Below are 144,179 nucleotides of genomic sequence, written 5' to 3' on the forward strand. Positions count from 1 at the left end.
GCTCGTCTGGTTGACCTCCCTGCCTTTCCTCTCTTTTTTATATATATATTTCGCTCAGCTGATGGCATACGGTGGGGCTTCGTACGGCAAATGCTGCTGCTTACCTGGTGCCACAACTTCGGATGAATGCACAAGAAGCCCGTAATGAGCATTTATATAGGGCAAAATAAACATTTCATCAAATCAGAAGACGTCCTGCGTTTTCTTTATGAAATTGCACGCGACACGGACTCAGTGGAGGCTTGTAAAGATCATTCGCAGTCATCTTTACTAAATAATAAAACGATTCCGCGACAACGCCCCGCGTGGTTCAGCAGCAGAAGCAGTTAAGGAAAAAAAAATGCCGCGCCGATCAGCTGAGCCGGCGTGGCGTGTACAAAGTGGCCTTCAAAACGCGCGCGCCCAAAACCGAAACCGGGAAGTGTTAATACTATCCGCTTGGTACGCTACAGTCAATTCGGCAGCTGGGCGCTATGGAAGTGTCCGCTCTTGTGGAAATTTATTTCTCTATGATAGCGCCCTAGCGGCGCTACACTAATAACAATTAACACCCTTTGGCATGCCCCTTCTGCCACACAACGATAATCGTGATCTGCCTTGATGCGTTTCCTTTCTTTAACGCTGCGAGCCCTAAACTTTCCAGTAACGAACGGCACGCGCGTTATCAGCATAGAACAGTTTACACCCTTTGGAGTGCCTCTTCTGTTAACACGCGTGCCGTTCGTTACAGGAAAGTTGCGGGCTCGCAGCGTTAAAGAAAGGAAACGCATCAAGTCAGATGACGATTATTGTTATGTGGCACAAGGGGCACGCCAAAGGGTGTAAACTGTTCTTAGAGTGTATTCTGGACATACCGCCATTTTCCTCGATGCGTGACGTTGACGCGACGCCAATAAAATGGCGCTGATGGCTCCATTTTGCATTCGTAATGTGACGTCAAGTTGACGTTTTGCCTAAGAAACTGAAATGAAGGTACTGAACGTAAGGTTCTCGGTAAAGCAATACAGTTTTCCTCCGCAGTAAAAATAAAGCAGCTAGCTCAAAGCGCATGATTATTCCGTCGAAAACGTTTCTCGCTTCCATCGTCTGTTTCATTAGCTAGGACGCGTGCCCCTGGGAATTAAATGGAATGAGTCATCGTATGTTGGTGCAAACGCGCTTGTTTTCTTCCTTGAGACAACATACGCGACCTACCAGTGGTGATGCACGCACGTTCTAGACCACGCTATCGCTATCTCGTGAAACGTAAGTGACTCAGCCCCACTCGGCTAGCTGAGAAAGCCCGAATATCACCGATAGGGTTGCGCGCGCCAGAGATATCCACTAGCGCGACGCAAGCGCCGGCGCTGCCATCTCTTGTTCACTTGGCTGGTCACTCGCACCGCGGGAGGAAACTTCAAGGCGCCGCCTTGCGTACATTTCTTTTTATAAATTAAGGTGACGCTGTTGTCTTAACTTGATCCTGCGAAACGGCATTAACCTTGATTACAGTACAAACGGAGCAGTGAAAAGTGGACAACGCTGCAGAAAGTTTGCTATGTTCAACCAATATTTTGTATAAGCGCGTTCTTTTAAAAAATGCCAGCCCAAAACACAAATGCCAACACCACCTGAGAGCGATGCAAATACTATGAGCACGCGTTATGAACAAAAGATTTTCATGGCGCCAAACGACGGGGAAAATGTGGCGATACGCATTCCTCGATACGCATACGCATTAGCATAATTTCCGCGGCTCGTCGCACCACAAATCATGGCGGAAAATCTATGCTATGGTGGCCCAGCGCAACGTCACGCAACGTCAAATTGACGTTTACTAAACGGCCCTTCCTGTGACGCTCCTGACAGCATATTCTTTTAACCAGTCAGCAAGCTGGCATGGCGCATATTTCAGGTCGCCAACACATATTCGCGAAATTGCAGATGAATTGCACTGGCCTCTGTACGCAACCGCTCACTTTCATTTGAAGCGCTAACGTCGTCAACAAATGCGCCAACGTCGACCAAACAAATGTAATCATCATCATCATCAGGAGCAGCAGCCTATTTGTGTCCACTGCAGGAAGATGGCCTCACCCTGTGACCTCCAATTACCCCTGTGCTGCGCTAACCGATTCCAATTAGCACCCGCTTCGTCGCACCACCTAAACTTCTGCCATCCTCTACTGCGCTTCCTTTCTCTTGGTACCCATTATGTTACCCTAATGGTACAACGGTTATCTAATCTGCGCATTACATGACCTGCCCAGCGCCATTTTTTTCTCCTAATGTCTATTAGAATATCGTCTATACTCGTCTGCTCTCTGATCCAAACCACTCTCTTTCTGTCTGTTACAGTTATGCCTAGAATTCTTCGTTCCATCGCTCTCTGAGCGGTCCTTAACTTCTTATCAAGCTTCTTTGTCCGTCTCCAAGTCTCTACCCCATATGTCAGCACCGGTAAAATGGACTGATTGTATACTTTCCTTTTCAATTATAGCGATAAGCTCCCAATCAGGATCTCACGATGTCTCCCATATGCGATCCAACTCATTTTTATTCTTCTATGAATTTCCTTCTCATGGTCAGGGTTCCCTGTAATTAGTCGACCTGGGTAAACATAGTCCTTCGCAGGCTCTAGAGGCTGACTTGCGATCTTGAACTCTCTTTCCCTTGCCCGGTAGTTGTCATTATCTTTGTCTTCTGCATTATAATCTTCAGCCCCACTCTTACACTCTCCCTGTTAAGGTCCTCAATCATTTGTTGTAACTTGTCGCAGTGCTGCTGAATGGAACACTGTCACCGACAAACCGAAGGTTGCTGAGGTATTCGCCGTCGATCCTTACTCCTAAACGTTCCCAGTTTAATAGCTTGAATACTTCTTCCAAGCACGCAGTGAATAGCATTGGAGAGATTGTGTCTCCTTGTCTTACCCCTTTCTTTATAGGTATCTTCCTACTTTTCTTGTATAGAATTAAGGAGGCTGCGGAATCAGTAGTTATTTTCCAGGGTATTTACGTAAGCGGTCTTTACTCCTTGATTACGTATTGCCTGGATGAATGCTGGTATCTCTTCTGTATCAATGCTTTTTCGTAATCTATGAAAGCCATATAGAGAGGCTTATTGTACTCTGCGGATTTCTCGATAACCTGATTAATGAAATGGATGTTATCCATCGTAGAGTATCCTTTCCTGAAGCCAGCCTGTTCCCTAGGTTGACTAAAGCCCAATGTGGCCCTTATTCGTTTGGAGATTATTTTGGTAAATATTTTATATAATACTGGGAGTAAGTTAATGGGCCTATAATTATCCAGTTCTTTAACGTCGCCCTTTTTGTGGATTAGTATAATGTTTGCATTCTTCCAGTTTTCTGGGACCCTTGCAGTCGTTAGACACTTCGTATAGAGAGCCGCTAGTTTTCCTAGCATTATGTCTGCTCCATTTTTGATTAAATCGACTGCTATTCCATCCTCTCCTGCCGCTTTTCCCCGTTTCATGCCTTGCAAGGCCTTTCTGACTTCATCTCTAGTTATAGGAGGAGTTTCTGTATACTGTTCATTATTGTTTCGAATAGAGTACTCCTGAGTCCTCTCGGTGCTGTACACGTCAGTATAGAATTCTTACGCTGTATTTATTATACCATCGAGATTACTGATATTATCCTGCTTATCTTTCAGTGCATACATCTTGATTTGTTCTATGCCAAGTTTCCTTCTCACTGATTTCAGGCTGCCTCCATTTTTTACAGCTTCTTCAGTTTTTCTCAGGTTATGAATTCTAATATCACTTATTTTCGCTTTGTTGATCAGTTTTGACAGTTCCGCGCATACTATCTGATATCTTAACTTAGACACTTTCATTTTTTGTCGTTTCTTTATTAGGTCCTTCGTTACTTGGGAGAGCATGACTACTTGTTGCCTTGGTGCCTTGCCTCCCGCTTCAGTTGCTGCCCCTGAAGCCAGCCTCGTTACGGTTTCATTCATTACCTCTATGTCATCATCATCATCATTTATTGACCCTTAAGGACCCTTTTTCAGGGTATTACATAAGGGGGGGGGGGGGGGCAAGAGCATCAAGAAACACTATGGTCATTATTATGCGATGGTTAACTCATTTGTACGACGGTAAACAAAACTTAGTATACATGCTAGTAGACGACAGGCAAGAAAATAAAATTTAAAAAAAATGAGGTAGGAACCGCAAGTAGAAATGGTAACACAACCGGCACTATAACAGAAAAGTGAAAAAAACAAGAACTTAGACGTTAGAGTAACAGCATAATACTGGTAGGTTAAGGGTTTAGAAAACAGGACACGAGGTGTCTAAATTTATCTGGATTACTTTCATTTACTATGTTGTTGGGTAGGGCGTTCCACAATTCAATAGCACTGGGTAAGAAAGAGTTGTTGAAGGCATTAGAGGAACCATGGAGACGTTGTACACTCAGGTTGTTAAAGAGACGCTTAGAAAAGCGGTTAGGCGGAAGTAAGAGAGTGTCCCTGAGATGTGGGAAATTGTAATAGAGTTTGTGGAAAAGGGAAAGTTGTGAAATCTTCCTACGAAGTGTTAGACTAGGGATGCTGAGGGATCATTTAATGCCGCTTATACTTGTATGTCAGTCATAGTTTGAAGCGATAAAACGTGCTGCGCGATTCTGCATGGCTTCGGGCGAGTTAGTACGATAGGACTGGTGAGGGTTCCAAATCGCTGAGGCATACTCAAGTTTAGTCCGAATGAATGTTTCATGCGCGAGCTTGCGTACGGGAACATGAGACCGAAAAATCGATCTTTTGAGTAGGCCAAGCGATTTGGAACAGTCGTTTATAAGTTGAGTTATCTGTGCAGACCACGTAAGCTGATTAGTGATAGTAACGCCTAGATAACGGTAAGAGTCAACCTTAGTCAAGGGTGTGGAATTAAGAAAGTACTGGTGGTTAATGATGTCCCGCTTGCGAGTTACACACATGTACTTGCACTTGGAAACGTTGAGGGACATGAGCCAAATAGAGCACCAATTTGCTATTTTGCTTAGGTCTTCCTGGAGTATTAGTTGGTCATTATGGGAGGATATGCGCCGATACAAGACGCAGTCATCAGCGAATAACCGAATTGATGAAAGAATGCTATTAGGGAGGTCATTTAGAAAAATTAGAAACAAAAGAGGTCCGAGCACAGAGCCCTGAGGTACACCTGACAGGACTGACCCACTTGTCGACTTGAGTTTATCGATGACAGTGTGTTGTGAGCGGTTTGTGAGAAAACATTCAATCCAGGACAATACAAGTGGGTCGAGATTAAGACAAGCAAGTTTCGCGTTAAGACGTAGATGGGCGACGCGATCAAACGCCTTTGCAAAGTCAAGATAGATAACATCGGTTTGGAAACGGGAGTCAAGGTGGAGGTGAAGGTCTGTGGTGAATTCGAACAGCTGCGTTTTACATGAGTGGCCACGTCTAAATCCATGTTGATTGGGAAAGAAGAAAGAGTGCTTGTCTAAATGAGATGCAATGCTGGAGTACAATATATGCTCCAGAATTTTACAAGGTATGCAAGTTAGGGAAATAGGGCGGTAATTACTTGGACTAGAACGACTACCAGATTTGTACACAGGTACAATACTGCTAATTTTCCAATCATTCGGAATAGTGGAAGAGGCAATATATTGAGTGAAAATGAATTTCAAGAAGCGTCTCATCATCATCATCTCTCTGTTCTAAGGCTGCATATTTGTTTGCAAGTACCAGCCTAAATTTGTCTGCTCTTACGCTTACTGCCTCTAAGCTGACCTGTTTTTTTTTTCTTGAGCAATTTTACTCTTTCTGTGCTCAAATTCAGGTGAATCCTAGCCCTCACTAACGTATGATCACTACACTTTACCCTAACTATCACTTCTACATCCCGCACTATGCTGGGATCGGCATAAAATATGAAATCAATTTCATTTCTTGTTTCACAATGAGGGCATTTCCAGGTACACTTTCTGTTGTCACATGTCCTGAAAAAGGTGTTCATTATTCTCAGCTTATTCCTTTCCGTGACTTCTACCAGCATCTCACCTCTAGCGTTTCTTGAATCGACACCGTAGTTGCCAATTGCCTTTTGACCCACCTGCTCTTTCCCCACTTTTGCATTGAAGTCACCCAGTACTACTGTATAGCGAGTTCGCACCTTTCTCATCGCTAATTCAACATCTTCATAAAACTGATCTACTTCTGCATCGTTGTGACTGTATGTTGGATCGTAGGCTTGTACTACCTTTAATCTATACCTCTTACTAAGTTTGATTACGACTACTGCTACCCTCTCGTTAATGCTGCAGAATTAGACAATGTTACCCGCTATGTCCTTATGGATAATGAATCCTACCCCGTATTGCTTCTTATCAGGGAGACCTCTATAGCAGAGGACGTGGCCGTTATTTAGCAATGTGTAAGCCTCACCTGTTCTTCTAATCTCACTAAGGCAGATAATATCCCAAACAATGACTGATAACTCCTCAAAGAGTCCTGCTAAGCTAGCCTCACTCGAGAGGGTTCCGGTGTTAAATGTTGCAAGGGTCAGTTTGCATTGGCGCCCCGTCCTGATCCAGAGGTTCTTAGCGCCCTCTTCTGCGTTAGAGTTCTGACCGCCGCCTTGGTCAGGTGTTTCGCAGCTGCTGGGGCCTGAGGTCCATTGGGTAATTGAGTGAGCCATGTGGGAGGGGGTGGCCGAATACTGCACCTGGGAGGCCAATTACTGTTCTGGTGAGGGAGTGTCTTGTGCAAGCTTAGTGGGCCTTCCTAATTTGATTGTACCTGGATTAGTATAGCCCCACTCGCTCTCAGCATCTCTCGCCGGTGTCAGGCGTCAGTCGAAGCCTGCAGATATGCACTGGAGCATGTAAAAAAAAAAACGGGGGTGGGGGAGTTGAACTTCCCGACTACCGCAACCGAGCATTCGGTATAGCTCAGTAAGAAAATCCCGCAGGCAGCAAGGCTACCTTGTCGCCGATAAGTATGGCCGAGAGGGCCCTACATGCCTAATGAAGCCGCTAATTTTTCCGCTTGTCAATTCTCAGTGGCCCTAACCTCTTGTTTCCCGAATCTCACGCATGCGCGCGTGCCTAGGTGCACGATATATCTTCGCTGAATTTGAACAGCGCTTAACCGTTGTGCGTAAAAATAAAAAAGGGAAAAGTTTTCAGCGCTTACCGAGAGGCGTATGATCCGCTCGTCGCGTCTGCTTGCCCCTTGGCGTCCGAAAAAATGGCTGGGGCTTACCTAAGGTTAAGCCTGGATATCTCGAAGCGAAAAGGTTCGGTGATGCTTATGGTTTGGCTTATGGTTATGCTTTATGATTTAACCTATGGGTATGCTTACGGTTTAGCTGATGGTTATGCTTTATCATTTAGCCTCTGGATATGCTTACGGTTTAACTTATGGATATGCTTATGGTTTCAGTTATGGATATGCTTACGGTTTATCTTGTAGATATGCTTATGGTTTAAGTTATGGAAATGCTTACGGTTTAGCTTATGGTTGTGCTTTGGTTAGCTTATGGTTATGCTATACGTGTGCCTTGTGTAGTTATGCAAATTGCTTACAAATGATATATGCCATAAGTTATGCAGGATTATCAAACTTCTTTATTCATCATTCTTAGGCACATTGTCTTGCGATTTCTGTACAGCCATCAAGACAGCTCTCTGTATCGGTAGTACCACTCTCTTCTCCTTCCATGTTGAATGTGCACGCCTTCTCTGGCAAGCGGTTATATAGTCGGCCTCCGCGATAAACACGCGCTTGCGCCGAACGTCAAACGATGACGCATAGCGCGTGGCAGTGGCCACCTGCGCCGACTACGAACACGCTTACGGAGCCAATTCAGACTTGCGCCGGCTGGCGCGAAGCGCGGTGTTGACTAGCGTAGTGAAGCTTTTCGCTTTAAAAACTAGCGCTCCCACGTAGCTATTCAGGATGGTCCATCGCGCCGCCGTCTCAATACCGCTCTGAGCGTCGCACAAAGCAAGCGACCTTGAGAGCTCCCAGTGGTGTCTTCATCCTTTCTACAGCTTTGGAGAGCGGTTATACTAGAGCTAATGAGGAGGAGGAAATGAGGGAGGGGGAAGTAACTGAACCCGTCGTTTTTCTGGGAACGCTGCGGGCTTAAGCGCTAGGGAGTTGGGAATTGTATGCCTCATTTAACCTACAGTGGTGCGTTCTTCGATCAGTCAGACATGGTTTGAGCATTTCGCGCTTGTAAGAAATTGACGGCTCTGCTGCCGCCGCGGTCGTAATGCAATTCTCAGGAATACAAACGAAAATCGGCAAGGAAGAATGACTGCAGATGTAGACGAAAGGAATGGACGCATACACTTTTATTAATTAATTTAATTAGTTTATTTATTTTATTTATTTATTAAGAAGCCCACAGCGCCAAGGCGTTACAGTGGGTGAGGGGGGAGGTACAAAAATGACTACATACGACACCTCTGCTCTTAGACAGTGTTATCAGTGATAACAAAAAAAAAATAAAAACGAAACAAAAGACAAAAGAGGCAAAGCCCTTAGCAATAAACATCTACAATCTACAACATCACAAAGAAAGCATCATTTGATTCAACCCTCACAACATCACTCGGCAGTCTATTCCATTCCCTAATGGTTTGAGGAAAGAAAGACATTCTAAACAATTGAGTTTTTGTTGCAAATTTACAGACCCTAAAGTCATGGTCAACACGGTTGGATCTATAAAAAAGCTCTTGCACAAAGTTTTCGCGATCAACCCGAACAGCTGAATAATGAATAACATGAAAAAACTTCAGGCGCAACTTCTTTCGGTGCGTGTCGAGTAATTCCCAGTTGAGTGCTTCCTGCGTACGCGATGCACTGTACCGAGCCCCGCGTGTGCCAGATACGAAACGAGAGGCAATGTTCTGCACTCGCTCCAACTTATCTTTATCTCTACCAGTAGGCGGGTCCGAAACCATACACGCGTATTCCAGAATCGACCTCACATAAGTCTTGTACAAAACGTCCCGACACGACTGTGAAAAAATGTTTGCATTTCGGCGAAGACATTCCAAGGTTTTGCATGCTTTAGCAGCGGCCTAATCGACGTGACGGTGCCAGTTCAATGTAGGAGTAAAATAATCACCTAAATATTTAAATTTGAATACCTGTTCCTGTCCTATTCGAATACCTGTACCTGTTCCGAATACCTGCCGCTGCCAGGTCGTGGTCAAATTTAGCCAACTGCGTAGTACAAAATAGGCCCCTGCGAAAACCATGCTGACGAGGATTAAACAATGAATGTGCGTCCATATGTGCTACTACACTAGTATACAAAATATGTTCAAGTGTTCTGCACGCAACAGGAGTTAGTGATACTGGCCTATAATTTGGGACGGTGTCACGAGGAACAGATTTGTGAATGGGCACTATGCTCGCAATTTTCCAGTCATCTGGAAGGCAGGATTCGTCAAGCGATTTTTCGAAGTTAATCTTCAAGTACGGTGCCACCGACTGAGCACAAAATTTATAAAACTTGTTTGGCAAGTCATCAGGACACCCAACCTTGGCAATCCTCAGATTCTGCAACAGAGACTATATACCATTAATGGTGATAACATCATCATCCGTAACACTCATCACCGGTTGGAAATTCAAGGTACTCGTATCATCATGTCTCTGTTACAATGCACAGCTGAAAACAAAGCTAAAATACGTATTAAAGAACTCGGCTTTTCCTACGTCATCATCAATAAAAAGCAGTTACCAGACACAAGAGGTGGTATAGTCAGTGTCTCTTCCATTTCTCTTTACATGTTTTCAGAATTCCTTTGGATTATCCTTTAATTTCGACTCCATTGAAATTCCAAATGAATGCTTTGCAGCTACCACTGCAACTTTCATTTTTTCGGTTATTTCATGTAGCTTCAACCAATGCTCACGGGTCGTCTTTCCTTTATATTTGCTGTAAGCTAGTTGCCTTTTGCGTGTTAGACTGCGTAACTCCCGAGTAACCCAAGGTTTACTTTTACTTCTTTTCGTTAATGTCCATGCCGGAACAAAGCGCTCCCTCAGTTCAAACATCTCGTCCTTAAATATAAGCCATAATTCAACTACTCCAGTGTAGTCGACATATGTTTCAAATACCGTCCGGTACTCATTCAACACTTTATTTTTCTCGCTTACATTTGTTTTTTCATAGTTGCATACTCGTCTGTTTTCTGTTCCAATGCCTCTTAAATGTTCAACATTCATGATCGCTTATTCCAGGTAGCACTTGAGTGAAGCAGACATATTCAGGTTTATTTGTGAATAACAAATCTAAGATACAATTCCAACGTGTCGGTTCCAAAACAGTTTGACGTAACGCAAAAGAATTAAAACAAGGTAATCAGTTCTTGACCGGACCGACCCGAAAAAGAGTGGAAGTGAGGTTGATGACTCCATTCAATAATAGGCGGATTGAAATCACCTCCGACTACCATGAAGCCTGATTGAGCTGCGTCAACTGTCACCGCCAGCTGCATAAGCACAGCGGCGTGTGAATCAGGCGGGCGATAGAATTAACACACAGTTAGGACTTTGCTATTATTAAGCGTCAATCTGCATCATACAGCCTCACATTCATCGGCGCCAGCATTTAACTGGGAAGAAGAAATTCTAGAATGCACAAGAATAAATACACATCCGCCGTGCAAGTCTCTGTCCTTTCTACAACACTTAAAGCGATCTGAGAATACTTCACCATCAGCAACTTAATTTGCTATCCACGATTCAGTACCGAGAATAATGGACGGCTTCACCATGCGAACTAGAGATGCAAATTCATCAACCTTATTCTTAATGCTTCGGCAGTTAATTACAAGAAAGCAAATGAATGTTGCATTATGTCGACACCGTCACCCGACCAGTTCTACTCCCTTTGTAGTATCGGTTTTGTCTCCTACTACCGGTACCACTTCATTTTTATTATCATCAAACAAGTACTTCTGACTATTTATAATTACACTGTCGTACTTAAGACTGATCTTGTCGCCACTTTGTTCACGCGATTTCGCGAACTGCCATAGATATTTTCTCTTTCTACGTACATCCTCGGAAAAGTCCTCTGAAATACTGACATTGCTTCCTTTTAATTTATAAGCGCTTGTTAAAACGTTTTGCTTTTCAACGTAGGAAGCGAAAATCGTTATTAAAGCACGATTGCTACCAGACTTGAATTTGCCCAGCCTGTGAGCATTTGTGATTAACACTGACATGATACCTAATTTTATTTACACACGTCAATTACACATTCTCCAGAGTCCTCACTTGACTCGTTGCGTTTTGTATCCTCTACACCGGAAAAAAAAAGCAAATTGCAACGCCTCCTCTGGCTCTCCAGATGGTCTACCTTCGCCGTAACTGAACCCAGCATCCGCTGATGTTCTTCAATTTGTTTCTTACATTGTTTAACAGCCCAGTTAATTTGGTCAATACTAGGTATTCTGGATTCTATAGACGCTATACGGGTGCTGAGATCATTCATGGCGCGTTTACTTTCAAACTTGGGTTCCATTGCACGTAACTTGGCCTTAAAGGGCAGCTGAACACTTTTAATAAAGAAGTGAACTTTCAGTGGATTATTTCATTTTTCACCCCCTGAATAAGAAAATCATTGTTTAACAAGCCAGATATTACCGCTACTCGCTTTATTTAGCAAAAACAAGCCGCAGCGTCTGTGGGAGACGCCGTGCGTCTCTTGATGGGCTCTGATGGCGAAGACGATCGTGACGTCATCTTAGGTATCGGCGGGGTGCGTGATTCGAATAGAGCGCTCACGTGACCCCTGTATTGACGTCATCCTCGCATCCCGTCTTTTGGCGCGTAAGGGTTGTGTGGGGCTTCACCGAAAATTTAAACGGCGTTTGCAGCGCTGCTACGTGTACAATAGAGGAAATAACTTCAGGAGTTGAATTATACTGTGGCAGCCTTCGAAACCACGGTAACTCTTCCAGATCTAAAACCTCGTCAGCTTCCCTTTAATGATATCTTGACCATCTGGGAGCATCTGCAGAGTTTCGGCAGTGGTCGGGCCAGGGTTAAGCTCAACGTCACCACTTAAATATAGCAGCAACAGATAAAAGGAAATACGACGCAACAATCGAAAGCGATGACGCACATAATCTTTCACTTGCGAGTGAGTTTTCAGGCAAGCAAATAACATTTGGGGTGGAACGCGCAAAACAAAATGCATGCGAAAGCAATGCATGTTCGGATTACTAACCTGCAAAAGCAGCAAGAAGAATATGAGCGGAACCGCTCCGGCCATGCCGGTTCCATGCCCCTCTGGATGGCTGCCAGATCCCGGTATTTGTAGACTGACGATAAGGCAATCACTGCACCAGTTGTGATGAAGATAAAAGACTTTTCTCTTCGAAGGCGGACAAGGATATGCCAAAAATTGCCAGAAGAATATGAAGAGAAATTGCACAGTTTTCAGTGGTACGTTTTGAAGTTGCGCCATAGAAACGGTCACAACTGTTGAAAAAAAGGTTGCGAAGCAAGTGCGCATTTTGTCTTCCGGCCACGAAAAAACTAGAGTCACCGCAATGCTTTGTTGCACTGTGGATGGGCACGAGCAGCCCCCGTATCTCCAGACGGAAGACTCCCCCGGAAAAAATAGGTGTTGCTGATATTATTTTAACAACCTGCGGACAATCAGCACACCGCCAAAGCCGCAAATTTCGTCATTTTCGTGCTGTATAGCTTGTAAGGATCATTAAACACGGAACAAAATGGAACGCTTTTGTTGGGATATTTGCACGCGTATAATTTGCCTCGCTGCTAAAAGAATGACGAAGCTATTAAAATTTTCACATTAGTTGTATTGTTAAGCTGAGTGGCGGAGCCGAAAATGAGCAGATTGAAAAACTGCGCTCGGTGTAGGAAAATACCTGACTGCCTGCGATCTCATCTCTAGGCATACTCGATCATCTCGTAAATGGATCCATCTCATCAGTAACAATATTTTAAGCTATCGTCATGTTACGTGAACCACTCCAAAACCGGATGTGGCAGCAGCAGACAAATGTTACACGTTTTCTCGCATTATGACGTTCCAGTATAAGCTACAGCTTGCGCTAGCCAAACAAAAGTAGAATCACGTAGACGCACAGTCAACAGAAAATTTTCGCGGCCGTACGTTTTCCGGGGCAGATATAAATTAGAACTGGGTTAGGGGCCATCGCGGTTCTAAATTACTGAAACATCGTGTTCATCACAAACCCAACTATTGACTGATACGCTGATGCTTTGAGGCTGTAAAGCCAAGGTTCGTGGATTTTTCACTCTTTAGGAAAACGTTGTGCCCTGTAAACCTTTGCAGCCGGCCGTGAACGTCCTTGCGCATTCTACTGCACTGCGAATAGCGTCTTCAGTCAAGAGCCCGAAGGGCCGTGTCTCTTTATACATTGCCTCATTACCGTGAAAAAGAACACAAATGAAAACGAACACTTTCCACTTTCCAAAAAACAAAACTTTCTTCGAAATTTGCCTGTTACCGGTTATATTATAATGAATTGCGCCCACAACCAAAAAAAAAAATCACCGAGGATTACGATAATCTCTAATGCGGAATTTGACCGCAACTCTATACGTGTTTTCATTTCGCGATATATCGACTGGCGCAGAAAATCTGTCTCATGCGGCACGTCGCAAACGGAGCGAAGTGTGGCGCGACTGCCTCTCTAATGTGGAGATCGCGAGAGGCAGCGGGTGGTTGACGCGTGGGCGCGATTCATAGCAGCCGCCGCAGACAGACCTCTCAGGCGACGCGTGCTACTTTGGCGCCATCTCGTCGCCACCGTCACCCCACTACGCTTTACCACTCTAGCTTTACTTCTCGCTCTTTCGCCTTAGCCATACCGTCCTCCCCGCTTTCCACCTCATGGTTCCGCTGCACGCGCCATCTCTGCTTTCCTTATCGCTTCTCTCACCCTCAGCTGCGGCACTCTGCATTCACTCTTTAATCGTTCGCTGCGCTCGTTTGCTGCGCTCGCACCTAGCGTGCAAATAAAAAAGGTTGGATGAGCACGGACTTTGTCGCTGACTGGATTGATAACGTTTGGCGGAAGAGACCCGGCGGAAGTTTGGGTCTGCCTGGGATGCTTGTGCTCGACGCGTTCAAATGCTACCTTGACCCGCGCACCGCGGACAAGCTGACTGCATACAACGCCGACCTTGTTGCGATACCCGGCGGCATGACATCGCTGCTCCTGCCGCTCGATGTTTGTTTGAACAAGCCAGTGAAAGATAGAATTTGGGCGCTCTACACCGAATGGCTTGTCAGCGGTTGCCACGAATTCACGCCCGCCAATAAAATAAAGCGTGTCTCGCTGCAGGACTTTACTGTATGGGCGAAAGATGCATGGTGCACGATCCCATCTGCCATGGACGGCACCGAGGATGAAATGCTTTGGTCTGTTAATATCGATAAGGAGTTGTCTGATGGCGCCGACGAGCGATATCTATTGCCCCACGCAACTCGTACCGGCGCAGTAAAAGTCTTAGTTGCAAGATACGTTGTCTTAAGGTTAGTTACAAGGTACGTTGTGTTTTTATTCGTCGCAACTTTAGTGTATTTGGAATAAAACTGTTTTTTTTTCAAATGAGGGAAAATAGTATTTCGATATGAAAGCACGAGGATCGCGCTACTGCACATTCTTTTGTTTTTCTTTTTTTTTGGGGGGGAGGGGGTGTCACGGAAAACGGGTGTGAGTTATAATGGAGGGCGCATTAGAATCGAGTAAATGCGGTACTTAGTGGCAGCCAGGTCGAGCATGCTACGTAGTATGATGCTTCTAAATCGGAGGCCACGCGCAGCAGAAGCAACATTACATAAATATCGTGTATAGACCGGCCGTGCAAAGATGAAGTGATTTTACAGTCTTTATCAGATCGCAGACGCATATGTTTCATTTATTTGATGGAATCTTGACAATTAACGTACTGCTGAAAATGTTTTACTGCAATTGTGTGTTGCCGAGGGAGGTTTTTCACCATTTTTGCCACGAGATTCTAAATTTCCTGCCACATACAGTGCATACTTTGGTCACAGAAGCCTCTTTTACAGATTCGATGCGTTTTCTTACTACGCATGTTCAAAGGCATTTCAGAGCCTCTTTGAGCAGTCAGAAACGTTCAAGATGTAACAATTTATTGCACCTAGATGGACGATCATGTATTGTGCTACTTGGCTTTTATTCAGTGAGCCACTTCCTGGCCATGTGTGCATGGTTTCAGTTGCACATGTGACCATCATCTGCCAACTCTTACTTATTGCATTCAAATACTAGATTTGCAGGGCCCCTTAAAAGCTGTCTGCATGAACTTGTAGCAGCTGGTCTAATGAAACTAAACCTAGGCACATGTGTAAAATATGAATGCAAATTTTCATAGCAATGAAAGTATTGTCATCAAACACTTTGGGCACTTGATATGCTGGTTGCGTTCACCGGAATACTTGAAATGTAAATAACGTAGGAATGGCTCTCCGGTAATTAGAACTCATTGAATAGCGAGGCCAATGTATGTGTTCACTTCTGTCAGACCAAGTGTGTGAACGCCGTTTTTGTCACGTACCATCTTTCTTGAAAAAGTGTATTAACAATGAGCCATGTATGCTAAGTTTCACTAAAACTGGCGTTTGCTTATGGCATGGGGACATTGGACAGCAAAAATAAGAAAAGTCATCCTTTCCTTTATAGTTTGCCATGCAGACCAAGGATGGCGGCAGCATGGTGATCAAGTTCACGGAAATTGGAAAGGTGAAGGAGACCCTGAGCAAGCACGCTGCAGTTACGGGGACTCCTGTAGCTGTAGTAATCCAGGATAACAGTAAGTCATTTACCCATTCTTCAAGTTGTGTGATGCTACGGAATGTTGACAAAGTAAAGTGTCAGAAGTGCTACACGAAGTAACAAATGAAATTAAAGGCTCAAAATATATTTTTTTTCTTATTGGTTTTTGCAAATTTGTGATGTAATGACACCAGTGTTAAAGTGAAAACTTATATATAGTAAGAGCGGTATTTTAGGACCGCGAACACGAGAAAAAAGTATTATTGGCAGATTGTGCTTCCCACGAACACTCACAGTACGTGGACGATTGTTCTTTATAAAAGCCACTGTGCCTGCTCTTTCACCCTCACTTTTCAGAGACAGTATGCTGTTAGGTTATACAAAAAGAATGGTTCGTGCACATTTGCTGAGGTGACCTCTAATAGTGTGTGTGTAGTGACTTTTGAAGGAGAGGAAGAGAGAAGTGCAGTGCCGTAACTGTCTCTCAGAGGAGGACACCTCAACAGCACTGCACAGGGAAAGGGGGGAGTGGGGAGAAAAAGATCAGGGAGAGAAGGAAAAGAAGGCGGGAAAAAATAACAAGAAGGTTGAAGAAGCAATGCGGGGCTAACAGCCGCGCTCTCAGCTGCGTGTCACAACAAAAGTGATGTAGGGCGGGAAGCACTTTCTTGACAATGGAAGGGTGGGCTGCCGAAAAGAGAAGTACTCCCTCCCAGTCACAGGGCAGTCCCACACGACTGTATGATGCAAAGAGCGCAGTGCGCTCAACATCGAATGCCGGGCAGCGGAGCAGAAGGTGCTCAGGCGTCTCCTCCTCGCCGCAATCCAGGCACGCGGGGCTGCCTCTTCCGTGCAGTCTGCATTCTGGCGGCCGTGTTGTAGCAGCTGACGCGCAGCCGAAGGAGAAACGAGTGGTCCCAGCGGGAGAGACCCGCGTGGGGGAGGAGGCGAGGGGGCGTACCTGCAGAAACGCGGGCATCCGGATGCTGCGCGCGTGGGATGCGCAGTACCGCCGTCTTCGCCACGTCGAAACGTGTGACGGAGCTGGCGAGGGGGAAGCGAGTCGAGAGAGCTTGCTCCGCGAGGGCGTCGGCCGCTTCGTGCCCGGGCAGGTCGATGTACGCGGGGACCCACTGCAATGCCAAATCGCAGCCCTGATTTGCGAGATGGCGCAGTTTTGATCCCACGCGCTGCACAAGCGGAAGACCGGCATAGTCCTTCCTCAGCATGCACAGAGCCGCACGCGAGTCCGACAGTATCGCGGCCGACGAGACACCGCACTGCTGAAGCAGGTCAGCCGCGAGGTCAATCGCCGCGAGTTCGGCGACTGTCGACGAGGCAGGAAAACGAAGGCGGCACTGTCGAGACGCAGAAATGTCCGGTGCCGTGCACGCGGCAGCGGCGTAACCGTCACTGGACACAGATCCGTCAGTGTACACTAGGAGTCAGTCGCGTAGATGTTCGAAGATCAATGCAGCTGTCTCCTGCTGCATGGCACACAGTGCTGTTTGTCGCTTGCTCTTGACGACGCCCGGACGGTGATGTTTACGTCGAGGAGCGCGGAGGCGTGCGGCGAAGGCGGCAGGGGGAGGAGTTGAGGCAACGAGGCGATGCGAGTGCTATCGGTGGCACGCTGGCTCATGCCCGAGCCCTCGAGGGTGTTGAGGCGGCACACGAGACGCTGACCCTGTGGCGACCATTGCAGACGCTCGATGTGGTGAAGCGCTTGTTTGCGCGCGCGAAGTCAGGGCGGCCAGTTTCCCGCTTCGGCGAGAGTTGCCCCCACTTGCGAGAAGCGGGGAAGCGCGTACATTTGGCGAACTGCGGTGCGGTTCTGGAGGTCGACGGCCTTCCAGTTGGCTGCACTGGCGTTGGTGAGTGGGAGCGCGTAGAGCGCTCGCGACGTTCCGATCGAGTTGTAAACTCGGAGCGCAAGATGCGGTGTGCAGCCGCGGCCTTGGGCGAGCAGGGAGCGTGCGGCGCCTGCGACTCTCCTGGAGTCCCTGCAAAGTTGTGGGGTGGCCGCTTTAAAGTTGAGGCGGCAGTCGATGTGGAGGCCGAGGTATCGGACTTTTCGCTGCCATGGGAGGGGGCTTCCGCGCAGCGAGAGGGTTGGCACATCGAAGCGTACACGGCTCGCACGGGGGTGAATTAGTAGCGCCTCGGTTTTTGACACCGAGAGCTGAAGCCCTATGCTGCCGAGATTTTCCACGGCGTTGATCGCCGACTGAAGTGATTGACGCACTTGGTAGCCATGGTCCATGGGCCCGCAAGCAAAAAGAGGGATGTCATCAGCGTAAATCGCCACACGGACTTCGAAGGCTGTCAGCTTCGGGGTGAAATCAGGGAGCCTTGCCAGCGCCAAGTTGAAGAGGAAAGGGCTGAGGACACTGCCCTGAGGAACACCAGAGGTCACGCTACGGGGTGTGCTGAGCGCGTCACCCACGAGCACTCTGAGCGTTCCGTCGTTAAGAAAGGCCGAGATATTGTCCAGTAGGCGGCCGGTGATACGCAGCTCGCGAAGCGCTTGAATGATGGTGCCGTGCCGGAGGCCGTCGAATGCGCGTTCCACATCGAACAGCACCAGGTATCCGGCTTCGTGGCGGCTTGCCGCGTCCTCGAGCGCAGCGACAACGTCCGCGATGGAATCAGCTGTCGAGCGCAGTCGGCGGAAGCCGCTTTGTTCAGGGGCAACGGCGTCTAGGGCGGAAGCAATCCATTCAAGGCGGTGCAAAGCCATGGACTCCATTGTTTTGCCGGGTACCGAGGTTAGCGATACTGGGCGATAGGAGTTGATGTTCGAGGCTGGTTTGTCGCGCTTGAGAATGGGAACGACGATCGCCTCTTTCCAGTCGGCGGGAATGATGCCGCTGCGCCAGACCGAGTTGAAGACCTCGAGAAGTGACGGAAGCTGAGCTGCGTCAATGTTCCTCAGGACTTGATGAGTAACGCCGTCAGAACCGGGAGCGGAGTGACGTTTGCGTCTGTTCAAGACGATGCGCAACTCGCTGAGCGTGAACTCAGCAGAACACAGCACTTCTACATGCTCCAGAATTGCGCTCGTTGGGAAATAGCCCATAGGAGCGAAGCGTTCAACCATGTTGTGTGGCGGAAGTTCGACGGCGGCTGTGACAGGGCACACAGACGGCGGAGCGAACGTATCCGCAAAGAGTTCGGCTAATTGCTCGGCACTCAAGCCCCGGGCCTCTGCGATGGAGAGTGCAGGGCGGCGGGGGATCTTGGGACTAAGTAGGGCGGCGAGAATGCGCCAGGGGCGTGCTTTGTCGCGAGTGTCCTCCAAGGAGAGGCAGAGACTCTGCCAGCTCTGGTTGCGACGCTGCCTGGCATGACGACGAACGCGGCATCAAGGCGGTTGTAAATTGTCCAATGCTCCACCTTGTCGCTTTTGATGGCGCGGCGTTCAGCGCATGGGCGCGCCGAAAACGCACCTTGAAATGTGCGTGAGGAATTCGGTTTTCGCTGGAGGGGCCGTGGCACAGCTCGTCCTGAACAGAGACCAGTCGGTGATGCGATAGGTACAGGTCCGGTCGCGGCTCAGACCGAGCGGGTCAAGTGAGATCGGATAATGATCCGACCCCTGAGTGTCAGGGCTGCGTACCCACTCATAGTGGCACCGTTCGCTAACCAGCGATAACTCTATCACACTCCCGCGCACCTTCCGACGCACGAAAGTGGGACTGCCGGTATTGATGATCAGCAGACCAGAGGAGTGGATGGAGTTCAGCAGTTTCCTGCCATTAGGCTCACAGCGGCTGCTGCTCCATGCCGTGTGGTGAAAGTTAAAGTCGCCACACAAAACACAGTCACCGTTGATGCGCGCGGTAAGGCTCTCCAAGAAAGACGTATCCCATCGCTGCGTGGGTTGCGCGTACACTCTGGCGACAGAAATGTCGGCCCCCCCAACGCGCACAGTCATAGCCACACACTCTACGGAGGTGGAAATGATGTCGGCCACACGAACGACGGCTTGGGCAAGGCGCGCCCGGACGTAAATAGACGCGCGGGAGTGACCGGGTGGATGGAGCGGATCACAGCACTGCACGTTGGCGCAAGTCCGTAACTTGCAGGTGGTCGCACTGTGGTGTCCCACGAATCCCGGAAGGTTGCACTCCCCGTCGCGCGTGTATGTCTCTTGCAACACGAGCACGTCGTACTCGTGCAGGAGTAGGTGTTCGGACAGTTCGGCGTGTCGTCGGCGCCGCGAGCGCACGTTCCATTGCAGGATGCGCGGCCGACATTTGCCTGGGCGACTAGCCATGGTGATTGTGTCGCTGTTGACATGCCACTGCCTGCAGGCAGATGGCCCGGAGCGGTTGGTCAGCTGGCAGCATGGTGCTAACTGCTTGCATGGTGAGCAGCAGGTTTTCTACCAGCTGATCCATAGTAGTTGGGGCGGGTGGAGCAGCAGTATCCCTATTCTGCTGGCGTTGAGGGGCACAAGGGGCTGGTACCGGATGCCTGGGTGTAGGGCTGGGGCCCTTCAGCACGCTCGCATAAGACCGCGCCGGAGATGAGGAGGACTGCTGCGGCTGCTTCTCCTCCCGGACTGCTGCCCTGACAGCACGCCTCGACAATGCCGAGGTGGAGGAAGCCATGATGGTGGCCACCTCCCGTTCTTCCTGCCATTTGGGGCAGGCAGGAGTGTTGGCCCTATGAGGGCCCCCGCAGTTCCTGCAGCGGACTTTCTGGCAGGAGGCGCCCTCCGCGTGGCTCTTGCCGCATGAGATGCAGTCGGTCGGCCATCTGCAGGACTCCAGCACGTGCCCGAAGCGGCCGCACTGCCGACATTGCACTGGACGGGGCCTGGCAGGCCTCACCCTGAACCCGAGCTTGAAAAGGCGCACGTGTTCAGGGGGTACCGGCCGCGCGAATCGGATGGTGATGGTGCTCTCCTCCCTCGTTGCCGATAGCATGGGGAACGCTCGACTCGATGGCTCCCAGCAGGTCTGTGTCCGCGGGTAAACCGACCACCCCGTGCAGGAAGCCGGTGCTCTTGCCGCGCTCAGCTGGCAGTCGGGCAGTCACTGGGATTCCGTGCAGCTCAGTGACTGCCAGCAGCTCCTCCAGGCACTCCCGGGTGGTAGTATCGGCTACCACGATGTTGCGTTTATGGTTAACACGAACCACTGCAACACCGGGCCGCGAAGAGAGTTGCAGCGAGTGAGAGGCGCGGTGCTCCTCGGAAGGTTCCACCGGGCGCCGAGGGACGGAAGAACACCATACCGACGACCGCAGGGTCAACCGGGAGTGCAGCAATCTCCAGGGCTCGTGCACGCCGCCGGTCCCTCTTTGACTGCACCAGCGTGAAGTCGTACGTGGTGGACTCGCGGGCGGATGGCGTTGCTCTCTGTACTGCGGCTGTAGGCACGCTGGGCGTGACCAGGGTAGCGGGTGGGCGCCGCGAGTCGTCCGTTGCCCCGGGAGATGAACGGGAAACATGGGCAGGCTCCTTCCTCTTCTTCTGCTTCTTCTTCCCCTTTGGCTTCGGCCGCGAAGCAGGCTGGTATGATGGGTCCTTCAGAAACCGCGCCGCAGGGTTATCAGGGCCCTGATGTGACGAAACAGTGGGTGTTGCGTCCGTCAGCTCCATCGCGTCGGTAGCGCTTTCGTTTGCAGCTGGTTCGCTAGCAGACGCTGCAGGGGACGCGCCACCATCAGGAGCAGACGGCGCGTCGAGGATGGTGCCGGGCGCACCCTTGCTCGGAGGGGACGCGGAGGAGGCGGCTGTAGACTCGGCGGGATGTCTAGAAGTGGCACTCGCCCTTTTTGGAGGGCCTCCGTCTTGGGCGGCAGGCGGAGAGGAGGTGGCGGCTGTTTTGCCCGAGTGTGGGGAAATGGCGCTGCCGGGGTCCGGTTGCTGCACGTGGCAGCTGGCTGCCGTGTGCTGCTCCGGGCAGGGGGGAGAGCTCGACGGCTGCTTACGTCGCCCGGTTGGCCCCGCGTCCTCGCTCTCTTTCGTGGGCGCGTTTCCGGGAGCTGGACATATTCATGTCCTCGTCATCGGAGGGTGGAAGCGAGACCGAAGCTTGGGGCTCCTGTACTGGGGGCCGTCCTGGAGAGGCTTCGAAGCGGTAGTAGGCGGGGGGGATCCTCAGGGAGATCAATGGGGGTGGCCCGTTGACTGAGCCACTGGGCCAGCATACGAGTGGCACGAAGTTCCAGGTCCTCCCTTGCACGGAGTTCGTCGAGGGATGCAGGGCCGAGTGTCACCAGGCTCAAACTGGCATGGCGACGGTGGCGAACGCGTGGCGGGCGCTCTCCGGGCGAAGCGAAAACCATCTTGGCCCGAGACTTCAGAACGGCACGCAGCCTATCATATCTTCCGCGAAAAACGGCCTCTAATAGTGCTATCTAGCAGTTTCGTTGTTCTCTAATGGATACATAAGTACCAAGAATGTGGACGTAGACACAGCCACCACCATGGCACATTTGGTAGTGCAACACACGCGTAATGCTGACGTTGGGGGAACAGCTCCCTCCAGTGTCAACTGTTGCTGCGGCGAGCGTACGAGCAAACGAACGAGCAACAACCAAGCGAACGAGCAAGGCGAAAGATAAAAGCGAACATGGGTCGGAACGGGGTATGTAAGATGCGTTGAGAAAAACGGAGATAAGGGTTCAGTGGTACCATCATCATCATCATCATCAGCCTGGTTATGCCCACTGCAGGGCAAAGGCCTCTCCCATACTTCTCCAACTACCCCGGTCATGTGCTAATTGTGGCCATGTTGTCCCTGCAAACTTCTTAATTTCATCCGCCCACCTAACTTTCTGCCGCCCTCTGCCCCGCTTTCCTTCCCTTGGAATCCATTCCGTAACTCTTAATGACCATCGGTTATCTTCCCTCCTCATTACATGTCCTGCCCATGTCCATTTCTTTTTCTTGATTTCAACTAAGATATCATTAACTCGCGTTTGTTCCCTCACCCAATCTGCTCTTTTCTTATCCCTTAACGTAACACCTATCATTCTTCTTTCCATAGCTCGTTGCGTCGTCCTCAATTTGAGTAGAACCCTTTTCGTAAGCCTCCAGGTTTCTTCCCCGTAGGTGAGTACTGGTAAGACACAGCTATCATACACTTTTCTCTTGAGGGATAATGGCAACCTGCTGTTCAAGATCTGAGAATGCCTGCCAAACGCACCCCATCCCATTCTTATTCTTCTGATTATTTCAGTCTCATGATCCGGATCCGCAGTCACTACCTGTCCTAAGTAGATGTATTCCCTTACCACTTCCAATGCCTCACTACCTATTGAAAACTGCTGTTCCCTTCCGAGACTGTTAAACATTACTTTAGTTTTCTGCAGATTAATTTTTAGACCCACCCTTCGGCTTTGCCTCTCTAGGTCAGTGAGCATGCATTGCAGTTGGTCCCCTGAGTTACTGAGCAAGGCAATATCATCAGCGAATCGCAAGTTACTAAGGTATTCTCCATTAACTCTTATCCCCAATTCTTCCCAATCCAGGTCTCTGAATACCTCCTGTAAACACGCTGTGAATAGCATCGGAGATATCGTATCTCCCTGCCTGACGCCTTTCTTTATTGGGATTTTGTTGCTTTCTTTATGGAGGACTACGGTGGCTGTGGAGCCGCTATAGATGTCTTTCAGTATTTTTACATATGGCTCGTCTACACCCTGATTCCGCAATGCCTCCATGACTGCTGAGGTTTCGACTGAATCAAACGCTTTCTCGTAATCAATGAAAGCTATATATAAAGGTTGGTTATATTCCGCACATTTTTCTATCACCTGATTGATAGTGTGAATATGGTCTATTGTTGAGTAGCCTTTACGGAATCCTGCCTGGTCCTTTGGTTGACGGAAGTCTAAGGTGTTCCTGATTCTATTTGCAATTACCTTAGTAAATACTTTGTAGGCAACGGACAGTAAACTGATCGGTCTATAATTTTTCAGGTCTTTGGCGTCCCCTTTCTTATGGATTAGGATAATGTTAGCGTTTTTCCAAGATTCCGGTACCCTCGAAGTCATGAGGCATTTCGTATACAGGGTGGCCAGTTTCTCTAGAACTATCTGCCCACCATCCTTCAACAAATCTGCTGTTACCTGATCCTCCCCAGCTGCCTTCCCCCTTTGCATAGCTCCCAAGGCTTTCTTTACTTCTTCCGGTGTTACCTGTGGGATTTCAAATTCCTCTAGACTATTCTCTCTTTCATTATCGTCGTGGGTGCCACTGGTACTGTATAAATCTCTATAGAAGTCCTCAGCCACTTGAACTATCTCATCCATATTAGTAATGATATTGCCTGCTTTGTCGCTTAACGCATACATTTGATTCTTGCCAATTCCTAGTTTCTTCTTCACTGCTTTTACGCTTCCTCCGTTCCTGAGAGCATGTTCAATTCTATCCATATTATACTTCCTTATGTCAGCTGTCTTACGCTTGTTGATTAACTTCGAAAGTTCTGCCAGTTCTATTCTAGCTGTAGGGTTAGAGGCTTTCATACACTGGCGTTTCTTGATCAGATCTTTCGTCTCCTGTGATAGCTTACTGGTATCCTGTCTAACGGAGTTACCACCGACTTCTATGGCACACTCCTTAATGATGCCCACAAGATTGTCGTTCATTGCTTCAGCACTAAGGTCCTCTTCCTGAGTCAAAGCCGAATACCTGTTCTGTAGCTTGATCTGGAATTCCTCTATTTTCCCTCTTACCGCTAACTCATTGATCGGCTTCTTATGTACCAGTTTCTTCCGTTCCCTCCTCAGGTCTAGGCTAATTCGAGTTCTTACCATCCTATGGTCACTGCAGCGCACCTTGCTGAGCACGTCCACATCTTGTATGATGCCTGGGTTAGCGCAGAGTATGAAGTCTATTTCATTTCTAGTCTCGTCGTTCGGGCTCCTCCACGTCCACTTTCGGCTATCTCGCTTGCGGAAGAAGGTATTCATTATCCGCATATTATTCTGTTCCGCAAACTCTACTAATAACTCTCCCCTGCTATCCCTAGTGCCTATGCCATATTCCCCCACTGCCTTGTCTCCAGCCTGCTTCTTGCCTACCTTGGCATTGAAGTCGCCCATCAGTATACTGTATTTTGTTTTGACTTTACCCATCGCTGATTCCACGTCTTCATAGAAGCTTTCGACTTCCTGGTCATCATGACTGGATGTAGGGGCGTAGACCTGTACAACCTTCATTTTGTACCTCTTATTAAGTTTTACCACAAGACCTGCCACCCTCTCGTTAATGCTATAGAGTTCCTGTATGTTACCAGCTATGTTCTTATTAATCAGGAATCCGACTCCTAGTTCTCGTCTCTCCGCTAAGCCCCGGTAGCACAGGACGTGCCCACTTTTTAGCACTGTATATGCTTCTTTTGGCCTCCTAACTTCACTGAGCCCTATTATATCCCATTTACTGCCCTCTAATTCCTCCAATAGCACTGCTAGACTCGCCTCACTAGATAACGTTCTCGCGTTAAACGTTGCCAGGTTCATATTCCGATGGCGGCCTATGCAGCGGTGGCGTAGATGCAGCGGTGGCGTAGAGGTAGAACACCCGCCTCGCGTGCAAGAGGTCCGTGGTTCGAATCCCGGTGCCGCGCAATTTTCCACCGGATTAAAAAAAAGAAAAAAATCCGCGTGTTGATAAAATTGCATAAACAGGCCTGGAGTGTGGCCTGATCCCGGTGACCAGAACCGGTAACGCCCTCCCTCACCAGAGCAGGATTGGCCACCCTGGTGCAGTACTTGGCCACAACCTCCTATATGAACACGACAATCAGTGGTACCATGAGCCGGAAAGCGGAGGAGGTATTGCGAAAGCGTGAGAAGAAAAGCATAGTGCGGCGACGATGGCTACGTGGTGGCGCCACAGTAGCGCGCGTCGTCTGGTAGATATGCCGCCGGGGGCTGCTGTGAATCGCGCCCACGCCTCGACCACGCGCTGACTTTCGCGATCCCCTGGTTAGCGAGGCAGTCGCGCCACACTTCGCTTCGTTTCCAACGTGCTGCACGAGAAAGATTGTCCACGCCACCCAGTATACCGCGAAATGAAAACATGTATACAGCTGCGCTCAAGTTTCGCCTTGGGGAGTACCGCAATTGTCGGTGAATTTCTACAGTGAAACCCTATAAGACTATTTCCCAAGGGTCTGTCGTTGCCATAGGCAAACACTGCAAGGGCACACGTAGCGTGCGCCGTTGAGTTTCTTTCTGCACCAACAGATAGCGCTCGCCTCCGTGCTACCGCGGCGCCGGCCATGTAGATGAAAAAACAGTTAGTGACGCTTCACTTCGAGAACGCATGTGATGTGAAATCGCGTGGGTGCTATAGCGCGCACGAAACTATTGGCCCTCGGTGCGCCTAAACGCCTACACTGACCACATCGCACATCCTATGAAAGACGGGGTGCGCGCAGCCGTACCATTTACGCACCAGCCGACGCAGCAGACCGCCCCCCCCCCCCTCCCACTCAGTGGAAACACGGCGTGCTTCCCCCTGTTGTCCTCCCTTGCGCACGCGAGATTGAGCCATGATCGTTGGCTCAGCGTCGCACGCTTTCACTCGCACACGCAGCATATGGCACGCGAGGACGATGTTATCAGGAGACGAACCCGGTATGTCCGTATCGCAAACAAAACCTGCAGAAACAGGCAGATGAGGTCACGGGCAACCCAGCGCACCTCCGCCGCACGTGATTATCTTCACCTCCAGGCGCCTTCCACCTCCACCTCCTTGACGGCTTCGAACAGATATTCGCGCATTGTGTTAGCTGGTCAGTTGTATTTCTGCGCAAAAGGACCAGAAAGCTAGCGTTCACGCATAGCGCTCGCCGCAAGCGTTTCCCGGAAAACAGTACGATTTCATAAGCTGCAGTTTCTGGGTAGCAACTGTAGCATACAAAGCAGGGACTCATGTAAGTGCACTTTGGTATGTAAAAGAATGACCCGCCTACCAAATGGTTTGAGTTGTGACAGTGCTATGCGAAGGGTGTGTGTAATGAGGACTCTTGAAGAGTATCGGGCACACGAGGCGCGGCCAGAGTGTGGTTAAGTGCAATTCACGTCTCGCTGGTCCACATGTTGTAGGCTCAGGAAGTAACGGCGCAAGTCAAATTGCAGGCCATTGAAATGGCATAGGCTAATAATTATGGAACTTGCATGTGAATGTCGCAGTGTGAATCATTTCAAGCTACGTCGCAATTAATTGTACTAGTTGTCGTTTACAGCTTTTCGGACCAAACAGCTTCACATGGTGGATTGGAGACCATTTAATTTTGTCCACTTTCATTTCTCTATAGTTTTATAAATTTTACAAAACAGCTGTCTACCGCAAAAAAGATTGTATCTTGTCAAAAGTGTTTCTTTCACACTGAAAAGCTGTGTCCATTGAAACTGTCTCTCCTTCTGTTCTTTGAAACGTTTGTACAACTCAAGTAAATAACAAATATTTCCTACCTTTTCAGTCATTCACGCTGATGAAGTGAATGTTAGTCTCACTGTGAAGCCGGCAGATGAGAATACGCATGCTGGCCCATCATCATCTCTCACAGTCACTTACCTCCCACAACTAGCGGCGTACGTTGCGCAGTTCTCCAGCTGGATGGTGAGCCTTATCCAGTCCTGCCGTACCCAACAAGTGCCACATCAATAAGTGGGGTAATGAAGTCTTTCTTACATTGACCGCTGCAAATTGCGTAACAATTACGTATAAATGTTTGATTATTGCCGTTGCAATTTGGCCTCGCAGCATAGATATTTTTGGGGATACTCAGCTTCAATTATCTATCGCATCGCCCTAACGTGTGGAAAGGGTTATTTTTATTTTATTTAGCAATACTGTAAGCCTTTTTACAGGCTCATACAGGAATGGGTCACAATTAAAGCAACAAAACACTGTTGGTCAAAACAGAAGAAAGCAATGAAATGCGCTAATTATTACAATTCAAAGATATAACTTGCAAATAGAACGACAGACCAAAGAAAACAGTGCAAGGCAGATAATACAGGGAAAGGGTAAGAGCTATGAACAATTCAGATGTGGTGGGAAACGGCCAAAACGCAGTTGCGCAACGGAACGTTCTAGCGTTCATTGTAGCGTTGAACGTTGTTCCTTTGCTCTCAGGAAAGCAGGAAGTATAAAAGCAGTGAAGAAGAAACTGGGAATAGGCAATAATCAGATGTATGCGTTAAGAAACAAAGCCGGCAGTGTCATTGTTAATATGGATTATATAGTTCAAGTGGCTGAGGAGTTCTATAGACATTTATACAGTACCTGTGACGCCCACGACAATTATGGAAGAGGGAATAGTCTAGAGGGATTTGACATCCCCTAAGTAACGCCGGAAGAAATGAAGAAAGCCTTGGGAGCTATCCAAAGTGGGGGAAGGCAGCTAGGGAGGATCAGGTAACCGCAGATTTGTTGAAGGAGTGTGGGCGGATTGTTCCAGAGGAACTGGCCACCCTGTGGACGCAATGCCTGATTACCTAGAGCGTACCAAAATCTTTCAAGAACGCCAACATAATCCTAATCCATAAGAAAGGGGACGCCAAAGACTTGAATAGTTATAGACCGATCAGCTTACTGTCCGTTGCCTACGAAGTACTTACTAAGGTAATCGCAAATAGAATGAGGAACACCTTAGACTTCTGTCAACCAAAGGACCAGGCAGAATTCCGCAAAGGCTACTCAACAATAGACCACATTCACACTATCAATCAGGTGATAGAGAAATGCGCGGAAACGTAACCAACCCTTTTATATAGCTTTCATTGATTACGAGAAAGCGTTTGATCAGTCGAAACCTCAGCAGATATGGAGGCATTACGGAATCAGGGTGTAGACGAGCCGTATGTAAAAATACTGAAAGATATATATAGAGGGTCCACAGCCACCGTAGTCCTCCATAAAGAAAGCAACAAAATCCCAATAAATAGAGGAGTCAGGTAGGGAGATACGATCTCTCCAATCCTGAAACGGTTCGGACAAATTTTGTAGACGCGTAGGGTACAGCTTAAGTAGAACATTCGCACCACAATTTAAGTGAAGCGCGACGTATTAATGGAGCTACAAGCTACTACAAGTTACCCTCCTCCCTAGCCATGCTTTTCCTCCTCAGTTCGTTCGCCGAGCGATCGGGGCTAAGCTCCGCCTTCACTGGTTCTGCGTCACGATGCGACGTGCCCGGCTGTCTCATCGTCGTGCAGGAAGTGCAAGACTTCTGGCTGGAGTGCTGCTGAATTGAATTCTGGGATTGTACGTGCCCAAACCGCAATTTGATTATGAAGCACGCCGCTGTGGAGGACCCTGGATTAATTTTGATCATCATTTGGCCACGCATTGGGGGCATGTCATTAACGTGCCCTCAATGCACGGGACACGGGTGCTTTCGTATTTCGCCTCCATCGAAATGGGGCCGCCACGACCGGGGTTAGAGTGCTGCTAGCACAACGAGAATGTAGTTGCGCGGACTGGGAAGAAGTTCTTTTTGCGAGAACGTCGTTGTGCAAGCAAAACGAAGATAGCCCATGCTGAAATACCCGAGGGACAACGTCGATCTTGCCTTCTAAGTATTTTCTACAAGGCGTCGTAACTCCGGGTCTGCCCGTTGCCGTTCGGCGTAGTCGTGTACAATTATGGTTTCTAGGAAGGTGTCGACTTCCAGTTCGTCTTGAGATGGAGGGTGATTAGGAACGCGTGGTAGGCAGTCGGTCTCAGAATGCTTTCTCGCGGACTCATACCCCATGGTGATTTCGAATTTCTGGACTGTGGAGACTCTATGGGGCTAGGGGACCTGAAGCATCCTTTCAGTTTGCCAGCCAACACAAGGCGTGGTGGTCGCTTGTCACTAATAAAGTGCCTGCCGTATAGATAACGCCACAATTTCGCGGTAGCTCAAATGATTGCAAGGCATTATTTCTCCTTCGTAGAATAATTCTCTTCCGCTTTTGACAGTGACCGACTACCATAAGCTATGAGGCTTTCAACTCCGTTTTTCCTCTGAACTAGCACGGCACCATGGGTTACGCTACCTGCTCACTGCGGATTTCCGTCTCCGCGTCTTCGTGGAAGTGTGAAAGCACCGGTGGTGACTGCAGCTGTCGATTCAGCGCCTGAAATGCGTCATCCTTTCTCGTTTTGCATTTAACTCTTTCATGAACTTTCTTCCTCAGAACTGACTTGTACTGTAAGCATTCTTATTGTCAAAAAAAATATATGCTGCCACTGCTTGCCAAAAAGTGCACAGATCTCAGATCTTAGAGAGCCAGCTTAGCTCCCTGGCCTGATTTCCTAAATAAAGTGGCAGCTGCAATACACAAAAAAATTAAAAAGTTATGGTCTGAGATTTGCACCGTGTCTGCTAAATCACCAGGTGCATGCATTGTTGGCTTAAATGCTATTGAGAGGCTGCTGTTACAGCTCCGACCGCTTATAGTGCAGGACCGGATATAATGCATTATTTTCTGACTCCCGTTTATTTTCCCATAGAACTCAGTGTATACATCTACCGCGTAAGTGCAGCCGCACAAGATGAATTACTGGTTAAAGTGTGGCTGCTGGAAAATCCCACAGACAAGCGAATCAACGAGTGCACTTCTGAAGAAGGTGCACCGGCTGAGGGGAGAGTGTTGAGGGCAGTGCGGAGTGAGTGAGCAAACAATTCAGCGGGTGCCAGGGGTTGCCTAGGAGACGGAGAAGCCATTTGCTCCGGTTGCTTGTCAGCGGTGTGCGGTCCACACCGAATGCGTGTGCATTGTCGCTGTTTGGTTCTTCAGGTTGCGTGCGGAAAGTAAATATAGTCGCTGACTGAGAATTGTTTTCAGACACGGACAGGGTAACAAAAACATCTGCATTATCGGGCATGCCAGACAAACACATTTCAACCGCAAAACAAATTTGTTATTTTACAACTCGAGCGCTGCCGAAAAAATTGGTAGAGGCCGCGAGTGCATTTCAAATTCACCCATCGTGATGTGCGTCGTCGCATGTGCGACCTTGACTCTGTGATGCTGTCAGTTGAAACTGTGTTCTGCAAATTCATCAGTTAAATGTTGTCCACAAGCGAGCTTTCGCCATTCCTGTCAATACAAGCACATACAGTAAAAGCTCTCATTCGGATTTCGTGGGGATGGTACAAAAATTCGAATTATAGCAAACAAAAAATTCGAACTAATGAAAGTCAGAGAAAAAAAATCACTCGGTTAAGGCACATATATAGTCCGACATGGCATGAGCAGGTGTGTACTCGCACCACGTTGGCGTGAACAGTATTGTCTATACTTCGAAGCACTTGCACTGCCAACATAACCAGATCCGGCCAACGCGGTCGACGTGCCCGACATTGAAATGGCTCTTGCTCCATCCGCGCATTTGTCGCGTCGACTGGGGGGAAGAAAAAAATAGGTGTCGTAGTTCCGCCTGAAAAGCGAAGCATTGATTGTGATAACAAATTAGTAGATAGCTATACGAAGTAAGGATAGTAGTTTTCTCAGCCGTATAAACTTGTAAACATTTGTTTAGTAACTAAATTAACAAGTACGCTTACATGTGTGCACAAGTAAACATGAACACATTTCTCTCAATGACGATGGAAACTCACTGAAAAACGCTGAAGTGAGAAATCGTGGCAGTAGCAGCGAGCAAACTGACCTTCGTACAGCTCTTGCTTTAACGGGAGTGAAATGTAGAAAGCACATGTATAGCTATAAATGTAGATAGCATATATAGCTTTCATTGATTACGAGAAAGCGTTCGATTCAGTCGAAACCTCTGCCGTCATGCAGGTACTAGGAAATCAGGGTGTAGACGAGCCGTACGTAAAAATACCGTAAGATATCTATAGCGGCTCCACAGCCACCGTAGTCCTGCATAATGAAAGCAACAAAATCCCTATAAAGAAGGGCGTCAGGCAGGGGGATTCGATCTCACCAATGCTATTTACAGCGTGTTTACAGGAGGTATTCGGAGGCCTGGATTGGGAAGAATTGGGGATAAGAGTTAGTGGAGAATACCTTAGTAACTTGCGATTTGCTGATGATATTGCCTTGCTTAGTAACTCAGGGGATCAATTGCAATGCATGCTCGCTGACCGGGAGAAGCAAAGCAGAATTGTGGGTCTAAAAATTGATCTGCAGAAAACTAAAGTAATCTTTAACAATCTTGGAAGAGAACAGCAGTAGCGAGGTAGCGAGGCATTGGAAGTGGTAAGGGAATACATCTACTTAAGGCAGGTAATGACGGCGGATCCGGATCGTGACACCGAAATAATCAGAACAATACAAATGGGCTGGGGTGCGTTTGGAAGGCATTCTCAGATCATGAACAGCAGGTAGCCATTATCCCTCAAGAGAAAAGTGTATAACAGCTGTGTCTTACCAGTGCTCACCTATGGGGCTGAAACCGGGAGGCGTACGAAAAGGGTTCTGCTTAAATTGAGGACGACGCAATGAGCTATATGGAAAGAACAATGATGGGTGTAACGTTGGGGGGGGGGATAAGAAAAGAACAGATTGGGTGAGGGAAAAAACGCGAGTTAATAACATCTTAATTGAAAAGGAGAAAAAAAAATGGGCATGCGCAGGGCATGTAATGAGGAGGGAAGATAACCGATGGTCATTAAGGGTAGTGACTGGATTCCAAGAGAAGGGAAGCGTAGCACGGCGCGGCAGAAATTCAGCTGGACGGATGAGATTAAGAAGTTTGCCGGGACAACATGGCCACAATAAGCACATGACCGGGGTAGTTGAAGTATAAGAGAGGCCTTTGCACTGCAGTGGGCGTAGCCAGGCTGATGATGATGAATTTTTGGGTGTGCGCCACGGCCAAGTCTGATGCCATGACTAGTTGACTGTGGCATTTTGCAGTGCGAGCCGCAGCAGGTTCAGTGCCAAGAGCATGACGTCATCACTTGGTCAATTGTGCTTTTTTGCAATTCGATGTTAACGGTGCATATGAAACTTTTCGCTTCAGGGTGCATGTAATGCTTTCAAATTATTAAACTTTGAAGTGAACTTTATAGCTGATGCGCTGGCGCGAAGGGCTTCAGATGCGACGGTTGCTGCTAGGTGTTCACATGGTTTCGTACGAATTGGGAGACGTGTACGCCACGTTCCGCTCGAGCGTTTACGATAGCTTCCAGCTAGATATAGAAAATATACCAAACGAACCAGTTCTCACAGATTTCGTAAGTATTAAAATTTGCGCTAGTTGGTAGAATTTCACCATACTCACTGAGACAGCCAGCACGAACAGAGAAGAGTGGGATTGGCAATCGTGCTAATGAAATATACAAGGACTACGATAAACTCAACTGTATGCCTTTTGGAATATGTATATTGTGCAGTCTTCGAAAGCCAAGCAAAAACAAACGAAGGTGCGCTCTTGGGACAAAGGAACGACAACACAGTAGCGCGGACAATCACAAGGGGAATTTATTGAGGCTCTTACGTACCAATCTACCCCGCAGAATTGTTGCCAATAGAACATGCCGAATGCGGCGCGACAAGTTGAGCAAGCCCGAGTCTTCACGTGCGAATATGTTCGCCCTCATGCTGCACGCCAAGGCCTAATTATTCGCATGTATAATCACGCATGCGGTGTCGCCATCGAACGATCCAATTCATCCATCCCGGTGCCCTGCCTTGAAGCTTTTCTCGGGACGCTCCCGCGAAACGTCTCGGCGCAGCTCACCGATCCCAATCCCTCCGTTTTACGCCTGAGTCAACCCGCCTTTAGTTGGTGTTAGCAGTTCAACACTCACGCCATCGCTGAATAATCTCCAACAACACCGACAGCCACCGGCGCCCAGCTGCACTTGCAAGCTGGATTACAGGAGACGAGAAAGCCATAGCGAAAACACATCAGGGGCCGCTTGAGAGTTGAGTGTCCTCACAATGCTCCATGCATTATTAATGCGAGAGTATAGGAGGGTTCATGAGGTGGGAAATCGAGCGTTGACGGTGCGACCACCGATGGTCTAGAAATGCTAACAACCCTCCACCTATGTCGAACCTACGACCTTTGGTTTTAATTAAGGCGATGTTAATTAGCTCACTCGAACCCACGGCTATTAGTATGAGTCGCACGCACGATTTTTGGCATTAATACGTTATTTACACGAATTTCATTACAGCTCTCGACTCTATGACCATTCGTAAGAGAAGCGCCCACGTCCTCTGGTGTTAAGGCGAAGCTAATAGGGGAATTCTAAGCCATGACCATTGGTAGAAGTCGCACCCACAACCTTTGCTGTTAATTGGGGCGAATTAGGGCACTCGAACCCATGATCGTTTGTAAGACTGAAACCCACGATCTTCAATGTTAAATAAGGCGAATTAGGGCACTCGAAGCCATGACCATTGGTAGCAGTGGCACCCACGACCTATGGTGTTTATTCAGGCGAAGTTAATTAGGGCACACGAACACATGACCGCTTGTAGGAGTCGCACGCACTGCCTTTGGTGTTCATGCAAAGTTAATTAAGATCGAGTTAATGAAGGATGTCAGACCCACGACTCCTTGTGTTAATTAGGGCGAAGTCAATTATTGTACACTTAGCTAACATATTGTTAATCAGGGCACTTGAACCCACGACCTTTGTGGTAGTCGTATCCTCGACCTTTCGTGGGAGTCGAATCCACGACATTGCATTGTGAGCACGTTGTGTCGAAAGCATTGGTCACGTCGCGGCGCTTCTGCTGACGTGCCTCTCTTGTCACGTGAGTCCGCCAGTGGTGCCACCAAACGTGGCCGCGCTTCTGCGGACGTGGCCAATCTGCTTTCGTATTAATCCCCGTAGGGATAACTAAGTGCCCCTTGAATTGTTTGCTGCAGTTGCCGCCATGCGGAGCCAAGGTGTACATGTGTTGGCTCATTTGCAATTTTGATTATGTAAATTTGCTTGGGCAAGTTATCTTAACTATTGAAGAGCGAAATAGGGGGTGACGACACGACTAAAGGCAATGCCACGCTTTTCTACGGTGGGCGACACGAAAGCCCTATTCAGCGAGCCTATTTAGTTCTTGGTAGATATGAGGGGAGTGCGTGAGTAGCTTTTTAATGCGATAGCATTAAATGGCTCATGAGACTGAAAATCCGGTGTCGTAGGCTTGACCACTGATGGTTCAAAACGGCTGAAAAGCCTCGAATATGTGTGGCAGTGAAACCAATGAACATTGTTGGGAGTCGAACCCTCGACGTTTGGTGTTAAAGAAGGCGAAGTTAAGCCATATCTAATTACGGTAGAGTTCATTGGGGCACTCGAATCCATGACCTTTGGTGGGAGTCAAATCCAAGACGTTGCTTCCTGCTCAGCTTGTGACGAACGGTGTTCGTCACGTCGCGGCGTTTCTGCTGACGTGACCGCTTGGGTCACGTGACTTCTCCAGAGGCGCCACCGGATGTCGCCGCACTTCTTGCTGGCCTGGCCGCCATGCTTTCGCATTCATCCACATAGGGATAACAGAGTGCCCTTTGAATTTTATTCTCGATATCATGAAGTCATCATTTGGTGTATCGTTCGCGTGAGGTCTTCGTGTATGCGTGGTACATTTCGTAAGTGTTTCTCAGCCATTTTATTGAAAGAAGGGTTCTTCTGCTGAGGGCTAACTTCAAAGAATAACTTTTAAAATTGGAAGTCCTTTCGCGTGAGTCGAACAATCTTGCAACTAATGGAACATCGTGGGATTTCTGTTTTACAAAAGGAGTGACAGAATTACTTCAAAGCTGCTGCAAAATGTAAGCCTTAGCAGACTAACTTGAGCTTCATTTTATTTCTGCAAATTTAGGGAACGCATGAAGCAGCGACCAATAGCTTGATGAGCACTCCCTATTTATTAACGTCGCCTCACGGGCTCCGACATCGGAGCATTGTATGTGGGGGGAAATATATGCGAGAGAGGTATGTCAGGAGCATCAGTAACGTGATTGTACAGCGCTTATTGAATGCTAGTACCGATCACTGAAGAATAAAACACAATTATAGAGTAGCTAAGGATGCATTTGTAGTTAGGAAAAACGGCCGCTACTTCGACTCTGGAACTAGCTGGATCACGGACATTCATGATCTGCTTCGGAAGATCATTACAGGGAAATCCTGTGGCAAAGTACATGAATAAATAGAAAGATTCGACTTTTAGATTCTACGTTCTTGTTTAGAGGATTTGTTTTGACGCCGTAAGGTGTACGGCTAATAAGGTTGCACAAGAGGCAGCGTTCAATGGTTGAATCTATAGACTACCTTGTGGATTAGGCAGATTAGTACATTTAACCTGCGGTATTGCAATGTAGAAGGAGAGCTATGATTTATGTTAGCTACGCTCTCGTGTCGGTTCTACACTCTTAGCACGGTAACATTTATTAAAGGGGTGCATTATCAGAAATTTGAGCCCCTTTTTTTTATAAGTTAAACTTTAACTTTTTACAAAATTAACTTCGATTAAAGATAAGCAAGCTTGCGCTTCAACTAGATGTTACACTAACCTTTAACCCTTTGACCTTTAGTATAGGCATGCACAATATGTTCTTGCACAATATGTCTAAATACAAATACATATAAGCGAAAACATGGTGTATATTTTGCATTTGCTACACTGAATTGGGAGCGTCTGTAGTGGAGCGTCGTTTTTCTGTAGTGTCCAAGGTGGATATCAACAGAAGTGTCCAATTCATGTTTTAGTGCCTGCAATCTCATATACTTAACCTTTTGTTTTCTTGCTTCCTGACTGCAGTCCAACTTTTTACATAGACAGTTAACACGGATTTAATGATGGCATGCATGTCTCAAACACAGTGATACGATGCAAGTGATTTCCTCGGTAGAGTTTCTTCTTCTTTTTTTTCCCTTAGGCTGAGAGAGACACAGGGACACCCTTTGCCCTGGAAATCGCACGAGGTGGACGCGTGAACTATTTCGAACCGCAAGCGCGTGTAAATGCAGCGTCCGAAAAGGATTGGCCGAGTGGCGTCCTCCGCGAGGGCTCACATTTCTCCGTGCATGATTGTAGGCTGCCTAGCACGGCCGCAGTAGAAGCGTGTAAGAAGAAAGAGGCGCAAGAAGGAAGAGACGCACATCTGTTGCTGGGCGACACCTGCCTGGGCGGAGCATGCGCAGAGCAACGGGCTTTTATGGAACACACTAGAAAGAAGCCCGAAAGATAGAAGAGCCGTGTGCCCGTTGCTAGGCGACACCGGCTCTACGGAGCATGCGCAGCGCGGTGTCCATCTCGGTTCTCCTCCAAGCTTCTTTGTGTAAACATTTTATTAGTTCAACCGGTATACTGTAGAAAGTAACCTCTATATTTTGGCAAATACGCTCAATACTGTTTGCCTATACTAAATCGGTAAAGTGTTAAAGGTGATTGTAACTTCTAGATGAAGTGACGACTACTTACCTTTAAGAGAAGTTAACCTTGTAAAGGCTAATGTTTAACATAAAAAAAAGGTGCACGAATTTCTGATAATGTACCCTTTAATAAATGTTACCGTGCTGAAAGTGTAGAACCGACACGAGAGCGTAGCTAACATAAATCATAGCTATCTCCTTCTACATTGCAATACCACAGGTTAAATGTACTAATCTGCCTATTCCACAAGGTAGTCTATAGATTGTTGTGACGGAGACGTCTCAACGCTGCCGCCACTGTTGCGAAGGAGGATCCAAGGCGACGGTGATTAAACGAAACATTTACGTGCAGTATGTACAAGGGCGTTACATGAACTGCTCAGAGGCCGGGGCATAATGGACTGGCCCTAAAGCGTGCGGTGAGAAAGGGGAGCACGCCTCTGCTTGCGGTCCTCGTCGTCGTCCCGTGGTTCGGGCTTTTATAACCACAGGAGTCGATGCAGTTGCCATCGGCTCGTACCTCCAATCAGGACCCACCGCGGGTTGCTGTGCGAATTTCGACGAATGGACGAGAGGCACCTGCATCAGGTGATCCCGTTGAAGTGGTTCAACGGCGCCGCTCCGGCGGCGCCACCGGATGTAAACCGAACACGACCCGTCGTCGGGCACGGCGAATTCGTTCGGCGCCCAGCTTCAGCCGCATGCCGGCAAAGCGAACCTTTGTTGGGAGCTCTAGCCCAACAGCACCCCCGCCGCCAGACCATGCGCCAGGAAGACAAGCTGCTCCCTCGTGGCTCGGATGCCGGGCGCGCTTGTTGGCCAGGCCCATCCAGGTTCCCCTCCGTGTTCCGGTGAATAGGTGGCTCCACGCTCCTTCCCGTGAACAGGCCCCACTCGCCAGGCCAGGGTCACTCGTTCACCGGCTTGTCACCCAAGTGTCTCGACCAGCTTTATTTGGCAGCTCCGACAGGCTTCCTTCTTCGCACCGGTCAGGGTTAGTTCTGCAGCATCCGAGCACCGACCGACAACAGGCAACCCCCAACACGAGCAAGTGCCGTTTTGTCACCCGTCAGAATACCAGACTCAAACGTATCCAAATGGTTCTAGCTTTGTCTCTGTCCCAATTTAGTTCCCTCTTCGACAAGAGATACATGTGGTATACAGAACTCTCAAGCGCGGCACAATGTGTCACTACATGACACGTAATGATTACGATACAAAAGAAAATTTTGGTTATCTTGGGATCACTTGGTCAGAAAACACTAAGCTGAGGCTGCAAATGAGGTGTCTAAATTTTGCCCTCAGCTAATAATAACACCATTAGCGTTTCGTGAAGTAACGAAATGCAAGTCACGAGGAGTTCGAAGGCAGCACTGTTTAGAACGCACGGCTCAATGCGTCTGCGTTCGCGTTCAACTTTCCTTTCTTATAGCGAACGGCAAGATTGTGCTGCTGGAGCGTCATACTCCATCTTAACAACCGGCCGCTTTTAGACGACATATTATTTAATCAAGTCAGTGGGCAGTGGTCGGTCTCCACCAGAAACTTGGAACCGGCAACGTAGCAGGCCAATTTCTGCACGGCCCACACGACGCAGGCGCATTCCTTTTCAGAGGTGCTGTAAGCCTCTTCTCTGCAAGTTAGTTTACGGCTCAAGTACAAAACTGGCCGTTCATGGCCGTTATCATCCTCTTGGCATAGCACCGCTCCCATACCACGGTGGCTCGCATCGCACTGGATCAAAAAACCTTTTGAAAAGTGTGGCGCCAGTAGAACTGGTTTTTCGCCCAAGGTTTGTTTCAGTATTTTAAATGCGTTCTCTTTTGCCGTGTCCCATTGCACCTTCACTGGCTCAGACTTTCTAAGTGCGTCAGTTAGAGGACAAGCAAGCGCAGAGTAACCTTTTACGTAATGCTGGTAATATCCAGCCAAGCCTAAGAAGGCCCTTATCTCGGACTTGGTGGTTGGTCGGGGGTAGTGCACGACCGCAGCTACTTTGATTTCAGACGGTCTTCTTCGGCCGCGCCCCACCACATGCCCCAGATAAGTCACTTCGGCGCAACCAAGGTGACACTTCACAGGTTTTACCGTAAGACCTGCTTCTTTCAGCCTGCTCAGCACGACTCGTAAGTGCTCCAGATGTTCGACCCAAGTGTTTGAAAAGATGGCGACATCGTCGAGGTAAGGGAGTGCGTACTCAGACAGGCCATGAAGCACTTGATCCATTAGACTGGTGAAACAATACGACGCGTTTTTGAGTCCAAAACTCAACATGATGGGGCGGAACGTTCCGCTCGGGGAAACGAACGCAGCGTAGCGACTGGCCCGTTCTGTGAGGGGGACTTGCCAATAGCCTCGCACAAGGTCTAGTGTGGATATGCTATCCGACTTCGATACCGTCTCCACCCTATCCTCGAGGTTCGGTATCGGATAGGTCTGATCTCGGGTTATCGCATTGAGGCGTCGATAATCGATGCACGGCCTCGGATCCTTTCCCGGTACTTGGACTAGTATTAGAGGCGAGGTGTAGTCGCTCTCACTCGGCACAATCACTCCTAGGTCACACATGCGCTGAATCTCCTCCGCTATAATCCGTTTCTGTACGGGAGAACAACGATACGGCTTACTACGTATCGGCTCTTCGCACGTTAGTTCAATGTCGTGCTCAATTAGCGTCGTCTTTCCGGGCCGATCGGAAAAGACCTCTTCAAACTCAGAAATAATTATTTTCAAGTCCTCCTTCTGGGCTTCGCCTAGACGAGGTTCTAACTTTACTTGTTCCAGCAGGACATTCGGACCACCTTCCTTAATGTCCGCAGTGGTCAGGATTTCCGTACGTTCCTCGTCCTGAACACTCAAAACTACGTTCACCACTGCGTGACGCTGAATGTATGGTTTCATAAAATTGCTGTGGTAGATTTTGTTCGGTCGTTTGCCTAGTTTCACGTCGTAGTTTGTATCAGAAAGCTTCGATACAACCTTCGCTGGCCCTTCCCAATGAACCTCGAGTTTATTTTTCTTAGAAGGCCGCAGTAACATCACTTGGCTACCCACTTCAAAATTACGCTTCCTTGCTGACCGGTCGTAGTACGCCTTTGACAATGCCTGTGCAGCCTTAAGGTGGCTTTCAACAAGTCGTAGCCTTCCCACGCCTCTCGTAGCATGCGCAGCGGGGTTCTTAAACTCCGACCGTATACAAGCTCCGCTGGGCTGAAGCCCGTACTCTCGTGGGGAGCAGATCTCAAAGCGAACATTGCGGCTGGAACGCATGCTTCCCAATCACGTTTCAACTCAAAGCAAAGAGCTCTCAATATTCGTTTCAACACTGTATGCATTCGCTCTACTGGATTCGATTGCGGGTGATTGATCGAACTGTGGAACACTTTGATTCCGCACCTTTCGAGGAAAGTAGAGGTTAGGCAGCTAGTGAAGAATCTACCATTATCACATTGAATTTCCGAAGGAAATCCGACTCGAGCGAATATAGAAAGGAGCGCGTCAATGACCTGAGAATTGAGCTCTCTGAGTGGCACCGCTTCCGGAAACTTCGTTGCGACACACAGGGCAGTTAAAATGTATCGACATCCGTTCTCGGACTCGGGCAGTGGCCCTACTATGTCGATTAGCAGCCGACGCAAAGGCTCAGTTATGACTTGTACCAACTTCATTGGTGCCTTCAATTTGTCAGTACTCTTGCCGACCCTTTGACATGCATCGCAAGAGCGCACAAACTCTTCAATGTCCCTCCAACAACGAGGCCAGTAGTACTCTTGGGCAAGTCGAGCTTTCGTTTTCTTCAAGCCGAGATGCCCTGCCCACGCGTTCGCGTGCGCGAGGTCCAGTAGTTGACGGCGATACTTTAAAGGGATTAAAAGCTGCTCATACTTACGACCCTGTACACCCGTATAACTGCGGTACCACAAGCCAGATTTCTCATGGAATGAAACATTCTTTCTCGCTGCTCCCAGTTTCTCATTATCAAGCAAGTCCTTCATCAAGATATCCCCTTGCTGTTCTCGAATGAACGTCGCTCGGTCAACGTTCAGTAGCTCATTCCAGCTGTCAGACTGGGGTCAACGTCGAGCTCACCTCACCCAACGGTGCCGGTTCGGTTTCTCCGCCGGTGGGGACGATGCAACCCTCTTCCGCAGCAGACGGCCCGACTGCACTATTGCGGGAGTTCTCCAGCCCGGTCGACTGACTGCTCGGGTTACGCTGCTCGGCCGCTGTTTTTGTCTCACTCTCTGGAGCAGTATCAGGTTTCTGCGTAAGCTTCCGCGCTTGCGATCGCGTGAGGGCCATGCACGCCAAGCTGGCACAGAACGATTTTCCCTGTTCCTTTAGGAGCTGCTCCGAGCTGTTAGAGAAGAGATAAGGAAAATGCTCTGGAAGGGCTGCAGACACGGCCGCTTCGGTATTAAGCTTACCAAAAGTGCCTTCAAGGATCACCGTAGTGATCGGTAAGCAAGCACACTGCTCCTCAGCAACCTGCCTTATCCACGCGCATTCTCCTGTGAAGTCGTTTGGAGAAACTAGTGAAGAGTGGACCACGTCCATAGTGGCTGGTTAGTCCCGGAGTGCTCGTCATTTTTTTCCGTTAACGCTTATCGCCTGCATATAGGGTTCTAACAACCGCATGTTCTTTTCTGTTTCTCGAATCGTTGCAAAAGCAACCTTCTGCTTACAGTTTGCCGCGCTGTGCCCTTCCTTTTTGCAGTTGTAGCAGATTAGCGGCTTCCGCGTCTCAAATGCACGTGCGGCATCCGCTCGCTGCTTGGCATCATTGTTTGCTTTTTGCGATTCATATAACTCTTTCCTCACTGTCTCTTTAGGAGGAGATGAGTCCTTCCGAAAACTGCGGTACGCGAACGGTTTCCTTTCATCGGGCTTTGTAAAAGCGTCCTTCCTCTCCGCTTTTTCCACTCGCACGACCCTATTATGCAAGCTTCGGCGGATATAGTACTCCTCAGCTAGCTCTGCTGCCTTGTTCAGCTTTACTTCTTGAAGCTTATCCTGCAGCCAGAGCCTGACGTCATCTTCGATGCAGCGGTAGAATTGCTCCAATGCTACGCACTCTACCACTTTATCTCGATCGTCATAAACTTCTTCGCCCTTAAGCCATTCAACCAAATCAGCCTTAAGGCGGAATGCGAAGTCGATGTGCGACTCACTGCCTTTTTTTGTGAACCTGAACCTTTGCCGGAAAGCCTCGGGTGACAATCTATACTTCCTCAATAGAGCCTCTTTGACATCATCGTGCCTCTCAAACGCGTCCTTTGACAGGCACGTTATCACGTCAGATGCCTCCGCAGGAAGCATAGCTAACAGGTTCTGTGCCCAAAGAGACCTCTTGATGTCGTTTCGTTCACAAATGTGCTCGAACTTGACGAGATACTTTGCCATGTCTTCGCCTATTACGAACGGCGGCAGTTGGTGCCGAATTCTTGGACCGCTCGCCTGAACTGTCGTAGAAGCTACCGCCGGCGAGGACTGCCCAAGCTCTAACTCCAACCTCTTTGTCGCGAGCCGCTCTTTTCTATCGGCTTCCTCTTTACGTATACGCTCCTGCTTCTCAGCCTCCTCTTTACGTATACGCTCCAGCCTCTCGGCCTCCTCGAGTTCACGCTCACGGCGCTCTTTGATCGCAGCCCAGGCCTCATTGGCCTCCTCAGCAGTTACGTTCTCGTTCTTCATGATATCAAGAATGGCTTGCTTTCGTTTCGCACGGCCTACGGTAAGGCCTAGCTTCTCACAAATTTCGATGAGTTCCTTTACCCGAAAGTTCTCCATTGTTCACAGTGGCCTCTTGCCGTTTGCCCTTGTTAGAATTCCCTTGCCTTTCACTACTATCGAGCTACTAGCGTGACACGCGGAAGCAATTCTTTACACCGGCTTGTTTATTCCCTCGGCACTAGCTTTGGTTTCAAAACTCTCACTAGGTCTGAAACAATGAAAGCTCTCCAGAGTGCTTCACACAGCCCTATTCTTAACTACGATAACCTGTGCTAGAGAAGTCTGGTGAACTGAAGGGAAAACATCAGGCACTCACCGCGCCGGGGTAGCTGGCGCCGGTCGATCCCGCAGCTGCCAACCAACTGTTGTGACGGAGACGTCTCAACGCTGCCGCCACTGTTGCGAAGGAGGATCCAAGGCGACGGTGATTAAACGAAACATTTATATGCAGTATGTACAAGAGCGTTACATGAACGGCTCAGAGGCCGGGGCATAATGGACTCGCACTAAAGCGTGCGGTGAGAAACGGGAGCACGCCTCGGCTTGCTGTCCTCGTCGTCGTCCCGTGGTTCGGGCTTTTATAACCACAGGAGTTGATGCAGTTGCCATCGGCTCAAACCTCCAATCAGAGTGTCTTGTTCAAGCTTAGTGGGCCTTCCTAATTTGATTGTACCTGGATTAGTATAGCCCCACTCGCTCTCAGCATCTCTCGCCGGTGTCAGGCGTCAGTCGAAGTCTGCAGATATGCACTGGAGCATGTAAAAAAAAAACGGGGGTGGGGGAGTTGAACTTCCCGACTACCGCAACCGAGCATTCGGTATAGCTCAGTAAGATAATCCCGCAGGCAGCAAGGCTACCTTGTCGCCGATAAGTATGGCCGAGAGGGCCCTACATGCCTAATGAAGCCGCTAATTTTTCCACTTGTCAATTCTCAGTGGCCCTAACCTCTTGTTTCCCGAATCTCACGCATACACGCGTGCCTAGGTGCACGATATATCTTCGCTGAATTTGAACAGTGCTTAACAGTTGTGCGTAAAAATAAAAAAAGGGAAAAGTTTTCGGCGCTTACCGAGAGGCGTATGATCCGCTCGTCGCGTCTGCTTGCCCCTTGGCGTCCGAAAAAATGGCTGGGGCTTACCTAAGGTTGAGCCTGGATATCTCGAAGCGTAAAGGTTCGGTGATGCTTATGGTTTAGCTTATGGTTATGCTTTATGATTTAGCCTATGGATATGCTTATGGCTTCAGTTATGGATATGCTTACGGTTTATCTTGTAGATATGCTTATGGTTTAAGTTATGGAAATGCTTACGGTTTAGCTTATGGTTGTGCTTTGGTTAGCTTATGGTTATGCTATACGTGTGCCTTGTGTAGTTATGCAAATTGCTTACAAATGATATATGCCATAAGTTATGCAGGATTATCAAACTTCTTTATTCATCATTCTTAGGCACATTGTCTTGCGATTTCTGTACAGCCATCAAGACAGCTCTCTGTATCGGTAGTACCACTCTCTTCTCCTTCCATGTTGAATGTGCACGCCTTCTCTGGCAAGCGGTTATATAGTCGGCCTCCGCGATAAACACGCGCTTGCGCCGAACGTCAAACGATGACGCATAGCGCGTGGCAGTGGCCACCTGCGCCGACTACGAACACGCTTACGGAGCCAATTCAGACTTGCGCCGGCTGGCGCGAAGCGCGGTGTTGACTAGCGTAGTGAAGCTTTTCGCTTTAAAAACTAGCGCTCCCACGTAGCTATTCAGGATGGTCCATCGCGCCGCCGTCTCAATACCGCTCTGAGCGTCGCACAAAGCAAGCGACCTTGAGAGCTCCCAGTGGTGTCTTCATCCTTTCTACAGCTTTGGAGAGCGGTTATACTAGAGCTAATGAGGAGGAGGAAATGAGGGAGGGGGAAGTAACTGAACCCGTCGTTTTTCTGGGAACGCTGCGGGCTTAAGCGCTAGGGAGTTGGGAATTGTATGCCTCATTTAACCTACAGTGGTGCGTTCTTCGATCAGTCAGACATGGTTTGAGCATTTCGCGCTTGTAAGAAATTGACGGCTCTGCTGCCGCCGCGGTCGTAATGCAATTCTCAGGAATACAAACGAAAATCGGCAAGGAAGAATGACTGCAGATGTAGACGAAAGGAATGGACGCATACACTTTTATTAATTAATTTAATTAGTTTATTTATTTTATTTATTTATTAAGAAGCCCACAGCGCCAAGGCGTTACAGTGGGTGAGGGGGGAGGTACAAAAATAACTACATACGACACCTCTGCTCTTAGACAGTGTTATCAGTGATAACAAAAAAAATTAAAACGAAACAAAAGACAAAAGAGGCAAAGCCCTTAGCAATAAACATCTACAATCTACAACATCACAAAGAAAGCATCATTTGATTCAACCCTCACAACATCACTCGGCAGTCTATTCCATTCCCTAATGGTTTGAGGAAAGAAAGACATTCTAAACAATTGAGTTTTTGTTGCAAATTTACAGACCCTAAAGTCATGGTCAACACGGTTGGATCTATAAAAAAGCTCTTGCACAAAGTTTTCGCGATCAACCCGAACAGCTGAATAATGAATAACATGAAAAAACTTCAGGCGCAACTTCTTTCGGTGCGTGTCGAGTAATTCCCAGTTGAGTGCTTCCTTCGTACGCGATGCACTGTACCGAGCCCCGCGTGTGCCAGATACGAAACGAGAGGCAATGTTCTGCACTCGCTCCAACTTATCTTTATCTCTACCAGTAGGCGGGTCCGAAACCATACACGCGTATTCCAGAATCGACCTCACATAAGTCTTGTACAAAACGTCCCGACATGACTGTGAAAAAATGTTTGCATTTCGGCGAAGACATTCCAAGGTTTTGCATGCTTTAGCAGCGGCCTAATCGACTTGACGGTGCCAGTTCAATGTAGGAGTAAAATAATCACCTAAATATTTAAATTTGAATACCTGTTCCTGTCCTATTCGAATACCTGTACCTGTTCCGAATACCTGCCGCTGCCAGGTCGTGGTCAAATTTAGCCAACTGCGTAGTACAAAATAGGCCCCTGCGAAAACCATGCTGACGAGGATTAAACAATGAATGTGCGTCCATATGTGCTACTACACTAGTATACAAAATATGTTCAAGTGTTCTGCACGCAACAGGAGTTAGTGATACTGGCCCGTAATTTGGGACGGTGTCACGAGGAACAGATTTGTGAATGGGCACTATGCTCGCAATTTTCCAGTCATCTGGAAGGCAGGATTCGTCAAGCGATTTTTCGAAGTTAATCTTCAAGTACGGTGCCACCGACTGAGCACAAAATTTATAAAACTTGTTTGGCAAGTCATCAGGACACCCAACCTTGGCAATCCTCAGATTCTGCAACAGAGACTATATACCATTAATGGTAATAACATCATCATCCGTAACACTCATCACCGGTTGGAAATTCAAGGTACTCGTATCATCATGTCTCTGTTACAATGCACAGCTGAAAACAAAGCTAAAATACGTATTAAAGAACTCGGCTTTTCCTACGTCATCATCAATAAAAAGCAGTTACCAGACACAAGAGGTGGTATAGTCAGTGTCTCTTCCATTTCTCTTTACATGTTTTCAGAATTCCTTTGGATTATCCTTTAATTTCGACTCCATTGAAATTCCAAATGAATGCTTGGCAGCTAATACTGCAACTTTCATTTTTTCGGTTATTTCATGTAGCTTCAACCAATGCTCACGGGTCGTCTTTCCTTTATATTTGCTGTAAGCTAGTTGCCTTTTGCGTGTTAGACTGCGTAACTCCCGAGTAACCCAAGGTTTACTTTTACTTTTCGTTAATGTCCATGCCGGAACAAAGCGCTCCCTCAGTTCAAACATCTCGTCCTTAAATATAAGCCATAATTCAACTACTCCAGTGTAGTCGACATATGTTTCAAATGCCGTCCGGTACTCATTCAACACTTTATTTTTCTCGCTTACATTTGTTTTTTCATAGTTGCATACTCGTCTGTTTTCTGTTCCAATGCCTCTTAAATGTTCAACATTCATTTCACAAAGCACCGCATTATGATCGCTTATTCCAGGTAGCACTTGAGTGAAGCAGACGAATTCAGGTTTATTTGTGAATAACAAATCTAAGATACAATTCCAACGTGTCGGTTCCAAAACAGTTTGACGTAACGCAAAAGAATTAAAACAAGGTAATCAGTTCTTGACCGGACCGACCCGAAAAAGAGTGGAAGTGAGGTTGATGACTCCATTCAATAATAGGCGGATTGAAATCACCTCCGACTACCATGAAGCCTGATTGAGCTGCGTCAACTGTCACCGCCAGCTGCATAAGCACAGCGGCGTGTGAATCAGGCGGGCGGTAGAATTAACACACAGTTAGGACTTTGCTATTATTAAGCGTCAATCTGCATCATACAGCCTCACATTCATCGGCGCCAGCATTTATCTGGGAAGAAGAAATTCTAGAATGCACAAGAATAAATACACATCCGCCGTGCAAGTCTCTGTCCTTTCTATAACACTTAAAGCGATCTGAGAATACTTCACCATCAGCAACTTAATTTGCTATCCACGATTCAGTACCGAGAATAATGGACGGCTTCACCATGCGAACTAGAGATGCAAATTCATCAACCTTATTCTTAATGCTTCGGCAGTTAATTACAAGAAAGGAAATGAATGTTGCATTATGTCGACACCGTCACCCGACCAGTTCTACTCCCTTTGTAGTATCGGTTTTGTTTCCTACTACCGGTACCACTTCATTTTTATTATCATCAAACAAGTACTTCTGACTATTTATAATTACACTGTCGTACTTAAGACTGATCTTGTCGCCACTTTGTTCACGCGATTTCGCGAACTGCCATAGATATTTTCTCTTTCTACGTACATCCTCGGAAAAGTCCTCTGAAATACTGACATTGCTTCCTTTTAATTTATAAGCGCTTGTTAAAACGTTTTGCTTTTCAACGTAGGAAGCGAAAATCGTTATCAAAGCCCGATTGCTACCAGACTTGAATTTGCCCAGCCTGTGAGCATTTGTGATTAACACTGACATGATACCTAATTTTATTTACACACGTCAATTACACATTCTCCAGAGTCCTCACTTGACTCGTTGCGTTTTGTATCCTCTACACCGGAAAAAGAAAGCAAATTGCAACGCCTCCTCTGGCTCTCCAGATGGTCTACCTTCGCCGTAACTGAACCCAGCATCCGCTGATGTTCTTCAGTTTGTTTCTTACATTAACAGCCCAGTTAATTTGGTCAATACTAGGTATTCTGGATTCTATAGACGCTATACGGGTGCTGAGATCATTCATGGCGCGTTTACTTTCAAACTTGGGTTCCATTGCACGTAACTTGGCCTTAAAGGGCAGCTGAACACTTTTAATAAAGAAGTGAACTTTCAGTGGATTATTCCATTTTTCACCCCCTGAATAAGAAAATCATTGTTTAACAAGCCAGATATTACCGCTACTCGCTTTATTTAGCAAAAACAAGCCGCAGCGTCTGTGGGAGACGCCGTGCGTCTCTTGATGGGCTCTGATGGCGAAGACGATCGTGACGTCATCTTAGGTATCGGCGGGGTGCGTGATTCGAATAGAGCGCTCACGTGACCCCTGTATTGACGTCATCCTCGCATTCCGTCTTTTGGCGCGTAAGGGTTGTGTGGGGCTTCACCGAAAATTTAAACGGCGTTTGCAGCGCTGCTACGTGTACAATAGAGGAAATAACTTCAGGAGTTGAATTATACTGTGGCAGCCTTCGAAACCACGGTAACTCTTCCAGATCTAAAACCTCGTCAGCTTCCCTTTAATGATATCTTGACCATCTGGGAGCATCTGCAGAGTTTCGGCAGTGGTCGGGCCAGGGTTAAGCTCAACGTCACCACTTAAATATAGCAGCAACAGATAAAAGGAAATACGACGCAACAATCGAAAGCGATGACGCACATAATCTTTCACTTGCGAGTGAGTTTTCAGGCAAGCAAATAACATTTGGGGTGGAACGCGCAAAACAAAATGCATGCGAAAGCAATGCATGTTCGGATTACTAACCTGCAAAAGCAGCAAGAAGAATATGAGCGGAACCGCTCCGGCCATGCCGGTTCCATGCCCCTCTGGATGGCTGCCAGATCCCGGTATTTGTAGACTGACGATAAGGCAATCACTGCACCAGTTGTGATGAAGATAAAAGACTTTTCTCTTCGAAGGCGGACAAGGATATGCCAAAAATTGCCAGAAGAATATGAAGAGAAATTGCACAGTTTTCAGTGGTACGTTTTGAAGTTGCGCCATAGAAACGGTCACAACTGTTGAAAAAAAGGTTGCGAAGCAAGTGCGCATTTTGTCTTCCGGCCACGAAAAAACTAGAGTCGCCGCAATGCTTTGTTGCACTGTGGATGGGCACGAGCAGCACCCGTATCTCCAGACGGAAGACTCCCCCGGAAGAAATCGTGTTTCGTGCAAATAGGTGTTGCTGATATTATTTTAACAACCTGCGGACAATCAGCACACCGCCAAAGCCGCAAATTTCGTCATTTTCGTGCTGTATAGCTTGTAAGGATCATTAAACACGGAACAAAATGGAACGCTTTTGTTGGGATATTTGCACGCGTATAATTTGCCTCGCTGCTAAAAGAATGACGAAGCTATTAAAATTTTCACATTAGTTGTATTGTTAAGCTGAGTGGCGGAGCCGAAAATGAGCAGATTGAAAAACTGCGCTCGGTGTAGGAAAATACCTGACTGCCTGCGATCTCATCTCTAGGCATACTCGATCATCTCGTAAATGGATCCATCTCATCAGTAACAATATTTTAAGCTATCGTCATGTTACGTGAACCACTCCAAAACCGGATGTGGCAGCAGCAGACAAATGTTACACGTTTTCTCGCATTATGACGTTCCAGTATAAGCTACAGCTTGCGCTAGCCAAACAAAAGTAGAATCACGTAGACGCACAGTCAACAGAAAATTTTCGCGGCCGTACGTTTTCCGGGGCAGATATAAATTAGAACTGGGTTAGGGGCCATCGCGGTTCTAAATTACTGAAACATCGTGTTCATCACAAACCCAACTATTGACTGATACGCTGATGCTTTGAGGCTGTAAAGCCAAGGTTCGTGGATTTTTCACTCTTTAGGAAAACGTTGTGCCCTGTAAACCTTTGCAGCCGGCCGTGAACGTCCTTGCGCATTCTACTGCACTGCGAATAGCGTCTTCAGTCAAGAGCCCGAAGGGCCGTGTCTCTTTATACATTGCCTCATTACCGTGAAAAAGAACACAAATGAAAACGAACACTTTCCACTTTCCAAAAAACAAAGCTTTCTTCGAAATTTGCCTGTTACCGGTTATATTATAATGAATTGCGCCCACAACCAAAAAAAAAAAATCACCGAGGATTACGATAATCTCTAATGCGGAATTTGACCGCAACTCTATACGTGTTTTCATTTCGCGATATATCGACTGGCGCAGAAAATCTGTCTCATGCGGCACGTCGCAAACGGAGCGAAGTGTGGCGCGACTGCCTCTCTAGTGTGGAGATCGCGAGAGGCAGCGGGTGGTTGACGCGTGGGCGCGATTCATAGCAGCCGCCGCAGACAGACCTCTCAGGCGACGCGTGCTACTTTGGCGCCATCTCGTCGCCACCGTCACCCCACTACGCTTTACCACTCTAGCTTTACTTCTCGCTCTTTCGCCTTAGCCATACCGTCCTCCCCGCTTTCCACCTCATGGTTCCGCTGCACGCGCCATCTCTGCTTTCCTTATCGCTTCTCTCACCCTCAGCTGTGGCACTCTGCATTCACTCTTTAATCGTTCGCTGCGCTCGTTTGCTGCGCTCGCACCTAGCGTGCAAATAAAAAAGGTTGGATGAGCACGGACTTTGTCGCTGACTGGATTGATAACGTTTGGCGGAAGAGACCCGGCGGAAGTTTGGGTCTGCCTGGGATGCTTGTGCTCGACGCGTTCAAATGCTACCTTGACCCGCGCACCGCGGACAAGCTGACTGCATACAACGCCGACCTTGTTGCGATACCCGGCGGCATGACATCGCTGCTCCTGCCGCTCGATGTTTGTTTGAACAAGCCAGTGAAAGATAGAATTTGGGCGCTCTACACCGAATGGCTTGTCAGCAGTTGCCACGAATTCACGCCCGCCAATAAAATAAAGCGTGTCTCGCTGCAGGACTTTACTGTATGGGCGAAAGATGCATGGTGCACGATCCCATCTGCCATGGACGGCACCGAGGATGAAATGCTTTGGTCTGTTAATATCGATAAGGAGTTGTCTGATGGCGCCGACGAGCGATATCTATTGCCCCACGCAACTCGTACCGGCGCAGTAAAAGTCTTAGTTGCAAGATACGTTGTCTTAAGGTTAGTTACAAGGTACGTTGTGTTTTTATTCGTCGCAACTTTAGTGTATTTGGAATAAAACTGTTTTTTTTCAAATGAGGGAAAACAGTATTTCGATATGAAAGCACGAGGATCGCGCTACTGCACATTCTTTTGTTTTTCTTTTTTTTGGGGGGGGAGGGGGTGTCACGGAAAACGGGTGTGAGTTATAATGGAGGGCGCATTAGAATCGAGTAAATGCGGTACTTAGTGGCAGCCAGGTCGAGCATGCTACGTAGTATGATGCTTCTAAATCGGAGGCCACGCGCAGCAGAAGCAACATTACATAAATATCGTGTATAGACCGGCCGTGCAAAGATGAAGTGATTTTACAGTCTTTATCAGATCGCAGACGCATATGTTTCATTTATTTGATGGAATCTTGACAATTAACGTACTGCTGAAAATGTTTTACTGCAATTGTGTGTTGCCGAGGGAGGTTTTTCACCATTTTTGCCACGAGATTCTAAATTTCCTGCCACATACAGTGCATACTTTGGTCACAGAAGCCTCTTTTACAGATTCGATGCGTTTTCTTACTACGCATGTTCAAAGGCATTTCAGAGCCTCTTTGAGCAGTCAGAAACGTTCAAGATGTAACAATTTATTCCACCTAGATGGACGATCATGTATTGTGCTACTTGGCTTTTATTCAGTGAGCCACTTCCTGGCCATGTGTGCATGGTTTCAGTTGCACATGTGACCATCATCTGCCAACTCTTACTTATTGCATTCAAATACTAGATTTGCAGGGCCCCTTAAAAGCTGTCTGCATGAACTTGTAGCAGCTGGTCTAATGAAACTAAACCTAGGCACATGTGTAAAATATGAATGCAAATTTTCATAGCAATGAAAGTATTGTCATCAAACACTTTGGGCACTTGATATGCTGGTTGCGTTCACCGGAATACTTGAAATGTAAATAACGTAGGAATGGCTCTCCGGTAATTAGAACTCATTGAATAGCGACGCCAATGTATGTGTTTACTTCTGTCAGACCAAGTGTGTGAACGCCGTTTTTGTCACGTACCATCTTTCTTGAAAAAGTGTATTAACAATGAGCCATGTATGCTAAGTTTCACTAAATCTGGCGTTTGCTTATGGCATGGGGACATTGGACAGCAAAAATAAAAGTCATCCTTTCCTTTATAGTTTTCTATGCAGACAAAAGATGGTGGAAGCATGGTGATAAAGTTTGCAGAAATGGGAAAGGTGAAGGAAACTCTAAGCAAGCATACTGCTGTTACAGCCACTCCTGTAGCTGTTGTTATCAAGGATAACGGTAAGTCATTTACCCATTCTTCAAGTTGTGTGATGCTACGGAATGTTGACAAAGTAAAGTGTCAGAAGTGCTACACGAAGTAACAAATGAAATTAAAGGCTCAAAATATATTTTTTTTTCTTATTGGTTTTTGCAAATTTGTGATGTAATGACACCAGTGTTAAAGTGAAAACTTATATATAGTAAGAGCGGTATTTTAGGACCGCGAACACGAGAAAAAAGTATTATTGGCAGATTGTGCTTCCCACGAACACTCACAGTACGTAGACGATTGTTCTTTATAAAAGCCACTGTGCCTGCTCTTTCACCCTCACTTTTCAGAGACAGTATGCTGTTAGGTTATACAAAAAGAATGGTTCGTGCACATTTGCTGAGGTGACCTCTAATAGTGTGTGTGTAGTGACTTTTGAAGGAGACGAAGACACCTCAACAGCACTGCACAGGGAAAGGGGGGAGTGGGGAGAAAAAGATCAGGGAGAGAAGGAAAAGAAGGCGAGAAAAATAACAAGAAGGTTGAAGAAGCAATGCGGGGCTTACAGCCGCGCTCTCAGCTGCGTGTCGCAACAAAAGTCATGTAGGGCGGGAAGCACTTTCTTGACAATGGAAGGGTGGGCTGCCGAAAAGAGAAGTACTCCCTCCCAGTCACAGGGCAGTCCCACACGACTGTATGATGCAAAGAGCGCAGTGCGCTCAACATCGAATGCCGGGCAGCGGAGCAGAAGGTGCTCAGGCGTCTCCTCCTCGCCGCAATCCAGGCACGCGGGGCTGCCTCTTCCGTGCAGTCTGCATTCTGGCGGCCGTGTTGTAGCAGCTGACGCGCAGCCGAAGGAGAAACGAGTGGTCCCAGCGGGAGAGACCCGCGTGGGGGAGGAGGCGAGGGGGCGTACCTGCAGAAACGCGGGCATCCGGATGATGCGCGCGTAGGATGCGCAGTACCGCCGTCTTGGCCACGTCGAAACGTGTGACGGAGCTGGCGAGGGGGAAGCGAGTCGAGAGAGCTTGCTCCGCGAGGGCGTCGGCCGCTTCGTGCCCGGGCAGGTCGATGTACGCGGGGACCCAGTGCAATGCCAAATCGCAGCCCTGATTTGCGAGATGGCGCAGTTTTGATCCCACGCGCTGCACAAGCGGAAGACCGGCATAGTCCTTCCTCAGCATGCACAGAGCCGCACGCGAGTCCGACAGTATCGCGGCCGACGAGACACCGCACTGCTGAAGCAGGTCAGCCGCGAGGTCAATCGCCGCGAGTTCGGCGACTGTCGACGAGGCAGGAAAACGAAGGCGGCACTGTCGAGACGCAGAAATGTCCGGTGCCGTGCACGCGGCAGCGGCGTAACCGTCACTGGACACAGATCCGTCAGTGTACACTAGGAGTCAGTCGCGTAGATGTTCGAAGATCAATGCAGCTGTCTCCTGCTGCATGGCACACAGTGCTGTTTGTCGCTTGCTCTTGACGACGCCCGGACGGTGATGTTTACGTCGAGGAGCGCGGAGGCGTGCGGCGAAGGCGGCAGGGGGAGGAGTTGAGGCAACGAGGCAATGCGAGTGCTGTCGGTGGCACGCTGGCCCATGCCCGAGCCCTCGAGGGTGTTGAGGCGGCACACGAGACGCTGACCCTGTGGCGACCATTGCAGACGCTCGATGTGGTGAAGCGCTTGTTTGCGCGCGCGAAGTCAGGGCGGCCAGTTTCCCGCTTCGGCGAGAGTTGCCCCCACTTGCGAGAAGCGGGGAAGCGCGTACATTTGGCGAACTGCGGTGCGGTTCTGGAGGTCGACGGCCTTCCAGTTGGCTGCACTGGCGTTGGTGAGTGGGAGCGCGTAGAGCGCTCGCGACGTTGCGATCGAGTTGTAAACTCGGAGCGCAAGATGCGGTGTGCAGCCGCGGCCTTGGGCGAGCAGGGAGCGTGCGGCGCCTGCGACTCTCCTGGAGTCCCTGCAAAGTTGTGGGGTGGCCGCTTTAAAGTTGAGGCGGCAGTCGATGTGGAGGCCGAGGTATCGGACTTTTCGCTGCCATGGGAGGGGGCTTCCGCGCAGCGAGAGGGTTGGCACATCGAAGCGTACACGGCTCGCACGGGGGTGAATTAGTAGCGCCTCGGTTTTTGACACCGAGAGCTGAAGCCCTATGCTGCCGAGATTTTCCACGGCGTTGATCGCCGACTGAAGTGATTGACGCACTTGGTAGCCATGGTCCGTGGGCCCGCAAGCAAAAAGAGGGATGTCATCAGCGTAAATCGCCACACGGACTTCGAAGGCTGTCAGCTTCGGGGTGAAATCAGGGAGCCTTGCCAGCGCCAAGTTGAAGAGGAAAGGGCTGAGGACACTGCCCTGAGGAACACCAGAGGTCACGCTACGGGGTGTGCTGAGCGCGTCACCCACGAGCACTCTGAGCGTTCCGTCGTTAAGAAAGGCCGAGATATTGTCCAGTAGGCGGCCGGTGATACGCAGCTCGCGAAGCGCTTGAATGATGGTGCCGTGCCGGAGGCCGTCGAATGCGCGTTCCACATCGAACAGCACCAGGTATCCGGCTTCGTGGCGGCTTGCCGCGTCCTCGAGCGCAGCGACAACGTCCGCGATGGAATCAGCTGTCGAGCGCAGTCGGCGGAAGCCGCTTTGTTCAGGGGCAACGGCGTCTAGGGCGGAAGCAATCCATTCAAGGCGGTGCAAAGCCATGGACTCCATTGTTTTGCCGGGTACCGAGGTTAGCGATACTGGGCGATAGGAGTTGATGTTCGAGGCTGGTTTGTCGTGCTTGAGAATGGGAACGACGATCGCCTCTTTCCAGTCGGCGGGAATGATGCCGCTGCGCCAGACCGAGTAGAAGACCTCGAGAAGTGACGGAAGCTGAGCTGCGTCAATGTTCCTCAGGACTTGATGAGTAACGCCGTCAGAACCGGGAGCGGAGTGACGTTTGCGTCTGTTCAAGACGATGCGCAACTCGCTGAGCGTGAACTCAGCAGAACACAGCACTTCTACATGCTCCAGAATTGCGCTCGTTGGGAAATAGCCCATAGGAGCGAAGCGTTCAACCATGTTGTGTGGCGGAAGTTCGACGGCGGCTGTGACAGGGCACACAGACGGCGGAGCGAACGTATCCGCAAAGAGTTCGGCTAATTGCTCGGCACTCAAGCCCCGGGCCTCTGCGATGGAGAGTGCAGGGCGGCGGGGGATCTTGGGACTAAGTAGGGCGGCGAGAATGCGCCAGGGGCGTGCTTTGTCGCGAGTGTCCTCCAAGGAGAGGCAGAGACTCTGCCAGCTCTGGTTGCGACGCTGCCTGGCATGACGACGAACGCGGCATCAAGGCGGTTGTAAATTGTCCAATGCTCCACCTTGTCGCTTTTGATGGCGCGGCGTTCAGCGCATGGGCGCGCCGAAAACGCACCTTGAAATGTGCGTGAGGAATTCGGTTTTCGCTGGAGGGGCCGTGGCACAGCTCGTCCTGAACAGAGACCAGTCGGTGATGCGATAGGTACAGGTCCGGTCGCGGCTCAGACCGAGCGGGTCAAGTGAGATCGGATAATGATCCGACCCCTGAGTGTCAGGGCTGCGTACCCACTCATAGTGGCACCGTTCGCTAACCAGCGATAAGTCTATCACACTCCCGCGCACCTTCCGACGCACGAAAGTGGGACTGCCGGTATTGATGATCAGCAGACCAGAGGAGTGGATGGAGTTCAGCAGTTTCCTGCCATTAGGCTCACAGCGGCTGCTGCTCCATGCCGTGTGGTGAAAGTTAAAGTCGCCACACAAAACACAGTCACCGTTGATGCGCGCGGTAAGGCTCTCCAAGAAAGACGTATCCCATCGCTGCGCGGGTTGCGCGTACACGCTGGCGACAGAAATGTCGGCCCCCCCAACGCGCACAGTCATAGCCACACACTCTACGGAGGTGGAAATGATGTCGGCCACACGAACGACGGCTTGGGCAAGGCGCGCCCGGACGTAAATAGACGCGCGGGAGTGACCGGGTGGATGGAGCGGATCACAGCACTGCACGTTGGCGCAAGTCCGTAACTTGCAGGTGGTCGCACTGTGGTATCCCACGAATCCCGGAAGGTTGCACTCCCCGTCGCGCGTGTATGTCTCTTGCAACACGAGCACGTCGTACTCGTGCAGGAGTAGGTGTTCGGACAGTTCGGCGTGTCGTCGGCGCCGCGAGCGCACGTTCCATTGCAGGATGCGCGGCCGACATTTGCCTGGGCGACTAGCCATGGTGATTGTGTCGCTGTTGACATGCCACTGCCTGCAGGCAGATGGCCCGGAGCGGTTGGTCAGCTGGCAGCATGGTGCTAACTGCTTGCATGGTGAGCAGCAGGTTTTCTACCAGCTGATCCATAGTAGTTGGGGCGGGTGGAGCAGCAGTATCCCTATTCTGCTGGCGTTGAGGGGCACAAGGGGCTGGTACCGGATGCCTGGGTGTAGGGCTGGGGCCCTTCAGCACGCTCGCATAAGACCGCGCCGGAGATGAGGAGGACTGCTGCGGCTGCTTCTCCTCCCGGACTGCTGCCCTGACAGCACGCCTCGACAATGCCGAGGTGGAGGAAGCCATGATGGTGGCCACCTCCCGTTCTTCCTGCCATTTGGGGCAGGCAGGAGTGTTGGCCCTATGAGGGCCCCCGCAGTTCCTGCAGCGGACTTTCTGGCAGGAGGCGCCCTCCGCGTGGCTCTTGCCGCATGAGATGCAGTCGGTCGGCCATCTGCAGGACTCCAGCACGTGCCCGAAGCGGCCGCACTGCCGACATTGCACTGGACGGGGCCTGGCAGGCCTCACCCTGAACCCGAGCTTGAAAAGGCGCACGTGTTCAGGGGGTACCGGCCGCGCGAATCGGATGGTGATGGTGCTCTCCTCCCTCGTTGCCGATAGCATGGGGAACGCTCGACTCGATGGCTCCCAGCAGGTCTGTGTCCGCGGGTAAACCGACCACCCCGTGCAGGAAGCCGGTGCTCTTGCCGCGCTCAGCTGGCAGTCGGGCAGTCACTGGGATTCCGTGCAGCTCAGTGACTGCCAGCAGCTCCTCCAGGCACTCCCGGGTGGTAGTATCGGCTACCACGATGTTGCGTTTATGGTTAACACGAACCACTGCAACACCGGGCCGCGAAGAGAGTTGCAGCGAGTGAGAGGCGCGGTGCTCCTCGGAAGGTTCCACCGGGCGCCGAGGGACGGAAGAACACCATACCGACGACCGCAGGGTCAACCGGGAGTGCAGCAATCTCCAGGGCTCGTGCACGCCGCCGGTCCCTCTTTGACTGCACCAGCGTGAAGTCGTACGTGGTGGACTCGCGGGCGGATGGCGTTGCTCTCTGTACTGCGGCTGTAGGCACGCTGGGCGTGACCAGGGTAGCGGGTGGGCGCCGCGAGTCGTCCGTTGCCCCGGGAGATGAACGGGAAACATGGGCAGGCTCCTTCCTCTTCTTCTGCTTCTTCTTCCCCTTTGGCTTCGGCCGCGAAGCAGGCTGGTATGATGGGTCCTTCAGAAACCGCGCCGCAGGGTTATCAGGGCCCTGATGTGACGAAACAGTGGGTGTTGCGTCCGTCAGCTCCATCGCGTCGGTAGCGCTTTCGTTTGCAGCTGGTTCGCTAGCAGACGCTGCAGGGGACGCGCCACCATCAGGAGCAGACGGCGCGTCGAGGATGGTGCCGGGCGCACCCTTGCTCGGAGGGGACGCGGAGGAGGCGGCTGTAGACTCGGCGGGATGTCTAGAAGTGGCACTCGCCCTTTTTGGAGGGCCTCCGTCTTGGGCGGCAGGCGGAGAGGAGGTGGCGGCTGTTTTGCCCGAGTGTGGGGAAATGGCGCTGCCGGGGTCCGGTTGCTGCACGTGGCAGCTGGCTGCCGTGTGCTGCTCCGGGCAGGGGGGAGAGCTCGACGGCTGCTTACGTCGCCCGGTTGGCCCCGCGTCCTCGCTCTCTTTCGTGGGCGCGTTTCCGGGAGCTGGACATATTCATGTCCTCGTCATCGGAGGGTGGAAGCGAGACCGAAGCTTGGGGCTCCTGTACTGGGGGCCGTCCTGGAGAGGCTTCGAAGCGGTAGTAGGCGGGGGGGATCCTCAGGGAGATCAATGGGGGTGGCCCGTTGACTGAGCCACTGGGCCAGCATACGAGTGGCACGAAGTTCCAGGTCCTCCCTTGCACGGAGTTCGTCGAGGGATGCAGGGCCGAGTGTCACCAGGCTCAAACTGGCATGGCGACGGTGGCGAACGCGTGGCGGGCGCTCTCCGGGCGAAGCGAAAACCATCTTGGCCCGAGACTTCAGAACGGCACGCAGCCTATCATATCTTCCGCGAAAAACGGCCTCTAATAGTGCTATCTAGCAGTTTCGTTGTTCTCTAATGGATACATAAGTACCAAGAATGTGGACGTAGACACAGCCACCACCATGGCACATTTGGTAGTGCAACACACGCGTAATGCTGACGTTGGGGGAACAGCTCCCTCCAGTGTCAACTGTTGCTGCGGCGAGCGTACGAGCAAACGAACGAGCAACAACCAAGCGAACGAGCAAGGCGAAAGATAAAAGCGAACATGGGTCGGAACGGGGTATGTAAGATGCGTTGAGAAAAACGGAGATAAGGGTTCAGTGGTACCATCATCATCATCATCATCAGCCTGGTTATGCCCACTGCAGGGCAAAGGCCTCTCCCATACTTCTCCAACTACCCCGGTCATGTGCTAATTGTGGCCATGTTGTCCCTGCAAACTTCTTAATTTCATCCGCCCACCTAACTTTCTGCCGCCCTCTGCCCCGCTTTCCTTCCCTTGGAATCCATTCCGTAACTCTTAATGACCATCGGTTATCTTCCCTCCTCATTACATGTCCTGCCCATGTCCATTTCTTTTTCTTGATTTCAACTAAGATATCATTAACTCGCGTTTGTTCCCTCACCCAATCTGCTCTTTTCTTATCCCTTAACGTAACACCTATCATTCTTCTTTCCATAGCTCGTTGCGTCGTCCTCAATTTGAGTAGAACCCTTTTCGTAAGCCTCCAGGTTTCTTCCCCGTAGGTGAGTACTGGTAAGACACAGCTATCATACACTTTTCTCTTGAGGGATAATGGCAACCTGCTGTTCAAGATCTGAGAATGCCTGCCAAACGCACCCCATCCCATTCTTATTCTTCTGATTATTTCAGTCTCATGATCCGGATCCGCAGTCACTACCTGTCCTAAGTAGATGTATTCCCTTACCACTTCCAATGCCTCACTACCTATTGAAAACTGCTGTTCCCTTCCGAGACTGTTAAACATTACTTTAGTTTTCTGCAGATTAATTTTTAGACCCACCCTTCGGCTTTGCCTCTCTAGGTCAGTGAGCATGCATTGCAGTTGGTCCCCTGAGTTACTGAGCAAGGCAATATCATCAGCGAATCGCAAGTTACTAAGGTATTCTCCATTAACTCTTATCCCCAATTCTTCCCAATCCAGGTCTCTGAATACCTCCTGTAAACACGCTGTGAATAGCATCGGAGATATCGTATCTCCCTGCCTGACGCCTTTCTTTATTGGGATTTTGTTGCTTTCTTTATGGAGGACTACGGTGGCTGTGGAGCCGCTATAGATGTCTTTCAGTATTTTTACATATGGCTCGTCTACACCCTGATTCCGCAATGCCTCCATGACTGCTGAGGTTTCGACTGAATCAAACGCTTTCTCGTAATCAATGAAAGCTATATATAAAGGTTGGTTATATTCCGCACATTTTTCTATCACCTGATTGATAGTGTGAATATGGTCTATTGTTGAGTAGCCTTTACGGAATCCTGCCTGGTCCTTTGGTTGACGGAAGTCTAAGGTGTTCCTGATTCTATTTGCAATTACCTTAGTAAATACTTTGTAGGCAACGGACAGTAAACTGATCGGTCTATAATTTTTCAGGTCTTTGGCGTCCCCTTTCTTATGGACTAGGATAATGTTAGCGTTTTTCCAAGATTCCGGTACCCTCGAAGTCATGAGGCATTTCGTATACAGGGTGGCCAGTTTCTCTAGAACTATCTGCCCACCATCCTTCAACAAATCTGCTGTTACCTGATCCTCCCCAGCTGCCTTCCCCCTTTGCATAGCTCCCAAGGCTTTCTTTACTTCTTCCGGTGTTACCTGTGGGATTTCAAATTCCTCTAGACTATTCTCTCTTTCATTATCGTCGTGGGTGCCACTGGTACTGTATAAATCTCTATAGAAGACCTCAGCCACTTGAACTATCTCATCCATATTAGTAATGATATTGCCTGCTTTGTCGCTTAACGCATACATTTGATTCTTGCCAATTCCTAGTTTCTTCTTCACTGCTTTTAGGCTTCCTCCGTTCCTGAGAGCATGTTCAATTCTATCCATATTATACTTCCTTATGTCAGCTGTCTTACGCTTGTTGATTAACTTCGAAAGTTCTGCCAGTTCTATTCTAGCTGTAGGGTTAGAGGCTTTCATACACTGGCGTTTCTTGATCAGATCTTTCGTCTCCTGTGATAGCTTACTGGTATCCTGTCTAACGGAGTTACCACCGACTTCTATGGCACACTCCTTAATGATGCCCACAAGATTGTCGTTCATTGCTTCAGCACTAAGGTCCTCTTCCTGAGTCAAAGCCGAATACCTGTTCTGTAGCTTGATCTGTAATTCCTCTATTTTCCCTCTTACCGCTAACTCATTGATCGGCTTCTTATGTACCAGTTTCTTCCGTTCCCTCCTCAGGTCTAGGCTAATTCGAGTTCTTACCATCCTATGGTCACTGCAGCGCACCTTGCTGAGCAGGTCCACATCTTGTATGATGCCTGGGTTAGCGCAGAGTATGAAGCCTATTTCATTTCTAGTCTCGTCGTTCGGGCTCCTCCACGTCCACTTTCGGCTATCTCGCTTGCGGAAGAAGGTATTCATTATCCGCATATTATTCTGTTCCGCAAACTCTACTAATAACTCTCCCCTGCTATTCCTAGTGCCTATGCCATATTCCCCCACTGCCTTGTCTCCAGCCTGCTTCTTGCCTACCTTGGCATTGAAGTCGCCCATCAGTATACTGTATTTTGTTTTGACTTTACCCATCGCTGATTCCACGTCTTCATAGAAGCTTTCGACTTCCTGGTCATCATGACTGGATGTAGGGGCGTAGACCTGTACAACCTTCATTTTGTACCTCTTATTAAGTTTTACCACAAGACCTGCCACCCTCTCGTTAATGCTATAGAATTCCTGTATGTTACCAGCTATGTTCTTATTAATCAGGAATCCGACTCCTAGTTCTCGTCTCTCCGCTAAGCCCCGGTAGCACAGGACGTGCCCACTTTTTAGCACTGTATATGCTTCTTTTGGCCTCCTAACTTCACTGAGCCCTATTATATCCCATTTTCTGCCCTCTAATTCCTCCAATAGCACTGCTAGACTCGCCTCACTAGATAACGTTCTCGCGTTAAACGTTGCCAGGTTCATATTCCGATGGCGGCCTATGCAGCGGTGGCGTAGAGGTAGAACACCCGCCTCGCGTGCAAGAGGTCCGTGGTTCGAATCCCGGTGCCGCGCAATTTTCCACCGGATTAAAAAAAAGAAAAAAATCCGCGTGTTGATAAAATTGCATAAACAGGCCTGGAGTGTGGCCTGATCCCGGTGACCAGAACCGGTAACGCCCTCCCTCACCAGAGCAGGATTGGCCACCCTGGTGCAGTACTTGGCCACAACCTCCTATATGAACACGACAATCAGTGGTACCATGAGCCGGAAAGCGGAGGAGGTATTGCGAAAGCGTGAGAAGAAAAGCATAGTGCGGCGACGGTGGCTACGTGGTGGCGCCACAGTAGCGCGCGTCGTCTGGTAGATATGCCGCCGGGGGCTGCTGTGATACGCGCCCACGCCTCAACCACGCGCTGACTTTCGCGATCCCCTGGTTAGCGAGGCAGTCGCGTCACACTTCGCTTCGTTTCCAACGTGCTGCACGAGAAAGATTGTCCACGCCACCCAGTATACCGCGAAATGAAAACATGTATACAGCTGCGCTCAAATTTCGCCTTGGGGAGTACCGCAATTGTCGGTGAATTTCTACAGTGAAACCCTATAAGACTATTTCCCAAGGGTCTGTCGTTGCCATAGGCAAACACTGCAAGGGCACACGTAGCGTGCGCCGTTGAGTTTCTTTCTGCACCAACAGATAGCGCTCGCCTCCGCGCTACCGCGGCGCCGGCCATGTAGATGAAAAATCAGTTAGTGACGCTTCACTTCGTGAACGCATGTGATGTGAAATCGCGTGGGTGCTATAGCGCGCACGAAACTATTGGCCCTCGGTGCGCCTAAACGCCTACACTGACCACATCGCACATCCTATGAAAGACGGGGTGCGCGCAGCCGTACCATTTACACACCAGCCGACGCAGCAGACCGCCCCCCCCCCCCCCTCCCACTCAGTGGAAACACGGCGTGCTTCCCCCTGTTGTCCTCCCTTGCGCACGCGAGATTGAGCCATGATCGTTGGCTCAGCGTCGCACGCTTTCACTCGCACACGCAGCATATAGCACGCGAGGACGATGTTATCAGGAGACGAACCCGGTATGTCCGTATCGCAAACAAAACCTGCAGAAACAGGCAGATGAGGTCACGGGCAACCCAGCGCACCTCCGCCGCACGTGATTATCTTCACCTCCAGGCGCCTTCCACCTCCACCTCCTTGACGGCTTCGAACAGATATTCGCGCATTGTGTTAGCTGGTCAGTTGTATTTCTGCGCAAAAGGACCAGAAAGCTAGCGTTCACGCATAGCGTTCGCCGCAAGCGTTTCCCGGAAAACAGTACGATTTCATAAGCTGCAGTTTCTGGGTAGCAACTGTAGCATACAAAGCAGGGACTCATGTAAGTGCACTTTGGTATGTAAAAGAATGACCCGCCTACCAAATGGTTTGAGTTGTGACAGTGCTATGCGAAGGGTGTGTGTAATGAGGACTCTTGAAGAGTATCGGGCACACGAGGCGCGGCCAGAGTGTGGTTAAGTGCAATTCACGTCTCGCTGGTCCACATGTTGTAGGCTCAGGAAGTAACGGCGCAAGTCAAATTGCAGGCCATTGAAATGGCATAGGCTAATAATTATGGAACTTGCATGTGAATGTCGCAGTGTGAATCATTTCAAGCTACGTCGCAATTAATTGTACTAGTTGTCGTTTACAGCCTTTCGGACCAAACAGCTTCACATGGTGGATTGGAGACCATTTAATTTTGTCCACTTTCATTTCTCTATAGCTTTATAAATTTTACAAAACAGCTGTCTACCGCAAAAAAGATTTTATCTTGTCAAAAGTGTTTCTTTCACACTGAAAACCTGTGTCCATTGAAACTGTCTCTCCTTCTGTTCTTAGAAACGTTTGTACAACTCAAGTAAATAACAAATATTTCCTACCTTTTCAGTCATTCACGCTGATGAAGTGAACGTTAGTCTCACTGTGAAGCCGGCAGATGAGAATACCCATGCTGGCCCATCATCATCTCTCACAGTCACCTACCTCCCAGAACTAGCGGCGTACGTTGCGCAGTTCTCCAGCTGGATGGTGAGCCTTCTCCAGTCCTGCCGTACCCAACAAGTGCCACATCAATAAGTGGGGTAATGAAGTCTTTCTTACATTGACCGCTGCAAATTGCGTAACAATTACGTTTAAATGTTTGATTATTGCCGTTGCAATTTGGCCTCGCAGCATAGATATTTTTGGGGATACTCAGCTTCAATTATCTATCGCATCGCTCTAGCGTGTGGAAAGGGTTATTTTTATTTTATTTAGCAATACTGTAAGCCTTTTTACAGGTTCATACAGGAATGGGTCACAATTAAAGCAACAAAACACTGTTGGTCAAAACAGAAGAAAGCAATGAAATGCGCTAATTATTACAATTCAAAGATATAACTTCCACACAAAACGACAGACCAAAGAAAACAGTGCAAGGCAGATAATACAGGGAAAGGGTAAGAGCTATGAACAATTCAGATGTGGTGGGAAACGGCCAAAGCACAGTTGCGCAACGGAACGTTCTAGCGTTCGTTGTAGCGTTGAACGTTGTTCCTTTGCTCTCAGGAACGCAGGAAGTGTAAAAGCAGTGAAGAAGAAACTGGGAATAGGCAATAATCAGATGTATGCGTTAAGAAACAAAGCCGGCAGTGTCATTGTTAATATGGATAATATAGTTCAAGTGGCTGAGGAGTTCTATAGAGATTTATACAGTACCTGTGACGCCCACGACAATTATGGAAGAGGGAATAGTCTAGAGGGATTTGACATCCCCTAAGTAACGCCGGAAGAAATGAAGAAAGCCTTGGGAGCTATCCAAAGTGGGGGAAGGCAGCAAGGGAGGATCAGGTAACCGCAGATTTGTTGAAGGAGTGTGGGCGGATTGTTCCAGAGGAACTGGCCACCCTGTGGACGCAATGCCTGATTACCTAGAGCGTACCGAAATCTTTCAAGAACGCCAACATAATCCTAATCCATAAGAAAGGGGACGCCAAAGACTTGAATAGTTATAGACCGATCAGCTTACTGTCCGTTGCCTACAAAGTATTTACTAAGGTAATCGCAAATAGAATGAGGAACACCTTAGACTTCTGTCAACCAAAGGACCAGGCAGAATTCCGCAAAGGCTACTCAACAATAGACCACATTCACACTATCAATCAGGTGATAGAGAAATGCGCGGAAACGTAACCAACGCTTTTATATAGCTTTCATTGATTACGAGAAAGCGTTTGATCAGTCGAAACCTCAGCAGATATGGAGGCATTACGGAATCAGGGTGTAGACGAGCCGTATGTAAAAATATTGAAAGATATATATAGAGGGTCCACAGCCACCGTAGTCCTCCATAAAGAAAGCAACAAAATCCCAATAAATAGAGGAGTCAGGTAGGGAGATACGATCTCTCCAATCCTGAAACGGTTCGGACAAATTTTGTAGACGCGTAGGGTACAGCTTAAGTAGAACATTCGCACCACAATTTAAGTGAAGCGCGACGTATTAATGGAGCTACAAGCTACTACAAGTTACCCTCCTCCCTAGCCATGCTTTTCCTCCTCAGTTCGTTCGCCGAGCGATCGGGGCTAAGCTCCGCCTTCACTGGTTCTGCGTCACGATGCGACGTGCCCGGCTGTCTCATCGTCGTGCAGGAAGTGCAAGACTTCTGGCTGGAGTGCTGCTGAATTGAATTCTGGGATTGTACGTGCCCAAACCGCAATTTGATTATGAAGCACGCCGCTGTGGAGGACCCTGGATTAATTTTGATCATCATTTGGCCACGCATTGGGGGCATGTCATTAACGTGCCCTCAATGCACGGGACACGGGTGCTTTCGTATTTCGCCTCCATCGAAATGGGGCCGCCACGACCGGGGTTAGTGCTGCTAGCACAACGAGAATGTAGTTGCGCGGACTGGGAAGAAGTTCTTTTTACGAGAACGTCGTTGTGCAAGCAAAACGAAGATAGCCCATGCTGAAATACCCGAGGGACAACGTCGATCTTGCCTTCTAAGTATTTTCTACAAGGCGTCGTAACTCCGGGTCTGCCCGTTGCCGTTCGGCGTAGTCGTGTACAATTATGGTTTCTAGGAAGGTGTCGACATCCAGTTCGTCTTGAGATGGAGGGTGATTAGGAACGCGTGGTAGGCAGTCGGTCTCAGAATGCTTTCTCGCGGACTCATACCCCATGGTGATTTCGAATTTCTGGACTGTGGAGACTCTATGGGGCTAGGGGACCTGAAGCATCCTTTCAGTTTGCCAGCCAACACAAGGCGTGGTGGTCGCTTGTCACTAATAAAGTGCCTGTCGTATAGATAACGCCACAATTTCGCGGTAGCTCAAATGATTGCAAGGCATTATTTCTCCTTCGTAGAATAATTCTCTTCCGCTTTTGACAGTGACCGACTACCATAAGCTATGAGGCTTTCAACTCCGTTCTTCCTCTGAACTAGCACGGCACCATGGGTTACGCTACCTGCTCACTGCGGATTTCCGTCTCCGCGTCTTCGTGGAAGTGTGAAAGCACCGGTGGTGACTGCAGCTGTCGATTCAGCGCCTGAAATGCGTCATCCTGTCTCGTTTTGCATTTAACTCTTTCATGAACTTTCTTCCTCAGAACTGACTTGTACTATAAGCATTCTTATTGTCAAAAAAAATATATGCTGCCACTGCTTGCCAAAAAGTGCACAGATCTCAGATCTTAGAGAGCCAGCTTAGCTCCCTGGCCTGATTTCCTAAATAAAGTGGCAGCTGCAATACACAAAAAAATTAAAAAGTTATGGTCTGAGATTTGCACCGTGTCTGCTAAATCACCAGGTGCATGCATTGTTGGCTTAAATGCTATTGAGAGGCTGCTGTTACAGCTCCGACCGCTTATAGTGCAGGACCGGATATATCTCATTATTTTCTGACTCCCGTTTATTTTCCCATAGAACTCAGTGTATACATCTACCGCGTAAGTGCAGCCGCACAAGATGAATTACTGGTTACAGTGTGGCTGCTGGAAAATCCCACAGACAAGCGAATCAACGAGTGCACTTTTGAAGAAGGTGCACCGGCGGAGGGGAGAGTGTTGAGGGCAGTGCGGAGTGAGTGAGCAAACAATTCAGCGGGTGCCAGGGGTTGCCTAGGAGACGGAGAAGCCATTTGCTCCGGTTGCTTGTCAGCGGTGTGCGGTCCACACCGAATGCGTGTGCATTGTCGCTGTTTGGTTCTTCAGGTTGCGTGCGGAAAGTAAATATAGTCGCTGACTGAGAATTGTTTTCAGACACGGACAGGGTCACAAAAACATCTGCATTATCGGGCATGCCAGACAAACACATTTGAACAGCAAAACAAATAGGTTATTTTACAACTCGAGCGCTGCCGAAAAAATTGGTAGAGGCCGCGAGTGCATTTCACATTCGCCCATCGTGATGTGCGTCGTCGCATGTGCGACCTCGACTCTGTGATGCTGTCAGTTGAAACTGTGTTCTGCAAATTCATCAGTTAAATGTTGTCCACAAGCGAGCTTTCGCCATTCCTGCCAATACAAGCACATACAGTAAAAGCTCTCATTCGGATTTCGTGGGGATGGTACAAAAATTCGAATTATAGCAAACAAAAAATTCGAACTAATGAAAGTCAGAGAAAAAAAATCACTCGGTTAAGGCACATGTATAGTCCGACATGGCATGAGCAGGTGTGTACTCGCACCACGTTGGCGTGAACAGTATTGTCTATACTTCGAAGCACTTGCACTGCCAACATAACCAGATCCGGCCAACGCGGTCGACGTGCCCGACATTGAAATGGCTCTTGCTCCATCCGCGCATTTGTCGCGTCGACTGGGGTGAAGAAAAAAATAGGTGTCGTAGTTCCGCCTGAAACGCGAAGCATTGATTGTGATAACAAATTAGTAGATAGCTATACGAAGTAAGGATAGTAGTTTTCTCAGCCGTATAAACTTGTAAACATTTGTTTAGTAACTAAATTAACAAGTACGCTTACATGTGTGCACAAGTAAACATGAACACATTTCTCTCAATGACGATGGAAACTCACTGAAAAACGCTGAAGTGAGAAATCGTGGCAGTAGCAGCGAGCAAACTGACCTTCGTACAGCTCTTGCTTTAACGGGAGTGAAATGTAGAAAGCACATGTATAGCTATAAATGTAGATAGCATATATAGCTTTCATTGATTACGAGAAAGCGTTCGATTCAGTCGAAACCTCTGCCGTCATGCAGGTACTAGGAAATCAGGGTGTAGACGAGCCGTACGTAAAAATACCGTAAGATATCTATAGCGGCTCCACAGCCACCGTAGTCCTGCATAATGAAAGCAACAAAATCCCTATAAAGAAGGGCGTCAGGCAGGGGGATTCGATCTCACCAATGCTATTTACAGCGTGTTTACAGGAGGTATTCGGAGGCCTGGATTGGGAAGAATTGGGGATAAGAGTTAATGGAGAATACTTTAGTAACTTGCGATTTGCTGATGATATTGCCTTGCTTAGTAACTCAGGGGACCAATTGCAATGCATGCTCGCTGACCGGGAGAAGCAAAGCAGAATTGTGGGTCTAAAAATTGATCTGCAGAAAACTAAAGTAATCTTTAACAATCTTGGAAGAGAACAGCAGTAGCGAGGTAGCGAGGCATTGGAAGTGGTAAGGGAATACATCTACTTAAGGCAGGTAATGACGGCGGATCCGGATCGTGACACCGAAATAATCAGAACAATACAAATGGGCTGGGGTGCGTTTGGAAGGCATTCTCAGATCATGAACAGCAGGTAGCCATTATCCCTCAAGAGAAAAGTGTATAACAGCTGTGTCTTACCAGTGCTCACCTATGGGGCTGAAACCGGGAGGCGTACGAAAAGGGTTCTGCTTAAATTGAGGACGACGCAATGAGCTATATGGAAAGAACAATGATGGGTGTAACGTTGGGGGGGGGGGGATAAGAAAAGAACAGATTGGGTGAGGGAAAAAACGCGAGTTAATAACATCTTAATTGAAAACAAGAAAAAGAAATGGGCATGCGCAGGGCATGTAATGAGGAGGGAAGATAACCGATGGCCATTAAGGGTAGTGACTGAATTCCAAGAGAAGGGAAGCGTAGCACAGTGCGGCAGAAATTCAGCTGGACGGATGAGATTAAGAAGTTTGCCGGGACAACATGGCCACAATAAGCACATGACCGGGGTAGTTGAAGTATGGGAGAGGCCTTTGCCCTGCAGTGGGCGTAGCCAGGCTGATGATGATGAATTTTTGGGTGTGCGCCACGGCCAAGTCTGATGCCATGACTAGTTGACTGTGGCATTTTGCAGTGCGAGCCGCAGCAGGTTCAGTGCCAAGAGCATGACGTCATCACTTGGTCAATTGTGCTTTTTTGCAATTCGATGTTAACGGTGCATATGAAACTTTTCGCTTCAGGGTACATGTAATGCTTTCAAATTATTAAACTTTGAAGTGAACTTTATAGCTGATGCGCTGGCGCGAAGGGCTTCAGATGCGACGGTTGCTGCTAGGTGTTCACATGGTTTCGTACGAATTGGGAGACGTGTACGCCACGTTCCGCTCGAGCGTTTACGATAGCTTCCAGCTAGATATAGAAAATATAGCAAACGAACCAGTTCTCACAGATTTCGTAAGTATTAAAATTTGCGCTAGTTGGTAGAATTTCACCATACTCACTGAGACAGCCAGCACGAACAGAGAAGAGTGGGATTGGCAATCGTGCTAATGAAATATACAAGGACTACAATAAACTCAACTGTATGCCTTTTGGAATATGTATATTGTGCAGTCTTCGAAAGCCAAGCAAAAACAAACGAAGGTGCGCTCTTGGGACAAAGGAACGACAACACAGTAGCGCGGACAATCACAAGGGGAATTTATTGAGGCTCTTACGTACCAATCTACCCCGCAGAATTGTTGGCAATAGAACATGCCGAATGCGGCGCGACAAGTTGAGCAAGCCCGAGTCTTCACGTGCGAATATGTTCGCCCTCATGCTGCACGCCAAGGCCTAATTATTCGCATGTATAATCACGCATGCGGTGTCGCCATCGAACGATCCAATTCATCCATCCCGGTGCCCTGCCTTGAAGCTTTTCTCGGGACGCTCCCGCGAAACGTCTCGGCGCAGCTCACCGATCCCAATCCCTCCGTTTTACGCCTGAATCAACCCGCCGTTAGTTGGTGTTAGCAGTTCAACACTCACGCCATCGCTGAATAATCTCCAACAACACCGACAGCCACCGGCGCCTAGCTGCACTTGCAAGCTGGATTACAGGAGACGAGAAAGCCATAGCGGAAACACATCAGGGGCCGCTTGAGAGTTGAGTGTCCTCACAATGCTCCATGCATTAATAATGCGAGAGTATTGGAGGGTTCATGAGGTGGGAAATCGAGCGTTGACGCTGCGACCACCGATGGTCTAGAAATGCTAACAACCCTCCACCTATGTCGAACCTACGACCTTTGGTTTTAATTAAGGCGATGTTAATTAGCTCACTCGAACCCACGGCTATTAGTATGAGTCGCACGCACGATGTTTGGCATTAATACGTTATTTACACGAATTTCATTACAGCTCTCGACTCTATGACCATTCGTAAGAGAAGCGCCCACGTCCTCTGGTGTTAAGGCGAAGCTAATAGGGGCATTCTAAGCCATGACCATTGGTAGAAGTCGCACCCACAACCTTTGCTGTTAATTGTGGCGAATTAGGGCACTCGAACCCATGATCGTTTGTAAGACTGAAACCCACGATCTTCGATGTTAAATAAGGCGAATTAGGGCACTCGAAGCCATGACCATTGGTAGCAGTGGCACCCACGACCTATGGTGTTTATTCAGGCGAAGTTAATTAGGGCACACGAACACATGACCGCTTGTAGGAGTCGCACGCACTGCCTTTGGTGTTCATGCAAAGTTAATTAAGATCGAGTTAATGAAGGATGTCAGACCCACGACTCCTTGTGTTAATTAGGGCGAAGTCAATTATTGTACACTTAGCTAACATATTGTTAATCAGGGCACTTGAACCCACGACCTTTGTGGTAGTCGTATCCTCGACCTTTCGTGGGAGTCGAATCCACGACATTGCATTGTGAGCACGTTGTGTCGAAAGCATTGGTCACGTCGCGGCGCTTCTGCTGACGTGCCTCTCTTGTCACGTGAGTCCGCCAGTGGTGCCACCAAACGTGGCCGCGCTTCTGCTGACGTGGCCAATCTGCTTTCGTATTAATCCCCGTAGGGATAACTAAGTGCCCCTTGAATTGTTTGCTGCAGTTGCCGCCATGCGGAGCCAAGGTGTACGTGTGTTGGCTCATTTGCAATTTTTATTATGTAAATTTGCTTGGGCAAGTTATCTTAACTATTGAAGAGCGAAATAGGGGGTGACGACACGACTAAAGGCAATGCCACGCTTTTCTACGGTGGGCGACACGAAAGCCCTATTCAGCGAGCCTATTTAGTTCTTGGTAGATATGAGGGGAGTTCGTGAGTAGCTTTTTAATGCGATAGCATTAAATGGCTCATGAGACTGAAAATCCGGTGTCGTAGGCTTGACCACTGATGGTCCAAAACGGCTGAAAAGCCTCGAATATGTGTGGCAGTGAAACCAATGAACATTGTTGGGAGTCGAACCTTCGACGTTTGGTGTTAATGAAGGCGAAGTTAAGCCATATCTAATTACGGTAGAGTTTATTGGGGCACTCGAATCCATGACCTTTGGTGGGAGTCAAATCCAAGACGTTGCTTCCTGCTCAGCTTGTGACGAACGGTGTTTGTCACGTCGCGGCGTTTTTGCTGACGTGACCGCTCGGGTCACGTGACTTCTCCAGAGGTGCCACCGGATGTCGCCGCACTTCTTGCTGGCCTGGCCGCCATGCTTTCGCATTCATCAACATAGGGGTAACAGAGTGCCCTTTGAATTTTATTCTCGATATCATGAAGTCATCATTTGGTGTATCGTTCGCGTGAGGTCTTCGTGTATGCGTGATACATTTCGTAAGTGTTTCTCAGCCATTTTATTGAAAGAAGGGTTCTTCTGCTGAAGGCTAACTTCAAAGAATAACTTTTAAAATTGGAAGTCTTTTCGCGTGAGTCGAACAATCTTGCAACTAATGAAATATCGTGGGATTCCTGTTTTACAAAAGGAGTAACAGAATTACTTCAAAGCTGCTGCAAAATGTAAGCCTTAGCAGACTAACTTGAGCTTCATTTTATTTCTGCAAATTTAGGGAAGGCATGAAGCAGCGACCAATAGCTTGATGAGCACTCCCTATTTATTAACGTCGCCTCACGGGCTCCGACATCGGAGCATTGTGCGTGGGGGGAAATATATGCGAGAGAGGTATGTCAGGAGCATCAGTAACGTGATTGTACAGCGCTTATTGATTGCTAGTACCAATCACTGAAGAATAAAAACACAATTATAGAGTAGCTAAGGACGCATTTGTAGTTAGGAAAAACGGCCGCTACTTCGACTCTGGAACTAGCTTGATCACGGACATTCATGATCTGCTTCGGAAGATCACTACAGGGAAAGCCTGTGGCAAAGTACATGAATAAATAGAAAGATTCGACTTTTAGATTCTACGTTCTTGTTTAGAGGATTGTTTTGACGCCGTAAGGTGTACGGCTAATAAGGTTGCACAAGACGCAGCGTTCAATGGTTGAGTCTATAGACTACCTTGTGGATTAAGCAGATTAGTACATTTAACCTGCGGTATTGCAATGTAGAAGGAGCGAGCTATGATTTATGTTAGCTACGCTCTCGTGTCGGTTCTACACTCTTAGCACGGTAACATTTATTAAAGAGGTGCATTATCAGAAATTTGAGCACCTTTATTTTACAAGTTAAACTTTAACATTTACAAAATTAACTTCGATTAAAGATAAGCAAGCTTGCGCTTCAACTAGATGTTACAATAACCTTTAACCCTTTAACCTTTAGTATAGGCATGCACAATATCTTCGTGCACAATATGTCTAAATACAAATACATATAAGCCAAAACATAGTGTATTTTTTGCATTTGCTACAGTGAATTGGGAGCGTCTGTAGTGGAGCGTCGTTTTTCTGTAGTGTCCAAGGTGGATATCAACAGAAGTGTCCAATTCATGTTTTAGTGCCTGCAATCTCATATACTTAACCTTTTGTTTTCTTGCTTCCTGACTGCAGTACAACTTTTTACATAGACAGTTAATATGGATTTAATGATGACATGCATGTCTCAAACACAGTCATGCGGTGCAAGTGATTTTCTCGGTAGAGTTTCATCTTTTTTTTTTTCCCCTTAGGCTGAGAGAGACACAGGGACACACTTTGCCCTGGAAATCGCACGAGGTGGACGCAAGAACTATTTCGAAGCGCAAGCGCGTGTAAATGCAGCGTCCGAAAAGGATTGGCCTAGTGGCGTCCTCCGCGAGGGCTCACATTTCTCCGTGCATGATTGTAGGCTGCCTAGCACGGCCGCAGTAGAAGCGTGTAAGAAGAAAGAGGCGCAAGCAGAAAGAAGCGCCCAAGAAGGAAGAGGCGCACATCTGTTGCTAGGCGACAACTGCCTGGGCGGAGCATGCGCAGAGCAACGGGCTTTTATGGAACACACTAGAAAGAAGCCCGAAAGATAGAAGAGCCGTGTGCCCGTTGCTAGGCGACACCGGCTCTACAGAGCATGCGCAGCGCGGTGTCCATCTCGGTTCTCCTCCAAGCTTCTTTGTGTAAACATTTTATTAGTTCAACTGGTATACTGTAGAAGGTAACCTCTATATTTTTGCAAATGCGCTGAATACTGTTTGCCTATACTAAAGGGTAAAGTGTTAAAGGTGATTGTAACTTCTAGATGAAGTGACGACTACTTACCTTTAAGAGAAGTTAACCTTGTAAAGGATAATGTTTAACTTATAAAAAAAAAGGTGCACGAATTTCTGATAATGTACCCTTTAATAAATGTTACCGTGCTGAGAGTGTAGAACCGACACGAGAGCGTAGCTAACATAAATCATAGCTATCTCCTTCTACATTGCAATACCGCAGGTTAAATGTACTAATCTGCCTATTCCACAAGGTAGTCTATAGATTGTTGTGACGGAGACGTCTCAACGCTGCCGCCACTGTTGCGAAGGAGGATCCAAGGCGACGGTGATTAAACGAAACATTTATGTGCAGTATGTACAAGGGCGTTACATGAACGGCTCAGAGGCTGGGGCATAATGGACTGGCACTAAAGCGTGCGGTGAGAAACGGGAGCACGCCTCTGCTTGCTGTCCTCGTCGTCGTCCCGTGGTTCGGGCTTTTATAACCACAGGAGTCGATGCAGTTGCCATCGGCTCGAACCTCCAATCAAGACCCACCGCGGGTTGCTGTGCGAATTTCGACGAATGGACGAGAGGCACCTGCATCAGGTGATCCCGGTGAAGTGGTTCAACGGCGCCGCTCCGGCGGCGCCACCGAATGTAAACCGAACACGACCCGTCGTCGGGCCCGGCGAATTCGTACAGCGCTCAGCTTCAGCCGCATGCCCGCAAAGCGAACCTTTGTTGGGAGCTCTAGCACAACAGCACCCCCGCCGCCAGAACATGCGCCACGAAGACAAGCTGCTGCCTCGTGGCTCGGATGCCGGGTGCGCTTGTTGGCCAGGCCCATCCAGGTTCCCCTCCGTGTTCCGGGGAATAGGTGGCTCCACGCTCCTTCCCGTGAACAGGCCCCACTCGCCAGGCCAGGGTCACTCGTTCACCGGCTTGTCGCCCAAGTGTCTCGACCAGCTTTATTTGGCAGCTCCGACAGGCTTCCTTCTCGGAACCGGTCAGGGTTAGTTCTGCAGCATCCGAGAACCGACCGACAACAGGCAACCCCCAACACGAGCAAGTGCCGTTTTGTCACCCATCAGAATACCAGACTCAAACGTATCGAAATGGTTCTAGCTTTGTCTCTGTCCCAATTTAGTTCCCTCTTCGACAAGAGACACATGTGGTATACGGAACTCTCAAGCGCGGCACAAACAATGTGTCACTACATGACACGTAATGATTATGATACAAAACAAAATTTTGGTTATCTTGGGATCACTTGGTCAGAAAACACTAAGCTGAGGCTGCAAATGAGGTGTCTAAATTTTGCCCTCAGCTAATAACAACACCATTGGCGTTTCGTGAAGTAACGAAATGCAAGTCACGAGGAGTTCGAAGGCAGCACTGTTTAGAACGCACGGCTCAATGCGTCTGCGTTCGCGTTCAACTTTCCTTTCTTATAGCGAACGACAAGATTGTGCTGCTGGAGCGTCATACTCCATCTTAACAACCGGCCGCTTTTAGACGACATATTATTTAACCAAGTCAGTGGGCAGTGGTCGGTCTCCACCAGAAACTTGGAACCGGCAACGTAGCCGGCCAATTTCTGCACGGCCCACACGACGCAGGCGCATTCCTTTTCAGAGGTGCTGTAAGCCTCTTCTCTGCAAGTTAGTTTACGGCTAAAGTACAAAACTGGCCGTTCATGGCCGTTATCATCCTCTTGGCATAGCACCGCTCCCATACCACGGTCGCTCGCATCGCCCTGGATCAAAAAACCTTTTGAAAAGTCTGGCGCAAGTAGAACTACTTTTTTGCTCAAGGTTTGTTTCAGTATTTTAAATGCGTTCTCTTTTGCCGTGTCCCATTGCACCTTCACTGGCTCAGACTTTCTAAGTGCGTCAGTTAGAGGACAAGCAAGCGCAGAGTAACCTTTCACGTAATGCTGGTAATATCCAGCCAAGCCTAAGAAGGCCCTCATCTCGGACTTGGTGGTTGGTCGGGGGTAGTTCACAACCGCAGCTACTTTGATTTCAGACGGTCTTCTTCGGCCGCGCCCCACCACATGCCCCAGATAAGTCACTTCGGCGCAACCAAGGTGACACTTCACAGGTTTTACCGTAAGACCTGCTTCGTTCAGCCTGCTCAGCACGACTCGTAAGTGCGCCAGATGTTCGACCCAAGTGTTTGAAAAGATGGCGACATCATCGAGGTAAGGGAGTGCGTACTCAGACAGGCCATGAAGCACTTGATCCATTAGACTGGTGAAACAATACGGCGCGTTTTTGAGTCCAAAACTCAAAATGACGGGGCGGAATGTTCCGCTCGGGGAAACGAACGCAGCGTAGCGACTGGCCCGTTCTGTGAGGGGGACCTGCCAATAGCCTCGCACAAGGTCTAGTGTGGATATGCAATTCGACTTTGATACCGCCTCCACCCTTTCCTCGAGGTTCGGTATCGGATAGGTCTGATCTCGGGTTATCGCATTGAGGCGTCGATAACCGATGCACGGCCTCGGATCCTTTCCCGGTACTTGGACTAGTATTACAGGCGAGGTGTAGTCGCTCTCACTCGGCACAATGACTCCTAGGTCACACATGCGCTGAATCTCCTCCGCTATAATCCGTTTCTGTACGGGAGAACAACGATGCGGCTTACTACGTATCGGCTCTTCGCACGTTAGTTCAATGCCGTGCTTAATTAGCGTCGTCTTTCCGGGCCGATCGTAAAAGACCTCTTCAAACTCAGAAAGAATTATTTTCAAGTCCCCCTTTCGGGCTTCGCTTAGACGAGGTTCTAACTTTACTTGTTCCAGCAGGACATTCGGACCACCTTCCTTAATGTCCGCAGTGGTCAGGATTTCCGTACGCTCCTCGTCCTGAACACTCAAAACTACGTTCACCACTGCGTGACGCTGAATGTATGGTTTCATCAAATTGCTGTGGTAGATTTTGTTCGGTCGTTTGCCTAGTTTCCCTTCGTAGATTGTATCAGAAAGCTTCGATACAACCTTCACTGGCCCTTCCCAATGAACCTGGAGTTTATTTTTCTTAGAAGGCCGCAGTAACATCACTTGGCTACCCACTTCAAAATTACGCTTCCTTGCTGACCGGTCGTAGTACGCCTTTGACAATGCCTGTGCAGCCTTAAGGTGGCTTTCGACAAGGTCTTTAGTTCTTCCGAGCCTCTGAAGCAAGTTAAGAACGTACACAACTACATTTGGGTCCTCATCGTAGCCTTCCCACGCCTCTCGTAGCATGCGCAGCGGGGTTCTTAAACTCCGACCGTATACAAGCTCCGCTGGGCTGAAGCCCGCACTCTCGTGAGGAGCAGATCTCAAAGCGAACATTGCGGCTGGAACGCATGCTTCCCAATCACGTTTCAACTCAAAGCAAAGAGCTCTAATTATTCGTTTCAACACTGAATGCATTCACTCTATTGGATTCGATTGCGGGTGATTGATCGAACTGTGGAACACTTTGCTTCCGCACCTTTCCAGGAAAATAGAGGTTAGGCAGCTAGTGAAGACGCTACCATTATCACATTGAATTTCCGAAGGAAATCCGACTCGAGCGAATATAGAAAGGAGCGCGTCAACGACCTGAGGAGAATTGAGCTCTCTGAGTGGCACCGCTTTTGGAAACTTCGTTGCGACACACAGGGCAGTTAAAATGTATCGACATCCGTTCTCGGACTCGGGCAGTGGCCCTACTATTACGATTACCAGCCGACGGAAAGGCTCAGTTATGACTGGTACCAACTTCATTGGTGCCTTCCATTTGTCAGTACTCTTGCCGACCCTTTGACATGTATCGCAAGAGCGCACAAACTCTTCAATGTCCCTCCAACAACGAGGCCAGTAGTACTCTTGGGCAAGTCGAGATGCCCTGCCCACGCGTTCGCGTGCGCGAGGTCCAGTAGTTGACGGCGATACTTTAAAGGGATTAAAAGCTGCTCATACTAACGACCCTGTAAATCCGTATAACTGCAGTACCACAAGCCAGATTTCTCATGGAATGAAACATTCTTTCTCGCTGCTCCCAGTTTCACATTATCAAGCAAGTCCTTTATCAAGATATCCCCTTGCTGTTCTTGAATGAACGTCGCTCGGTCAACGTTCAGTAGCCCAACGGTGCCGGTTCGGTTTCTCCGCCGGTGGGGACGATGCAACCCTCTTCCGCAGCAGACGGCCCGACTGCACTATTGCGGGAGTTCTCCAGCCCTGTCGACTGACTGCTCGGGTTACGCTGCTCGGCCGCTGTTTTTGTCTCACTCTCTGGGGCAGTATCAAGTTTCTGCGTAAGCTTCCGCGCTTGCGATCGCGTGAGGGCCATGCACGCCAAGCTGGCAAAGAACGATTTTCCCTGTTCTTTTAGGAGCTGCTCCGAGCTATTAGAGAAAAGATAAGGAAAATGCTCTGGAAGGGCTGCAGACACGGCCGCTTCGGTATTAAGCTTACCAAAAGTGCCTTCAAGGATCACCGTAGTGATCGGTAAGCAAGCACACTGCTCCTCAGCAACCTGCCTTATCCACGCGCATTCTCCTGTGAAGTCGTTTGGAGGAACTAGTGAAGAGTGGACCACGTCCATAGTGGCTGCCGAGTCCCGGAGTGCTCGTCATTTTTTTCCGTTAACGCTTATCGCCTGCATATAGGGTTCTAAGAACCGCATGTTCTTTTCTGTTTCTCGAATCGTTGCAAAAGCAACCTTCTGTTTACAGTTTGCCGCGATGTGCCCTTCCTTTTTGCAGTTGTAGCAGATTAGCGGCTTCCGCGTCTTAAATGCACGTGCGGCATCCGCTCGCTGCTTGGCATCATTGTTTGATTTTTGCGATTCATATAACTCTTTCCTCACAGTCTCTTTAGGAGGAGATGAGTCCTTCCGAAAACTGCGGTACGCAAACGGTTTCCTTTCATCGGGCTTTGTAAAAGCGCCCTTCCTCTCTGCTTTTTCCACTCGCACGGCCCTATTATGCAAGCTTCGGCGGATATAGTACTCCTCAGCTAGCTCTGCGGCCTTGTTCAGCTTTACTTCTTGAAGCTTATCCTGCAGCCAGAGCCTGACGTCATCTTCGATGCAGCGGTAGAATTGCTCCAATGCTACGCACTCTACCACTTTATCTCGATCGTCATAAACTTCTTCGCCCTTAAGCCATTCAATCAAATCAGCCTGAAGGCGGAATGCAAAGTCGATGTGCGACTCACTGCCTTTTTTTGCGAACCTGAACCTTTGCCGGAAAGCCTCGGGTGATAATCTATACTTCCGCAATAGAGCCTCTTTGACATCATCGTGCCTCTCAAACGCCTCCTTTGACAGACACGTTATCACGTCAGATGCCTCCCCAGGAAGCATAGCTAACAGGTTCTGTGCCCAAAGAGACCTATCGATGTCGTTTCGTCCAGAAACGTGCTCGAACTTGACGAGATACTTTGCCATGTCTTCGCCAATTACGAACGGCGGCAGTTGGTCCCGAATTCTTTGACCGCTCGCCTGAACTGTCGTAGAAGCTACCGCCGGCGAGGACTGCCCAAGCTCTAACTCCAACCTCTTTGTGGCGAGCCGCTCTTTTCTATCGGCTTCCACTTTACGTATACGCTCCTGCTTCTCAGCCTCCTCTTTACGTATACGCTACAGCCTCTCGGCCTCCTCGAGCTCGCGCTCACGGCGCTCTTTGATCGCAGCCCAGGCCTCATTGGCCTCCTCAGCAGTAACGTTCTCGTTCTTCATGATATCAAGAATGGCTTGCTTTCGTTTCGCACGGCCTACGGTAAGGCCTAGCTCCTCACAAATTTCGATGAGTTCCTTTACCCGAAAGTTCTCCATTGTTCACAGTGGCCTCTTGCCGTTTGCCCTTGTTAGAATTACCTTGCCTTTCACTACTATCGAGCTACTAGCGTGACACGCGGAAGCAATTCTTTACACTGTCTTGTTTATTCCCTCGGCACTAGCTTTGGTTTCAAAACTCTCAATAGGTCTGAAACAATGAAAGCTCTCCACAGTGCTTCACACAGCCCTACTCTATACTACGATAACCTGTGCTAGAGAAGTCTGGTGAACTGGGGGGGAAAACGTCAGGCACTCACCGCGCCGGGGTAGCTGACGCCGGTCGATCCCGCAGCTGCCAACCAACTGTTGTGACGGAGACGTGTCAACGCTGCCGCCACTATTGCGAAGGAGGATCCAAGGCGACGGTGATTAAACGAAACATTTACATGGACTATGTACAAGGGCGTTACATGAGCGGCTCAGAGGCCGGGGCATAATGGACTGGCACTAAAGCGTGCGGTGAGAAACGGGAGCACGCCTCTGCTTGCCGTCCTCGTCGTCGTCCCGTGGTTCGGGCTTTTATAACCACAGGAGTCGATGCAGTTTCCATCGGCTCGTACCTCCAATCAGGACCCACCGCGGGTTGCTGTGCGAATTTCGACGAATGGACGAGAGGCACCTGCATCAGGCGATCCTGGTGAAGTGGTTCAACGGCAGCGCTCCGGCGGCGCCACCGGATGTAAACCGAACACGACCCGTCGTCGGGCCCGGCGAATTCGTTCGTCGCCCAGCTTCAGCCGCATGCCGGCAAAGCGAACCTTTGTTGGGAGCTCTAGCACAACATGATTCAACCATTGAACGCTGCCTCTTGTGCAAACTTATTACCCGCCCACCTTACGGCGTCGAAACAATCCTCTAAACAAGAACGTAGAATCTAAATGTGGAATCTTTCTATTTATTCATGTACTTTGCCGCAGGCTTTCCCTGTAATGATCTTCCGAAGCAGATCATGAATGTCCGTGATCCAGCTAGTTCCAGAGTCGAAGTAGCGGCTGTTTTTCCTAGCTACAAATGCGTCCTTAGCTACTCTATAATTGTGTTTTTATTCTTCAGTGATCGGTACTAGCAGTCAATAAGCATTGTACAATCACGTTACTGATGCTCCTGACATGCCTGTCTAGCACGTATTTCCCCCCACACACAATGCTCCGATGTTGGAGCCCGTGAGGCGACGTGAATAAATAGGGAGTGCTCATCAAGCTATCGGTCGCTGCTTCATGCGTTCCCTAAATTTGCAGAAATAAAATGAAGTTCAGGTTAGTCGGCTAAGGCTTACATTTTGCAGCAGCTTTGAAGTAATTCCATAACTCCTTTTGTAAAAGAGAAATCCCACGATGTTCCATTCGTTGGAAGATTGTTCAACTCACGCGAAAGGACTTCCAATTTTAAAAGTTATTCTTTGAAATTAGCGCACAGCAGAAGAACCCTTCTTTCAATAAAATGGCAGAGAAACACTTAGGAAATGTACCACGCATACACGAAGACCTCACGCAAACGATACACCAAATGATGACTTCATGTTATCGCGAATAAAATTCAAAGAGCACTCTGTTATCCGTACGTGGAGGAATGCGAAAGCATGGCGGCCAGGCCAGCAAGAAGTGCGGCGACATCCGGTGGCGCCTCTGGAGATGTCACGTGACCCGAGTGGTCACGTCAGCAGAAACGCCGCGACGTGACGAACACCGTTCGTCACAAGCTGAGCAGGAAGCAACGTCTTGGATTTGACTCCCACCAAAGGTCATGGATTCGAGTGCCCCAATAAACTCTACCGTAATTACATATGGCTTAACTTCGCCTTCATTAACAACAAACGTCGATGGTTCGACTCCCACGAATTCATTCATTCACAAAACTTTATTAAAGTTCAAAAACGGTATTTTCAGACCGAGCGGGCCGCGTCTACGTCGGCACCGCCAGGCCGAGCCTTATGGCGCCATCGTGGACCCTCTGGACAGCCCGTATTTGATCTTGATATGAAGAGCTTGATATCATCTTAAGCCAGTAAAGCCAGTTTTCTTCGGGGTCGGCGAGAGTCGCGGGACAGCCAGCCAGCATGTGTCTGATGTCAATAATGCCATCGCACTCGTTACATTCTTTCCTAATTTCTCTTTCGGGGTGAATTTTATTTATGAAATACGGAGTGGGATATGTCCCGGTTTGCAGTAAACGTAGCGTGACTGCCTGAGCACTGTTCAATTTTACTTGTGGCAGTGGGAATTGCCTACGCCCCAAGTAGTAATATTTAGTGATATCGTTGTTAGTTAGTAAGTGATCTTTATGCTCCCCGGAATGGTAGTTTGCGTCGGTTCGGTTCTGACCGGCACGGTAAGCAATCCTCGTGCCAGGTCGTTCGTCACCTCGTTGAGGTTGGGCCGAGTCTCGTCCACTTGCCCCATATGTGCAGGAAACCATCGGATTTCAGTTTTGATAGTTGTCGATAAATTTAGCCGCAGTCCCAGCGACATAGCCTTTGTCAAAGCTCTTAATTGCTGCTTTGGAATTGCTATAGATGAAAGACCATTTACGGTTCCTGATGGCTAGAGCAATCGCAGCTTGCTCCGCCACCCTAGAATCCTTAGTGAAGATGGTGACGGCGTCCCGTACCTCCCCCCGGCTGTCGACTACCACGGCCGTGTAGGCATGTTTGCTTTTGACCCAGGCAGCGTCTACATAGGGCCGCCTGTTGTCCTAGCGGTTCAATTTCTTTCAACAAAGCTTTCGGGAGGGGGGTGGTTCTGATCGCGTCTCTAAGGTCCGCGCTCAATTCTACCTCGGATTCATTCGGGTTCATCGATCTATTGGGGTCTGTCCCTATCGCTTTGAGTATAAGCCTGCCCGCTCGCGTTTTCGTCAGTCTTTCCTGCTGCGCAATCTGTTGCGCTTCCGCCATCTCTTCTATCGTATTGTGCACGCCTAGGTTCATGAGCTTGACGTTCGAGGTGCTGATGGGTATACCTAGGGTAGCCTTGACTAACTTTCTGATCATAGTGTTGAGCTTGTTCAGTTCGGCATGCGACCATTTAAATAGATCTGCTACGTAGGTGAAGTGACAGAGAGCGAAGGCGTGCACTAGCCTTAGAGCGCTGTCCTCATCCAGGCCTGTGTGTCTGTTGCTGATTCTCCTTAGTAACCTAATGACTTGGTCCGTCTTGTTTGAAATGGGTTGCATGGCATTGAGGTTGGTACCTCCCGCTGCTATGTGGAAGCCTAAAACTCTAATCTTTTCCACCTGCTTGATCGCGGATCCGTCGTGACAGCGTAAAATAATCTTGGGTTCCTCCCCGGGGACGTAGCCCATGGGTCTTCGACCCCTGCGCCGATGTTTTAGGACCAAAAGCTCCGACTTTGCTACCGAACAGTTGAGTCCCATCTCGCCTAGCGTGCTTTCCACGGCGTGTATGCTCTCCTGCAGTCTGGTCTCCGTTTGGCCTACGTTACTGTTGGCGCTCCATATGGTTATGTCATCGGCGTATATTGCAAAGTGTATACCTTCTATACTCTCCAGTTTCCTCGCGACTTTGGTCATTGCTAGATTAAATAACATGGGCGAAAGTACGGCCCCTTGCGGGGTGCCCCTATTTCCCAGGTTCATCACCTTTGATTTTAGTTCTCCTAGCGCGAGGATGCTTGCCTACCGCGCAGAAACGCCTTGACTACGCTGAATAGCCTCTCGCCCAACCCCAGCTCGGACAGAACCTCGACGATGGCTCTATGCTCTATGCGATCAAAAGCTTTTTCGACGTCTAGCCCCAGAATTGCTCTCGCGTGCACCGGGCTAACGTGTATGAGCTGGTGTTTTATCAGGAGCATGACGTCCTGAGTCGAAAGTCCGGGGCCGAAACCGATCACGTTATACGTGAGTATGTCATTTTGCTCGACGTATCTAGTGAGTCTGTTGAGAATAACGTGTTTCATAGCTTTACCTATGCACGATGTAAGCGAAATAGGACGTAGGTTATCCAGATGGAGCGGTTTACCTGGTTTTGGTATGAGGATGGTGTTGGCCATCTTCCATTGCTCCGGTTAGTCTCCCTTTCTCCACAACTCGGTGAAATGATCCGTCAAGAAAGTGATCGACTCATCGTCTAGATTCATTAAGAGTTTATTGGTAATACCATCCGGTCCGGCTGCCGATCTACTAGAGAGACCATGGAGGGCGGCCCGTACCTCACCCTCGGTGAAATCGCGGTCCATTCGCGGTTCGTCGATATCGCCCGGTTGTTTGAGCGGGAGATATTTGTCCGCCAGCTGTCTCATGACTACCTCCTGAGTCGTGTACTGGCTGACTTGATGTACTAGTTTTGTAATTGCCGTTCTCTTGTGTGACTTAGTGTCGCTCTCGTTCAATAGATGTTTGACGATGTTCCAACTGCCTCCATGTTTGATTCTGCCGTCTGCCAAGTGGCAAGCTTCGTCCCACTGCTGTTTCACGAGCGTTCTCGAATGCTCCTCGATCTGTCTGTTTAGCATCGCTATCTTTTTCCTAAGCTTTCGCTTCAGTCTTTGCGTTTTCCATCTTTGCAGGATGGATTGTTTGGCCTCGATCAGATGCGCGAGCCTACTGTCTATGCTCTCTATGTTTTTTTCGGTCTTGATTTCTTTAGTGGCCTGCCTCCCTGAGGTCCTCTTCGAGCTGGTTAATCCAGGTCTGGAAGGACTGTCTGCCCGCTTCTATCGGTTCCGATTCTAGTCTCTTCGCTCTAACTTTCCTAAAAAGTCCCACTCTCTGCACCGAAAGGTTCTAGTCTCTTGTTACGGCATACCTATACCTATGTGTATGATATAGTGGTCGCTGCCTAGATCGGTGCCCGAGTTTTCCCGACTAGCTTGTTTCGAGTTGTTGACAAAAGCTAGGTAGGATGTAGAGTCGCTGCACGTGGACGTGCCACAGCCGGATCGGTGATGAGGCACAGTCCCAGGTCCGTGGCAAGGTCCCATAACCCCTCACCTTTCTTTGTATTCCAAGCGTATCCCCACGCTTGGTAGGGGGCATGAAAGTCCCCTCCGATGATGAGTGGAGAGCTCTTTGCGACTGCGAGTGCCTTGTTGAAAAGTGCCCTAAAGCTTTGTTTCTTATCGGTGGGACTGCTATAAATGTTTAGGCATAAGATACTCTGCGCCCTACCCTTGTGCTTTTTGAGTACGACTTCTACTAGGATATACTCGATTTTACTCAATCCGAGATGGATATCGTGTTCGATAAAGGGTAGCTTTTTGTCAACGAGGGTGGCCAATCCCCTCCCACAATCTTTTCTCTACATACCGATTTGTACCCGGTTAGCTTTACTTCGTCCGCTAAAGTTTCCTGCAGCATAATTACTTTGGTTTGACACCCATCGATCTAATTAATTGGCGCAGTGATGCCTTTTTGTTGAGGAATCCGCGACAATTCCACAGCCACACACTAAAACTGTGGGTGCTATCCATGATTATTGGACGGGTTAATTTTGCTGTTAAAAGCGATCGATCTCTTTGGAGCGCCCCCTGACGTTTCGGAGAGCGATTTTACGCTTTCCGATTCTGACGGCAAGAATTCGTCGTCGTCGCATCTCGTTTCGAGTTTCTTGAATCGCTGTTCGGCCATTAACCTCCATTTCCATAGCTTATCCACTTTAAAGTTAGTCCTTTCTGTCGTCTCTCTAATTTCTTTGAATACCTCTTTCAGCTCGCTGAGGACTGAGAAAACCGAGTCAGTTTCGGGGCTTACTGCTTTTCTTTTGGTGGGCGGGGGACTTATCTCCCTCGCTTGGTCCGTTGCTTTGACCTACTGGTCTGGCTACTGCTACGCTGGCAGGGCTCGGATGTGCCTTCTTTTTCTACTGCTACGCTGGCATAGCTCGGCTGTGCCTTCTTATTCAGTTCTACTATCTGTTTGGTGAGCTTTTCGTTAGCTTTATGCAATGAGTTTACCTCCCTAATCAACTGTTCTATTCTGGCATCATTGCCTTCAGTCACCGCCGGCGTAGTGGCGCCACCAACGATTCTCACCGTACCTTAGGCTTTATCCGCTCAGGTGGTCCCAACTATCGGCTTGGCACCAGGTGTCCTATCTTCTAAGCGCGCCTGCGCTCCTCCCGACTTGGAGCGGCTTCTCTCCCTCGCGGCCGATCGCGACCGGGCGCGTTCCCTTTGCACCTGCGCTCCTCCCGACTTGGAGCGGCTTCTCTCCCTCGTGGCCGATCGTGACCGGGCGCGTTCCCTTCGGCGAGCTCGTACCACATAGGGTGTTTGAAATCTCTGCTTGCACGCCTTGTCTCCGGTGGGATGGTCTCCTCCACAAAACTAGCACTTGGGCGCGCAAACGTGGTCCGCTCGTGGGTTGAGGGCTCCACACCCTCTACACTGAACATAGTCCGGCGTGGGGCACACGTCCGAGCGGTGTCCTACCCTACCACAAGTGAAGCACACATCAAATTGTTTCCTTTAGAGATAACATCTCAACAAGGTCGGCCCGTAGCGCACAAAGTTTGGCACTCTCAGTCCATCGAAGAGGACGATGACTGAGCCCGACGTCTTGATGCGCTTGGCGACCAAAGTGAGCGGGTTGCGCTCATGCACGATATTCCTTGTGATAGTGGACTGGGAGTCCCTGATGTCGACTTGTCTAATCACCCTTTGCACGTGGCGTGCGGGGCCGTCTCGTACGCATTGACCTCTTACTCCGTTTCTACGATCTTGAAGGACTTGGTTCTCACTTACCTTGCCGCATGGTCTGGTTCAGGCGTGCTGACCACCACGATATCTTGTGTGAAGTTGGGGAACACCCTGTCTTCACATGCTTGCTCTGCCGTTAGGCCTGAAGCCTCGATCACTGCAATTCCAATTAGGTGGTACTTTGCTCAAATTTAGTCCTCCTCGTGGCCTGATTATAATCTTCCGATGCTCCTCGGGCAGTTGGGGCATCCTTGAGGCCTTGACTATACGATTCTTGATAGAGCCGGTGCTGGTGGCGGGTCCCTTGCGGCCGTATGTAGCGGCGTCTCCGCCGGACGCTTGCGAGGTACTTGGCGTCGCGTTGCCCGCGTTGCTGCTCTTCTTTCCAGCCCGGGATCGTCGTCTGGTAGCCACTGTGATAATATATGGTACGCGGGAGTGGAAATTATAAACATATGAAGACAGTGCGCCGTGCGGTGGCGAAGATGACAGCGACTCTTTGCAAATATCCGCAAGAGAGTCATCATCATCATCATCATCATCATCGACACCAATTTGGGAGCGTCGGCAGTGGCGCTTCAAAAAAGCGTGGCGCGAGAGAGTGGCCCGTGGTCCCGTGGCGTGAGCAGTGCGCGAGGTTCGGCTTTGGACGGAAAACAGCTTCCTCGCTGGGCGTCTGGCCCATAGGAGCTATCGCCGCCCGCGCCAATACGCCACACGCGAGTCAGCGCTGTCGCCCGCTGGGAGGTTACCTCGCCCCGCTCTCCCGCTGGGCACTGGTCCAGGAGGGCTGGCGGTCCTGAATCGGGCGATCGAGTGGTCGAGTGAGCGGCCACAGGGCTACCCCGCCTGCTGTGGACGCGACCCGGTGACTGCGGCCGTGGGCTCCAGAGCGCATACCCCGCCGGAGGGAAACCGGGCACGCGGATGCTCCAGTCCATCGACTGTGGAGCAGGGCCACCTGAGCCCCGCGAGCTGGTCCGACCCGGCTGTCCGACCCGGCCATCCTACACGGCTGTCCGACCCGGCCGGCCGACACTGCTGTCCGATCCCGCTGGCCAACATCGGTTCCACGAGGTCTCAGACACGGCGACACACGCTTCCGCCGGAACTGTAGGCCAATCATAATCCACCGATCCATAGATATAGTGCATGTCGTCTATGAGGCATCTTGGGAAACTGTCCCGTGTGTGTGCCGTTATCTGTGTTGTGTACGTCAATACACGTCTGATGTGTGTTTGTGCTTTCACGTGCTGCTTCTCCCTTTTTCTGAAGTGATCCGGCCGCAATAACATCACAGCCACTTGCCAACCGAAATCTTCCTCGTTGTTGTCCTCTTGCTCTTCCATACGGGAGTCTGCCATGCCCGCCTGGCACGTAGGTCGGCAAGGCATAATGGGCCCTGTTCCTCGCAAGGGTTAGCTCCGCACGTAGTGGGATGAACAGAGAAAGTAAAATGAAATTGTCAAAAATTGGTTCCCACCTGAAAACTTTGTATCAGTCGAGTCTGGGCAACTACATGAATCTGATGATGTGCTTGAAATCGTCGTTGCTCGAAAAATTGGCCAGCGGAACATCGAAAAAGACGGAGCCAATGTGAGAGACGTGTCTGCTCCGTGCTCTTCTTCTTTTCTCCGACTCCCACCAATGGTCATTGGTTTTACTGCCACCCGTATTCGAGGCGTAGTAGCGGTTTTGGACCATCAGTAATGCTTATTAGTTTTACTGCCACCCATATTCGAGGGGTAGTAGCCGTTTTGGACCATCAGTGGTGACGCCTACGACGCCGGATTTTCCGTCTCATGAGCCATATAATGCTATCGCATTAAAAAGCTACACACACACACCCGTCATATCAACCAAGTACTAAATAGGCTCGCTGAATAGGGCTTTCATATCGCGCACCGTAGAAAAGCCTGGCATTGCCTTCACTCGTGTCGTCACGCCGTATTTCGCTCTTCAAAAATTAAGATGAATTGCCTAAAACATGTCACTAATCAAAATTGCAAATAAGCCTACACACGTAGAACTTGGGATCCGCATGGCGGCAACTGCAGCAAACAATTCAAGGGGCACTTAGTTATCCCTACGGGGATTAATACGAAAGCATATCGGCCACGTCAGCAGAAGCGCGGCCACGTTTGGTGGCGCCATTGGCGGACTCACGTGACAAGAGAGGCACGTCAGCAGAAGCGCCGCGACGTGACCAATGCTTTCGACTCGAGGCGCTCACAATGCAATGTCGTGGATTCGACTCCCACGAAAGGTCGAGGATTCGACTACTACAAAGCTCGTGGGTTCAAGTGTCCTAATTAACAATATGTTAGTTAAGTGTACAATAATTAACTTCACCCTAATTAACACAAGATGTTGTGGGCTTGACAGCCTTCAACTCAATCTTAATTTTGCCTGAACACCGAAGACCGTGCGTGCGACTCCTACCAGTGGTCATGTGTTCGAGTGCCGTAATTAAATTCGCCTGAATAAACACCATAGGTCGTGGGTGCCACTGCTACCAATGGTCATGGCTTCGAGTGCCCTAATTCGCCTTAGTTAACATCGAAGATCGTTGGTTTCACTCTTACAAATGATCATGGGTTCGAGTGCCCTAATTCACCTTAATTAACAGCAAAGGTTGTGGGTTCGACTTCCAGCAATGGTCATGGGTTAGAATGCCCTATTCAGCTTAACACCAATGGTCGTGGATGGTTCTCCTACCAATGGTCATGGACTTGAGTGCCCTAATGAAATACGCCTAAACAACCTATTAACACCAAAGATCGTGCGTGCGACCCATACGAATGACCGCGGGTTCGAGTGCACTAATTAATATCGCTTTAAATAACGCCAAAGATCGTAGGCTCGACTCCCACCATAGCTGAATGGTTCTTAGCCTTTCCAGACCACCGTTGGCCACACCGTCAACGCTCGATTTCCCGCCTCAAGAACCATATAATACTCTCGCATTAATAATGCATTGAGCATTGTGAGGACACTCAACTCTCAAGCGGCCCCTGATGTGTTTCCGCTATGGCTTTCTCATCTCCTGTAATCCGGCTTGCAAGTGCAGCTGGGCGCCTGTGGCAGTCGGTGTTGTTGGAGGTTATTAAGCGGTGGCGTGAGTGTTGAACTGCTAACACCAACTAACGGCGGGTTGACTCAGGCGTAAAACGGAGGGCGTGGGATCGGCGAGCTGCGCCGAGACGTTTCGCGGGAGCGTCCCGAGAAAAGCTTCAAAGCAGGGCACCGGGATGGATGAATTGGATCGTTCGAAGGCGACACCGCATGCGTGATTATACATGCGAAAAATTAGCGTGCAGCATGAGGGCGAACATATTCGCACGCGAAGACTCGGGCTTGCTCAACTTGTCGCGCCGCATTCGGCATGTTCTATTGGCAACAATTCTGCGGGGTAGATTTGTACGTAGGAGCCTCAATAAATTCCCCTTGTGATTGTCCGCGCTACTGTGTTGTCGTTCCTTTGTCCCAAGAGCGCGCTTTCGTTTGTTTTTGCTTGGCTTTCGAAGACTGCACAATATACATATTCCAAAAGGCATACGGTTCAGTTTATTGTAGTCCTTTATATTTCATTAGCACGATTGCCCCTCCCATTCTTCTCTGTTCATGCTGACTGTCTCAGACAGTATGGTGAAATTCTACCAACTAGCCCAAATTTTAGCACTTAAGAAATCTGCGAGAACTGGTTCGTTTGCTATATTTTCTATATCTAGCTGGAAGCTATCGTAAACGCTCGAGGGGAACGGGGCATACACGTCTCCCAATTCGTACGAAACCATGTGAACACCTAGCAGCAACCGTCGCATCTGAAACCCTCCGCGCCAGCGAATCAGCCATAAAGTTCCCTTCAAAATCAGTTTGATAACTTGAATACATTACATGTCCCCTGAAGCGAGAAATTTCGCATCATTCCGATCTCTTGGAGAAATGTGAGAAAAATACGTAACACTTCCACTGCAATCGTTTTAACGGCGGTGCGGTGAACGGGCGAGTGCGGTTGCGCTTGTCGGCGCCCAAAAAAGTAAATTGCCGAATATGAGTGCGCACTGACTTGCCGTAAGGATATAGCCTTAACTACATATACATAATGCGCAATCATGATATCAACTTGACCGTACTTGTTTCATTTCTGGCCATTTAGCGCGAGTCTTGCTTCCTCCCCGCTCTCATGCTACGCCGCCAGTTAAATGTCCTTCCCCTTCAGTAGCACCCTTATATCTTAGCGTAGAACCTTGTGGCTAAAAAATTGCGCACCAATAGCGCACCTTAATCAATTCCGTCCCTGGTCTATATAGGCCAGCATCCTTCTGGTCTGACAAGCTAGCGCACGGGACACCCAGCTCCAGCGGCTGCGGCCTGAGCTAGGGCGTGTTCTATTCCCGCACCGGCCTGGCCAGCCAGGCTAGACAGCAGAGCGTTCTATTATCGCCGACTCGGCGTAACTGCGCGGTGCGCAAATCGCATCCACGTTTCCCCGGACTGTCCCCGCTCATTTAATTGGCCAACTAAATGCGCTCTTCCCCAGGCGGAGACCGAATGCATGGGGATCTGCTTATTGAACGTAGACAAGCAGATACAGAAAACCTACTTAACTCGGCGAATAGTTCATATAAAAAGAACATCGCGGGCGCGCAGCAGAGTGGGCACCGCGCTCGAAGCAGCAATCAGGGTACACTGTAAAAAAAATGTTCCTTACTTTACAGAAAATTTGCTGGTAATTTGTGACCGAACACTCTTCCGTAAATTAAGAACGGCCATTTCCGTAGAACCGACAACTGTAAAAGAGAGACCGTAAAACAAGATACGAGTGCTTCTGTATCTAGAAAACGGAAGACTCTGTATTCCGAATCTCTACTATAACCGTTAAAGTACGGTGCTTCTCGTATTCAGAAAACGGAACACACTGTATACTGAATTTGTACTATAACCATTAAAATACAGGTGCTTGCCGGCCGTATTCAGAAAACGAAAGACTCCGTATGCTAAATCTGCACTATATCCGTTAAAGTACAGGTGCTTCCCGTATTTCCTCTGGCAGAGTATATCTATTGTTCGGAGAATGTGCCATCAAGGACAAAATTGCCTAGGACGTGCGAGAGTCGACCGAATTTTATGGTGCACTATTTGCTGAGATCAGCCGTGCTACCATCTGCGTTCAGAATGTGTATACGTGAGCCACTGTTTTCAGCGGTCTTGAACAGAAAGGCAATTTGGTCAATGCTCGCACTTCCAGGGTACTTTTGTGCATGATAGTACATCTCCTTTAATGCAAATCTAATGAAGGCAGCTCATAGCCAAAGCAGCAGGTCACCATTGAGAAAATTGTCTTGTCAACACGCTGACATGGCTGGAGGGATAGAACACTTTGCACTTTGTGATATGAATGCACTGCATAGCATATATACAAAAATGTGCAACATTTCAGTCCCCAAGTTCTTAGATCACAGAAGCAACTTTATTTTCTTCAATCACTCATCTTGCACTTCTTCCTTGTGAAAGTTGTTCTTGACCCCAAATGCTTGCAAGGATAAACTTGCTGCTGTTAAAAGAAACAAATAGTATTCGTGAATATCCATCCTAAAGAAAGCGGCAAAAAAGTATAATCACAGAACACGACAAAGCAGTAACTCCTGTGTTAGAAAAACATGTAAGTAGACCAACATTGTTGGAACAAGGGATGCTGCTGTAGCCAACATTTCGACATAGGTGCTTGTCATTAGGGTAGCAAATGTTTTCCTTGGCTGTGTTGTTTTGGATTGTGCAAAACTCACTGGCCCCTAGCCTCATTGGGGGAGAAGAAATTGGTGTATATAATAGGTCAAGAGAAGCCAAAGTGTTAAAATAAAGGAAGGAAGGGTGTGCTTAGCAGTGGCGATTGTGATGGAGTGGGCTGTCAGTACTTGCTACGAGTAGGGGTGACCAAAACAGAAAACGATGTACACATGTAAGCAGTCATTATTCCAGTAGACCTAATCTTCCCAGAAGAGAAAATAGGTATCAACCTAAACAGCTTGCACTTTTGGAAAAGGAAAACGAAGAATTAAGGAAAATAAATTTTGTATCAAGATGCATCTGGTTAAGATCACTGTAAATGGTAAATCAAGGCACATTATGAATATATATTTTGTTGAAAGCCGATGAAGAAAAGATATATTAACCAAATAATCAAAAATAGGGACATTAAAATTAAACTGGGCATGACCACAAAACAGTAAAGAACAGCCTGTAGAAAAAAATGGGATGGACAATATGATAACCAGCTGCAAGATTGCAAAACGCCGAGCGCTGTTTATATTCATGCTGCTGTTGACGGCTTCAAGTTTGTCTTCCTGTGGAACCTTTTGACTTACTTGATCAAGGAAATGGGTCATTTTTTAAACAAGTCAGTTCAAATGCAGTCGAAAGCTTCAGCATTATTACAATGAAAGAAAATATGAGCAGTTTTCCTGGGTGTGCTTTCATCACCAGTTATTTCCACTGGTGTAAGCTCAAAATTTAATGATCTAAATGGACCTTAGCTCCTGGCAAACCATTAGCTGGTCTTTTTTTCAACACCGATGCCTGCACATTATGTGTGTTGGCAGGAGCGCTAGCGATCTACATTATACTTGTTGCCACAACCAAGGTGAAACTTGGTAACAGTGAGTGAAAAAAAAAACAGCATTCCACAATACTGATTAAAGTCGTCTGGAAAAGTTGCTTAAGTTATTGTACACCCCCCAACCCACCATAGACATAATTATACACCACACTGACCCTCATGGTGTCAACCATGCTATTATAACACTAAGCATCAAGTGAGGAGAATTAGGGGATAAGAGGGCACAATTCTTTTTGTTATGACATCAAATGTGCTTTACAATAATGCTACATCCCAACTAACAAAGGAGCAGCCGGTTTGTGAGATAGTGACCAATGCATACGAAAGCTAATGGCATTCTGTGCAGCAGAATGTTGCCGATGAGGTGTTATGCGCACAAGTGCGCTCTTTCACACAAAATGACATCCTGCAGTCAAACCTTGTGCAAACATTAGAGATTGAAAAACACCACAGTGGAAAGCAGAGTGCTAAATTTGTTGAAGATTACTAAAAATTATTCGATTACTCATTATCCTTACTGTTCGTTAAAGATTCACAGATTGTTCCCTACATCGCTGTAAACAGGCACCCTGCTTTTGCAGTCGTAGCTACAATGATCTGTGGCACAGACAAGAAGAAATGCTCATGAAGTTTATGCAAGAGTATTCCCTACAAATTACACCCCATTTCATATTCCAATGTGGTAGAAGAGGAAGACGAAAAAAACTAATTTCTGGTGGAGGATGCATACCCCAGAACAGAAGAAACAAGTGTACCCTAACCATTGCTGCTGCCGATGCCTGTGCACTAGCGGTTACATATAATATGGCAGTTACAATTGTTTTTCCACAAGCACTGGAAGCTGCTGCCAGTTTACCAGTACACAGCTGTAATAAATTTAAGGCAACTTAAAGCTCTCTAATGGATTTATCTCATATGACACAAGTGGAATGCAATATTCTGCAAATAAGTGAAGCGCGATGTGCCATCCCATATAATGAAACACCTTTGAAGAATCTGAATCACCACCTGCACTCTTAGGCAAAGTTACACCCTTTGGAGTGCCCCTTCTGCCATACAAGAATAATCGTTATCTGCCTTGATGCGTTTCCTTTCTTGAAAACGCCACGCCCGCTACTTTTCTGTCGGGAATGCTATCATGCTGATAAGGCGCATGCCGTTCGTTACTGCAAAGTACAGGGCTCGTAGCGTTAAAGAAAGGAAATGCATCAACGCAGATGACGATGATCGCTGTGTGGCAGAAGGGGCACTACAAAGGGTGTAACGTTGCCTAAGAGTGTGGGCAGTGACGAGGTAAAAGAAAGTTCTGTGTAAAGTAGTGCACCTGTATAACCTAAAGCTGTGGAGAATGCATTTAGTATCAGCTGTGAAGGTTTTTAATTTTAATTGCACGCAGTAAAAACCTGCATGCAGTTTTGCAAAACGCAAACCCCCTACCTTTTTGTTGTTCAAATGTAACGACACGTAGGGCCATAACATGTACAGTATGGGTTTCGTTCCGAAACAATCAAAGTGAATAGCACCACCCTAAGTGTTATGTGCCTTCTGTCTCACATTTGCTGTCACAACATTGTTAGTGTCAAATGCTGCGATCGGCAGAGAAACGGATTTTTGGAGCAATATAAAGTATTAATTACTGTGATCTCAGTTCTTTCGCTGCTGTTTTCACTGCGGTTTATGGTAATTAAAGTGGATGAAAAAACAACTTGCCGCAGGTGGGAGCCGAACCCACAACCTTCGCATGCGAAGGTTGTGGGTTTTCATCCACATTAATTATCATTAATTTATCGTTTCCTTATTTCATTTATTAAGCATAGGCAATTTCCCCTATGGTGTCCTTGGTGGCAGTGTTTGTTGGCTTCTTATGATATGGCTCACAATTGTAGTCACTTAGTGGTGCATATACATGTAAAACTTTTCTCGACCAGAAAAAATAACATTTTTCTTAGTGACAAGCGGGTTACCTCCAACATTAATTGCACCACCCTCTATCTTGTTGTTTGTATCGATTGTTTTGCAATCGTCAAGCCTGCCTTGCACTATTTTCTTGCAAGTAAATTTCATGACCACTTTCCAATGCAATATTATTGTTTCTCTACGTATATGTATAGTTTAGGTATCGGACTGTTTCTGTTCAACGCACTTTCAGCCTACCAGAGACCACTCGGATGACATCGCTTCAACAGCATAAAAATAAAAATATTGTTTTAAAGTAGAATACGCTGTAACGCCTGTGAAGATCTTATCGCGCCTTTGTACGTTTACCCTCCCTCAAACAATAAGATATCTAGGTAACCGTGTTTCAACTTCTACTATGTTTCACGTTACCTTAGCTGTGCCGCTAATTATTTTGTTGCCTTTTGGTCCATGTACCCGAAATGTACTCTCCTATTTGTAAAGAAAAGAAAATATTTCAGTGCTATTATACTTGCAAATCTACTAGTGACTACTTTCACTGTTTCCAAGGCACTCAACGGCGGTAGGTTCCACGGTAACCTAGTTTGCTTCTGAAATCAAGTAGTCATAATTGCTTTTCTTTTGTTTACCAATGGATGTTTCTTCGCGTGGATCATGAACATTTTTTACATTCCATCGCTTTGAATGCGACCGCGACGGCCGGTAGCTTGTAACCTCGTGATCAGCAGCATTGGATAGATTTTTAGCACTCCCGGTGGGTTGCTTGCACTGCTTGTACTCCACCGGGCTTGCTTTATCAAGTGACCCGTATATCGAATATCAGAATCATTGCCTCGCATTCTTTTCCGCAGGCACCCGAGACCGGCTTAGCCGCAGCGAGACTCATGACTGGACACGGCCGCCGAAGACGCTCGCCGGTCTCCCTCCCGTGCCCCACCTGTCTCCCTCCCGTCTCCCTCCCGTGCCCCCCAACCCTGCCCCCTGCTCCCGTGCCCCCCCACCGGTCTCCCTCCCGTTTCCCTCCCGTGCCCCACCTGTCTCCCTCCCGTCTCCCTCCCGTGCCCCCCCACCCTGCCCCCTGCTCCCGTGCCCCCCCCCCACCGGTCTCCCTCCCGTGCCCCACCTGTCTCCCTCCCGTCTCCCTCCCGTGCCCCCCCACCCTGTCCCCTGCTCCCGTGCCCCCCCACCGGTCACCCTCCCGTCTCCCTCCCGTGCCCCCCCCCCCCCACCCTGCCCCCTGGAGGGCCCTCCCACAGCCCTGACGCCCAAGGCACCGAGAGAAGCTAGTCGCCGCAGCTTGCCCACCGGGGCTGTACCTGTCCACGACATGCCGGCCCTGGGATGGGAACACAAGGTCACCCTACGGAAGTAGGAGCCGGGTGTCTCCGGGATTTCAGTTCCTTTTCTTGATTACTCCGAACAGTGCAATAAATGAGTGTCCACAGCAGTCAATGCGTTGTAATTTGTGGTGAAGGCTGAAGACGCAACGTCTCTTTCCCTCTCCTCCAGTCTCATTCTCACTGGCTCCTGGCAGTGCGAGCTAACGTAGCCCAAACAAACCTAAACGCTCGGATGATGCTGCATGAAAGGGGTTATAGAAGGTATCGCGTCAGGGGCCTCAGGCAAATTAGGCATACAGATATCCCCTCCACTAAAGTATGCCGAACGTTCATCATAACTCGGTCTTTGCGAAACGCTACGATGCGGCACGTTGAGACATCGCCTGATTCGTGACGACTTCGGAGCACCTGGCTACACTGGTCGGGAAACACGTAATAAATGTGGTAAAGCAGCGCTCGTCGCCTCACATTTGTAGCATAACATCAGCGTAAACAGCGGTAAACTATATGCATGGGTACCGGACGCACAAGCTTCCTATACTGACAGTACACTGTTAGCAAAAATGATCCGAGATGGGAGTAAATGGCTTTTCCTCTAGCGCATTCCCTGATGGGAGGTAAATATACTCCGGGTAGGCGGAGTAAAAGATCTACTCCGCTGCTGAACGGAGGTTGTGGAGGTACTTATGGGAGTATACGTTTACCTCCATCGCGGAGGTTGTGGAGGTACTTATGGGAGTATATGTTTACTTCCATCGCGGAGCTTCTGCGGGCAACTATGGGAGTATATGTTTACCTCCATCGCGGAGGTTGTGGAGGTACTTATGGGAGTATATGTTTACTTCCATCGCGGAGCTTCTGCGGGCAACTATGGGAGTATATGTTTACCTCCATCGCGGAGGTTGTGGAGGTACTTATGGGAGTATATGTTTACTTCCATCGCGGAGCTTCTGCGGGCAACTATGGGAGTATATGCTTACCTCCATCGCGGAGCTTTTGTAGGGAACTATGGGAGTATATGTTTACCTCCATCAAAGAGCTTTCGCAGGGAACTATGGGAGCATGTGTTTACCTCCATTGCGGAGCTTTTGTAGGGAAATATGGGAGTATATGTTTACCTCCATCAAGGAGCTTATGCAGGGAATTATGGGAGCATGTGTTTACATCCATCACGGAGCTTTTGCAGGAAGCTATGGGAATACTTTTTTACATTCGAGGGAGGCTTTTCAAAGTACCATAGTATTTCTTTACAATGATCATGGAGGTTTTACAGGAACATATGGGAGTATCTGTTCACATGACTCGGCTAGTATGCCAATTTAAGAATTTTCAATATTGAGTTTCCACACTGAGAAATACACAATATATTGGTTTGCAAGCTAGAAGATGCAAACAAAAGTAAGCAAAGTAGTGCTTTGTATAAAATAACTTTATTGCATAAGCAGAGGCAAGGAAGAAATGGACGACGCAAGCACAATCTCTCAACTGGTTTTTGATTCTTTCTTGCCCATGTGTTATCTGCACAAACCAAACAGTAAGAATAGAAAGCAACTCATCCAGCTGCAGGTTTAAGCACAGACCTTATGAAGTACATAAAAAAATACATGGAAATCAGCCACAAGTGCCTAAACAAGGTGCAATACAGTTATTGTAGAAATAACGTAGCTATAACAGTGCATTCTCTGACAAATCTAGACTGTGGTACTACAAAAGGTAAAGAGGACATCATTTCTCATTAATATTGACATGTGCAAGAGTTAAAGCAGCAAAAAGTTGAGAAGACGCCAAAACACTTATTGCACTTCAAAATTAAATGATTAGGAAAATGAAAGTTCTGGTAGGCACTAACAGAGCCATTTTTACTGTGACAAGCTGGCAGAGTGGACTAAATAAAGCAGAGTTCAGCTTTGCTTTTTTCCCCCATATTACCGAAAGGCAAACATAGTGGCTAAGAGAGAGTCGTAAGGGATGGTAAAATGTTCATTGTATTGTACCCCGATTTTAAGAGCGGGTGAAAGTGCATGCTTTCAATAGCAGCACTGCCTCACAATTCCTTGCGCAGACTGACTCTAGGAACTTTGAAGCCGGTGGATCATGCCCTTAGCTCCAAACATACGTCATGCTTAAATTTCTTAACACAATAACATTGAAAGAAAAAGCAGTCTCAAGAAAAGCAACAAAAGTGGCAGAATAATGACAAGTGGGCTTCTGATGGCCATCATCCAAACTTCCTTACTGATATTCCACCTGGACAATGCTGCTGGTGCAAGGCTTACAGAGCCTTAGAACCACCATGGGCTCACTTCTGACGATTAAAGGCAAAAAACAGGCAGTGCTGAAGACCGCATCATAAAAGAACATGTGGCCTAGTTGAGATGACAACTTTTGGAAGCTTCATTCCGTAACATCTTGGGAAGGATAAAAAGTAAAAAAAAAATCTTTTAGAGAAGTGTGCCAATCTGAACTTAACATTACAGCACAAACACCTAAGACGAACCACAAAAAGACACGACACACACTGGCGCTTTTTGTGGTTCGTCTTAGGTGTCTGCGCTGTAACGTTAAGTTCAGAATTATGTACCAACTAGGCCCAAATGAAGTTTTACTGTGCCAATCTGACAACACTGTTATAAGAGATTTCTCACACCCTTCAGAGGAATAAGGGATCTGATTGCTGGCTCACAGCCTTGCTTGCACACAGCAAGTGCTGCTGCGCTCGAGCATGGTCAAGGCTGGTTGTATTAGTGATAGCCTGCATGCAGGCTAGCAGCAGCTTGGCATCTGCTTTTATGGCAGCAGCCGTACAAGGTCCTTGCCGACTTTTAACACAAAGCCAGTATAATAAAATGCGAGAAACAAAAATTATGAATTACTTATTCAGAAACCGTGCAAATAAGCTATGTATTCAAACAAGGTATATGCAGGCAACTTTTATTTTATAATTGTTGATAATTATGTCTCAAAACAAGTTCAAGGCTCCGAACCAGCGTTGCATTTACATTTAATGTGGCTGCATCCACATTGTAACTTTTCTTAACAGCATCGCTTAAGATGTTGGATGCCTCAATGGCACTGCATATATTGCACATAATTAAAAAAAGAATATAGACTGTAACCATTGTGAAACACCTCGTAACAGTGTCGCTGTAAGACAATGACACTGCAGATATTACACATAACTAATAAGTAAATAAAAGGTACATATAAGCAACGAAATAGAAAGTGCACGAGTAGCAGAGAAGGAAGGCATGTTAAACATCACATTAAAATGGCATAAGGCATTTGAACATAATGCTGAGAACACTTGTGGTTTACGATAATCATCAAGTGAAGCATGCAGAAAAGTGTTAGCCATGTTAGCCAATTCCACGGCCTTCAAGACCTACAATGCCATAAACTAGTGTCTCAAGGTGTACACTCCTGGCCATTTGTGCAACTGAAGTCAACGAAGTATGCTTCCATTAAAGCTAGGGTACCATCTCTTTTCCGGTTTGCACTGCACTCTTTTCATATGTTGAATACAAACCTTGGCCACCTTGGCAAGGAACAGTACCAACAGATGAGATAAAACAAAAGACAAACACAGTGCTGACTGACAAGTGGATACGTTTGCTGCCATGCTTTCCCTTTTCACACTGTCACGAGTCACCGGCAGAGCATGTGCGATAATGTGGAGCAGACAACATTGGTCAGTGAAATGGAGAATGGATACATGAGGTGAGGAAGCATGTGAAGTGTCAGAGAAAAATTGAAGGAAAAGGGGAGGAAAACCAAGGAGCGCGCATTGCTGACATGGATGAGAAGCAAGGCAGTTGCATCTCTAGCTGTGTTTGGAGATGGGAAGTAGTAGCTGGGACCACGGACAGACGAGAGGACATCCAAGAGTTGGCCAACAACAGCTTCCAAGACCCGACTACATCGCCATGACTATGCTCTGCAACCCCAACCCAACGGCACACTGCCATAACCGGCCTTGTCCAGTGCCACAATCACCTGACCACGTCGGCCACACAATGCCTGACTAGTCCAGACTGCGTCGTGTGCAATGCAAGTCTCGTAAGGGGGCGACAACCTCGTCACTCACAACGAAGGTCTATGTCTACGTCATGTTGCAACTACGCAGGCTGACATCTTGCACCACGCCTTGCCGACGTTCACTGCTACTCTGACAGTCAGAACATTCAATTCTTGGGGACTGTCACTTGGCCAGTCAGACTATAAACATTATACAGCTAATTTCTCATTTGTTTTGATTATGTATATACCTAGTTTTGTTAATCTCTTTTGTGTACAGGGTATATTTTGTGCACACTTACTTTGCTGGTCATTTGTTTTGGGTTACATTGTGTCTTGGGAAAAATATTTAACATATTTGCATTGCGTCTCTGTCCATTCCTGAAGCGCTGAAATTCGTGACAGTTGGCAAGCCTGTCAGGATTTGTTCTTCCTGCCGTGCTCTTCCACATGAGCAAGGGTCTCGCTGATGCCACGGATGTACGGTATTGAAGCCCGTTTTTTGGGGGGGTCCAGGGTGGGTGGGTACTGCGTGAGCCAGCTGGCACCCTACTGAGTCAATGAAGTACTCAGGGTATCCCCAAGCCATCAACTCCCACCGCACAAGTGAATTGTCTGCCATGTGGTCTTCTGCTGTTGTGCACACATTTTTCACCCAACGAAGGAGAGAGCAGACAACAGACCTCTTCTGCGAAGCAGGGTGCACCAATGTGTAGTTGAGGTAGCGCCCCGTGTCAGTCAGCTTCCTAAACACCTCAAATAACAGGTTTGGCCCTTCGCGTGGCACAAGGGAGTCCAAGAATGACAGTTGACCTTCACATTCCACTTCTATGGTGAACCTAATTTTGCTTGCAATTGTTTAAGTGAGCCGTGAAGAGGTCAAGGTTTAACTCAAGGTTAGCTCGTTTACATCGACACCTAAGGTCTTTTTCAGATATGTCGACTGTTTCAGAGTTTTGCAACAACAGAATATTCACCTCCTCACGGCTCACTTAAACAGTAATGCAAGCAGCAATTAAGTTCACCATAGAAGTGGAATCTGAAGGCCAACTGTCATTCTTGGAAAGCCTCGTGCAGCATAAAGGGCCAAACCTGTTATTCGAGGTGTTTAGGAAGCTAACTCACACGGGGCGCTACATCAACTACACATTGGTGCACCCTGCTTCGCAAAAGAGGTCTGTTGTCTGCTCTCTCCTTCGTTGGGTGAAAAATGTGTGCACAACAGTAGAAGACCACATGGCAGACAATTCACTTGTGCTGTGGGAATTGATGGCTTGTGGATACCCTGAGTACTCCATTGACACAGTAGGGTGTCAGCTGGCTCGCGCAGTACCCACCCTCCCTGGACCCCCCGAAAAATGGGCTTCAATACCATAGGTCCCCTGCATAAGCGAGACCCTTGCATGCGTTGTGGTCATATGATGTGCAGGCTGTGCACGTTCCAAAACGTAAACACGAGCTCATGCATGTGAAAGACCGTTCGGAAAAGGGCAAGTTCCCAGGCGTAGTGTAGGTCCTTCGGTGTGCGAACTGTCGGTACGTCTACATCGGAGAAACCGGCAACTCCAAAAAAAGACTTAAACAGCACAGGAATGATGTCCAGAAACGATACTTTGCATCGAATGCCCTGGCCAAGCACTGCGCAACTACGTCACAATTAGCTAGGAAAAATATCGCTTGATTGTTAAGGAATGAAATCATTTTACGCGTCTATCTTGAATCTCTAATCATCCATGTCCATGTATGCCAAGTACCTTAATCATGTTTTGAGCTGCAGATAAGAACGTTACCTACTCTGCTGCTGGTTTCATTGTGAACAAGGCTCCCGTGGGAAGCCGAAACATAAATATATATTTTAAACCATTTTGGTTGAGTTTGCTTAGTCCTGACATTTCGCATGGCCCCCACGAGTTCAAATTAATGAGGTTTACTGCATGTACACATGTTTGCAATTACACGCTTACTTAATTTCTCTCAGCATGTCTGCTAGGCTACGGTCCATTTTGAGCACCGCGATTTCTCCTCCTCAGGGGCACCACATCTCGAAAGATATGCATCAAGTGCATCTGGAAAATTAATCATTTCACTGTAATACATGTATTGTTACAAACATTACACAAACAAATTTGAAACAATGTCGATGATACTGTCCACAGCTTCCAATTTATGGAGGCTCAATGCCGGCTTCTCAATGAAATTGCGGTCGTTCAGGAAGCACCACCAAAGAGCCCCTGTGATGCTCCTATCCTGAGTGCCAGAACTCTGCACACCAGTTTCGCCAGTTCTTTGCAGAACAGGGAGTCCTAGCCATGGCACTAGAGCAGGTGCCACTCCTCGTCAATGTATACATTTGCTAGGTGTACCTGCAATAAAAGGGCAGAGACACGTTAAGACTGCTTAGGTGTGGGAACGTGAAAGCATCTTTAGTGAACCAGATGGCTGCAATGTGACGTGCACAATATGACACACAGTAGGCACACCTTAAAGGGACTGACAACCGATTTTTAAAGACCTAGTTCTTGGCACAACACAAAGCTCACCCTTAGTAGCGTTTACATCTGCAACGGTTACTTCCAAAAGCACATGGATATTGTGGCATCACAGAAGTGTCCTTGTTTCACACCCCAGGTTCCATTCCCACCCAGTCTGCCAAACTTTCTCATTAAAGCAGCTAATTTGCTTTGTTTACAGGAACCTGAGAAATCTGACATCAAGCATTTTTTATGCATCTTTATTGTTTGTGCAATCAGCCATTGGTTTTATGTCACTAACTGCTGGCAGCAAAAAGAAGTATGTCCAGTGGCATTAGTGTAGGGGCTCCACACAAAATTATATGGCTTACCTCTGTTTGAAAGTAATCTTTAAAGAGACTACACAAGCAATACACAACGACTTTCAGTGAGCCCAAGTTCACTTTCAGCTTTGTGAAGCGTAGAAAGTGGTACAGGTTGTACGGCATGGTGTAGCACGAAAAACTGGAAAAAGAAAGGTTCTAATGGACAGAAAAAAGGGAAAGACGGCGCCACACTCAACTGTTTATTAGACACAAAACTTGCTACATATATACCGCGCACACTCTCGACATCAGGGGAAGAAAAGAGCAAGTGTCAGATCATCTTGTTTTCGTCAAACCCAACAATTTCTTTTTGCATCATATAACAAAACAGATGTTTGACTAACACACGCTTGACCAGTTATACGAATGTGACATGCCTCTAGCAGTTCCTGCGCAGTTTTATCGCTACTCTTACCTAGGATTCTCACCACAGAACAACTTGGCTTACAGTACAGCAGCACGGTATACAATACACAGAAAAATGGGCATTCATATGCGCTTTTAAATTGTTTGCATGTTCCCTCATTCAGTCGTTCACACAACGGCCAGTCTGCCCGATGTAGGTTTTCCTGTAACTTAGCGGTACATGTATCTGATAAACCACAGCAGTGGAACACTTTTCCACGTAGCACTTTGCATGTTTGACTTCGTACATTTGCACTGCACATTCTATGATTCGGGGACATAGGCAAGACAGCGTGTTCGAGGAAGAAAACAACAGGTACCTCATACCTGTTCGCTGCCTTGAGGCTGTGGCTCACCCTGTGGTAATAAGGAGCCACTTGAGCCTTTCTTTGGGAATCGTGCTTACTTCCCTCACTCCCCTTCGGATTATTGTAACATTTGAGTTGCTGCAGCGAGGTTTCTGCCACTAGGTGATGACCGAGTGAGGAAATCTGGCATTTAAAAGCTGCTGGACACGATGCTTGAAACTAGACAAAAAAGCTATGTGGAAAAGCGGTCCACGTGATTTACCAGACACCGTTAAGTTATGGGAAAACCTATGTCGGGCAGATTGGCCATTGTGTGAATGACCGAATGAGGGAACAAAAACAATTTAAAAAAGGATATGAACACCCATCTCTCTGCACATTGCAAATCGTGGTCCTGTAAGCCACGTTTTTCTGAGGTGAGAATCCCAGGTATGAGTAGAGATAAAACCGCGCGGGAACTACTAGAGGCATATCACATTCAGATCAGTGGTCAAGCATGTGTTAGTCAAACATGTTTTTATACGATGTGGAAATGAAATTGTTGGGTTTCACACAAACAACATGACCTGTCACTTGCTCTTTTTGCTGCCCCTGATGTCAAGAGTGTGCGCAATATATGTGTAGCAAGTTTTGTGCCTAATAAACAGTTGTAAGTGTAGTGCCATCTTTCTTTCCCTTCTTTCTGTCCTTTTGTATCTTTCTTTTTGCAGTTTGTTGCACTACAACAGCATGGCATTTAGCAATGACCAAGTCGCTCAAGAGAAAGTTACTGTGTGGTACAGGTTGTACCAGCCAATCAGAAGAGCTCTCTTAGTATCCGCCTCTGATCACCCTCTGAGCAATTAGACGGCTTGTATCTCTACAACTTTTGGCTTGTGCTGTTAGGCTATCATTACATAAACTATAAATTCCGAAGTACATATTAGCATGCTTTATGAAAAGCCAGAGTAGTACTATACTGACTGGATGTGACATAAATGGTAAGAATGTTCTGGCTGGAAACATTGTGAGTTTATCAACACTGACTGACGAGTAACTGAGAAAGTTGGTGCATGTTCATGTTTAACTTTTGCATACAACACAAGGGACAGAAGAGAGACCACAGCGCACGAAAGCTACCAATTCAATGTTTAAATGTTTATTTTATGGGAAGGAATACAGAAAATATTTACACTGCATGTGCACTTGTACTGCACAAACGTTCTTTTAGAATGAGGGCAAATGTTGCAAACAAATAGAATTAGAAAGCACAGAGTGATTGCTATTCTGTGTCATTTAGAGAGTGTTCCTCTTTTCCACACAATCATAATGAGAGCGGACTGACACGTCCCAGTATTTAAGTGATATTCCTTACTGTTATTGTTGGCCATTCCGTTACCAGAGGTGAAAAAAACAGATGAACAATCTAAATCTGATGCATAGCACCAGTCATGTTGTATGGTCTCCCTTCCCTCCCTGTGCAAATTCTGTCCTGAAAAGTTACATGAACTGAATGGCAAACTCATAAGGACACTACAAATTTCACCTAGTGAACACAGCTGGTTCTCGGAAAATGCACGAATACGGTGATAGGTATGTGACGGCATAGTGTAGCACGCTAACTTCGACACTACTGCAATACTTCAGCTGTCACACGACTACAGTGCTTAAGAGACCACAGAAGTGTAAGTGCACAACAAAAAAAAGCAGGTGCATCAACCATAAATTTGACTTCAGCAAACACAACATAGGCTGTTTCGTGTGGCTAAAATACTAGCTAATATGTAGAAAGTATATGCACAGGTATACTTAGCTATAGGTACTCGCCCATCCAACTTAAAAACTTATTATGAGTTGCTGTGCATATGATGCTTGCTCTAGACACTGGTGGTTACAACAAAGATACTTTTAGAATGAGATAAAATGCTTTCATCTGCCCAGTAATCGAAGTTTTATTGATAGCATTATAATTTAGACTTGCTGGTTGAAGATATTCTGACCTCAACAGCACCAAGCAGATTGAATATAAAAATGCCCACTGCGCTGACCAAATACATAGTGTGAAACAAAACACATGAAAAGGGACCCAAAGTATTAGAAATTATTCATGACAGCTGTTGAATTAGGGCTTGTTGGTTGATTATCACTATTAAAATTACAGAAGTGCCAATCGGAATGTTCTATGTGGTGCAGTTGAAATTAAATTCATTTGATGAGCAACAACGAGCAAATGCAACCAGACAATTTAGCACTATGTATGAAATAGTGTTCTTTAATGATTGAGCATCAATACACGGATCTATCAGTTAACTATGTGATCTATACTGTGTTTACTTAAAGTGAAAAATAATGTAACTGGACATAGACTCTTAACTGCTACAATGCCTATTTGCATGAATGGGCATAGCTTGCCAAATTTTTTTTTTATGGGAGAGAAAAAAATCAAGCTTACTAGAAAACACCTCAGTACAGCAGTAACGTCATCAATACTTCCTTTTGGGAGAGTTGGTTCATCTCGAAACATATGGGTAACAGCACAAACAGACCACAAGAAGGCAGACACGTACACACAGTGCGGACTAACAACTGATTTTATTGGCAAGGATAGCACACCTTGTAGGGTGTCTCACATAACTTGAGCCAAGAATTTTTTTTAAAAATGAAAGGCACGTTGGAAGTGAACTGAACCAAATGCATACTATTCGCAATAGCCTATAGTAACTCCTACAATCCTTTGTTTTCCCCATAACTTGCCAATTAATTAAATTTAATTACCCAACTCTAATTATTGGCTGAGGACCCCAAGTATGGCACACAGATTTGTAGAGCCCGTTCAGAAACCACCGATCGAGTTGTTTGCTTTACGATACGTCTCACATAGTCATTTCTTCTGAGTTGCAAAGAAAGTCCGCGAAATATGAAACAAGGCACGTGACAGAGTGCTTGCGCAGTGGTATTGTGCTCCTCTCAAGCGTGCCTTCGGTGAACAAGGTCGGCTCCCGTCGGATGATGGCGAAAATGCATGCTGCAGGCGGAGCGGTGCCAATGAGATAAAGAATGCCCTGCCACTTTCTCGTCACCAGTCACGATGCAGCCAACCTTGTTCACCGAACGCACGCTTGAGAGCAGCACAATACCACTATGTTCCATCACGTGGCCTTCATCATATTTCATGGGCTTTCTTTGCAACCAGGAAAAACAGACTACATGAGACATTTAGTAAAGGAAAGAACTCGATCGGTGGTTTCTAAAGGTGCTCTACAAATCTGCGTACCACACTTGGGGTCCTCAGCCAATAACTAAAAGTTCTGCAATTAAACTTATTTAATTAGCAAGTTATGGGGAAAACAAAAAATTGTCTGAGTTACTATAGGCTATTGCGAATAGTATGGGTTTCGTTCAATTCCCTTCACACGTGCCTTTCATATTTAAATTCTTGGCTCACGTTATGTGGGACACCCTGTATATGCCAGAGTGAAGCAAGGGAAATGAAAGGGAAAATCATGTCAAGGGTGACAGCGTGCCAAGTTCACAAGCGCAATGAAGCCAACCAAACACAACAAAGCGCAAACAATTATTTTTCTTTTCCTTTGCAATCTGAAGCCCCGATAGCCGCACCCAGAAGATCAGATTCAGCATCAAAGAGAGCAAAGTGAGGGGTGCTAAAACAGTTGCTACCGAATTTTCTAATGTGGAAGGTTTTTAAACTGATGTGCGCAGTCTTGTCACTGCTCTTTCCTAGAATCGTCGTGACTTTCAACTGGGCCACACAATCCGTATACTTGCTAACGTGCGCAACTAAATGTGCATATTTCTCATCTAGTGTTTTTTTTTTTCAGTTTTTGAGGGTGTTCCCCTGAACGGTCATTGATACAGCGAGCAATTTCACGGACAGAAAACATCCCACATGACATGGGGATGCAATACACCACTCCAGTGGAACATTTTGCTAACGGCGGTTGGTGCTTCTTCTGGCATCCACATTTTCTGGCATTACATATACGTTGACACAACTTTCCCAGCTCATTTCGGGCATAGAAACAAATTGGCACACCGTGCCTACTTGCCACCTTAAGATTGTGGGAAAGTTTGTGGATGTAAGGGACCACCTCTGTCTTAGGTGCCTTCAGTTGATCCTCAACCATTGCACTTCCACATCAACACTTGAACTTTTCAAGGAGGACTTCTGAAATGGCAGTCAAGACCGAGATGGGGAACCCTGCAGCTAAAAGACGGCTTACCTGATTATGAAAACTGAGCTTAATCTGATGTGGGCACGATTTTTGGAGAGCCTATTCCATACGCAACACCTGTATACTTCTCTTAATTGTCTTGGAGTGTGCCGAGTGAAAGGGCAGCAATTCCTTAGCCCGTGGGTTGGAGGCCCAGCCAACATGTCCATCACTGAACGTAATCTTTACGTATAAAAACCAAAATTGAAAGGTTCGGAAGTTCAAGGGTGAAAGGCAACTCACGTCTATGTTTGCTAAATATAGATAACACTTTGCCTACTGTAGAGGGTAGGTGAAGGTGGGCTGCTGTTTATAAAAGCACCAAATAAGTGTCAACATGCCGAAAAATTTTTAAAACTGGCCCCCCATTAAACACTTGTTCCAGTGTGTTGTCCACCATTACCTGAAAAATGTCACAAAGATTAGGGGCTACGCAAGACCCTATGCAGATGCCATCGCACTGCAAAAACAGCTGCTTGTCAAATACAATAAAAGTCGAGTTCAAATAAAACTGCAATAAAGATAGAAAATTATGAACGGCCAAACCAACGGTGTTCTGGAAGGATACGTCGCCGTTATCTTCTATGCACTCTTTGACACATGCTAGCAGTTGATTCTGTGGAACAGAATTAAACAACTCCTGCACGTCTTCCGAAAAACCGAAACCAACATGATCATTTCGCTCTAAAAACTGTACTACTGCGACTGATTTCTTTAAAAGTAATGGGTCGTTTAAAGCTAGCGCCTTGAGCTTCTTTAGCATAAACTGGCTAACACTTCTGCCACGATCCCTGTTCACTAACAATAGTGCTAAACGGAACTTTGGGCTTATGTGTCTTGGCTGTGAAAACCCCCCTCAAACTGTTCCCTCTGCTGTTAGATATGTCCCTGGCAAACTTTCCAAGGTATAATTGGTACAAAACTCAACGAACTTAATTTTTCCTCGCACTTCACTTTTCTCTCCAGGGACACAGTTCTTATTAGCCGCTACCAAACATTTTTAATTGTAAATTCCCTTGGGTAACGTATGGGATTCCGTCTGGTCCTGCTGCCGACGTGACCCATCTTGGCATCGAATCATGACGTCTTCTTCTATCTTATTATAATATGACGTGCGAGACAGGAAATGTTCCAGATTCTTGGAAATGCAGTTGCGTTGTAGGCCTGCTTAAACCGGGGAAATACCCTAACGAGCTCTCCTCCTGCAGACCGATCACCTTAGCCAGTTGCGCCGACAAAGTAATGGAAAGAATGGTCTTGTCAAGGCTGGAATGGTTTCTAGAGAAAAATAATTGCTTTCCTGATTTTATGCATGGATTTAGAAGAGGCCGTTCTTCCATTGACGGTGTTATTGACTTGGTATCCACTGTTGAACAAGAAAGAAGTCGCCGTCGGTTAGTTGGAGCTGTTTTTCTGGATATTAAGGGTGCATACGACAATGTACTCCATTATGCAATCCTTGATGCACTGGAAGATTTAGACGTCGGCGGCCGGCTATATGCATGGATTGTTAGCTACCTCAGTGGCCGCACGGTGTATATGTCGACAAGTGATGGTGACACCGGACAGTACCATATACATCGAGGTGTTCCACAAGGAGGAGTTCTCAGTCCAACTCTTTTCAATGTTGCATTGATTGGCCTTGCATCCGAACTTCCTAGCACGGTGATGATTAGCGCATATGCGGACGACATATGCATATGGACATCTGGAGCCACCTGTCCCCAAATGCGTGCTAGGCTTCAACGTGCAGTGACAATCACAGCTAAGTATCTGCGGCGTCAAGGCCTCCAACTCTCAACAGAAAAATGTTCCGTGATTACATTCACGCGAAAACAAATGACCAGGTATCCGATAATCATTAACGGAGTAGCGATACCTACGGTTACACACCACAGATTCCTTTGTGTAGTCATAGACCGGGGATTATCTTGGTCAAGACATGTCGCCGCACTGAAGTCAAAGCTGAAGAGTTTTGTTCACGTCCTTCGCATCGTTGCAGGAACACGATGGAGCCCCTCGGAGTCGTCGTTACTCCAACTGTACCAAGCACTATTCGTAGGGTATATACGGCACAGCATTCCGGCGCTCTCAAGCATGAGACTTAGCTGTGTGCGCGCACTGGAGAGCATTCAAGCTCAAGCATTGCACACATGTTTAGGCCACCCACGATGCACGTCAACCAATGGAACAATAGCGGAAGCTCTTACTTGTCATATTGGGGTATACTTGCTCTGCGAGCCTCTTCGAATGTACCTTCGCGTGTTGACCCGACACAGGCACCATCCTCTGTCATCGCTCCCTGCCACCCACCCAGGTTCCAGCTTTTCAAGGACTATATCGCACCATCAACGCGTTTTGCAATCGAGATTTTCTCCCGCCTGTATTCCAAGAATACCCCCGTGGGTTCTGCCTAAACCTGTCGTTACATTGCAGATACCTGGAATTACTAAAAAGTCATATCCGTTGAATCTATTGGCCTCAGGCAACTCGCCCTGTGGCACATTTCTGCAAAGTACGGAGATACTGCACACGTGTATACCGATGGCTCTGTCACACCATATGCCTCCACTGCAGCCTTCGTCATTCCACATATGATCATTGCTCGGCGGTTTAAACTAGGCCATAGCTCAACATCAACTGCCTCAGAACTTGTTTCTATCCAGGAGGCACTTCGATTTCTCTCCGAGGAGCCTCCTCACGCATGGACAATATTCTGCGATTGCAAGACAGCTCTTCAAACGATTGACTGTGTCCTCAGACGGGGCCCGTATTATTCCATGGCTATAGAAATTACAGAACGGCTCGACCACGCAACTAGATATGGCCACAATGTCACCTTTCAGTGGATACCCTCACACTGTGGCCTGATCGGGAGCGAACAGGCAGAAGCTGAAGCGAAAACTGCTTTAGATAATGCTTGTGAAGTACGCATTCCGTTCTCACGTGCAGACACAAACGTCCTACTTCGTCGCGTAAACCGCAACTCTACGTTAGAAACACTGGACCCAACCAGATCGACGACACAAGCGATTACACAAATGGGACCAAGAAATGAAATTTCGTATGCCTCACAAGCTCAAAAGAAGCCACACGAGCATGGTGCACCGGATTCGCCTTGGTGTCGCATTCACCAACCGTTATAGACATATGATAGGTGCCAGTGATACTAGCCCAAACTGAATTCTGTGAGGTGCCAGAAACGCTTGAACATATATTTTGTGTGTGTCCCACCTACGCGCAAGAACGACAGCAACTTGTCTCTTCCATTGCAAAGATCCATGAGAGACCGCTATCGGACGAGTTTCTTTTAGGTCCTTGGCCTAATGCAAACAGCGCAGCCCTGGTAACAAGAGCCGCTGTAGCTTTTCTCCAAGCCACTGGGCTGGACGCACGGCTTTAGAGAGGCCACAACTCTGAATTTGTATATACGCATCTCTTCCTTATACCATCATCATTCATCAGCCCTTTCCCTCCCCGTCCTTCTTCCCCAGTGTAGAGTAGCAGGCCAGAGCAAGTTATAGCTCAGGCCGACCTCTCTGCCTTTCTGTAAATAAATTTCTCTAACTTGGGTAATACGATGAGCCCACTCTCTTTGTCAGCTTGCGTAAGCATCAGGTTGTTGCTCTTAAAAAAAGATATGTCATTCAACAATCTACTATGGTGCGAGTCCGGGGTTCTTGGAGCAAGCTTTAGCAGGCAGTCAACACCTTTGAGAAGGCGGTGGTCCCGATTATCATCTTTTCCTGAGTGGCCACTTTCCAATTTAATGCAGTGAGATCATGTGCAGGAACATCAGCTTGGACCCCAAATTTGGATCCTTTCTGAAGATGATGCATAATCTTCCCTGGTATGTGGACGTCCCCCATGACGACATTGCTTCCATCTTGCGTCATTTTCCTCCTGAACACCGGAGCAACTCATTCAAGATGCAAGCATCTTAATCGCAAGCCAATCAGGATGGTCCTTAAAACACAGAAGATGGAACCAGTCCTGAAAAAGTTGGACTTGTTGTCACAGTTCTGAGTGACTTATTCTGCAAAATCTTTTCACATGCCCCCACACTGGTTTCACAAGGCTGAAGAGGGTACTTACTTCATAAGGGACGAGTCCTTTCCGGATGCAAAAGGTGAAGTGTCTTTCCTTCCTCTTGTAAGGATGTAAGGCACCTTTTCCACCATCAACCTTCTACTCAGTCACATCGCCCATGCAACATGCTAGTCAAGACAGTTCGCCTTTTCCATCCGGAAATGACTCGTCCATAACGAAGTAAGTGCCCTCTTCGGCCCTGTGAAACCAGCGTGGGGGCACGTGAAAAGACTGCAGAATAAGTCGCTCAGGACAGGTTGCACCTTCTGTGATTTAAGGACCATCCTGACTGGCTTGTGATTAAGAAGCTCGCGTCTTTGAAGCGCCTAGTGGCACAGCTCATGGAGTGCAGGTGGAGGTGCATCTTGAATATGTTGCTCTGTTGTACAGGAGACAAGAAAATGACGCAAGATGGAAGCAATGTCAGTGTCATGGGGGACATCCATATACCAGAGAAGATTATGCAACATCTGCAGAAAGGATCCAAATTTGGGGTCCAAGCTGATGTTCCTGTGCATGATATCACTGCAATGAATCGAAAAGTGGCCACTCAGGAAAAGATGATAATCGGGACAGCTGCCTTCTTGAAGGTATTGACTGCCTGCGAAAGTTTGCTCCGAAAACCCCGGACTCGTACCGTACTAGATTGTTGAATGACATCTCTTTCTTTAAGAGTAACAACCTGATGCTTATGCAAGCTGACAAGCCGGGTGGGTTCATTATTTTGGCCAAGAGAACTTACAATGAAAAAGGTTTGGTAGCGGCTAATAAGAACTTTGACCCTGGAGAGAAAAGTGAAGTGCAAGTAAAAACCAAGTTCGTTGAGTTTTGTAAGCAATTAGACCTCAAAAATTTTGCCAGGGACATATCTAACAGCAGAGGGAACAGTTTGAGGGATTTTTCACAGCCAAGACACATAAGCCCGAAGTTCCATTTAGCACTACTGTTAGTGAAGAGGGATCGTGGCAGAAGTGTGTTAGCCAGTTTTTGCTAAGCTGAAGACGCTAGCTTTGAACGACCCATTTCTTCTAAAGAAATCAGTCGCAGTAGTAGATTTTAAAGGGAAATGATCATGTTGGTTTCGGTTTTTCAGCAGACGTGCAGGACTTGTTTCATTCTGTTCCGCAGAATCAACTGCTAGCGTGTATCAAAGACTCCATTGAAAATAATGGCGACGTATCCTTCCAGAACACTGTCGGTTTGTCCGTTCATAACTTTCTATCATTATTGCAGTTTCATTTGAACTCTACTTCTATTGTGGTAATAGTTATGCGGAAACCCGCAAGGTGGAGATAAGTAATTAATTATGGGAAAATGAGACATCCACTCAATCGTAGCAATTAATTGCTACGATTGACATCTGCTACCCTACTACCTGCTAGCCACCGGGTTAGCTGGTAGAGTGGCTGCCCTGGAAAGGCAGTGGTCCTGGGTTCTAGTCCCGGACTAGGACGAATTTTTCTTCAACTGCGAGGCTTTTCTTTAAGGAGCCCGCATGGGTTTCCTTTGTAGCAATTGCTATGATTTGGTGGATACCTCATTTTCCCTAAATGAATTACATTTATTGTATATCACGAGTAGTCATTTCTGTAGCGCGATGGCATCTGCATAGGCTCTTGCGTAGCCCCTATTCTTTCTGACATTTTTCTGGCCAAGGTGGAAAATGCACTGGAACAGATGTTTAATGGATGCCAGTTTTAAAATTCTTTAGGTATGTTGAGAATGTTTTAGTGCTTTTAAAAAATCAGCCTACCTTCCCCTACCCCTCTACATTAGGCAAAATATTTTCCATTTTTAGCAAACATAGACATGGGTTGCGTTTCACCCATGAACTCCCGGACCTTTCAAGTTTACAGTTTTTAGACCTAGAAATCATGTTTTGTGATGGACATGTTTGCTGGGGCTACTACCGACGAGCTAAGAAGTTGCTGCCCTTTGACTCTGCACACTCCATGACAATTAAGAGAGGTATAGCGGTGTTGTGTATGGCATCAGCTCTCCAAAAATCGTGCCCACCTCAGATTAAGCCCACGTTTAATAATCAGGCAAGCCGCCTTTGGCTGCAGGTTCGCCGTCTTGGTCTTGACTGCCGTTTCTGAAATCCTACTTCCAAAATTCAAGTGAGGATCAGGAAGTACACTGGCTGAGGATCAATGGAAGGCAGGTAAGACATAGGTGGTCCCTTACATCCATAAATTTTCCCACAATCTTAAGAAGGTGGCAAGTAGGCACGGCGTGTCAATTTGTTGCTCTGCCCCAATTAAGCTGGAAAAGTTGTGTCCACATATCTGTAACGCCAGAAAACGTGGATGCCAGAAGAACCACCAACCGCTGTTAGTAAAATGTTCCACTGGAGTGGTGTATTGCATCCCCATGTCATGTGGGATGGTTTACGTCGGCAAAACTGGTCGCTGTGTCAATGACCGTTTAAGGGAACACGCTCAAAAAGTGAAAAAAAGAAACTAGATGATAAATATGCACATTTAGTTGCGAACGTTAGCAAGTATACTGAATGGGTGGCCTGGTTGAAAGAGATGATTCTAGGAAAGGGCAGTGACACGACCGCACGCATCAGTTTAGAAGCCTACTACATTAGAAAATTTGGTAGCAGGTGCTTTAGCACTCCTTCCCTTGCTCTCTGTGATGCTGAATTTGATCTTCTACATGTGGCTACCGGGGCTTCAGACGGCAAAGAAAAATAATTGTTTGCATATTGTTGCGCTTGGTTGGCTGTATTGTGCTTGCGTGGTTAGCACGCTATCACCCTTGACGTGTTTTCCCCTTCATTTCCTTTGCTTCACTGGCATATATAAGGTGTGCTATCCTTGCCAGTAAAACCAGTTATTATCCAGCCAGCACTGTGTGTATGTGTCCCCCTTCTTCTGATCATGTTTGTGCTGTTACCCATATGTTACAGCAGTAACTGCAGCACAGTGAATAATGACCTTCATGTATCATTTCAAAAAGTTCCGGCTCATCAAATGTGTATTTGCCAGTGGCAGTTATTCTGGGAACAAGAGATAAATAATGGCAAATATGAATGTTAAACAATGGTAAGCACGCCATGTGCTTAGACATGCAACATAGTTGTCCCACTACACTTTGAATTCTTATGTGCACAGAAACTGCACAAGCGTGTAGAATAAACAGAAAAGAAGATGGAAATAAAAGCTGCAGCATAGGAAACAGTTTCAAAACAATAAAGCCAAAATAAAAAAGTGAGAAATACACCGTGTACTAAGCAAAAATAATAACTTTTATGCTTTTAGCGCACAAAAAGGGACGAGAGACAGAGGTACGACACGGACACAGCGCTAACTTCCAGCAATTGTTTTATTCTACAAAGCGGTACACATATTTATGGGTAACAGACAACAGCATGAGCATGCACATATGCACTGGTTTCTAATCAAATGAGACAGCAACGAGACATGTAATGGAAAGTTAAGATGATATCGAAGATGAAAAGGCAACCATGCATAGCCAAAAAATTTTTGTAATTGCAAGATTAAAATGCCATCTCCATCAAGCCACCCTCTGTGACACGTTAAAAAAATCAAATTCTTTTTTTGAAAGATCGATTGAAGGTGCGCTAACACGAGCGTTCCCCAAACTAGCGATCTTCGCCGCTTCAATAATCTGTGTTAGCACGCCTTCAATCGATCTTTCAAAAAAAGAATTCGATTTTTTAAACGTCACAGAGGGTGGCTTGACGGAGATGACATTTTAATCTTGCAATTACACAAAATTTTTTGGCTATGCATGGTCGCTTTTTCATCTTCGATATCATCTTAACTTTCCATTACACATGTCTCGTTGCTGTCTCATTTGATTAGAAACCAGTACATATGCGCATGCGTACGCTGTTGTCTGTTACCTATATATATATGTGTACCGCTTCGTAGAATAAAACAATTGCTGGAAGTTAGCGCTGTGTCCGCGTCGTACCTCTGTCTCTCACCCCTTTCTGTGCGCCAAGAACCTAAAAGTTATGGAATGCCAACATGCCCAAACCTACGCTCTTTCAAAAATAATCAAGGGAAAATCAGACAGAATTTGTCAGCTGTTGACAAATTTGACTTCACCCTACCATTTGCTAGCCGCCTGGTTAGCTCAGATGGTAGAGTGGCTGCCCTGGAAAGGCAGTGGTCCCGGGTTCGAGTCCCGGACCATGACGAATTTTTCTTGAACTTCGAGGCTTTTCTTTCGAGGAACCTGTACGGGTTTCCTTTGTAGCAATTGCAATGAATGGGTGGATGTCTGATTTTCCCTTTATTAATTACTTCTCTCCACCTTGCGGGTTTCCGCAAGAACTATTCTGTCAAACAAAAATGAACTTTAAATTGCAGCCAAGCAATTGATGCAAGAAAAAATACTTAACATCAGGACATGTTAGATCTAGTTTTATATAGAAAACAATAACAGCTATGAATACAAATAAGCAGCAAGTTGCAAAAATACTTATCCTACTTAGTAAGCTGTGTTGAGTAATATGTTGATAAACTTATTCACGAATGATACTGAGGTCCTACTCTTTGGAAGACATACACATCATACATACCTGAACCAAGCAATCAGATTACACACTGCGCTATGGCAGTCATTCAAGGTTTCCCTGCATTTCTGCTGGCTCCTCCATTATGTGGACACTGGTGTGGGTTACGGCCTCGCCACTACAAAATAAGTTCGGAAAGTTCGCAGTTAATTTATAGCAGTGGCACATTAACGCTGTCACAGTGTGGACACATGCAAGGAGCATCTAAAATAGTCACGAAAATAATGTTTGCATTAATGAAGGGTGGCAACAGAGGGACCCCTTCATCACCGTAAAATTTTTAACACACACACAGCAGCAACACATTACAAAGAATCTTTGTTTACATACCAATTCAATTTTTTCATGACTTAGTTTAAGCAACTGTCTCGTGTCATGTTTAGTTATGCATAAGTTATGTCAACACATCTTGTCTTAAAAATTTTTAGTAATCTGCACCTGTTGCAAGCTTTGACTGCTTACGTTTTTTTTTTTAAAAAACTGCTCGTAAATTCAGAACCGCGTAAGCACAGATTATTTACAACGTAGAAGCATTTACACGCGAGGAAACGTCATTGCAGTAAGAATCTGTTAAAATGCAGATGAGCGTTGTTATGCAACTTAAGCAGAAAAGCGGGAGCTCACGCACAGGCGCACATGATGAACACGATTATTTCCGAACGTAATATTTCTCAACGGAAGAAAACGCTTATAATGATTTTCAATTTCGCATTAAGACAATAAACTTGCCTAGCTAAATTCTGACAACCAGCGCTCAGCAAGCATCAGCACGGGTTCCACTGTTGCCGTGGCAGTTCTATTGGTTCTATTCTACGCTCGTGCACTCTGTGCACACACGAGTGCACGCACAATACACGTGTGGTTAGCAAGCACGATTACTTACCTTTTTAATGGTACGACGCGGTCGAAAAGCGCTCTCCAAGTTACCGGTGCTGCGTCGACTCCCAGTCTACACGCCGTTACGTAGTGGACGAGCTGAGGCACGCTAATAATACACATTATTTCTTTGCGACGTCCAGCGAACTTCCCGCAACCAGACACAAAAGAGAACGCACTCCAGGGCATGGAAATCGTTGGTCCCCATTTGCCTGGCACGCCACGCATATGGCGAGTTTCAGAGAGACACAAGCTATCTTCTGGCACTTCTGTGTTCGCGAACCAAGTCACATTTCGTTACACCAAACACAAAACCACACGATTAGACAAACACGCCACAACGGCTCGCGCAACCGCCCGGCGACCGGCAGTTGCAAAATAGAGAGCAGAGTAGACAAATGAATGCTATGACCGTCTTCTTTGAAACAGGGTGGTGGGTTGCGCCACCAACCGATCGCATGGGGCGAGCGTCATCTGTAGACCTTTGCGGTTGTGTGGCCCCCGTGATGCCTTAATATTAACCAGTACCCACTCATTTTGTGCCGTATTGCGCCCAACTACGTATAGTTGCGAGACAAAAAAAACGAACATTGAAGCGTCTATATTGCACGCTATACTTTACTGTAGAAAAAAATTTTATGGCGTATTTTCGATTTTGAACAACTTCTGCCGTATGCAGCCAGCAAAAGTATGGCCTCCGAGAACCGCACTTCAAGTCAGCTGTATTGAAGTTTTTTCATGGCGTTATGAGCTCCTGCCCGTGCTACGTGCGTTGTCACTTCGTTTTAAATAACTTTCTGCTGTCATCAACATCAACTGTAGCCTCAGGAATTGTTGACACGGTATCAGGTGTACGCTTGTGCAGCGTGCGATGTTTCCGAGCGTGTTGTAGCTGTTTCAGTCGGAAAGCATCAAATCTACCAGGGTTCATCACTCGTGTAGCGCAGGTTACACCGGTGTCGTCCGCATTTGCTTTCGTGCCGGTGTGTTCAATGTGCGTGGGTTGCGCGCCTGTCGCCCGTGCCTTCTGTGTTTATCGTGCGACTCACGAACATTCCTCAGAAAAAAACATATATATCTGCAGCGTACATGTGTCCTACGTGGTGTGTACTAGAAATGTGCGGTGGTGTACGATGTTTTTACAGCCAAGTGGCTGCAGTGCGTTCCAGCGAATAAACGCGATTACGTAGTGTTTCCTGGTTATCTTTGTGATTTACCTGCATCTGCGATAGAACCCACGAGGCGTTTGCATGACCTTGCATTGTGATTGTGGAATTTAGTGTTTTGTTTGCCTTCTTCAATGAGTGGCCTTTTATAGACGTTCTTGCTTGATAATAAAAAAAATAAATATCTGTAATGGGGCTGAAATAATCCGGCTTTTTATTCCTTGAAAATTGACGTGAGTGCTAATTTTACAAGATAATAGCAATCCAGCTCTGGACATCGAGCTGTAAAGCAAAATATCTAAACTTGTTACAGTATGTGAATCTTGCTATGATGTGTCAATATCTCTAGCATGTTCTCAGTGCTGAGGGCTGTGCACTATGTTAAAGGTAAATGTAATTGTCTACTCATCTGAATTAGTATATATGATTTCTTCATATCATTTGTTCCAACTAGAAAAATTTCATAGGTGCATTGTTGACTTCTAGAGTTAAAAAGACACATGAGATATTACTCAACAGTATGCGTTACAATCTTTCGACATGAATTCAGGAGTATTATATGTTGTGCCATGCATAGTTACTTTGTACGTACAAAGTATTTATATGAATACACAAAATCTGATTCCTCCATCGCCTGTTGTTTGTAAGTCATGAAGCAAATAAATAATTTCAGCCTGCACTGATTGCTTGCAATACACTTCATATTCAAATGTTTGCTAAAAATCTGCGACAAGAATGATCTACCTTAGTTTTGCTTCTGCTGCTGACATTGATTTAGCAATTTCTGTAGAAAGATGTGCACCATGAGCAAAATACGGATGCAAAATAAATAGCTGATTTTGGATCAGCTTTTCGAAAGCTGCAATACCATTTATACTTTGCGCAATAAGTGCAATGTAAAGGCAATGAAGGTAACTGTAGACTTGTGTTTCGTCATTTGACGGGTAGAAACAATTTCTGGTACCCTATCTGAGCTGATGCAGCAACCTAACCCATACTTCACAGAAAAATGGAAAGTTTCTTCACAAGTGACTGATTCACACAGGCTTGGGAATAGGACTAGCATATTTAATGAAATCATTCTGAAACATAATTAATCAGCATTCTAAAGATGAATGGATAGTGGTAACATCGCCAGTGGCTCACAAGTGGTTGTGTTATACTCCTGTCACAGTGGACATTTTAATGTCATTCGAATCGAATGGCATTAGCATTGAATGACATTATTCGGTTGTTACGCAGCAATATTTAATGCCATTAGAATCGAATTACTTCTGCAATCAAATGAATCTGAAAAAAATCAGTCAGCTTTGCACTCGTGGCGAATGACTAAAATGACATTGAGCATTCATAATTTCAGAAGCAGTAATGTAAAGAGGTAATTAATTTTGTGTTATTTAAGGCATCTGCTATTTCGACTAGAGGAAAGCTGTACGGCAGGCTTTCACAAAATGTTTTTTACTCTCCACCTCAGTGGCGTCTGGCGGCTGTCGCTTTACTGGTCAGTCATACTGCAAGCAGTCGAGTGCCTGTATGCATCTATTTGACAGTCTCGCCTCTTCCTCCGATTGCTTTGTTCACAATGCAAAGCACACAACAACTGACGGCTTCGGCTACTGCCGTATTGTCAGCCGTATTGTTTGTCTTCAATTTATTGGCTATGGCTACTAAGCTGGTCAAGCCTTGTTTTTGCTTGTAGTGGCTAGAAATTCTGGAATTGGAAGTTTTATATGCGTGTTATTCTGGTGAAGTGACACGCCATATTTATGTTAAAATAAGTTGACTTTCTACATAGACATTCTACATATACCTTGCTCTTGTTCTCTCACCAATTTTTTTTGCAATGATTGCCATTGATATCATGACCGAATGACATCGATTTTTGTTGTGTACCACCACCACAGGTCGAATGGCATTTATTGCACTGAATGTAATTTGCATCTAATGACATTAAAATGTCCAGTGTGACATGTATTAGATATGGTATAGCAGCTTACACTTTGAAGGAGTTTCGGTACATTAGCATGTTCCATAAGCTAGGGTGAATCGATACGTACTGGCCCACCTGTCACACGTGTAAAGCTGATGTTATTAAAGCTTAGCCTTAATTTTCTATGTTTAGTTAGATTAGGGCAGTTTGTCTTGGCGTAAGCTTATAGAGATTTTATTCAGCACAGCACATATAACTTTGGTAACATGAGACACTAGGTTACACTATTCCTCATCTCTGGTTACAGTTACGTGATTATGCGTGTTCTGCTTAAATATGTTGGCAGTTTATTTATGTCATGGCCAGACAATGTCGGCTGACGGCAATTTTTCTTGGTTCATTGGTTCTGCAGCTGTGCTTGAAGGCCACCTCGACGTATATAAGTAGCCAGCTCCAAAGGACCTGGCGTTTTAAATGTGGCCCTCCCGTCCCTGAGGCACGACGTTAATTAATTTAGTCACAACTCGAGATCCGCGATACAAGTTGACTCATATATAGGCGGGCAGCACAGCGATCGTGAGTCGCGGTGGTTTGCGTGGCTTGCGTATGTGTTTGCTCATCGCTGCCAACCATGTCAGGACAGCCAGCGGCATTTTCATCAGACACGACAAAATTGTAGAGACGTTTATTGTCCTGACGAAGATAGGTTCTAAGCCTAGTGGCTCCCAGCGATATCAGCGGCTGCAAGGGGAGCCTAAATAGACGGCACTCCGCTGCGGCGACACACGCGTTGATAACATCGCGTCGACATAACATCGACACTCGCGTTTAGTAAGATCGTTTTGTGTAAAACGAAGGAGTGCTGAGCATAGACGTTTGTTTGCAGCTTCTTGGCTGCGAAGTATTCTGGTCGTGTTTGCAGGGGCTTGTTCGTATACCACACGAATCGCCGCGGAAACCACTCCGACGCGTTGCACGGTGGATCGCGCGCAAAGCAGGTGTTTCCCGAACGCGACGGAGAGCGCCGCCGCTCAAGTCTGTTGCTTCCAGTGCCTTCCAGTGTGAAACCAGCAAGTTTTTTGACAATGGATCGCACATGGGGACGCTGGCGCTCGCTGGGACTGACTGGGACACGTGAGAACGCTGGGTCCCACTGGACGAGACGCTGGTTCCACTGCCATGACTCTCGGGCGCACTGGTTTGTGCTGTACAGGCGCTGGTTCTCGCTGCAGTTCGCTGGTTCGCACTGGAAACTGCGCTGGGTGTGTTTGTGCCGCGCTGGTTCCAGTGCGCGAGGACGATCGCTGCTGAATATTCAATGCTTTATACAATTTCATCGCTTGATACTAGTCTCTTGTCCTAAATAACGTTATATCTTGGGGTCATAACACTCTATTTCGTGTCGCAGCTTGGTGCAAAGGTGCGTAAGTTGCCCTGTTTATACATGCACATTTGACACTGAAGATTACTCTCGTTTTTCTTGCATTTTCCCTTTTGACTGGGCGGATAGCTAAATTCTTGAACGAAATCACGCATACGCAGAGGACGCCGCGTTTTTTAGTAGTTTGCGCGTAACATATAACTGGGATTTGTCGCAGTGTTGTGGAGTGGACATGAAATCCAGTTGTTCAGACGCGCTCGAACGGACCCCGAGTTCGAAGCCTACCGCTGATTGATATTATCGCACCGACAACGAAGTTGAGGCGATTCGCGCGCTTCCACTTTCCCTATCGTACTAAAAGAAGGTTCTGGTGCTCAAATACACGCATTTTAGCTTTCGCCAGCTACCCGCGCCGAGATCGCTCCCCGCCACGGAGTGGTCCCCACGGAAGCTCAGGCGTATCCGCCGAGTCCGTCTGCACGCTATCGGCGCATCTGGGCTCAGGAACCAACAAGACTAAACAAGGATAAATCACTCCATATTTCAACTTTCGCATCGGTGTTCTTAAATAAACTGTTTTTTTCTTTCGTGTCTACGGTGCCAGTACAAGAAGCGATGCGCGCCGATGTGACGCGTCATAAACACAAATAAGTATACGTGCTGTCGCCGAAGGCTGCCAGCACTAGCCTGCGCTTCTCTGACGAAGATATATGACTAAACGGACGTGTCAATTGAATCGCATAACTGAACTTAGAAAACATTGCATATCCCATGCCTGAAGAACAAGAAACGGCTATCGAAATCAGTAGTAACAGCCCATACAGCTTCCCGGGTCGGCGGTTAATTTAGGACTTTTTTCGTAGTTAAAGTACCTATCGCAAGTGCAAATCGATGTCGTGACACTTCCAAGCATACTACTCAATAAGAACAGCAACTTTAGTTCTCTGGTACAGGCGTGAGTTTTAGTTGGTGAGCAATAACACATTTACTATCTGTACGAGACCTGTCTCTGCCCAATTAAACTATGGTGAATTATCCTTAGGGTACCACCAGCTCACATTCTCTCTAGAATATTTAAGTTCCGTCAAAAGAAAGAAATTGTACCATGATATGATAGACTCATTAATGCCAGTTCCAATGTATAGGTTAGCATACTATGGAGGTTCAGGCGATGATGTTCTCAAAAGGGTCAAAAGAATGCCTGTGAAACCATCGGTAAAATCATTCTTCTTCAAACTCCACACAAATACCTTGCCAGTAAAGACTTGGCTGGCCGACAAGGGAATATATGTGCCGTGGACCACCGATTGCATAATGTGTAAAAAACCAGAGACTGTCGATCACGTCTTCATTGATTGTTGGGATCCCTTTTTTCATTGGGACATCTTACAACGAACATTAAAGAAAGCATTACCAATAACCCCACGTGGTATCAGGTACTTAGACACAGGCAACAACGATATTCCATATGACCTTATTATGCTGCTGAGCCTCCATAGTATATGGTCCACAAGAATGTCGGTATGTCATGCTGATGTGAATGCCCATTCTGTGCGAGAAAACTTTATTGAAAGTGTCGTCTACATGCGTGAAGTGTACAAAGCCCAGAAAGAACCGCCCGATTGGTTGCCGCTGTTCGATGAGTTGGCTAAATTCAAGCGATTTTAATTTCAGAGAGTCAGCATAAGCTAAGCTGATTCTCTTTTTAACAATGTATTCGCATGGCATTTCTGTAACGAGGAAATAAAGAAAAAAAAATCACATGGCGTAGTGGTAAAGCACCGCGCTTGGGAACTGAAGGTCAGTCGTTCGATTCCTAATTTGACCTTTTTTTTTTTTCACTAGTACGTTCTTTATTGCTTTCTATAATATAACAATATATATACGTTTCCGGGCACCACGTATTTAACGCGCAAGAGCTCTTTTTCGCACCAGTACGCCGTGCCTGACTAGCGCCCCAGCATGCACCGCGCGACACGGGCCCATAATCCGGCGTTGTATTGGACACTGGGCGGTTTTGCAATAGGATTGCCAGGGAAGCGGCAGCGACAGCTGCAGACGACGCAACGAGGAGGCAGCGTGATACATTTCGTCGTCTGTTTCGATTAGTAAACGTCGCTGTGACGAAGAAGTCGCACTTTCTGCTGCAATTTGCTCAAGTTTGTGAACTGCTACCGACAGTTGTATACCACGACTTGTTTTGCGTTCAATGTACAAACGGCGCGATCTCGTAGACTGAGCGGCTGTACACAGCCAAAACATGCCTTGCACAGGCGCACGACATCTTGTCGCATTGGCGTTTTCTCGGACGCCGAAAATATTATCGCGGATTTTCAAGCGTACAACCCAGGGAAGACGTCCAGCGCGTTTGAGCAGCGAGTGCAAATAACCTTGACACGTTCACACAAAACACTAATCGGTCGTTGCAGCTACTCGGTGCACTGATGATACGTTCTCTCGGCAAATGATCACATGAAATAACCAACGAAGGCACTGGAGCTTCACAAGGTTCACACGGACGCGCGCTGACACACGCACGCACGTCGCTATTTACTCCGTGGGGAGTTTCCAACCACGTGACCTGAAACTCCGTGCGGAGTATAATCGTGTCATGTCGTTTTTATACTCCGTTCCTAACCTATCGGAGTATAATGAAGACATGTGCCGTCTTCACTCCGCTATGACGGAGTAAATGCTTGGGGCATGGGAGGTATTGGGGCTGATAAGCCGATAAAACTCCCATCTCGGCTAATTTTTGCTTACAGTGTAGTGCCAGATCACATATAGCCTAGCGAGCCGATGAACGGTATGTTGAGGGCAATCTTACATGGTCAAGATGGTCACTAAACAGCGTTTATATCGAAGCAAAAGTTTCCCCGTGCTGCGTATTATATATATTATATATATATATATATATATATATATATATATATATATATATATATATATATATATATATATATATATATATATATTAGTCACGTTGTGGTGACGTTACGAACACAGTAGCAATACCGTGAAAGACAAAACTAAACTTTTATTGGGCGAACCTGTGCCCACAAAAACAGGCTACACTTATAGCACAACGATAGCGGCGAACACGGTCGGCGATCGTCGAGAATCTGATCAGCGGGTCGAGCGCGTCGGCTTTTATGCTGCAGTCGTCGAATATTCCAGACTAATCGTTCGAACCCCCGTGCCTTCCACAAAGTTCTGCACCATTCGCGTCACGCGATGAAATCAGATAACACAGGGTTCGGCGACAACAGACAGCCGGATAGAAGCATCGATAGCTTTCCGGAAACTTCGGATACATGCAGGCGCATCCCGCGCTGTGCGATTACATTTGTTAGGAGGTGAAACGTGGTCGCCCGATGAAGATAACTACACGCGTCAATACCGCCCTCTTAAAAAGCATCGTCCCGATGCTACAAATACAAGAGGGCGAAACACAAAAGGACACTTATTAAACATAAGTAACAAAACAACGAAAAGAAACAGTCCAAAGGTCAGTTACGCGAAGTCCCAAAGTTCATTATCGCTGGTAGTACGGCTTGAATCGCACAACGTGGAATATTTCAGGTCGTGAGCGGCGCCGCTGTGATAGCGAAATGCCGTCTGCACGACCTCATAGTCCAGTGCCCCAACACGTCGGATGATCTTGTACGGTCCGAAATAGCGACGCAAAAGCTTCTCGCTCAGTCCTCGTCGGCGTATAGGGGTCCAAACCCAAACACGGTCACCCGGCTGGTACTCGTTGAAGCGTCGTCGGAGGTTCTAGTGTCGGCTGTCGGTACGCTGCTGGTTCTTGATCCGTAGGCGGGCGAGTTGTCGGGCTTCTTCGGCGCGCTTGAGAAAGGTCGCGACGTCAAGATTCTCTTCGTCGGTGACGTGCGGCAGCGTGGCGTCGAGCGTCGTCGTCGGGTTCCTGCCGTAAACCAGTTTAAACGGCGTGACCTGTGTTGTTTCTTGCACCGCCGTGTTGCAAACAAAAGTTACGTACGGTAGGACCGCGTCCCACGTCTTGTGCTCTACGTCGACGTACATTGCTAGTATGTCGGCTAGGGTCTTGTTCAGGCGCTCCGTGAGGCCATTCGTCTGCGGGTGATAGGCAGTTGTCCTCCTGTGTCATGTATGGCTGTACTGCAGAATTGCTTGGGTGATCTCTGCTTTAAACGCTGTTCCTCTGTCGATGATGAGGGCTTCTGGGGCACCATGTCGCCGCAGAATGTTCTCGACGAAAAATTTCGCCACTTTGGCTGCGCTGCCCCTCAGTAGAGCTTTAGTTTCAGCATAGCGGGTGAGATAGTACGTCGCCACGACGATCCACTTATTTCCGGATGTAGACGCCGGAAACTGTCCCAACAAATCCATCCCGATCTGCTGAAATGGTCGGTAAGGAGGTCTGATCGGCTGTAGTAATCCTGCTGGCCTTGTCGGTGGTGTCTTGCGTCGCTGACAGTCTCGACATGTCTTGACGTAACGAGCGACGTCGGCGGTCAGACGCGGCCAGTAATACCTTTCCTGTATCCTCGACAGCGTTCGGGAGAATCCGAGGTGCCCAGCGGTTGGATCATCATGTAGAGCGTACAGTACTTCTGGACGCAGCGCTGACGGAACAACATGAAGGTAGCTGGCGCGGACTGGAGAGAAGTTCTTCACGAGCAGGTTGTTTTGTAATGTGAACGAAGACAATCCGCGCTTAAATGCCCTAGGTACTACGTCGGTGTTCCCCTCCAAATATTCGACGAGGCCTTTTAGCTCCGGGTCCGCTCGTTGCGGTTTATTGAAGTCTTTGCTTATTATTCCGAGGAAGGCGTCGTCATCCTCGTCGTCTTCCGGCGGGGAATCGATGGGGGCGCGTGATAGGCAGTCGGCGTCAGAGTGTTTCCGTCCGGACTTGTAGATCACCGTGACGTCATATTCTTGCAGTCTGAGGCTCCACCTCGCCAGCCATCCTGAAGGGTCCTTTAAGTTAGCTAGCCAACACAACGCGTGATGGTCGCTGACCACTTTGAATGGCCTGCCATATAGGTAAGGGCGGAATTTTGCTGTAGCCCAAATGATGGCGAGGCATTCTTTTTCAGTCGTAGAATAATTGGCTTCCGCTTTTGACAGCGACAGGCTAGCATAAGATATCACCCGTTCATGTCCACCTTTCTTCTGGACTAGGACGGCACCGAGGCCTAGGCTACTGGCGTCAGTGTGGATTTCGGTATCGGCGTCTTCGTCGAAATGTGCGAGTACCGGCGGTGACTGCATGCGTCGTTTTAGTTCTTGAAATGCGTCGGCCTGCGGCGTTTGCTATTTGAACTCGACATCAGATTTGGTTAGATGCGTTAGCGGCTCAGCGATGCGTGAAAAGTCCTTGAGAAAGCGCCTGTAGTAGGCACACATGCCAAGGAATTACGCACTGCCTTCTTGTCGATGGGCTGCGGGAACTTTGCGATGGCAGCTGTTTTCTGCGGGTTGGGACGTACTCCAGATTTGCTGATGACGTGCCCTAGGAACAGAAGCTCGTCGTAAGCGAACCGGCACTTTTCTGGCTTCAGAGTGAGCCCTGATTATTTGATGGCCTCTAGTACTGTTGCAAGCCGCCTAAAATGATCGTCGAAATTTCCGGCGAAGACGACGACGTCATCCAAGTAAACGAGACAGGTCTGCCACTTCAATCCTGCTAAAACCGTTTCCATGACGCGCTGGAACGTTGCAGGCGCCGAGCACAGTCCGAATGGCATAACCTTGAACTCGTAGAGGCAGAGCCGATCCAATGCGTCGACTATTCGTGGGATGGAGTATACGTCCTTCTTCGTGATCTTGTTCAGACGACGATAATCGACGCAGAAACGTAAGGTTCCGTCCTTTTTCTTCACCAGGACAACAGGAGATGCACACGGGCTTTTCGACGGCTGGATGATGTCGTCGCGGAGCATTTCGTCGACATGTTGCCTAATAGCTTCACGTTCTCGTGTCGAAACTCGGTAAGGGCTCTGGCGGAGTGGTTGAGCGCACTCTTCGGTTATTATGCGATGCTTTGCAACTGGTGTTTGTCGAATCTTCGATGAAGTCGAAACGCAGTCCTTTTATCGTCGGGGAAGACTTCTGAGCTCTTGCTGCTTGCTTATGGGGAGACTTGGATTTACGTCGAAGTCTGGTTCGGGGACTAAGGTCGGCGGGGTAGATGCGGCGGAATCTGAGAGGACCAAGGAATTACTCGTTGCCAGAATTTCCTCGATGTACGCGATTGTCGTGCCCTTGTTGATGTGATTGAACACCTGGTGATGTTTGTCAGCAACACTTCTGTTTTCCCTCTATGTAGTCGTGCGATCCCTCTTGCGACGCAAATTTCACGGTCTAGCAGTAGACATTGGTCGCCTTCGATGACGCCTTCTACGTCAGCGGGTGTTTCGGTGCCGACCGAAATAACAATGCTGGAGCGAGGCGGGATGCTCACTTGATCTTCGAGCACAGTCAAGGCGCGGTGACTACGAGGGCTCTCCGGCGGTATCGATTTATCTTCCGACAGCGTTATTGACTTCGACTTCAGGTTGATGATTGCGCCGTGTTTGTCCAGGAAGTCCATACCTAGAATGACGTCTCGTGAACACTGTTGGAGGATAACGAAGGTGGCAGGGTAAGTCCGGTCATGTAGGGTAATCCTTGCCGTGCAGATCCCAGTCGGCGTAATCAGGTGTCCTCCAGCGGTCCGAATTTGAGGGCTTTCCCATGCAGTCTTCACTTTCCTCAACTTGGCGTCGATGGGTCCACTCATGACGGAGTAATCGGCCCCTGTGTCTACTAAGGCGGTGACTGCGTGGCCGTCGAGAAGCAGGTCGACGTCGGTGCTTCTTTGTCTTGCGTTACAGTTAGGTCTTGGCGTCGGATCACGGCTGCGTCGTGTTGAACTGAAATTGGAACGTCGCGTCGTCAAGTCGTCTTTCGTCGTTGTAGTCTTGGCTTCCTGATTTCGTCGGGATGGCGGCGTGTCGTTATGTCGTCGAGGTAGTTTCTTCGGTGTCTTCGTCGGCGGCGGAGGATCTTCATCAGTTCGACGAACAGCAACCGCACCTCCATCGGTTGCTGCTTTTAGTTTCCGGATATGGGCTCGCTGACCGGCCCCGGGCTGGGCCAGTGTATGGTCGGCGCTGCGGCGACAGGTAGCGGCCTGGTGATGGCGAACGCGACGGTCGTCGAGAACTCCACTGAGTAGCGGTGAGGTAGTCGGCGATATCGCGGGGGCGTTAACCTTGCTGCGGGCGCGGAGCGTTCACGGCGAAACCTCGCAGTCCCATCTCCCGGTATGGACATCGTCGGTAGACGTGACCCGCTTCTCCGCAGTAGTAGCAGAGCGGGCGGTGGTCAGGAGTGCGCCAAATGTCCGTCTTCCTCGGGTAGGTGCGCTGGGCGACGGGTGGTCGTGCTTGCGGCGACGGCGGCGAACGACGCAATTGCGGCGTGACAGGGCCCTGGCGCGGTCGAGGAGGGGGACCTTGACGGCGTGCGACGGCGGCGTAGGTCATCGCTTGCGGCTCAGGCTGCGGCGATTCAGGGGCTACTCCAAGTTGTTGTTAGAGTTCCTCACGCACGGCGTCGGCAATCGAAGCCACTTGAGGCTGTGATGATGGGAACAGCTTTTGTAGCTCCTCCCGCACGACAGCTCGGATAGTCTCGCGTAGGTCGTCGGTGGCCAGTGACTGAACTCCGGCGTAGTTTGTCGAGTTCGTGCGGCGGTCGAATTGCCGGTTTCGCATCTCTAGTGTCTTCTCGATGCTTGTGGCCTCGCGAAGAAACTCGTCGAAGGTCTTCGGTGGGCTTCGTACCATCCCGGCAAAAAGTTCCTCCTTCACACCACGCATGAGTAGGCGGACTTTGTTTTCCTCGGACATTTCCGGGTCGGCGTGGCGGAATAGGCGGCTCATTTCTTCTGTAAAACTCGCGGTGGTCTCATTTGGTAGTTGCACCCGGGTTTCTAATAGCGCTTGGGCTCGTTCTCGGCGTACGACGCTTGCGAATTTCTGCAGGAAGCCGCTTCGGAACAGCTCCCAGGTTGTCAAGGTGGCTTCTCGGTTCTCGAACCACGTCCTGGCAGCGTCTTCCAATGCGAAGAAGACATGTCGCAGTTTGTCGTCGCTGTTCCAGTTGTTAAAAGCAGCGACCCTCTCGTATGTCTCAAGCCAGCTTTCCGGGTCCCCGAACGTTGAACCGCGGAACGTCGTAGGCTCCCTGGGCTGCTGCAGGACGATGGGAGATGCTGGGGCTGCCATTGGGGTGGACTTGGTGGTGATCTTCCTGGTTTCAGGCAAAAGTCCGTGCTCCGGGGGCAGTTGTTGAAGAAAGCGGCTTGCTCGATGGTCCGGGACTACGTTGGTGCTGTCTTTGCGGTCCGGGCTTGGATCACGGTTTGTCGGGGGCGTCTGGTACACGAACGAGAAGCACCTCTACCAGATGTCACGTTGTGGTGACGTTAAGAACACAGTAGCAGTACTGTGAAAGACAAAACTAACTTTTATTGGGCGAACCTGTGCCTACCAAAACAGGCTGCACTTATAGCACAGCGATAGCGGCGAACACGATCGGCGATCGTCGAAAATCTGATCAGCGGGTCAAGCGCGTCGGCTTTTATACTGCAGTCGTCGAATGTTCCAGACTAATCGTTCGGACCCGCGTGCCTTCCACAAAGTTCTACACCATTCGCGTCACGCGATGAAATCAGATAACACAGGGTTCGGCGACAACAGACAGCCGGATAGAAGCATCGATAGCTTTCCGGAAACTTCGGATACATGCAGGCGCATCCCGCGCTGTGCGATTACATTTGTTAGGAGGTGAAACGTGGTCGCCCGATGAAGATAACTACACGCGTCAATACCGCCCTCTTAAAAAGCATCGTCCCGATGCTACAAATACAAGAGGGCGAAACACAAAAGGACACTTATTAAACATAAGTAACAAAACAACGAAAAGAAACAGTCCAAAGGTCAGTTACGCGAAGTCCCAAAGTTCATTATCGCTGGTAGTACGGCTTGAATCGCACAACGTGGAATATTTCAGGTCGTGAGCGGCGCCGCTGTGATAGCGAAATGCCGTCTGCACGACCTCATAGTCCAGTGCCCCAACACGTCGGATGATCTTGTACGGTCCGAAATAGCGACGCAAAAGCTTCTCGCTCAGTCCTCGTCGGCGTATAGGGGTCCAAACCCAAACACGGTCACCCGGCTGGTACTCGTTGAAGCGTCGTCGGAGGTTCTAGTGTCGGCTGTCGGTACGCTGCTGGTTCTTGATCCGTAGGCGGGCGAGTTGTCGGGCTTCTTCGGCGCGCTTGAGAAAGGTCGCGACGTCAAGATTCTCTTCGTCGGTGACGTGCGGCAGCGTGGCGTCGAGCGTCGTCGTCGGGTTCCTGCCGTAAACCAGTTTAAACGGCGTGACCTGTGTTGTTTCTTGCACCGCCGTGTTGCAAACAAAAGTTACGTACGGTAGGACCGCGTCCCACGTCTTGTGCTCTACGTCGACGTACATTGCTAGTATGTCGGCTAGGGTCTTGTTCAGGCGCTCCGTGAGGCCATTCGTCTGCGGGTGATAGGCAGTTGTCCTCCTGTGTCATGTATGGCTGTACTGCAGAATTGCTTGGGTGATCTCTGCTTTAAACGCTGTTCCTCTGTCGATGATGAGGGCTTCTGGGGCACCATGTCGCCGCAGAATGTTCTCGACGAAAAATTTCGCCACTTTGGCTGCGCTGCCCCTCAGTAGAGCTTTAGTTTCAGCATAGCGGGTGAGATAGTACGTCGCCACGACGATCCACTTATTTCCGGATGTAGACGCCGGAAACTGTCCCAACAAATCCATCCCGATCTGCTGAAATGGTCGGTAAGGAGGTCTGATCGGCTGTAGTAATCCTGCTGGCCTTGTCGGTGGTGTCTTGCGTCGCTGACAGTCTCGACATGTCTTGACGTAACGAGCGACGTCGGCGGTCAGACGCGGCCAGTAATACCTTTCCTGTATCCTCGACAGCGTTCGGGAGAATCCGAGGTGCCCAGCGGTTGGATCATCATGTAGAGCGTACAGTACTTCTGGACGCAGCGCTGACGGAACAACATGAAGGTAGCTGGCGCGGACTGGAGAGAAGTTCTTCACGAGCAGGTTGTTTTGTAATGTGAACGAAGACAATCCGCGCTTAAATGCCCTAGGTACTACGTCGGTGTTCCCCTCCAAATATTCGACGAGGCCTTTTAGCTCCGGGTCCGCTCGTTGCGGTTTATTGAAGTCTTTGCTTATTATTCCGAGGAAGGCGTCGTCATCCTCGTCGTCTTCCGGCGGGGAATCGATGGGGGCGCGTGATAGGCAGTCGGCGTCAGAGTGTTTCCGTCCGGACTTGTAGATCACCGTGACGTCATATTCTTGCAGTCTGAGGCTCCACCTCGCCAGCCATCCTGAAGGGTCCTTTAAGTTAGCTAGCCAACACAACGCGTGATGGTCGCTGACCACTTTGAATGGCCTGCCATATAGGTAAGGGCGGAATTTTGCTGTAGCCCAAATGATGGCGAGGCATTCTTTTTCAGTCGTAGAATAATTGGCTTCCGCTTTTGACAGCGACAGGCTAGCATAAGATATCACCCGTTCATGTCCACCTTTCTTCTGGACTAGGACGGCACCGAGGCCTAGGCTACTGGCGTCAGTGTGGATTTCGGTATCGGCGTCTTCGTCGAAATGTGCGAGTACCGGCGGTGACTGCATGCGTCGTTTTAGTTCTTGAAATGCGTCGGCCTGCGGCGTTTGCTATTTGAACTCGACATCAGATTTGGTTAGATGCGTTAGCGGCTCAGCGATGCGTGAAAAGTCCTTGAGAAAGCGCCTGTAGTAGGCACACATGCCAAGGAATTACGCACTGCCTTCTTGTCGATGGGCTGCGGGAACTTTGCGATGGCAGCTGTTTTCTGCGGGTTGGGACGTACTCCAGATTTGCTGATGACGTGCCCTAGGAACAGAAGCTCGTCGTAAGCGAACCGGCACTTTTCTGGCTTCAGAGTGAGCCCTGATTATTTGATGGCCTCTAGTACTGTTGCAAGCCGCCTAAAATGATCGTCGAAATTTCCGGCGAAGACGACGACGTCATCCAAGTAAACGAGACAGGTCTGCCACTTCAATCCTGCTAAAACCGTTTCCATGACGCGCTGGAACGTTGCAGGCGCCGAGCACAGTCCGAATGGCATAACCTTGAACTCGTAGAGGCAGAGCCGATCCAATGCGTCGACTATTCGTGGGATGGAGTATACGTCCTTCTTCGTGATCTTGTTCAGACGACGATAATCGACGCAGAAACGTAAGGTTCCGTCCTTTTTCTTCACCAGGACAACAGGAGATGCACACGGGCTTTTCGACGGCTGGATGATGTCGTCGCGGAGCATTTCGTCGACATGTTGCCTAATAGCTTCACGTTCTCGTGTCGAAACTCGGTAAGGGCTCTGGCGGAGTGGTTGAGCGCACTCTTCGGTTATTATGCGATGCTTTGCAACTGGTGTTTGTCGAATCTTCGATGAAGTCGAAACGCAGTCCTTTTATCGTCGGGGAAGACTTCTGAGCTCTTGCTGCTTGCTTATGGGGAGACTTGGATTTACGTCGAAGTCTGGTTCGGGGACTAAGGTCGGCGGGGTAGATGCGGCGGAATCTGAGAGGACCAAGGAATTACTCGTTGCCAGAATTTCCTCGATGTACGCGATTGTCGTGCCCTTGTTGATGTGATTGAACACCTGGTGATGTTTGTCAGCAACACTTCTGTTTTCCCTCTATGTAGTCGTGCGATCCCTCTTGCGACGCAAATTTCACGGTCTAGCAGTAGACATTGGTCGCCTTCGATGACGCCTTCTACGTCAGCGGGTGTTTCGGTGCCGACCGAAATAACAATGCTGGAGCGAGGCGGGATGCTCACTTGATCTTCGAGCACAGTCAAGGCGCGGTGACTACGAGGGCTCTCCGGCGGTATCGATTTATCTTCCGACAGCGTTATTGACTTCGACTTCAGGTTGATGATTGCGCCGTGTTTGTCCAGGAAGTCCATACCTAGAATGACGTCTCGTGAACACTGTTGGAGGATAACGAAGGTGGCAGGGTAAGTCCGGTCATGTAGGGTAATTCTTGCCGTGCAGATCCCAGTCGGCGTAATCAGGTGTCCTCCAGCGGTCCGAATTTGAGGGCTTTCCCATGCAGTCTTCACTTTCCTCAACTTGGCGTCGATGGGTCCACTCATGACGGAGTAATCGGCCCCTGTGTCTACTAAGGCGGTGACTGCGTGGCCGTCGAGAAGCAGGTCGACGTCGGTGCTTCTTTGTCTTGCGTTACAGTTAGGTCTTGGCGTCGGATCACGGCTGCGTCGTGTTGAACTGAAATTGGAACGTCGCGTCGTCAAGTCGTCTTTCGTCGTTGTAGTCTTGGCTTCCTGATTTCGTCGGGATGGCGGCGTGTCGTTATGTCGTCGAGGTAGTTTCTTCGGTGTCTTCGTCGGCGGCGGAGGATCTTCATCAGTTCGACGAACAGCAACCGCACCTCCATCGGTTGCTGCTTTTAGTTTCCGGATATGGGCTCGCTGACCGGCCCCGGGCTGGGCCAGTGTATGGTCGGCGCTGCGGCGACAGGTAGCGGCCTGGTGATGGCGAACGCGACGGTCGTCGAGAACTCCACTGAGTAGCGGTGAGGTAGTCGGCGATATCGCGGGGGCGTTAACCTTGCTGCGGGCGCGGAGCGTTCACGGCGAAACCTCGCAGTCCCATCTCCCGGTATCGACATCGTCGGTAGACGTGACCCGCTTCTCCGCAGTAGTAGCAGAGCGGGCGGTGGTCAGGAGTGCGCCAAATGTCCGTCTTCCTCGGGTAGGTGCGCTGGGCGACGGGTGGTCGTGCTTGCGGCGACGGCGGCGAACGACGCAATTGCGGCGTGACAGGGCCCTGGCGCGGTCGAGGAGGGGGACCTTGACGGCGTGCGACGGCGGCGTAGGTCATCGCTTGCGGCTCAGGCTGCGGCGATTCAGGGGCTACTCCAAGTTGTTGTTAGAGTTCCTCACGCACGGCGTCGGCAATCGAAGCCACTTGAGGCTGTGATGATGGGAACAGCTTTTGTAGCTCCTCCCGCACGACAGCTCGGATAGTCTCGCGTAGGTCGTCGGTGGCCAGTGACTGAACTCCGGCGTAGTTTGTCGAGTTCGTGCGGCGGTCGAATTGCCGGTTTCGCATCTCTAGTGTCTTCTCGATGCTTGTGGCCTCGCGAAGAAACTCGTCGAAGGTCTTCGGTGGGCTTCGTACCATCCCGGCAAAAAGTTCCTCCTTCACACCACGCATGAGTAGGCGGACTTTGTTTTCCTCGGACATTTCCGGGTCGGCGTGGCGGAATAGGCGGCTCATTTCTTCTGTAAAACTCGCGGTGGTCTCATTTGGTAGTTGCACCCGGGTTTCTAATAGCGCTTGGGCTCGTTCTCGGCGTACGACGCTTGCGAATTTCTGCAGGAAGCCGCTTCGGAACAGCTCCCAGGTTGTCAAGGTGGCTTCTCGGTTCTCGAACCACGTCCTGGCAGCGTCTTCCAATGCGAAGAAGACATGTCGCAGTTTGTCGTCGCTGTTCCAGTTGTTAAAAGCAGCGACCCTCTCGTATGTCTCAAGCCAGCTTTCCGGGTCCCCGAACGTTGAACCGCGGAACGTCGTAGGCTCCCTGGGCTGCTGCAGGACGATGGGAGATGCTGGGGCTGCCATTGGGGTGGACTTGGTGGTGATCTTCCTGGTTTCAGGCAAAAGTCCGTGCTCCGGGGGCAGTTGTTGAAGAAAGCGGCTTGCTCGATGGTCCGGGACTACGTTGGTGCTGTCTTTGCGGTCCGGGCTTGGATCACGGTTTGTCGGGGGCGTCTGGTACACGAACGAGAAGCACCTCTACCAGATGTCACGTTGTGGTGACGTTAAGAACACAGTAGCAGTACTGTGAAAGACAAAACTAACTTTTATTGGGCGAACCTGTGCCTACCAAAACAGGCTGCACTTATAGCACAGCGATAGCGGCGAACACGATCGGCGATCGTCGAAAATCTGATCAGCGGGTCAAGCGCGTCGGCTTTTATACTGCAGTCGTCGAATGTTCCAGACTAATCGTTCGGACCCGCGTGCCTTCCACAAAGTTCTACACCATTCGCGTCACGCGATGAAATCAGATAACACAGGGTTCGGCGACAACAGACAGCCGGATAGAAGCATCGATAGCTTTCCGGAAACTTCGGATACATGCAGGCGCATCCCGCGCTGTGCGATTACATTTGTTAGGAGGTGAAACGTGGTCGCCCGATGAAGATAACTACACGCGTCAATACCGCCCTCTTAAAAAGCATCGTCCCGATGCTACAAATACAAGAGGGCGAAACACAAAAGGACACTTATTAAACATAAGTAACAAAACAACGAAAAGAAACAGTCCAAAGGTCAGTTACGCGAAGTCCCAAAGTTCATTATCGCTGGTAGTACGGCTTGAATCGCACAACGTGGAATATTTCAGGTCGTGAGCGGCGCCGCTGTGATAGCGAAATGCCGTCTGCACGACCTCATAGTCCAGTGCCCCAACACGTCGGATGATCTTGTACGGTCCGAAATAGCGACGCAAAAGCTTCTCGCTCAGTCCTCGTCGGCGTATAGGGGTCCAAACCCAAACACGGTCACCCGGCTGGTACTCGTTGAAGCGTCGTCGGAGGTTCTAGTGTCGGCTGTCGGTACGCTGCTGGTTCTTGATCCGTAGGCGGGCGAGTTGTCGGGCTTCTTCGGCGCGCTTGAGAAAGGTCGCGACGTCAAGATTCTCTTCGTCGGTGACGTGCGGCAGCGTGGCGTCGAGCGTCGTCGTCGGGTTCCTGCCGTAAACCAGTTTAAACGGCGTGACCTGTGTTGTTTCTTGCACCGCCGTGTTGCAAACAAAAGTTACGTACGGTAGGACCGCGTCCCACGTCTTGTGCTCTACGTCGACGTACATTGCTAGTATGTCGGCTAGGGTCTTGTTCAGGCGCTCCGTGAGGCCATTCGTCTGCGGGTGATAGGCAGTTGTCCTCCTGTGTCATGTATGGCTGTACTGCAGAATTGCTTGGGTGATCTCTGCTTTAAACGCTGTTCCTCTGTCGATGATGAGGGCTTCTGGGGCACCATGTCGCCGCAGAATGTTCTCGACGAAAAATTTCGCCACTTTGGCTGCGCTGCCCCTCAGTAGAGCTTTAGTTTCAGCATAGCGGGTGAGATAGTACGTCGCCACGACGATCCACTTATTTCCGGATGTAGACGCCGGAAACTGTCCCAACAAATCCATCCCGATCTGCTGAAATGGTCGGTAAGGAGGTCTGATCGGCTGTAGTAATCCTGCTGGCCTTGTCGGTGGTGTCTTGCGTCGCTGACAGTCTCGACATGTCTTGACGTAACGAGCGACGTCGGCGGTCAGACGCGGCCAGTAATACCTTTCCTGTATCCTCGACAGCGTTCGGGAGAATCCGAGGTGCCCAGCGGTTGGATCATCATGTAGAGCGTACAGTACTTCTGGACGCAGCGCTGACGGAACAACATGAAGGTAGCTGGCGCGGACTGGAGAGAAGTTCTTCACGAGCAGGTTGTTTTGTAATGTGAACGAAGACAATCCGCGCTTAAATGCCCTAGGTACTACGTCGGTGTTCCCCTCCAAATATTCGACGAGGCCTTTTAGCTCCGGGTCCGCTCGTTGCGGTTTATTGAAGTCTTTGCTTATTATTCCGAGGAAGGCGTCGTCATCCTCGTCGTCTTCCGGCGGGGAATCGATGGGGGCGCGTGATAGGCAGTCGGCGTCAGAGTGTTTCCGTCCGGACTTGTAGATCACCGTGACGTCATATTCTTGCAGTCTGAGGCTCCACCTCGCCAGCCATCCTGAAGGGTCCTTTAAGTTAGCTAGCCAACACAACGCGTGATGGTCGCTGACCACTTTGAATGGCCTGCCATATAGGTAAGGGCGGAATTTTGCTGTAGCCCAAATGATGGCGAGGCATTCTTTTTCAGTCGTAGAATAATTGGCTTCCGCTTTTGACAGCGACAGGCTAGCATAAGATATCACCCGTTCATGTCCACCTTTCTTCTGGACTAGGACGGCACCGAGGCCTAGGCTACTGGCGTCAGTGTGGATTTCGGTATCGGCGTCTTCGTCGAAATGTGCGAGTACCGGCGGTGACTGCATGCGTCGTTTTAGTTCTTGAAATGCGTCGGCCTGCGGCGTTTGCTATTTGAACTCGACATCAGATTTGGTTAGATGCGTTAGCGGCTCAGCGATGCGTGAAAAGTCCTTGAGAAAGCGCCTGTAGTAGGCACACATGCCAAGGAATTACGCACTGCCTTCTTGTCGATGGGCTGCGGGAACTTTGCGATGGCAGCTGTTTTCTGCGGGTTGGGACGTACTCCAGATTTGCTGATGACGTGCCCTAGGAACAGAAGCTCGTCGTAAGCGAACCGGCACTTTTCTGGCTTCAGAGTGAGCCCTGATTATTTGATGGCCTCTAGTACTGTTGCAAGCCGCCTAAAATGATCGTCGAAATTTCCGGCGAAGACGACGACGTCATCCAAGTAAACGAGACAGGTCTGCCACTTCAATCCTGCTAAAACCGTTTCCATGACGCGCTGGAACGTTGCAGGCGCCGAGCACAGTCCGAATGGCATAACCTTGAACTCGTAGAGGCAGAGCCGATCCAATGCGTCGACTATTCGTGGGATGGAGTATACGTCCTTCTTCGTGATCTTGTTCAGACGACGATAATCGACGCAGAAACGTAAGGTTCCGTCCTTTTTCTTCACCAGGACAACAGGAGATGCACACGGGCTTTTCGACGGCTGGATGATGTCGTCGCGGAGCATTTCGTCGACATGTTGCCTAATAGCTTCACGTTCTCGTGTCGAAACTCGGTAAGGGCTCTGGCGGAGTGGTTGAGCGCACTCTTCGGTTATTATGCGATGCTTTGCAACTGGTGTTTGTCGAATCTTCGATGAAGTCGAAACGCAGTCCTTTTATCGTCGGGGAAGACTTCTGAGCTCTTGCTGCTTGCTTATGGGGAGACTTGGATTTACGTCGAAGTCTGGTTCGGGGACTAAGGTCGGCGGGGTAGATGCGGCGGAATCTGAGAGGACCAAGGAATTACTCGTTGCCAGAATTTCCTCGATGTACGCGATTGTCGTGCCCTTGTTGATGTGATTGAACACCTGGTGATGTTTGTCAGCAACACTTCTGTTTTCCCTCTATGTAGTCGTGCGATCCCTCTTGCGACGCAAATTTCACGGTCTAGCAGTAGACATTGGTCGCCTTCGATGACGCCTTCTACGTCAGCGGGTGTTTCGGTGCCGACCGAAATAACAATGCTGGAGCGAGGCGGGATGCTCACTTGATCTTCGAGCACAGTCAAGGCGCGGTGACTACGAGGGCTCTCCGGCGGTATCGATTTATCTTCCGACAGCGTTATTGACTTCGACTTCAGGTTGATGATTGCGCCGTGTTTGTCCAGGAAGTCCATACCTAGAATGACGTCTCGTGAACACTGTTGGAGGATAACGAAGGTGGCAGGGTAAGTCCGGTCATGTAGGGTAATTCTTGCCGTGCAGATCCCAGTCGGCGTAATCAGGTGTCCTCCAGCGGTCCGAATTTGAGGGCTTTCCCATGCAGTCTTCACTTTCCTCAACTTGGCGTCGATGGGTCCACTCATGACGGAGTAATCGGCCCCTGTGTCTACTAAGGCGGTGACTGCGTGGCCGTCGAGAAGCAGGTCGACGTCGGTGCTTCTTTGTCTTGCGTTACAGTTAGGTCTTGGCGTCGGATCACGGCTGCGTCGTGTTGAACTGAAATTGGAACGTCGCGTCGTCAAGTCGTCTTTCGTCGTTGTAGTCTTGGCTTCCTGATTTCGTCGGGATGGCGGCGTGTCGTTATGTCGTCGAGGTAGTTTCTTCGGTGTCTTCGTCGGCGGCGGAGGATCTTCATCAGTTCGACGAACAGCAACCGCACCTCCATCGGTTGCTGCTTTTAGTTTCCGGATATGGGCTCGCTGACCGGCCCCGGGCTGGGCCAGTGTATGGTCGGCGCTGCGGCGACAGGTAGCGGCCTGGTGATGGCGAACGCGACGGTCGTCGAGAACTCCACTGAGTAGCGGTGAGGTAGTCGGCGATATCGCGGGGGCGTTAACCTTGCTGCGGGCGCGGAGCGTTCACGGCGAAACCTCGCAGTCCCATCTCCCGGTATGGACATCGTCGGTAGACGTGACCCGCTTCTCCGCAGTAGTAGCAGAGCGGGCGGTGGTCAGGAGTGCGCCAAATGTCCGTCTTCCTCGGGTAGGTGCGCTGGGCGACGGGTGGTCGTGCTTGCGGCGACGGCGGCGAACGACGCAATTGCGGCGTGACAGGGCCCTGGCGCGGTCGAGGAGGGGGACCTTGACGGCGTGCGACGGCGGCGTAGGTCATCGCTTGCGGCTCAGGCTGCGGCGATTCAGGGGCTACTCCAAGTTGTTGTTAGAGTTCCTCACGCACGGCGTCGGCAATCGAAGCCACTTGAGGCTGTGATGATGGGAACAGCTTTTGTAGCTCCTCCCGCACGACAGCTCGGATAGTCTCGCGTAGGTCGTCGGTGGCCAGTGACTGAACTCCGGCGTAGTTTGTCGAGTTCGTGCGGCGGTCGAATTGCCGGTTTCGCATCTCTAGTGTCTTCTCGATGCTTGTGGCCTCGCGAAGAAACTCGTCGAAGGTCTTCGGTGGGCTTCGTACCATCCCGGCAAAAAGTTCCTCCTTCACACCACGCATGAGTAGGCGGACTTTGTTTTCCTCGGACATTTCCGGGTCGGCGTGGCGGAATAGGCGGCTCATTTCTTCTGTAAAACTCGCGGTGGTCTCATTTGGTAGTTGCACCCGGGTTTCTAATAGCGCTTGGGCTCGTTCTCGGCGTACGACGCTTGCGAATTTCTGCAGGAAGCCGCTTCGGAACAGCTCCCAGGTTGTCAAGGTGGCTTCTCGGTTCTCGAACCACGTCCTGGCAGCGTCTTCCAATGCGAAGAAGACATGTCGCAGTTTGTCGTCGCTGTTCCAGTTGTTAAAAGCAGCGACCCTCTCGTATGTCTCAAGCCAGCTTTCCGGGTCCCCGAACGTTGAACCGCGGAACGTCGTAGGCTCCCTGGGCTGCTGCAGGACGATGGGAGATGCTGGGGCTGCCATTGGGGTGGACTTGGTGGTGATCTTCCTGGTTTCAGGCAAAAGTCCGTGCTCCGGGGGCAGTTGTTGAAGAAAGCGGCTTGCTCGATGGTCCGGGACTACGTTGGTGCTGTCTTTGCGGTCCGGGCTTGGATCACGGTTTGTCGGGGGCGTCTGGTACACGAACGAGAAGCACCTCTACCAGATGTCACGTTGTGGTGACGTTAAGAACACAGTAGCAGTACTGTGAAAGACAAAACTAACTTTTATTGGGCGAACCTGTGCCTACCAAAACAGGCTGCACTTATAGCACAGCGATAGCGGCGAACACGATCGGCGATCGTCGAAAATCTGATCAGCGGGTCAAGCGCGTCGGCTTTTATACTGCAGTCGTCGAATGTTCCAGACTAATCGTTCGGACCCGCGTGCCTTCCACAAAGTTCTACACCATTCGCGTCACGCGGTGAAATCAGATAACACAGGGTTCGGCGACAACAGACAGCCGGATAGAAGCATCGATAACTTTCCAGAAACTTCGGACACATGCAGGCGCATCCCGCGCTGTGCGATTACATTTGTTAGGCGGCGAAACGTGGTCGCCCGATAAAGATAAGTACACGCGTCACTATGTATATATACATATATATATATATATATATATATATATATATATATATATGTATGTATAGATAGATAGATAGATAGATAGATAGATAGATCGATAGATAGATAGATAGATAGATAGATAGATAGATAGATCGGACGCAGAGGTCGCGTACGAAAACGCAAGCTTGACTGCCTTAAGTTTCGACCGAGGCACGGATTTCGTGAGCCCGTCCTTCGTCTGCCGAAGGTCGTGCTACGGTCGAAACTTTAGGAAAAGTTGCGTTTTCGTACATGTGATCCCTTCCAGACCCAGTGAATTTTCCTTTTGAAGTTTAACTGGATTAAGATTAACTACGTGCAAACTTTCGGCACTACCATGAGAAAACCATTCGCTCACAGGTATGCTAACAAATCCATGGGACAGCTTCAAGCTGTTGTGTCCGTGATTAGTTCGGGTTTCGGTCCTCGGATGCGGATGGGTGCAGCCGCGTAGTGGGAGTGTCCGGAACTGTGTGTGAACATTCCCCACTGTGCCGATGGGTGGAGCCACATCCCTGGCAAGCCCTGGTGTGGGACAATCATGTGGACAGTGTGTTCGCGCCACGTGAAGTAGTGTGGTCGCCATCTCTGCGACAAGGCTACGTTCTTTGAGTGTACTATGTGCGGAATAAAGTAATTCCCAGTACATAACATTGGCGACGAGGCGGATCACCCGTGGCAGGGAAGCCCTAGGGCATCGTGGAGCATCCAGTAAGTCATGGCTGAGCGCCAGCATGATTTTTCTGCACGTTTGGAGGAGTTTACTGGCTCCAATTGGGCATCGTGGTTCGGCCGGCTACAGTTTTTCTTCGAGGCCAACGATGTGACTCACCCTGTCAAGCAACGAGCAGACTTGCTTACACTGTGCGGTGCTCAAATTTACGACGTGGTTTGTGAGCTGCTTCAACCGAAGACGCCCGACCAAGTGAGCTATGCCGAGATCGTGGCCGCACTTCAGGCACACTACGACCCTCGACCGTCCGAAGTCTACAGTCGTCCGATGTTCCAAAGGCGAGATCAGCTTCCAGGCGAGTCGGTAAACGACTACGTGGCCGCTCTAGGCAAGTTGGCTACGAGCTGCAATTTCGGCACGCTGCCGACTGCAACGACAGCTACGGCGACGCCAGCTGAGGGAACGGCATCAGCAACACAGCAGGGAGCTACGGGCTGCAATCCAACGCTTCTGCCGTTAGATGTGATGTTGCGCGATCGCTTCGTGTGTGGTCTCCGGGACCAGAATCTTCAACAGCGACTGTTTGCAGAGAAGGATCTGACTTTTTGCAAGGCTTATGATTTCGCTATTCGAGCGGAAAGCGCCGTCCAGCAGCAACGACAGATAAATTCCATGGGACAGCTTCAAGCGAACGTGATAAAATAATAAAACACCAGCTGCGTTACATTGACGACATACTTATAATATGGGAACACGGCACCAGTGCGCTAACCGACCTAATTGGCCATTTCAGCCGCTTTCACCGGAGTATTGAATTTACTGCTCACCGCCCTCCTAGTCAGATAACTTCCTCGACACGACGGTCTACATATAAAATGGAAAACTGAGAACGACACTTTACCGGAAGCCTTTGGATAGGCAGCCATATTTACACTACAACACTCATCACCCGCGACACTGCAAGAAATTTTTTCAGACGAGCGAAATGAATAAGAAGAATCTGCAGCGAAAACAACAATTATACCCACCACCTAAATGACCTTAAAGCAAACCTAGTAAAAAGAAACTATTCACAGTTTTTCTCGAGAGAGCTTCGGACGTCGCGTCAAGACTGGAGAGGCAGTCGGAATGAGCTAAGAAGCAGCCTGCGCCAGAATCTCAAGAGACAACCAGCCTTCATAGCATAATATTGTATTGCCCTCGCAAGCATAAACAACATCCTCCGAATAATACCACACAATATGATAGAGTAACGAGCCTCTGAGAAAAGCGTTCTTGGGCCGAAGGGTGACCTGTCGCCGCGACTGAAACTTTAAACGACATGTTAGTGCACGCAAAAGTCAGCCAACATCATTCCCCCATGATAGAAGCATGTTGTCCACGCAGCCGTAGAACCTACAGGTGCCTTCAAAGGGACATTACGATTAAATGCACCGCAAACAGACGAAGTGAAAGCTAGCTTTACATGCAGCAGTTCAGACGTGATTTACATGCTTGAACGTTCCTTTTGTAAGAAACAATACATCGGTGAAACGGAACGATCAACTTCTCCCCCCCCCCCCGTCCAGGCCCCTTCCACGAAGGAACACACGGCCGGCTGACACGGCGCTACCTAACATTCCTCCATCGACGTTGAATAGGACACCTTTATTTTTCACTTCTACACCCCCCCCCCCCGGTCATTGGCTCGTCTACCCGGCTTACCTCCCTTCTCCCCTTTGGAAGAACCCTGCCTACATAGACTCAGCCGATA

The 144,179-nt window shown here is 48.4% G+C and overlaps 1 protein-coding gene, 2 long non-coding RNA genes and 1 other non-coding gene across 5 annotated transcripts; 3 read left to right on the forward strand and 1 right to left on the reverse strand.

Annotated features, from left to right (window-relative positions):
• The first annotated feature begins 15,720 nt into the window (after positions 1-15,720).
• LOC140218847 (uncharacterized) lies at positions 15,721-96,266 on the forward strand. 2 transcript variants are annotated; one of them, XR_011895035.1, is made up of 5 exons: positions 15,721-15,845; positions 27,349-27,454; positions 52,437-52,566; positions 63,931-64,123; positions 95,671-96,266. It is a non-coding gene; the product is annotated as an uncharacterized lncRNA (long non-coding RNA). The 2 variants fall into 2 exon arrangements; XR_011895034.1 differs by lacking the exon at positions 15,721-15,845 and having other exon boundaries at positions 26,797-27,454.
• A 5,985-nt stretch (positions 96,267-102,251) lies between these two features.
• On the reverse strand, positions 102,252-117,808 carry LOC126538929 (uncharacterized). Its single transcript, XR_011895036.1, has 3 exons — positions 117,461-117,808; positions 116,584-116,695; positions 102,252-102,536 (listed from the first exon to the last, which is right to left on the reverse strand). It is a non-coding gene; the product is annotated as an uncharacterized lncRNA (long non-coding RNA).
• On the forward strand, positions 116,125-116,199 carry TRNAS-GGA (transfer RNA serine (anticodon GGA)). The gene has a single exon. It is a non-coding gene; the product is annotated as a tRNA-Ser (tRNA).
• Positions 117,809-142,471: 24,663 nt separating the features above from the next.
• On the forward strand, positions 142,472-143,131 carry LOC140219128 (uncharacterized). Its single transcript, XM_072289016.1, has one exon. It carries the CDS (start codon positions 142,472-142,474, stop codon positions 143,129-143,131), a length of 660 nt encoding a protein of 219 aa, XP_072145117.1.
• The last annotated feature ends 1,048 nt before the right edge of the window (positions 143,132-144,179 follow it).

This window comes from Dermacentor andersoni, chromosome 6 (genome assembly GCF_023375885.2).
Source record: "Dermacentor andersoni chromosome 6, qqDerAnde1_hic_scaffold, whole genome shotgun sequence".
NCBI lineage: Eukaryota > Metazoa > Arthropoda > Arachnida > Ixodida > Ixodidae > Dermacentor > Dermacentor andersoni.

Bases quoted from the DNA above. Each gene is read 5' to 3' on its own strand.
- LOC140219128 (XM_072289016.1), top strand. From the start codon at position 142,472: ATGGCTGAGCGCCAGCATGATTTTTCTGCACGTTTGGAGGAGTTTACT.